The following is a 121,963-nucleotide window of genomic DNA, read 5'->3' on the forward strand; positions in this document are numbered from 1 at the left end:
AAAAACAAAATGTAAACTTGCTAGGATTCAATGGAAGCATCCAGAGAAGGGCCACGAGGATGATCAGAGGGCTGGAGCACCTCTCCTATGAGGACAGACTGAAGGAGTTGGGGCTGTTCAGTTTGGAGAAGAGAAGGCTCCGAGGAAACCTAATTGTGGCCTTCCAGTATCTGAAGGGGGCTACAAGAAAGCTGGGGAGGGACTTTTTAGGATGTCAGGGAGGGACAGGAATGGGGGGAATGGATCCAAGCTAGAGGAGGGAAGATTTAGTTTAGATGTTAGGAAGAAGTTCTTCCCCATGAGGGTGGTGAGACACTGGCACAGGCTGCTCAGAGAGCTGGTGGAAGCCTCATCCCTGGAGGGTTTTAAGGCCAGGCTGGATGTGGCTCTGGACAACCTGATCTAGTGTGAGGTGTCCCTGCCCATGGCTGGGGGGTTGGAGCTGGATGATTCTTGGGTCCCTTCCAACCCTGACAATTCTGTGATTCTGTGAAATTTGCAAAGAGGAGGTAGAACTTAACAGTAAAAGATTTCATCCAAATACAGAAACTTGAAGGATCCTGTTGTCTTTATCACTCATTTTTATACAAAGCAAGCACTTCCCAGTGAGTTGCTGAGGAAACACACTTCATGAGAAGTGTGGTGAGCCCATGTACTTCAGGGACAGAGTAAGACAGGACTTGTGCCATCTTAGTTACAAGAAACAGATGAGGATGGCCAAGAGCTGGGCATCAGACTCACTCATAGCCTGAGGGCCTGTGCCAGGGTCTGATGTGCAAGCTGTAGAGTGGCATGAGAGAGTCTGCCCCAACTATACAACTATCTGCAAGATCTGTCTTTAAATGCCTTGTTTCATACGATGGGTTGAAGGCCAGGATGGCTCTACTTTTCAGTGGCATGGAGGAAGTCTGCCATTTGTCAGAGGCCTTTAGAGTCTGGTGTGTGCACCTGCTCTGCAGTACCTCTCCCACTTGGAACCTGAAGCACCAGGCATTGACACTTGGAAATAGGCTGCAGTGAGTGTGAGATGGAGCCAAGGCTTGTCATGGGAACTTGTGGAAGCGTCTCAGGAAGCTTCAGAAAGCAGAGGGAAGCCCAAAATCTTGCCTGTGTCTGGCACAGACTAAAGAACCCTAAAGGCTTGGAAGTGTGAACAAGGCAATTACATCCAGACACCATGTGACTGGGAAGAAGAGGGCACTGAATACAGGGTTGGGGCAGGACATCTAGGAAGAGTCACCTTTTGGCCAGAATAATGGGAGCTAATGCTGCATGGTGCCTGCCAGAGGAATGAAGAACACCTGAAGCATGCAGAGCATCAGCCTGGACGTGCTGCACAGGCACCAGGAGGAACAAGCATTGCCTGTGCCAACGATGCATGAGGAACTGTCTACAGAAGGGGAGTCAGAGAACACACGACCTGCATGCAGCAACCTGGTGATAAGATTTTCTCAGCAGGCACTGGGTGGGCGGTTGCAGGGAGAGCTTTCCAAAGGGTTGGGACTCAATGCTTGTTTTTTCCTAAATGACATCACAGCTAAAATAAAACCCACAAAAAACCAAAACAATGGAACAGCAAAGTATGAGTGCCTCTGTCTGCAGCATCTGTCTGTTGAAAGATGATTTTGCTTTAGGAATTCTACTGCAACTTTAACCACCTTGAAGAGAAAGCTTGTGACAAACTCTTCCTGTATAAAAGCACCACCAGTTATTTTTTTCTCAGCCTGTGTCAGCAAGAATTAATTTATTTCCATTTATTTAATGCTTTAAGCAACTATTTTTGTTTGAGATGCTGTCAGGTACCATATATGCTTCAACATTAACATTCAAATCCTGCTTTTGTAAAGTTTTATAGCCTAGATTCAGCTTTACTGATCTGTACTGGACAAGGTTTACTAACCAAATCCTCTGTTCAATCTAAGCCTTGCAGCGGAAAGCAAGTTTAAATGAATCCAACAGTGCTGCAATTAAGAAGGTCTCTCCACAGAATCACAGCATCAGGCTAGGAAAGACCTTCTTCTTAGCAATACCTCCGTGATTTAGTGCTTGAAAACTTAGTTCTTCAGTCCCCAGTTGGGAAAACATTCTTTACAAGAAACAAATATTTAAATCTCTCTCTCCATCTGTTCTCTATCAGCACTTCATAAAATAAGTCATATTAAAGAAAAGGAGACTTACTTCTGTGAGTCTGAGACTTGCCTAGGGCTTTGAAGCAGTGTCAGCTGGATGAAGCCAGTTCCAGAAGGGAGATGGAAAAAACCGCCCGCGCGAATTGTCCGACTTGTTGCACTACCACATAGGTACCTCTCGGTTCCTTGTCACTCTCCCACTAAGTCAACAAAGATGTAGGAAGTCAGTTAATCATTAACATATCAGAAAAATATGAAAGCTTTACCATATGCCATTTTTTTCCTAATTGTTCTAAAACACTTACCAAGCACAGAGATAACTCCCATGGAAAATCTGCTCGTCAGTAAGAAACCTGTTCCAAAAAGCTGCCTCTATAATTATGTGATTTTTAGCCTGAGACTACCACAATGTCCCAGTCTGAAGGACACAGAACTCTCATCTGAAAAAGGATGATGGGATTTCAGAAGCCTTTCTCTTTGTTAGAGTCTTCCTTCTGAATTTATGCAACCCAAATTAGCACAGCTCTGCAGGAAGAAGAAACACAGGGAGATGAGAAGGCATTCCAAGGAGCCAGCTCAAGCTGAACTGGCCTCTTGTTGGGCTGTGGCTGGCAGCAGCCATACAAATGGTACCGTGCTTGCTATCTCAGTTGTGTTTTGGTTGAGTTTGTTAAACACAACACTTCTTTTTTAAAAATGCTGTGATGTTTGACTTGCTTTGTGATGTTCCTGTAAATGTATGGCATTCATTCTATCCTTCCCTTTTCAGCATCACCTTCAATCCAGTTCACCTCCACTCTTGCTGTGTTTTCCAGCTGACATGGATTCACAATTTTCCTGTGCACATAACACAACCTGGCTATGGCAACGTGGCCTTACCTTCTGCAGCTCAGCAGACTGCGACCTCCCCTCTGCTCGGCCACAGCTAGATGCTGTTAGCTTGTTGCACAGGCAAATTCAGCTATTCAGGCTTTGCCATTGCGTGCCGATCGCCCTCTGGCTTATATAGAGCCCAACAGGCTTGTTGTTTTGTGTTAGACCTGAGTGTGGCCTTTTGATATGGTGATGAGTTTGCTTATTCAGAAGGACAGCATCCTGGGGCAGCAGGCAGATCAGGGTGGGGTTTGGCTTGGATTTAATAGCCACGTGAGACAGAATTTGCAGGCAAACCTACTGTTCATTTTACATATGAAGCTGCTGCGCCCTGCACGTATGACTCTGCAACACGAGTGGAATACCCTACACTACCCAGAAAAACACTTCTTTACCCCCCCGAGTCTGTATCTCTGACCTATTTCTTCTCAGTCACAAAAACCCAAACCAACAAACAAACAAAAAAACCCAACAAAACAAAAACCAAGTAAGCAAACAAAACATCCAAACCAACAAAGCACACCCCCCAAAAAACCCCAACCCAACCAACAAACAACAGCAAAAAACCCGACCCATTGCCATGTTTTAAAGGTTGAATTTGACACAAAAAGTATAATTTGGATATATTTGTCAACTGCCATCAGTTCAGTGAAGCTTAATTCAAATGGAAATCTACAGTGCTGAGCCTGTGATAACACAACAAGCATCATTAAGCACCATTGCATTAGTGAGAAATACAATACACAAAATGGAACAGAGGCAAGGCAGGAAGCAAATGACAGCCTTAAGTGTTTTTTCTTCTCAGTACATGATCATGACTTCTATAAACATTCCTTTTTGGTGCATTAGAGACAAATTATTATGAACAAGATGGAGATTAAACAGGTTTCTGCCTGCCTTGTTTAGAGGAACACTTTATACACACCAGATTTTATTGTTCCTTGACTTCTAAAGGTTAATACTTTTTCAGGCAGAAAACATTTGCTTTCTTCCTTCTGTGGCCTTGACCCAAAGCTCGCTGAAATCAGTGGGAATAGCTCTGCTGACTTCAAAGACCTTTAGATCTAGCTTGGTCCCTTCTGTGGTTTACAATTTCATTGTTAAATACCACAGAACAGGAAATATTTGTTTCAAGTAAATTTTCCTTTCATTTGCCACACTGAAAAAAACCCCAACAACAACAACAACAAAAAAGCCAGCCTGAAATCAAGATGCTGTGCAAGGTACATTGGCCAATGAGTGGTACCAAACAGGCAGCAGACAGAGCCCCTAAACAGGCTTGGGTACAAGCACTTTCTCACTTTCTGTTCCAAGACAAAGCTTACTTCTCCCAGAAAACCCAGCAGCCTCCCTGCATGCAGCTTGCCTGCCGGTCATCAATGAACAGGGGATTACAGTTTTTTCCACACTCACTCTTTATGAGTGCTTGTCATCAGACCAGCTTTCCAAATCTCCTAAGTGTCAGCCTCTAAAATCACAGCTGGAGCCTGAGACAAATACTTGCATAAACATCTTTCCTAGCTGTAGACCTTTATGGTCAAATTAAGTTGTCCTTTGAAATCTGTGAGATTCAGGTGAGACAAACTCTACCAAACCCAACACAACTCACATCACAAAGTGCCTCATAGCCTAGCAGCAGTAGACTCCATTTTGCCTGTGCCTCTTCAAGCATATATCATGAATACATCAGCAGTACATGAAAGGACATTGAAAAGCAGGACACAAACAATGAGGATGCATTTTCAGAGAACACACAATAACCTCATTGTGACTGTTGTCCCACTGTGGGGGTGGATCCCATAAACAGCCCACGGGACACCTGCATGGAGAGACTCTACAGCTGCTGCAACAATAGACACTCGAAAGCAAGACAGACTTTTGAAAGGATTAAAAGCCCTTGCACTTCATTGTGAATGCCTGAAGAAGAAGGAAATAAAAGCTCTCAGGTGAAGGGATTAGGATCCCTCCAAGTTGGTCAGCTCTGTGTTACTCTGCAGATGGAGGTGGCCAGTGGTATCGGGACGGATGTGCCACAGCAAGATCTTCTTTGTGTTCCTAAACATGACCCTGAGGCATGGGCACTCTTGTCCTAGCATGGCAAAGGGCTCTGGTTCTTAAATAGTTTGACTTTTTTCTCATAGGGTGGTTATCACTCTGTCTTGTGAGGCCTGGCCAAGGGTGGGAGCATGCAGAAGACAGTCTAAGGTTTGCCTTAAAAGATAGGCACCCACTGCCAAGCTCAAGGGACTCCATGGGGTAACACTACACTGTACCAGATACTCAGCACAATCCCAAACTATGTTGAATCCATTCACAGCTGCCCACAGATGCTGCTTGCTTTTATGGTTAATCCCAATCAGCAGGGAGGTTCTCTGGCTACAAAGAACTTGGCTAATAGTCTTGTTGGGCTACTACCATTAAGTCATTAGTGTTTTGCTTTGATTTCTCTTCTATTTTGTGACATCCCAAATGCTCAGTCCCTACCATCCTCCCTATTAGTTCCGTTTATATTTGTCTGTTCAGTGTTGCTGAGATTTAATGCATGCTTTAGGTTAACACTCCGGTACACTCCAACATTATATGATGAGGGGACATTGTAAGTTATCTTTCCCAGCAAGTCAGTCAGTCTGGTTTAGGTACTGGAAGCTGGGGAGCCTGTACTTCACTCATGTCTGGACTTGCTTCCTTCCAAACAATCTAGCCCAGCACTAATATCCTTATCAATGCTCAAATACTTGTTTACTGCTCCTTCTGTCCAAACTATGTCAGAGATCTTTCATCCATCATCAACAGAGTCAGTAGAGTCCTCAAACTCCCTGCTTACACACTAACAACTCTTAACTTGCCCTAGATTGCCCTAGATTGCTGGAACATGTGCAGAAACTTCCTCTGAAGAAGCTGACCCTCTGACTATCCATTAGTTAAAATAAGCAGGCAAATAGAAACACACAGAATACAGCTGCCCAGATTCTCTCTGACATGGGTTGTTTGACATTTCCTTCAGACATCAGCAACTGAAATCCTTTGGAATGTGCTCAGTATTAGTTTTTGAAGCAAAATTGAGATGACAATTACAGACTCAATAATTTAATGAAGGATGATTTCACTGTGATCATGACTCAACAAGGGGCTGATTTGAAACCAACAGAATCTGCCTTTGGCTCAGCAAGAATTTGATTTTTCTTTCCTGGAGATGCAGAACACTTAAGCTTGCACGCACAAAATGAAGGGCTGCTAAAATTAGAAGCACTCTTGTGGCTTGCGTCGTCTTCTGGTTATTCCCAGGCACCCAAAAGTAGGCCATCAAAGCTTAACAAAGACATTTCCATCAGACTTGTTGACATTTTAGAGCTAGTGGAAAAGACCACCTGATGGGAGGATATTATCAACATGTCCCACTCAGTTTCGCTCTGCCTTGGCAGCATTTTCTGCACCGTGAGAGCTCAGTGTTACAGTTTTACACCACCAGGCTTTTTGCACTTCATTAGGGCTGCCATAGCAGCTTGTTCTCATCAGCTGTTAAAAGTCACCAGAAAATCAAACTCCTATAAATTTCCATTAAAGTGAACAAAAGTCAGATATCAATAGAAATGTTTAGCTTGTAACATATTGTCAAGTTTAAAAGCTTCACAAAGCAACTAACTCCCTGCACAAATCACTGGGTGCTCTTAAAGCACTGCTTTAGGAGAAACATGGAAATCACTGGTTGCTCATTAGCTGATCGCAGCTTTGACTTGGGCTACAAGAAGATCTTGACTGACAGCCAAAAGAGGGTTTCTGTGCATTGCTGGTTATCATCATAGCTGTACAGTGACTGTGATCTTTCAAATGACCAGTCCTTGGCTTTAATAAAAACCGATGCAGTGGAAAGTAGACAAACGTTCTGGTGAGACGGAACACAAATCAAGCAGGGTTCGGCAGAAAGCAAAACAGATTTCTTGAGAACTACCTTGTCACCACAAGCAGGGTGCCACTAAGAAGCAGAAGGAAGTAGTTCCATAAAGAGCTCCAGACAGGGCAAATTCCTTAAATGTGTGAAAGGCAAATGCTTTTCAAAAGCAATTTCTTGCAGCAGCTCTGCTTCAAAGGCAAGACAGCTCTGCGTTTTATCCTTCTGCCAGTCTGCCATTTACCTGGGCACTGGGACAAAGAGGAGTTCAACTACCCTTGCTTTCCCTGACAGCACTGCGTAGCCAGCTTGTGAATTAAAAGGCAAAGGAGCTGACAGGCCACCAAACCTCCAACAACACGTGCTCCAGCACATATGGAGGACAGTTGCAAGAAGCAGGAGCAACCACTCAGGAGGAGCTGATGGAGATACATCAGCTTTGTGCTGCCCAGAGAAATGTTTTTATGGACTGCTAAGCTTGTCAGTACAGGAGTACAGGAACACTGCTAGGAGCCTCACCCATGTACAACACACTGTCTCAGGAAACATGAGAAAAAAACAAAAGCAAACTTACTGAGTGAACTAGCATAAAGAGAAGAGTCTGTGGCAGCTCCTGTGGGTGCATGTGTGGAGAGGGTGTAGTGGAAAGGATCTTCTGAGACATGCTGCCTGAAGCACTCAAGCTAAGGGCTTGCAAACTCCCATCTGTTTTCCTGACCTGCCAATCTACAGAAGTCACTTGTTATAATTACTTCTGCTCTTTTAAGACCCCAATTATAAAACTGTTGGCAAGCTAAATATTTACCAAAGTAGTCACACCTTGGTATGCAGCCGTGTAATGCCAGAACTTCAAACAGGAGAAGTGGATTTATGGTGACCATAAAATTTTCATTCCAAGTTTCCTGATTGCCAGAGACTTAACACCTGAACTTCACGCTGCACACTTTCCCTGCCATTCACACCAGGCCTCTACTCCTGACACCCTTGAACATTTGCACCTAATTTTGATTTTCATTTGCCTGTCTTGTGCCCACTGGGCCTTGATCATTCAGCAGACTCTCTCTGCTAAACGAGTCTCATTCTGTTTGTGCTGCTGGCTGGCACACACACGGTGACCTTGAAATCTCAGCTTGGACAGTATCTCTACTTTCCAATAGTTCAGATTTTCTAGTTTTCAACACCTTTGCATTGGGTGTGGATGTGAGACTCAGACACAACATTTTGGGAGTTTAGGAAGTTTTCAGTACTTCTGCATAGCAAGATAGTACTTCCCCGCCATGATCCCAGACGGTTTTTGAGAGCCAGTGTTTTCTGCCCTGCATGCCACCTCCCTGCACTTATGAACTCCATCTCTTGCTCCTTGATTAATTGCTTTGCATGTCATCATATGAAATGGCAATATTTGAACACACCCACACTACCAATCTTGCTTCACACAGATTTCCTCTTCATTGTTTGCCATATATGTGGCAAGGGGCGACCGTTGCCACTCTGCCCCTTTTGTAATCATCTCCTGTTTGTATGGTGGAACTGCCCGTCACATAAACACCGGTCTAAATAACTCCACCTTCACAAAATCAGTATGACAACAGAGTTTAGTCATCTAGTTCTTCTCTTCCCCTCCCCATTGCAGTAGAAACAGGAGGAAAAGCTATTTGCTTTACTTCTGGAATTATAAACCTATATGAGCACACAGTGGATTTGGAGAAGAGGAACTGAAAAGTTTTGTAAGAATCTCTAAAGCTCAAATGCCAGAAACTGATCTTACATATTCAACTCAAAAGGCTTCAGTGTGTGCAGGCACTTGACAAGCTGTAGGTAATGCTGTGCACCACAACACCTGGGCTATTCAAATTTAATGCTGTCTTAAGGAATGGATTAATTCCACTTTCAAATCTTCAATGCCTGCATTAGCTTTGTCTTCTTAGAGAAAGAGAGGTAGGCAACTGAGAGGTCGCTAGGCTGAACCAAGTTCCTTCAGTAAACTTATCTTGGATTGCCTGTAGAGGGAATCAACATTGATCAGGCTCCAAATTCAGGGTACCAGCTATGTACCTAAATGGTAATCCAGATCTAGCACCCCATCATGCTGCAGAAGAAGAGCTGCACTTAAATCCTGATATTAAACCCAGTGTCTGCATCCAGGCATCTCAAAGTACAAAAACACAGGAGAAATGCACCTGTAGCTGCATCCTCAAGGCCTTTGCCACTTAAACTGCAATTAGCCATCATTTTAAGCATGAATTCAGAGCCTGATACCAGCTCCTGGAGGGTAGGTAGGGCACTGGGGCAGAATCTAGTCACTCTTCTTCCTAAGCTTTCCCCCACCCTGCCCTGCCACCTCCCCCACTTAATGCACTGATTGCCTGCCAGGAGCTATGTAAAATAGTCCTAGAAACAGAAACTCAGGATCCTCATCTCCCCATTGATCCCCAGATGCTGACTATTTAGGCACGCTTTGCTCTGGCTTTCTAAATTGTACCTTCCTGGCAGCAGATGATGATCCAGCTTGAGCAGGAATTGGAATTGGCTCAGCCCTCAATCAAAAGCCAGATGGTAAAGCAGGCTTTTAAGAGGTGGCAATTGTGGATGCAAAACCACGGAGAGTGAGGTGAGTCAGTCACTCCGTAAATATGCAGCATGCTGCTACAGTTGCAAAGCACCCTCATGTCCCAGCCCGGCTAGCTGGGCTGTTCAGAGGATTGAGACTGACTACAGAGAATGGATGACTTCTTCCTCAATGCTGAGGGCCAGAGAGCCAGTCCAGCGTCTCCTGAGCCGGGGAGGGGGCGTTACTGATCATATTGAACAGCACAATGCCCTCTTCCTCACACAGCAAGACCTGAGATTCTGAAGTTCCAAATGGCTGCCCATAAATTTCAAAGATGCTTTAGGATTTTGGGGGTTTTATTTTGTTTATTTGGTTTGTGTTCTTGTTTGTGTTGTTTGGGTTTGTTTTTGTTGTTGTTAGGGGGTTTTTGTTTGCTTGTTTGTTGGTTTGCTTTGGTTTTGTTCTACTTCACAGTGACTAAAAAAGCCTGCCCTAGCCTATGGGGACAGTATGGCTTTGCTGTATCATGTATGGAGAAAGCAGGAAATTCACAGCCCTGATGCACTTTGCTGCTGGTTTAGTTTTACTTCCTTCAGGGCACTGATTTATGTTTTCATTTCCTTGAGATCTGTATCACCCCATGATTAATACAAAGGACTTGATTGCTCTACCCCTGTCAGGTCTGTGCTGGCCTTGGGTCATCAGAGCTAGAGTTCCCTTTGTATCTCCTGAGGAACCATACCTGGGTGAGAAAGCTGCTGAAGCTGTAACTCTTGGGAGTGGCATGAATGGTACTCACAGGACTCATGCTCTTCTAATTAGACACCAAGATAAATAATCTTATCTTCTATTGCTTATTGTTTAGTCTGCAATTGCTCATTGTATTTATACTTCTCTGAGGCTGTTAGAAAAGACACAAGGCTAACTTATCAGCAATAGACACTTCACAAAGAGCAGACAGTAGGAAATTGAAACAGATGTTGAAACTTAATTCTCAGAAAAAATCTTCATCACAGGCTCACAGGATGTTAGGAGTTGGAAGGGACCTCCAGAGATCATCAAATCCAACCCCCCTGCCGGAGCAGGAGCATAGAACCCAGCACAGGTCACACAGGAACACATACAGATGAGTCTTGAAATCCTCCAGAGAGGGGGACTCCACAAGCTCTCTGGGGAGCCTGTTCCAGTGCCCTGTGACCCTTCCAGTAAAAACTTCTTCCTCATGTTGAGGGGGAACTTCTTGTACTGTCATCAGGAGGACTTTAATTCCTCTCAGGCTTTTGGACTTTACAGGTCTATCACAGAATGGTTTGGTAAACCTCTTGTAACTATACATCCATTACCTGTTTTACAGAACATGCTCTCCATCCATAGGTTAGCAAATGACACCACCACAAGCTAATAGCTCAGGTAATGCATGCCAGACTGTGTCTTTCTCAGAACTAATATTGGCTCCTCTTATGGAAGTCACTGGGAGTGAATAAAGCCTTGTCAACAACTGCAACTTAGTACAGGGTTTAGAAAAGCCCTTCTTTGACTACCTGCATTAAAGTACAGAAACACAGATCTAGAATTCTGGAGTGGTTTCACCCTGTGACTTGTAGCATGTCAGCTTCATTTAGATACCGTTTTGCTGGAGAACTACATTAGCAGTTCAGGTATCTCTCAGTATCACACCCATGGCAGCCCCAAAAAGGCAACTGTGTCCTGGGCTACATCAAAAGAAGCATGGCCAGCATGTTGAGGGAGGTGATTCTGCCCTTCTACTCCACTCTCACAAGACCCCACCTAGAGTATTGTGACCAGCTCTGGAGCCCCCAATGCAAGAAGGACAGGGAACTGCTAGAGTGGCCCCAGAAGAGGGCCACAACAATGAACAGAGGGCTGGAGCACCTCTGCTATTGAAGACAGGTTTGTTCAGCCTGGAGATGAGAAGGCCCCAGAGAGACCTAATAGCAGCCTTTCAGTATTTGAAGGGGGGCTACAGGATAGCCAGAGAGGGAGCTGCTGTCCTGTAATATACCAAGTGCCCAGGAAATCAGACACAAAGAGTTCGGATGGGCAGAGGGACAGCCTTTTCCCAGATAGTTTCTATGCTCAAGACAATTAATTTCCAGGATAATTTATCAAACTATGAAACATTACCTGTGGTCAGCTCTACCCCAAAGTCACGCACACTTCACAGTGCTTCCCAAGAAAGCAGCAGATTCTGCAGTTAATCTAAGAAACCCCCTTTAAACTGAAATGAAACAGCTTCTGAGGGAGTCTGTTAGAGATGGAGCTTTCACAGTGATCTCTATTTGCATGAAGTCTTGCAAAAACCTGACTGCAGGTATTCTGTACAAGCTGTCAGTCTGAACACAGGGCAAAGCCAGAACAGTGCAGTTGCTCAAGGAGAATGACTCTGTACATGGTGAAAGACTGATTTATTTCATCCTCATAACACATGTTTCTTCATGTCCTCTCATACTCACACTCTTCAAATACTGACTAGACATGCACACATCTCTGGTACTTACACTGGGAACTCGAGAATGATCAATTAGTCAACATGTTAAATAACCTGTGGGAAGCTGGCAAGCTACTTCAGACCACGAGCAAACCGTCCTGGGCTTTAAAAGCTGTGGGTGCTACTGATGGGCACCACAAGACGACTAACACTGCACAGCAGAACAGGAGGTTTTGACAGTCAGAGCTGCACACAAAAACTAACCCTACATTGAAATATACAGTTTATTTCTCAAAGCCAAGCAATACATTTGTCAGTAGGTAAGTGTTACGTGGGAGGCAGGAAAACTGTACATTCTCACTCTGGGCCGAAGGATCCAAACAGTTGGAGAAACAGTGGAAGTCTTCCACTACAGAATTGTGAACAACATAGGGTGAGGAAACAGCCATCCCCAGGATGCCAAAGGCAAAACATTAGCACCAGATTTTTTCAGAAAGCAACAGTACAGCTATTTACAGATTTACATATAACATTGGGAGGCAACCATCTTCAGGCTCCTGGGGCAAGAGATTTTCAACAGCTTTAAAACAAGGAAAGGAGGGAATGGTGTCTACACAACTGCTCTGTGAAAGGGGTAATATATATATATATATGTATCTTGCATTCACAATATTGCTACCGTTCATCAGAAGGATCTAAGTCAAAGTACTGTATACAAACACGTTGCAATTATATTATTATTATTCACATTTCACATACACATTTCAGAGTAACCACAATATGTAAAGTTCTTAAAATGCCACAGATAAAACAATGCACACTTTTCTCCAAGCAAGAAGACAAGTATAATTTATTTGGGAGTTGTTTAGTTTGGGCCTTTTTATGGTTAAGGGGTAAGTTTAAGGACAAAGGGATCACTTGTCCTAGGAACATAGCAGCACTTAACTGTGAGATGCCTGACGACTACGTTTCTGAGCTAGGAGGAAGAAAATAAGGTCGTGGACAATGGCAGCTCCATTTGACCTCAACTGACACACAGTGACATAATTTCATTAACCATTTGGTCCAGGTATACAAAGTAGTGCACTATATGAGTTGGTCAACAGTCCAGTTAACATTTCCACCTGTCTGTAAGGCTGTTCCAGAACAGCTTTACTCCCCGTTTCTCCAACTTGCAAGGAATTTGTACCCCTCCAGTTCTCTTCCTGCAGAATTGAGGATTTCAGTAGGAAGGAGAGAAAATCTTTTGTGAATGCTGCCACTGCAGGGGTAATGGCAAGAATTAGTTTCTCTCTCTCTTCTCAACACTTAACTACTTGTATTTTCAAGTTGCTTAGCTACAGATATCAGCCTTGAAAATGGCTTCTTGCTGGGCAACCTCTTTGCCGAGAGAGAGAGAGATGTTTTCCCTACTATGATATAAATGGCATATGCACAAAGTCATTCAAGACTTCCCTTTGCCTGCAAAACTTTAACACAGAACTTGACATTTAGAGACTACAGAATCTCTCTGTAGGTATCTGATCAAGTCAACTTATTGCTGCACTAAGACAGCTCTGTTTAGAGCTACTGGAAATCATGTTATAAAGTCCATGGCAGTATTATGAGAACACAACCAGCAGTCCGATACTGTGAACTAGCATCCTCTCATCTAGCATTGTGCAGGGGAAACACACAAGCAAAACCCACTTATGTTCACAGTTACAAAGCAGAGCTATACTATTTACATGGCAGAAGTGTTTACATTGCATTTGGTAGTCTGAGAAAGCAGAAAGAACAAACAGCGTCACGTAGGTCAGCTTCAGCATAACTTGTCTGTCTGTATAAAGCCATCACAACCTTCAGCAATCAGAAGGAAAACAGAAGCAGTGTCCTTAGCCTAAATTTATTTTCATAAAGTGTAGCAAGTTTGGGGGAAGGAGAATAAAAACATGCACAAAAAGCATAAGAAAAAGCAAAAGAGCCTTCTAAATAATTTAGCTGATAAAGATTTTGAACAAAGTCAGCCTAGTACTTCTAGCCTTGGTAAAGAAAATCACTTTCATTGCAGCAAGAGGGTGTACAAATATGTCCTGCAAAAACAATGTTAAAAAAACTCTTCTGCAAGGCAGCCATTAGGTGATTTGCAAGGTGGTTTAATAAGTGTTCAACTGAGACTGATCTTAAAGTTGTGTTCTGCAAGGGGAAAGTGCCATCCTATATACAATACTACAACAAATGTCTGATGCCACAGGATCAGAGTGACACTACATTTCAGCAATCTGAATGTATTAGCTGTAAGATGCACGTTTCCCCTATTGAATGTGTCTTGAAAAAAGAAAAGATAAAAAAGCAAGCCACTAAATTTAGAGCTTCTAAATTTGTGTGCATTCATGAATTGCTGCTGGGTTTCCCAGCAGTCTGTACAACAGCCGAACATAAAGTACACAGCCTAACCTAAAAACATGGTTTGCATGCACAACTGCAACAGACTTCCAACATACAGAGCAGAAAGGTGAAGAGTTTATCCTTTTCTGTGGAGTTTTCTCTGAGGTAAGCAATGAGAAACAGCTGCAGAGTCCAGCAATAGCAATGTGGTCTAAAAAATTAAATAGGTCCTCCCGAAACGAGAGAGAGCATTATTGCTGCTGTGAGAGCTGGCTTTCCCTTGTGCACTTGTTTCTCTAGCAGACCCTCAGATAAGCTAAGATTTTCATTTGTATACTTGGAAGCTCCCTCGATCCGTTCCTCCTTTCCCACTTTCCACATCCTTGGTCAAACTCCTTCCTCTTATTTGAGCCGCTCGGGTTGGAGGCTATCAGTCAGACACTTCAGTTGCTCTTCCCCCAGCTTGATTTTGTCCTCAAGCTCTCGTTGCTCAATGATGAGGGCTGACTTCATTTTCACAAAGTGCTCATAATCTGCTAAGTTCTCCTCACTCAGGTAGTTTGCCAAAATGTCAAAGACGATGCGCTCTCGACGGTCCAGGTTTTCCTTCAGCTCCTTTGCATCTTCGTGTTGCTGGGTCAGCAGCTTCTGCTTGTCTACCAACGTCCGCTTGGAAGAAAAGAGAAACAGTGAAAAATTCAGTGGCTTCACCAGGTTGGGACAACAGATTCACTGTTTAAAGCTCAAGTCTATTTTATCTGCAGTGACAGAAGCTTTCCTGAATACTTGAGATGTGGAATAAGTTAGCTTCTTAATGTTTATTCTCAGGCATAAGTCTAGTGACTCTATGAAAGGTGCACCATTATTTTCCATTGGCCTCGAGAGCAAAGGCTACTTCAAAGGCTACTTTACTATTTAACAGCTCAAAATAGTTACATCAAATACAGTTGCCTTTGAGAAACATCCAAGTTGTCCAAAGTAAGACTTCAACCAGCAACATCTTACATCTTTAGTGCACAGCACCAAACTTTCACACTGAAACAGCTGTGGTTAGAGAACTCAGAAACAGACTAATTAAGGGAGCAATTTGTTCCCACATAGCTCCTGACACTGCAGCACTTCACATTGCTGCTGCAATCTGCACAGCTTCTCCATCAGATGTCAAGTCTGTGGTTTTAAGACATGAGCAAGAGCTGAGGTAAGACAACAGGAGGTAAGAAAAGGTGAAAATGTGCATCACTTCACAAACCGTCTGTGAGCTTTCCACTTCCCTCACAAGAGACAAAACAGGGAAAAGGGAGGTTGAATGGACAAACACAAAGAAAGAGGATAGGAGCTCTATCCCATCCACATATATGAATGAGCATGAAGGGAGAGGGACATCTCATCCAGCTTCACCTGTCTCCACAGCACAGGCACACCTGAATCACTCAGCTACACTCTTTTAGCAATATATGGAAAGAAAGAGGAATATTCTTAACCTATTTCATGTCTGCTTGGCAGTGATTGTCGTCTTCTTCCATGACAGAGCATGGCTGGCCTGCTCAGATGTCAAGAATGCCTGTACAGACTTCTGAACTTCATCAAAAAGTGCCCCTAAGAGGTACCACTCCAGATTTTTCACCTTTTCTCCAGAGAGGAGCTCTCTTTGAGAACCTGTGGTTTCAAATGAAACAGTCTCTTCAAATAAATGGCTCCTCTTTTCTCTCTTTTTTTTCCATTTGAACTTCATGTTAAATCACACATGCTGTAATAAATCTTAGGGATTTACAGAGGAGTGGTTTTGTGGACTGCTTCAAGAGGGAAGTATGAGACAAAGGGGGATACAAACGAGCAAGCTTTAACAGACCTGTCAGAGCTGCACACATATGCTGTGCTGCTGCTTTTTCTATAGACTGCACAAAGCTCAGAGGGTGAAACACTTTCAGACTTGTGCTTCAAATACACGGCCCTAGATTAACTCAGGATTCAAGACAGCTATGCAAGACAAGCCACAGAAATCACACAAGAGTAGAAAACTCACAGTTTAATCTCCCTTTGGGCTTATGCCCCTGCAAGTTGTGAGCAGAACTGTCTGCTGCAAAAGATGGAAGTACTGTTCTCCTATATTCACCAGGGGAACTAGCAGACAAGCCCAAACTCAGGAGCATGGCTAGACCACTCCCCAGGACAGCCTTACAGCTTGTGTGTACACTGAGCAGCAACAGCAGCAGGATCTGATGAACACAAGAGGGCATATTACCAGCTAGCTGGTCAGCCAGTTGGTTAGCTGCCTAATCTTGGGATGAAATGGCTCTGTTTGCCAAGCTATTTACTATTGTGGAAGGAAGGATGATGGTAGCTATTTCAGATGAAGCCCCATTCAGCAGCTGAAGTTGAAATACCTGATACTGCTCCTTTTGCTGCCCAGGGAGGTGGTGGAGTCACTGTCCCTGGAGGTGTTTGAAAAGGCATTGGATGTGGCACTTGAAGCCATGGTTTAGTTAGCCATGAGGTGTTGGGTGCCAGGTTGGACTTGATGATCTCTGAGGTATTTTCCAACCTTGTTGATTCTATGATTGTGGCAAAAGAGCATCTAATAGAATATTCAGCAGTATTGATATGCCTGCTGACAGACTATTTAGAAAGTCTGCTGTGCTGCTGCTAGAAAGTGGAAAACTATCAGACTAAGGTTTGTTAGACAACATCAGCTTAAAAAAAAATTGGAAGAATAAGTGCTCATCAAGGATATGATCCCCAGGGATGGAAGCAGTCTTCCCAGTTGTATTTATATGGTACACTAATAGTACAGCAAATATCATCATGTGACCTACAAAATATCAAAGGACAACCCGAAAAGCCACACAGGGTAGTCCCAGCTCAAAGAAATGCACTTGTAACCCCCTCTGCATTGTGCTTATAGCAAAGTGCCTGCAGACTTGCTTCATCTGAGAAGCATCACTGACCCAAGACTCTGGTGTCAGTGCATGAGAAGATGAATGGGGATTACAGTACGCCAGGGCTTTCTAAATTTGACAGCAGAGCACACAGTCTCTGACTGCCCTCACTACACAACTTACTGACCTTCCTTTTCCACACCTAGCCAACAGGCTATGTTTATCACAGCTCTCAGACTGTGTTTCCTATATGCTCACATCACCTGGAGCTCCTTCCCCATCTTTGGGCCCATTAGGCAACTGCAACCACAGTTAGAAAAAGCAATTCTAAAGAAGGATTAAATATCTTTGTTTCAGCAGCTTTGATCTGTCCCCAGATAAGCTGTCAAACACCTTCCCATCACCTCAGAGATGGGTCTGGATAGCCATTAAGCAGTATGTTTGGCAGCAGCTGGGGCCAACAGCAAAAACACAGCTTCAGACCAGCCCCAGCACTTGCTCGTTCCTCTTAGTGAGGCGATGGAGCACGCTGAAGAAACACAGCATGGATCCACAGCCCGTGGAACAAAAGAAATCCTGTTATGATACTTAGGTGGACTGCTGGCATTGCAGCCCAGAGCTGCAAGCTGAAAATCCCACTTGACATTCACTGAACTGCAGGCACTAAGCTCACCTGACACTCGTGCCCCGCTCTCCCTCCCCATGTGTTCTATCCATTGTTTTGCACATTTACATCTCTCTTTTGGCACTGATCTGCATCACTCAGTATCATTCCCAGCTAAGGCCCAGTGCAGTTTGAAGCTAAACAAAGTGCTGCCAGCAGACGTGGGATCCAACAGGTAAGAGCACCCTGAATGCTCCTGAAATTCTCCCATCTGCTGAGATTCCTCCACAGCACTGCTGGGCTATTCTGCTTGGGTAAATATAAAGTATGTTTTCTAGTGAAAAACTGGCTTTTGCAAAGCCTCCCTCCTGCCCACCCCCTCCTTGTTTGTAAGGCTTGTCCTGTCATTTCTGGCTCTTGCTCCTCATTAGGCATTGTGGAGGAAGCTGCAGATGAGAAAATATTTTCCTTGTAACAAACCTATAGATTTTTATCAGGATCCTTGTAGAGTGTAAGACTTCTGTGAGACTTCTGCATTAGGAAGTGACACTCCTTTTCCCATACTGAACTGCTGGAATATTTTTGTCTGCCTCCTTTATATGCTATCAGTGCTTCCCCCTTTTCTTTCAGCTTTTGCTAAGGAGTCTGTTTTCTGGCATGTTTCACCCCAGAACACCACAATTCCCTCCCCAAGCTCCTTGCAGTTCAAGTATTCCAAGCAAAAGCAAAACAAAGAGAAATGTTTTAAGAAACCTGCAGAGAAAGGCTTTATGAGATTTATCCATTCAGTATCCCTGGTCTTTACCTCCACAATTCAGATAAACAAAACCAAGCAAAAGCCTCCACAGCAGTTCCACGACATGGAGGGATACTATTATTGGCCTTTCTCACCCGTTCTTCTGGAGAGGTGTTTTCATCCAGGTTGTTAAGAGCATTTTCCACCCGGGCCAGACGGCCTGACAGTGACAGCAGGAGGTTGACCACTTTGTCGAGGTCACCAATAAACATCTTGAATTTGTCAAACTCATTTGGTTTGCAGACTTCTTTCACAATGGCCTCTACCTCCTCCCCCAATATATTGTTGGCTTGGATGTCTTCCAGAAGTGTCTCCCGTGCTTCCCTCAGCACCTGCAGCTTCCTACTAATGCTGTCAATTAGTTCTTGCTGTAGAAGATAAAAGGGATGAGAATTTATTAGTACTACTGCATTTTCCCCCACTTCTCAAAGTCATGTCAGAAACAGAGCACTTCAAGACACTGGCACTCCCATGTGGTTTTGACAATGAGTGCATTACAAATAAATATATGGGGAAGTATATGTCTAAGATCTATACCACTAGATTCAAAGGATTGGAATGTAGGTCCTCAGTGTCCAGCTTGAGACCTGTGTTACAGTAATTTACCTTCGTGGCAAAAGATTAATAACTGTCACCATGCCCCACACCCCTCCCAACAAACACTCCTGCTTCCTCTTTGAACAGCTTCAAAGCCTGCTATGGAAGAGCATAAAGAACAGCACATCCTTCTCTCTAAATACCAGGCCCATAATGCCCTTCTGAAAAGCTATGCTTAGGAAGATAAACAGTAGCAGGAGAACAATCCCGTCCTTTCCACATGACGCAGTTAAAACTAGGGCACGAGTCGAGCTTTTTCTTCCTTTCTGCATAATATTAGCATCCCTCCAATAGCAATCCTTCCACTCTCAGAAAATCTTAGCATTAACAGTGCCTTACAACATTTCCATGGGGAATCGTAATCCCTGTGGCACAGAACAGGGAAGAAAATTACTTCTGTACTGTATAAAGCAGCCCTGTGTGAAGCTGTGCAAAGTGGCTCTGTCGAAGGAGCAAACAAGCGCCTTGGCTGTCACTGTGCTATGCCAAGTGAATATCCCATCCCACCTGCACTTTTGCGGGGTTTCTTTAGTGAAAACACCCAGGTGCACATGCCCTGGTGCATCAGGTGCATCAGCAGCAGAGCCAGACCAAGGGCCCAGGTCTCCCCCCTCAATGACCTGTGTTCCATACGTGCTGCCCGGCTGCCCCTGTGCCTTTGGTATTTCTGAGGTATCCATTAGCTTTTACTTGTGCTCAAGGGCTGGGAGTCAGTTCAGGTAGTCATCTACTCTAATATGAGATCAATCACACCCTGAAAATGGCTTATTCATTTACATACAGGTGCCTGATTTGTACTCAGCTAATTTCAGGTATGAACATTTTCCAGAGCGCTCTCTAAACACACACTGAGTGTGATTTCCAAATGACAACTACAAGATGTCACACTACCTCTTCCACTTTTTTTTCTCAATTACTCACAACATTCTTCAGGAACCCTTCCTAAATGCAAGTCTGATTACAAGCCTTCATGATTAGTGACAACCATGCCGACAGCAGCTACTGTTCTCAGACACCACTGAAGAGTCACTGCCGACTTATTCTGGGAACAGAATAAACCCAAGCCCAAACACAAGCCTGCCATCTTAAAAAAGCAGCTACACCCTGACAAAGTACCAGCCTTTTGGAAAGTAGAAATTTAACACAGGGATTATCTGAGCTGGTTTTCTCCTTTTTTGTTTTAATATACTCAGGCCAGGTTAATCTGGATTTGGGTTATCTGTCGGTCTGGATGCCCCAAAGATTAAGGTAGTAAGCAGTTCTACAGATGCCTGCTTTACTGACTGATTAATCTGCAGGATTTGATTTTTCCCCCTTCTCTAAATGCAAATGCAGTTTGATTTGGATTATGTAGGTCACAGTGCTACACTCTCAATTCCCTCAGATGACATGCACAAACAAAATGCTGCTGTTTCACCACCCAATACCCAACAGGATACTGTTGTGCTTAATGTTACTACCTCAAGTATTTCACTTCTGCAGCTGTGCTGCGCCTTTCACTAATGAAAATCCCAACAAACACACGTGTGTGCTCGACCCTTACCTGTCTGGTCTGACAACCCAGATCAGCCTGCTCAAAATTTCTTTAAAACATTTCTTTAGAAAGCCACTTTCCCAGAGGCATCCTATTTAGCTGTCCCCAAGCAGCCAGAGCTAGTCTTTTCTAAAGGACTGCTGTTTACAGGTGAAAAGGCTTTATGTATTGGCCTCTCTAGGACTTTCATATATATTAAGAATTAGGTTATGAACACTGATTGCTTCCTCTCCAGATGAAGCAGCCTTTGGATGCAGCAACTGTGAGCTCACTACAGGCTTTTGCTAAGCAGCAGACAATCTGTGTCAGTATCTACTAGCCAGAGAGCTCCCATCTACATCTTGAAATGATGAATAATTTATAGCTGTGAGTGCTGCACTAGCAAACAATAAAGCCTTGACTTTTTCCCAGTAATCTGACTAGCAACACAGAAAGAGCTCAGCAGGGTACTGCTCAGGTGGGTTCACTGCTTGGCATGCTTTACATCAACTGTGCTGCTCTCAGCTCAGCAGCCCATTTCACGTGAAGCTCAGGCCTAAAAGCAGAAGAAAATTGGTATTCTTTGGTTATTTTTATACTCTCCAGGAGCTGGTGAAACCTTCCTAAAGGAAAAGGGGGAAATTCCTACTCAGGCACACATGGATTTTGCTTACTACAAAATCATTCTTGTAGCATCTTCAACATCTGTTCCATATTCTATAATTGTTTCAAACCTACATTAAACTCAGCACATGAGACACATTCAACTCCTGCTGGCTGGGAATATAAAGAGATTCCAAATTAAAAAATGAACCAAAATTAACATCTCTATGAAATTCCTACACTTATTCAAATGGGGGGAAAAAGCACCATGCATTCCCAGTTTGCAGAGCAGAGAACGACAGTGAGTACCATTACTCCACAGTGGCCTGCAATTACATCTCATAAGAGAATTGGCAGGTTTCTAGGGATCAAGGAACAGGTTCTGGGCACATGCCTCCCTCCCCTGAGGTAACTGAAGTCACAAAATGTGCTATTATCTGTTCTAGCTGTTTTATAAAGATGCCTTGACCCACTTACCACAAGCTTTGTATGTTTTTGACAAGATCCAAGATGAAAGCCCACTGAACTGAGTACTCTCATCCTACCACACATGGAGGAGCAGAGAGAGAAGTAAGCAGCAGTATGTGTGTATATTCAAATGTATATATTCATATGTATATTCAAAGGAGAAGACAGGGGACCTCTGCTAGAAGCTCTTCCTATCTTGCATGGCTAGTGGCATTATACTGGAGCTGGGGGGATGTAGGGAGGTGTATGTAAAGGGTGAACATGATTTTGCTGTTAACAGCAACACAAATAAATGGCACTTCTGCTTATAAAAGTCTGATGGGCAAACAACTAAGGTTTCATTTTAACATGCCTCCATACATACTTTCCATAATCAATGGAAAGGAAACCAGTTCTAGCAAGAATAATGGACGTGAGCATCATGTGTGGCACCATTGTTCAAAATGCAGTGAAATCCTTAATTTGTCTGTGTAGTGCAGCTGTTGGATTCAGTGGCTGGCTGGTGCAAGGGTAAGAGCAGCTCTCCTGCTGCAACCACACTACGCCCCCAGCACTGCACACTGTATTGACTGAGCAATGCAGTGGGGGCACAGGGGAGGAGGGGAGGCTGAGGGAGATGAAAAAACAAAACAGAGCTGTAACAGAAAACACTACAGCCCCCTTAAATGCACTGGCATCCATGCCTGCACTGACCCAGAGGTGGGAAGCTCTCCTCAGTGACTAAATATATTGCTAATATTTAATAAGAAGACATTTCTCTGGGACTGGATTACCAAATTCACCCTGGGAGTAAATCGTTAAGCAGAGGGTCGGCTTCAACGGTAAAGATTTGCACACCACTGCATTACTAAGCTTAGATAAACAGTTCAACTACATCTGTTTAACTGATCAAACAGACCATTTCCTCCAACTTATCTGTACTGGGAACTATGATTTTATTGTGCCAAATCACTGATGAGATGAGTGCAGTGATTTTAACACGGGACAACACTTTCTTAAACCACAGAAACATCACCCAATCTTCATTTTAACACCAAGATGATTGTGTTGTCCATAGACCAAAAATAAACAACAAAGGATGGGGCTGAAGAAGAGTAGACTGCCTCCCTTGCCATGCATACTTTCCACTGACTCCACCAAGCTGATTAGCTGTCTCCCACCACTGTTATTAATCTGAGAGATAGGAGAAGTAGGGGGCAAAGTAGTTTGTTGCCCAAGAAAGTAACAAGTGGGGAAAAAACAGTGGAGAGGAAAAAACACAGAGAGAGGAAGAAACCCAGCTGTGAACAAGGGTGTGTCTGTGTGTTCCTTCTCTCTCAGGACAAACCTAAACTTCAAAACCATAGAGCAACTAAAACTTCCACCAGTTACAGCGAGATATAGAAGCACTACTGCTTCTTTGTAATAGCAACTGAGAGAAATACATTGAAAGTTCAGAAAGGAAAACAGCATTTGAAAATGACCTCCCCAAAACATCCCCTCTTGAGACCTTCCAAAAGATGCACTAAGCTGAAAAAGCACCTGATATGAAGGCCCTAAATGCACAGGTGGAGGCTCAACACACACCACCCTCTCACTTCCCCCAGAATATCACCCCAAATCCATGCTGTTTTCCCAAGTGATCTTATACACCTAGCAGGCCTTGTGTTTAGAGGTGTTTAACGAACAAATTCATGGTTAACGAAGTGCATGCAACTGAGAGAGTCCCAGCACACTCTAGGAAATGTCTTTTACCTTCTTTTCTGATAAGTCATGATCCAGCTCATCTTCAGAATCATCCTCACTCTGCTGTTGTTGCTGCTGCTCCTGCATGTCCTTCATTTTAATAAGCAGCTCTGCCTTTGGTGCAGATGTGCTGTAGTAAGTGGAGTTGGTTGTCAAGGAGATGGCAGATGGCACACTCTGCTCCTCTTTCCTGGTAGGAAGTCAAAACTTTTATTAGCTGCCCTGACACTCTAATCACTGACAAGAAAGGACAATCTTTTAGATTCTTCCACCAAGCAAGCAAGCAGTTCAACAGAAAGCCATCAGCTTTGTAATCAGGATAAATAAATACCGATTATGAGGGAATTTTGTATGAACTCAGCACACAGCCACCAAAAGCTGAAGCTGAAGCAGTGCAGGAGACCCTCATAACTGCAATGGACCTAAGATACTTCACGCCAAAACAAAATGTGAAGTTGCATTTTATTAATGTGCAAGACCTTGGTGCCACAGAGACTATCCTTTCCAACTGCCTTATTTAGAATACTGCCATGTATTTACCTTTTTCATCCTGGAATTGCACATGACATTCTCAAGAAGGCAGCAGCTTAATTGGAAAGCTCATACCAAGGAAACAGACGACCAAAGACCATCAACACATCTGAAATGTAATAGCCTTTAAATCTTTTCTTTCTTTCTTCAGGTCCAGGAATTTTTTCATGCTCACTTCAAGTTATCCTCACAAATGTTCATCACTTCAAAAGGTTAAAATTCTGTTCCTTCTCTACCCACTTACCAGACTGGATGATCTTGGTAACATATCCAATCACTATGAAATGGGAGGAGTTAATTTTTCCTTAGTTCTACACTGTTCTTTTTCTGTCAGTAATGGTACCATCACAGTGCTATGCTTGACAGCTATTCTAATGGAAAAGTCTTAGAAGAGCCCCAAGCCTCAACAGCAGGAAGACCCTTACCTTCAGCCCTCTGGGAGTACTGACACAGTTTGCATAGCAGCTTACAAGGAATTACTGGCCTACAGAAAGGAATACTTACTTCTCCTCCGAAATTTTTGGAGAAGGAACTTTTGGCAGGAGCTTCCTGCGCTGCTGAGCTTCTTCTAAGAGGTGCTCATCTTTAGGGAATATACCAACCATTAGATCCATTGTTGTCTTTATTTTCACATTAGGATCTAGTATGTCTGCTAGAGATTTATCTCTTCCCACAATCTCTCTTGCTAGTTCCTCTGATTTCCAGTCTTCTAGGGTCTTCTCTTTGGCCTTTACATAGCTGACTGCTGGTGTGGCAGCGCTGCTGTCCTTCAGGTTGCTCCCAGGTTCTTCAGCTGGTTGAGGGTCAGCTGGTTTGGTTCTGGCTTCTGGCTCTGGCTCTACACCTTGCCTGGTGTAAGCACAGAATCGTGAATAGGATTGCTCAGAAGTGCTGAGTGTTTTAATTTGGTCCTTTTCCAGACCACTGGGTAAAGCGGGAGGCTCCATGGTACTGGCCAGACTTTGCCGGCTCTCCTTCTCTGCGCTGCTCTCAGAATGGACTATCTTGATGGGAACCATCTTCACCGTGGTATTGTTGTCAATAATCCTCTCAATTCTGGAAAATAAGGAAAAATCATCTTTAGGAATGGAGGAACCTTGCACCTCAATTCTTATCTGCAGATTAGAAGGAAAGGCCAAATGTAGGTAAGATACCTAGGTCATGGCATACCCCTGCACCGTATCTCAGACTCTACACCCACGAGTTTTCTTTTCTGGTCACACATGTTAAACGGTGTGAGCTCATTTTCCAGTAATGCTAACATCAGGCTTGCACACGCTCACAGCACAGGGTCTCTGTTGGTCTCCATGAACGTGAAGGTTCAATCTCAGCAGCCAGGCCCCAGATTTGAAACAGTGACGCTGACCTGCATTTTAACCCCTTTGTTGACACACACATGAAAGCAAGCGTGCCTTGAGCTCAACCATACAGATCCAATGGTGGTCTCAGCTTGTGCTCTGACAGGCAGCTTGGCTGCCTGGGGAGTTTGTGATGCCCTCAAATCAATCCCCAGCTCTTCCAAGGGAAGAAACAACAGACCCGATGGAAGCATCCTGCAGGCTGGGCCTTTGCTGAGCTACAAACCCAACAACAATCAGACATGGAAACTCTGGAAATCCTTCAACATTTATGTCTGGTTGGTTTGTTGGTTTTTTAAGTATCTATCTGTAAAATGTCACAAAAAACAAACATTTCATAAACAAATTTCACCATACTGTCCTAGTTTTGTACTTTAAGAAGAAAAAAAACAGCTACTGAAGACGACAACACATAATTCTGGATACTGCTTTTCAGGGTCACTAAGGGATGCTTACAGCAGAAATTATGTACTGCAAGAGCACAAAGGGCCACCTTGGACATGCAGCAAAGCAAACTATTTAAAGAGGAGGCTAACTTAGATCTTTAAATTGGACAATAACATGTTAAATAACATCACTGAAACATCTGTACTGTATGCAAACCATACGAGAAACTGAAGTCTGGTTCAGTGGTTTAGAGTTTGCAGAAAGTTAAAAATTATTGCCATAATGTGGGTTTGGAAGCTCTACAGCAACTAAAGGAACATTGCCTACTAGCTAAAATATTTGGTTTCATCTGGCTGGGTCGCTTGCTGCCTTTCAGAAGTGAGCAAGACACAATATGGCTCTTTTCCTCCAAGTGTGGGTGTGCCACTTTCCTTAAAAATAAACCTACACATTATTGTACTGCACTTCACCTTCAACAGGAATAACAAAAGCTCTTTGGCTTCACATGTTCGTAAGTTGTATCTTACATTTTAATGGCATATTTGCTTCTGAATGAATGTTCAACCTCCCAATAGGTACTGGCTTGCCTCAAGTGCTCTGCAGACATACTTAACATCTTTACTGATGATCTTGATGAAGACAGAGTGTGTAATCAGTAAGTTGATGACACCAAGTTAGGTGGGAGTGCTGATCTGCACCAGGGAGACTTGGATACATTGGATCCATGGGCCAACATTAACGGGTTGAGCTCCATCAGGCCCAAATGCCAGGTGCTGCGCTTGGGTCACAGCCACATGGGGAATTGTAGCTGGAAAGCTGTCTGGCAGAAAGGGACCTGGGGACTCTAGCCAACAAGCAACTGAATATGAGCAATCAGTGTGCCCAGGTGGCAAAGAAAGCCAAAGGCATCCTGGCTGGGATCAGAAATGCTGTGTCCAGCAGGAGCAGGGAGGGGATTGTCCCCTGGGACTCAGCTCTGGGGAGGCCACACCTCGAGCACTGTGCTCAGTTTTGGGCACCTGCCAGCTGTAACACCTGAACAGCTTCAGCAAACTAAGAGAAACCACAGATCAGCTGAAGGACTCCAATGGTATCAATTACAAGTCTTAGGTCTCTTTAGGACATGCTTGGACAGCTCATGACTAATGAACCTGAAGGATGTGCTTTCACTAAAGAAAATGAATAAATCATTAATAAGCTGTAACCGGGCAAAAAGTGTTAATAAAATAGTCAAGGAGTTACATCTAGTACCTGGCTGGGTTCTCATCCTGTACAGACACAGGAGGCTTATCAGTGAGCTTCTGTGGTGCAAACTGAGGAGAAGGGGACCTCGATGTCTCCATGCCAGCTTTGTGAAGATGCCGGTATTTGGTATTCACAGAATCAGACCTAAGGTGCAATTTCTCTTCTAAGTGCTGACAAACATTCTCTGTGGAGGATGCTTGCTGGAGCTGCTGTGGATGAGCACTCTTCACTTTGCCATTGAAAGCTGCAGGACTCTGACACAGAGAGGAGTGACTGGCTAACACTTCAGCAGAGCTGGGGGATGAGGACAGAAAGGGCTGGCTGGGCACCGCTAGCAGAGATTCAGAGGAGGTGCCAAGCAATGGTGCAGAGTTATCTGGTCGCCTGTATTTGTCTCTTTTAGGTGGGGGTGGCCTCTGAGGAGCAGGTCCACGCTTCTTGTTAAGCAGTACTGCCTCGATCCTGTGGTTTTCCTCTCCTTTGCCACGAGACGGACAGGAGTGGTTCTCATTCAGGTTCTGTGGCTCTGAGCAAGGGAGATGAGGCAGGCTGCAGTCCCTGCTCTTCTCGTTCACGTTTTCCTGCGAGTATCGGTAATCACTAGGCAATGTCCCAGACCTCCCCCGCGTCTCCTGAGGCAGAACTGCAGGCTCTTGTGTATGCAAAGGTCTGACAGATGCCTTCCACTTGTGGTCTAAATTCAAGTCCAGCTGATCCCTCTTCTCCCGTGGGTTTTCCCTTAGGGCCCCTGTGTCAGCTTTCCTGGAGAGAAGAACACTTCGTTAGCATGCTGCTGATTTATTTCCTTCAGTGTGAGGCCACAGCACTGATCTGGGAAGCATAAACACCGAGATCACATCCAGTATTTTACACCAACTCCTCCAATCTATGGTAACAGTCCATCACAAAAACATCCTCTCACATATGGGCACACATGGTGCACCTAATCTAATGTGACTAGTTAAAGCATAATGTCAAGCTAAATTAGGGTATGGAGCACCACAAAATGCGACACAGGCTCCCTGTATCCCAAGGCAGTGCGGTGTGCACAGCCTAGTTAAGTGCACTGATGTACACAGCAAAGTCAAAGGTGTAAATGTAGTTAGAAAACTGTTTCAAGAAGAGGAACCTTAATACTTTAGCTTTCCTCTTGCCTCAGAGTCAGTAACAACATGCAGAAAACAAGTTTCTTCTCCACGTGCAAAGTCAATACTTCAGGACCATTGTAAATGTGGACTGAACACCATGAATGCTTAATTAGGAGTCTGTAGTTTGAACTTTTCAATAACTAGTGAAAAATTAAATGAGTGCAAATAAAAATGTTTGCCAAAGATAACAAAACTGGTAAAGGGAAAATTAGTATCTCCTGGGAAAAAAAGGCAGAAAAGGAAACTTAGATGGGATAGTATTTTCCAGCCAGGCTTATTTTAAACTTGAGCCTCTTTTGCCCTGTCAGCACAAATGACAAAGAATGGCCAACAAGGCCTTATCTTAGAAATATTTTGGGGGTTATTCCAATTTTATGCTTTCCATTTCTCTAGCCAAGAAACAGGGTTTTGCAGCTCTGGGCTTGTGTGTTGCCACAAGACTTGGACTTCATTTGTGCTAACCAGATAAAGACAAATTGGGAAAGAAACAGAAGGCAGGGAAAAAACCAAAAGTACCTCTGGAGCCCTGAGAAGAGACAGGTTTGCTCTCCGCTTAAAGGAGGCTGAAGAGACACTGTGTGCTTAGAAAAGCTGAAACAGAGAGGTTAAAGGCTTCAGAAAGCTGCTAATATAATTTATACTACCTAGAGCAGTGGTCTCTGTATTTAGCAATAGAACCCTGCAGGCATGCACTGGCCAAGCTTTCTTCCACGAGGACTGTGAAAGAGGCACCTCTCCCTGCCAATTTGTAAGGTAATGCTAACCTCAATTTTCAGTGTAAACAGGTTATCAACATCACTGTACCTGTTTTGAGAGTGAGTCTATAGGTGTGTAAGAGAACGAAATCCCAGATAGGAGTACATCAAATAGGAAAGTGAAATAAGTGTAATTACACACTGCATTGCTGCTTTAGTTAAGACAGATCTTTAAAATGAAGTATCCTGGGAAGACAACTGATGAGAGGTGGGCTTTACTTTCACACCTGTAGGGTCTGGTTATTGTCCAAGTTACTGCTTTTGAGTTCTTTGATCTGTCATGTTTCAGCAGTTGTGGGAGAATCCCTAAAGCAAGCAATCTGGGCATTTGCACTGAGCTGCCTGATGTATCTGATTTTTAACCATTGTACTTCACACTAATTCTTACACATCAGCAATAAAAGAGTATTGTACTCCCAGGAGAGATCTTTTCCACAATCTAAATCCTGATCAGTCACCTCACAAGCCAGAGACATTATGTACTGAAATTCAAGGATAAATTTCAACAGACAAATTTTCAATTTAGCATGAAATGAGCTGAGAATTGTTTAAACTCAGGTCACTTCATATTGCTCTTAACTAAGAGCAGTTGGTTCAGAGAAATTAATCTGACAAATGCAGAGCCAGTGCTGTTGCACAGAGCAGCATGTGTCGACTCCTAGTTTAACACCAGACAAAGGGCAGTTTTGTTAAGCAAAATGCCACAAAGCCAGAATGACCAGCACTGTGCAGGGTTTGGTTTCGTGGCATCTCTGGCCTTAGCTGGGATTCTCAAGTGAGATCAGTAGAAGCAGAACAGGGCCTGCAAATAGTTCCACTAATTTTAATGGAAATATTTGCTAAATGAAGTACTGTGCTTACATCAGCATTTGTCATTATCCAGATAACCCATGTAGAACACAATCCTCTCCTAGTTAACCTGTGCCAAAATATTCTTCAGACCTCTTTATTCATCATGATGTACATAAACCATAACACAAGACAGTGTAACAGCTGCACTTAGGTGCACAGAAGAATCAAGGGCATGGCACAAAATGTTGTGAAGACAAATGACATGCACTATCTCAGCCAGTCTGCAACGTACACACTGAATTTCACATGCACATCAGGAGTAGAAGTGCTGGTGGAAGCCAACAGGACAGAGTATAACACACATTTACATATCCAAAGCGTGGAACCGCATCTGTTTAATACTAGCCTGGCTCAGAAGCAATGAAAGCTTTAGTAGTCCTGTCACCTTCCAAAATGGAATGAAAGAAAATGAAGAATCAAGCACAGAGAACTTTAGAGAGACTGCAATTCCAAACAGAGATAAAATTCAGAGATTATGTATGTGCCTTCATACAGCATCCACACAATCAAACATTTTGCAGTGCCACAGAAAATGGGTCTGAGGAAAGGTGGCTTATTCAACACTGAGGCTAGTTTGCATTCAAAGTGGCTCCTCATGCAAAACATGCTTATCACATTATTTTGGAGAGATTTGAGCTTACTGTTCAGAAAGGAGGGAAAGAAAGCAAGCTTCAAGCCCCAGGAGAACACAGTGGCAAGAACCTGCAAAGGTGTCACACTGTTATCAATACCAAGACATTGACTAAGCTGTTTCACATCTGTCGGTACTTTGTGTAAAGCTATGCCCAAGTACAGAGGTTTCAGAAAGCAGGCCCACTGGGTCACACAAGGGTGAGAGCACTGGAAGGAACACCTACCTTATTTAAAAACATAAAGTTCAAAATATCACAAAGTGAGAGAGACAGAACACTCACCTAAAAACACGACAGTTGACTGAATTACCACACCAGTCATCATGACCACATTAAACTGGAAGTTACCTCCAAACCCAAAGCTCCTGCATTCCCTTGATACAATTGCCACAGTTATCCAAATGCAACAACAGAATCAGGAAAGCTCACACCACGTTCCCCATCCCTGACACACGGTGACATTACAGCTTTGACTGCCAGACAACTTACAACACTCACTTAACCTGAACTGCAAAGGAAGTGCCATCAACAGACTTATGCTGTTGATATAAAGCGGTATTCAGTGAGGGTGAGTTCAAGCAGAGGAGGCCAACATGAGCCTTTTCTACTGTACCAGTTTTTGGCACTTGGGTGTAAGACCCTTCATATCTAAATAGTGGGGGGCAGAAAGCCCAAATCTGCTTCTAACTGCAAAGAAAGGAATTGCTCCATTGTGAAAAAACAGGCACCACCTTTTCAAGCAGCTCTCCTTCCTAAGAGGGCTCAACTCCCCCAGGGGATGTCTGAGTGGAGAAACAAGAGGCTGAGCTTGAGCCTCATCAACCAGGTGAACTTGTGAGGAGCTCTGCTCTGCTGTTTGCACATTCTACATAATGGTCATAGCTGCCAAACACACCACCCCCATTTACCATTGTGGGAATGGAAATGTGTATCTATTTCTATAATAGCACTAAGTGTTTCTAGACTAAATAGACAAGTACATCTCTCAGTCTCCTTCCGGCTCCCTTAGCTTGGGGTATACACATCCACAAACGAAATGTAAGGGCCAAGAGAACACTAAGCTGAGGAAATCAACTAAGTCTCCTCCCCAGTCCAGTCACCTGCAGCAGTAACACAAGAGGCTATTCTAACAAAGCAGGTACAAGCTAACAGCAGTACAAGCTATTACAGGCAAGTCAAACCATGCAGAGCTATATATACACATACATGTCAACAGGACTCTGCCAGGGGAGTCAGCACACAATTACCAAAATGAATCATTGTGCAGATGCCTATCAGAAGGATAACGTTTTTGGTTGCTATAAAAACCAACCCCAAACCACTTCCTCCATTTACCCCATACTCAGGATTTGACTAAATCTGGGCAGAGAGGTAGAAGGATCTGACTGAGCATCTCAGTAAATGAAAGTCACTTCCATCAACTCAGTGTTTCTGACTCTTGTCTGATTTACCATTGCTGCAAAAAGCCAAGACAAAGTGTGCCACAAGACACTCCAACTTTAAAATCCCAGACTAGATAAGCCGTGCAAAGCTGCAGCAGCCAGCATTTGAAAAATGCAGCGTTGTTAAAGAGCCAGCATCTCTACAGAAGTCTCACCATGAAACATCAGCACAGTTATGTTAGCAATGAATTGTCCTGCACCAACTTACTGGCACGGACAGCAAACGGAATGGCTGTTTCTGATTAGCTTACATTCCTTCTCAAACTACAAGCCACGCTGGAAAAAGGCTTTCATATCTGAGTATGACTCCTCCATAACATTTCTCACCTTACTATAACAACAACCTCTTCAGCATCAAGGCCACAGTTTTGCAGTACCTTTAAACTGATGCAGACATTTTGCCTGAAGAGGCAAATATCTTCTCAGCCCACTCTGATTTTGTCTTCCTGCTCTCTCCATTCTATTAGCAATAGGAATTGTATAGCCCCACAGAAAAGTGGATCAAAGAACTGACCTGGCTTGAAGCAGATAATTATGTGGCTTAAAGCAATTGTCATACACTGTCTTTGCTTATGCCAAAACCCTGTTTGTAGAGGCAGAGCCCTTGATGATATGCTTTTTCAACTGTGAATTTTATGTGCTGAAATGATGTTTTCATTGTCTATTTGCCTGGCATTTTGCACAGTGGGATCCAAAAGCACTTCTGCAACAGTCTACAAATAGAGCAGTTTATTCTACCAAATCTAGTCCTGGTAAAGACAACAGGGTACTGCCAAGTTGGAACAGGAGACACAAGGCAAGACTGCTTGAAGTTTAGGAAAAGGTTTGAGACCTAATCCATATTAATATGGTCAGTGCAATCAAACAGATTCAGCCCATCCTCGTCTCTACAAGCAGATCATGCATTGGTTTCACTGTCTAGGGGATGAGTTTAATTACCCAAACACAGGTGTCTTCTACCATTTCAAGAACTTTAAAGATTCAAAGGCATCAGCTGCCCTAAGAAGTGGCATCTGGAAGCCAAGCAGGATACACTGGGCTGTTTGAGGTCTCACAAGATGCCTGTGTTTAGCCAACTGAATCAAGCCCAAGATCTCTACAGATCCTAACACGAGTCAGCACTTCACTTGCAGGTATCTTCCAAGGATCTGACTCATTACCTGAATCCTATATTCTTTTTCTTTCACAGGCTCCTGGACCCCACAGGTTTTGAAACTCTTTAAATTGGTTTTACTACTGCAATGCCTAGGAGACACTAACAGTGGAACACCACAATAAAGACATCCGATACAATGGCTAGTGGATCATTCTTCTGATGAGCATTGCACCTGCTATCACTCTGAGTCAGTATAACACTATCCACCACACAGTGACACAGGAAGCATACTCAAAAGATGCCAAATGAGAACAAAACTAGTTAGAAATCTTTAAAGACAAATATGTAGAATAAAAGACCCTTCAGAAAATGGATCATTTAACCACAATGAATGTACCATAACAGTCACTCCAGGACAAGGCACAGCACATGTAGAGCTGTTCAATGTCTTGGTCTGAAGAGGCAGATGATGGCAACTAGCATCCCAGCAGCACTACTGAAGTAAACAGTCTTCAATCCAAAGCACACATTAAAATGAAAAGAATAATGAATGCTGAGAAAACACTCCTAAAAAAAAGAGAGAGAGAAAAAAAGAAAGATGCCCTGATATACTTCAAAAGGCAGCTGAAGGTACACAACCACCCCTGTCTCACAAAGTATGCCCCATGGCACGTTACTGTTACACTACCATCCACTTATCATCATGCGAGTCTTGGTTTTCCAATTCTGTATCTGAATGTCCCTTAACATTATCTGTGCCTTGATGGCAGCTATCTGTTTATTCAGTCACACTAAATACAGCTTAGTTGTTGCACCAAATGTGATAAAGCAAAATGTCACTCTAGCTTAACAGCCCTTGTATTATCACCTGGCTTTATCACAGAATGAAATACGATAACAAGCGCTGCTCACCACTCATCCATCCCACCAGAATTCCTCTCCTCTCCTCTCCTGTCCTCTCCTCTCCTCTCCTGCCTGCATGGCAACATACACAGCAAGGAGTTTTCATATTCCTTCCTTTTCTAAAAATGCTCTCTCTCTCCCCATGACACTCAGAAATAAATCCACACTCACTCAGTTCTGCAGCAGATAACCAAAGATATTTTGATGGATGAAATGTAGGCCAGTCAGTCATGGGTAACAGCACAATGCATAGGCCCACAGGAAAAATCAAAATCCAATTAAAATTAGCTTTCTCATCACAGAATAAAGGCCTTTATACAGATGTGAAGAATCTGGGGGGAAGGGGCAGAGGGAGGGATGATTTTCCTTCCTTAGTTCAGAAAATAAAAGCCCCTCCTCTGTTCTCCTGCACACCAAGAATCAATGATAAAAGCTAAATTTATGGCTGTATTCTTACTTGCTTTATCTGCTGCAAGCCTGTCCTAGCACACAGGGGATCATCTGCATGAAATTAAAATGACTTCTGCTCACTTAAGTCAACCAGTTAATGTGTTCTATACTTACACACTGAATTCAATCATCAGAATATCCCAGTAGTATAACAAGAGCCATCATACTGCACAAATGGCAACCATTGCAGAGACAAAAGACAGTACTTTTGAACACTGCTAACAAGGAAATCACAGTCCTGTTAGAATAAATACATCAGAAGAAAATGATTATTTTGTCAATTAGAACCAAAAAACAACAAAACCCACCTCCATTTCAGTTGTCACTCCTTTGAGTGCTATTTTTTAACATCTAGAGGGTGCTTCCTCTGATATGCTGCTGCTATTACTACTGAAAACAGCTGCCTGCAGCTGAACAAAAACTCAGTAACAGAACAGAAGCTATAAAATGAAAACACTGTGAATAACAGCCAGGTCACCTGAGTTTCTCAGGCAGGCAGCAAAATGAACTCACAGCTCATCTCTAAAGGAAAAAAAACTCCTAAATCAGTTATTTAAATGAATTAGCATGCACATGCAGACATTTCAACAGACATCTTTCCACTCAAAGCTGCACTCACCGCTGGCTTCCAATAGTCGCATCCAATTCTCTCACACTCCCAGCTAATATCTCCTGCTGCTGTGGAGAAGGTCTTCGTGTGAGCCTGCACACACAGTAAGAGGCTTGCCAGGAAAACGACAAGATGAAAAGCTCTCGCACCACCCCTAGCTGAGAGGAACCCCGAGCCTGGCACCCTGAGCCACAACAACAGCACTGCAGCCCTCAGTCCAGAAAACAAGTATTTTTGAAAGGCACTGCCTTCTAATTCCAGCGTGCATGATGCCAACTGTGAAAACAAAAGCTGCTAAAAACAGCGTGCCTGTGCGAGCACATGCACACAAAGCATCTTAGCTGGAATTAACTCACGGTCCCCCTATTCTCCCAACCCATCAGGAGAGAGCAGCCCATCCTGCTGAGCAAAATAGAATTCTGTCTCATGCATTGCATTGTTCCTAATGTACTACTGCAGCTTCTGCTAACAGGGACAGAAGATGCAGCCTGTACTCTAGGACCTGCAGAACAAAAGGAATACTGCATGAATTAATACTGAAAATTTCTGCTCAGAACTGACAGAAGAAGGTAATTAAAGCCCACAGCCCTGGCTGCTTCTCTCATCCTTTAACAGTAAAGACAAGACAGCCTTACCCGGATTTACAGCTGTTCACCCATATTCATTGGCTATGCGAGCTTTGCATCCTCATGAATGTGCCAGTGAGTTTTAGAGCCTTGCAGAATTGAATCTATCTCAAGCACTGCGTCTCATTTACTGTAACACAGAGGATTTTCAAAGCCATGCCTCACAACAGCTGGCTTGTTTTTCCCTGCTTCCTATGATTGACAAGTTCATACAAGCTCTGTCAACTTTAACCTTGATAAGTGAAGGCTTGGTCTGTATTGTACGTTACATCATCAGAAACTTCTGACCTCAGGGAAAAGATCTCAGAGACTTCAAAGCTCTTTCCCTCCCCCACCACCCTGGCTTCGGTTATTAAAGGGAAAAAAAAAGAAGATTTTACAAGTCCTTTAATTTTGGAAGGGTTTTCCCTTCCATTTGTGAATATCATAATGCCCTTTTCAGCAACAACACTTCTGCAGGTTTTAAATCTCTAAAATGATTTTCAAGTGTCGGTGTATTATTGAGCTCCCTCCTGCAAAATGCTCAAATAACCAAGCCTTTCATTTTAGAGAGGAGCCTCCAAGAACAGCCCTCCAGCTTGAATTTTTTGCATGTGTTGTGTGTACAGGCATTTTCTCTTGCTGGAGATTCTGCAGGGGAAGAGCTAAATGCTTTCATGCTGCAAGAGCAAATTGCCACCCCCACACTCCATCTTTAGAAACCAAAGGCATTGGGGCCTTCATCAGAGGGAAGCTCAAACTCCCTTTAATTTTTCTACAAGAGCACGTTAAAGACTCAACAGAGAAACCGTGGAGATGCTTTGATATGCATTAAAAGATCAGTTAAAAGATAATCACTTTGAGAGGAAAATGCTATTCCTACTGCATGCAAAAATCACATACAGTGGTTAGATACTAAAGTACAGCACTGGTACTCAGTTAATATCCTCCCCTAAAATATTCCTATCCCCCCTAAAATTTGTGTAGTTTCCAAAGCTGTTTATTTGATTTCAAGAGAGAGAGAGAATGCCTTCAAGACAACTCCTCTGTTTGCATAATACAACGCAACAGACTGCAGTCCATGCAGGAGAAAGGGAGCTATAGCTGTCACGTTTCCTTTCAGCACAAAACTTTGCTCAAATTTACTGGCACAAACAGCTTCCTGCACGACAACAAATCATAATCCATGTGGCCTCCGGGCTTACAGCAGAAGGTGAACATTTCACAGGCTAGCTTTTAACACAGGAACACCACAAAAGCCACTCCATATGTTAGAAAAAGATGGACTGCTGCACTGAGGAGACTAATCAGTCACCTCTTTGCAAAGATGCTTTTTGTCAAGTAATTTAGGGGGAAGTAAAGTCTACAGTACATTGGTATATGATGCTTTTATAACCACTGGAGACTTATCTCTAACCTCCCTACTCAACACATCTAGGACTTCTCCCAGCTTGGCAACATTTACTTCTGTGGACAAGGGAAGAAAATTTCCTTTAAGAAGAAGCTACCCTCTGATGCATGCATTCTATCAGACCATAGCGGCTTCGCATATCCCTAGCTGTCACTACATGCACAGTAGAGAACAGAGGTGGCAGCAGCAATTGAGTGAAAGGAACTTTGCTCAGTGATAAGAAGATGGAAATATTAAAAGGGGATATGTGTGGTGTGGTAGCTACCCTCAAGTTTAGAAACAGAGAGTCAAAATTCACCTAACACAGCCAGAGGAAGAAACCACACTTTCAAATGTGTGGGGAGCGAGCAAATCTTATGCAGGAGAAACAGGGTGACACTAGTGTAACATACTGTGAAACAAGCCCAGGCTCTGGAGATAGTCCAGCATGCATTTAACAAGATCCAGCAACTGCTGGTGAGCCAGAGCAGAGCATCACCAACCTGGTGCACCTGACAGCTGACAGGCTGAGTACTGCTAGCAGAGCAAGGAACGTCAAAGCAACGCGAGGAGCCTGCAAGGTTCAGCACTCTTATTGAGCCACAAGCAATCCTAGATCCCAAAGTAATGCATTTGGGATAGTCTTGAAGAACCACACATCTGTCAGTTCAAGCAACCTGAAAGTTTTCAAATGGATAACAGGAGGAAGAAAAAGACAGCAAGTGGGACAATTTATCATGCCTTGATCCTGAGGTATGAGAAAACTCTGGTTGAAAACTGCTACTCAAAGAGCTACCCTGTGTCCATGGCCTGTGTATTTAGATTAGTCATTCTTGAAACATCAAGAATCCCCACTGTGGTATTTAATTTTGCAAAGGGCATTTACATACATGAGAGGAACACTTTCAAAGGAACAAGCCAGATGGTATAATGCTAAGAGGTAACATGTGACAAAAGATACAACACATGAAACTCAAAGAAAACACGTAATGTCTATCAAAAGTCCCAGATCAACACTGCTTTTCCTCTACCTTTCTCTGTCCTCTCCAAACAGTAGTTAAAACAACACCCACCTAACTAAAGGACTAACTAAAGTCCTACCCAAATGAGGAAAATCCAGAACTATTCAAGCAAAACAAATGTATAAACACAGTGTGGTTGAAGAGATCAGCTAAGCAGGGTGGTAGTGTTGCTCCCTGCTCTATCAGGCAGGATTTTCCCTTGGTCAAGCCGTGCTGATTGTGGCACATCACCTCTTCATTATTCTTCTGCCTCAGCAGTGCCTTTTTTGTTTTGCCGGGTAGCTGCCTGTTCCCACTGACCCTGCACATGTGAGTTACTAGAGGAAGCCTGGGGTGCTTGCTGATGAGAGGACAACAAATCCTCTGCTCCACTGAGAGTTAACTCCTGTTCTCTTTTTGTAAAGCTCAGTTTGGGAAAGTTCACAATTTCCCCTATCACTCTCCCTGATGCTTCTGAACCTACTCACTTCTCTGAGCTCCATCACTTCACCCTGGAGCTGTGCTGGTCAAAAACCTGCTCACACCGCACGCACCCACAGTCAGTGTTACCCCCTGTTGCTGCAGGACACCTCAGCAACATATACAAGGATGCATAACTAAAATTCCTGCTATGCACAAAGGAAAAGCTGGATTTCACAGACTGTTCTAGGAATAATTGTGGCCTTCCAGTATCTGAAGGGGGCCTACAGGAAGGCTGGGGAGGGACTTCTCAGGATCTCAGGTAGTGATAGGACTAGGGGGAATGGAATGAAGCTGGAGGTGGGGAGATTCAGGCTGGAGGTGAGGAGGAAGTTCTTCACCATGAGAGTGATGAAGCCCTGGAATGGGTTGTCCAGGGAGGTGGTTGAGGCCCCGTCCCTGGAGGTGTTTAAGAGCAGGCTGGATGAGGCTCTGGCCAGGCTGATCTAGTGTGGGGTGTCCCTGCCCATGGCAGGGGGGTTGGAGCTAGATGATCCTTGTGGTCCCTTCCAACCCTGACTGATACTATGATACTATGAATACATCTTTTCTGTACACCACAGCAGCAACAAACCAACCGACCAACACCAACAAAACCAAAACACAAACCAAGTTGTTCTGAATTCAGAGTGTATCATAATGTTGTTGCAGCTCCCCCACTGCTCCAAAAGGAACGTGAGAATGTGGAGAGGCAGACAGAAAACAAGGATGGGCAAGGCCATAAAACACCTTTCACTGAGAAGACACTCCACCCAGCCACCCCCAGAAGAGGTGCTTTTCCTCACAACACATCAAAACAAAAAAATAGGGATGTCAAAAGTAGAGATGATCCAAGAGCAGTCAGGCACCTCTAGAACACAAAAACGCATCAGGGGGTGTCATGTAAAACTATGCAGAGACCGACCTCTTAGTGCAGGGGCTGGGTGAGCATCCCGAGCACCATGGATCCATGTTTGCCTGGGTTTATTTTTTCTGAGGAGCTTTTACAGCTCAGACTGAGAAAGGCAACATGCTCTGGTGGACCTTTGGCCTGTGTCTTTAAGCATGAACTTCCTCCATGCATCAGTGACTCCAGGTTACACCATTTCAAAGCGTGATACTGATTTGTCAGTCACATGCACACGAGTGTGCTGGACAGACACAGCTCATGGCAGTGAAACATGCACTGTATTCACAGACATCTAAGGAAGATAAAGGATCTCAGGGAGCTCATAACAGCTGAAGAGATGCTGCTGGACTCCTTCTTGGTTGCCTTTACACACATGAGAAGAGCCACAGCAGTGTTTTCCCAGTTTCAGGTAAACAAAACCTTAGAAGTAGCCCAAGACTGTACTGCATTGTCCATTACTCCACACACTATATACAAGGACAGCACTGGCAGAAAGAGTGGTCTGACAGAGGCCTTAATAATCCATACCTCATGATAAAGAAATGCCAGTCTAAACAGCATGGGCTTCAGAAGCTCATGCAGTGGAAGTCTTTGTTAACAGCTTAGAGCCTGTGAGGGTGCATGATGGCTCTCCTGCACTTCCTCCAGATGACAACAAATAGCTGCAAGTAACTTCTGGAACGGGGAAACTGCCTTTTTTTATGATTATTTCTAATTTCGTGCAAGAAGGCATTCCCACATGTAAATTCATTACTGTTAGGAATCCAACTATCTGAAGCATTAGTTCAGCCAAACTGCTATGTCCTGGCTACAGGAACAGCATGTTTTTCTTCTCCCTTTTACTTAATAATTCATCTTCCTCAAAAAAGAACAATTAAACCTTTAATAGTCCTTATTAAATGTATTTTAAGAAACGAACGCTTCACTTTATGATCTCTTGAGTAAATTGAATGTAGAAACCATCAGTACACTGCACATTACACAAACTAACCACACATCATTTGTTTGCTACAAAATACTACTTATTAGGTCGTTCTATACTCAGTAAACTGATAGAGAATAATTCCCTTCAAAGAATTTATGTGAAAAGCTACAGCAGCTCTAGGTGAAGTGTAAAACAGACAACTTGCTTCTCTTTCACACAAAAAAAACTGAAGCTTGTTAATACATGAATGGAAGGTTTGCCAAAGTACTTTTTCACTCATTCATAAGGAAGCAGTTGCAGAAGATCACATGACTTCTTCCTCAAGAAGAAAAGGAAGAGGGTAAAAACATTTTACTTGTGCAACTCCGGTGATGTCTTGATAAGCCCTACAAGGACTGAGACACATTCATCCTGCAATATTCATTCAGAGAAAACTCCTCTGTTTGATGCTACAAATGTTTCCAGCGTAAATAATCTAAGTTTCAAAGCTGTATGTGATACCACACCTGCAAGCAAAGTTCTGCTAACTACTCAGGCAAATGGGCCGTTTGTTAAACATAAACCCCCCTACCCCTGAGGTTCTGCATTTCAATACCGAAGCTGCCAGTTAAGCAGCTACTACCACTGTATATTCTTACCATCATACTTCTTTTGACAACACAGTAAAAAAACTCCCAAAATACAGAGCTTAAAATTGAGTTATAAAAACCTGGGTAGTTCCCAAGAATATTTCCAGTATCTAATGCACAACATTTATCATTATAACCATGAGAAAAATGTATGTATCCAAATGTGTAATGCACATTGCTTTGATAACCCCTCTGTTAATCAGGCCTTATAGTCACAATGGCCAAAACCTGAACAACCATAGAGAAATAACTATCAAGCACGAATGCATGCTTTATATGTATGGGTACACATACACACACACAAACTCATCACTTGTCTGACATGTACAAACACATACAAATGGCATATCATCCATTTGCAAACTCTTGTCCACCTGAGTCAATTCAAAAGACATAAGGCTATCACATTCCTGTGTTGCTGAAGGTCCTCCCTTCTTTCTTGCACAGCAATTTGCTGTTGCACCACCTAGTGAGCATGGAGGCCAGAGCCACCAGTTCTTGAAAAACCAGTTTTGTTCCAAGTGCCTAATAACGAACTCAGGAACCTGCTCCTGTTTGGGGCTTCTCAAAGGTGGTTTAGAATATTACTCTTGGGCATTTAGGTCAACCCCACCAATGAATGATTTTTAATTTGGTTTTGTATTGTAAAGGCAGTTCCTGTGTCTTCCAGAGCCCGCTCAGGAGCAACTGCTAAAGCAGAGAAGTAGACAAAACATCCTCAAATGTCTCATTGAAGTGGAATCATGCTGTGGCTCTACACTGGGTCATGCTCTTGTACTTGACACTTACTAGATGCTGAAAGAGTCTTCTGGACCTCTGATCTCATAAATCCTTTTTCATTTTTTGAAATTACATAATGCTCAGACATTGCAGAAACAAATTAATAGAGACACAGGTCAAATATTCTTAGAAAGTAACTAAACCCAATGGCTGCAACATCTCTAGAACACACAATCTTAACAATGAGATCATGAAGCACTGTTTTTTTTTGATGCAGACTGACATTCATCTGTGCTGGGTCATCTTGCAGGAAACCACAGGCTACAGCCCAGAGCACACATTTCCATCTTTAACCTTTAGAAGGGCTGTGACAGTTTAGAAATTATGGAGACTTCCATTGGGAAGTTAATTATATAACCAACATCTATAATTTAACAAATACAGGGAGAGATGTTTAAAGGACAGACTTTACATCCATCAAAAGCTAAGCTTTTGTAATTAATATGATATAGAAGGAGCAGTATCATTAAAAATAAAACCCCAACAATTTTAGGTTTGCAGACCAGCAACTCATGTAACACTTTTAACCAATCTTCAGGTTAAGAACATCCTTGGAATTGCATCAGTCCTTAGTATAACAATGCCTGTAAGTTCACAACAAGAGTGGTTTGGTTCTTGCATAGGAGATAATGGCTACTAGTGGCCACTACTTCCTCTCCCTATAAAGATACTGCCCCAAGCTAGGAAATACAGCAGTTCGGAAGAACACATTGCAGCTTTTCTAAAGAGGGAGATAAAGCAAGCTGAATTCATTATAAGCACTCAGTAATCTCAGAGGGGGAAATACAGTCCAGAGATGAAAGGAATTCACAAATTATCTTCATCAACTTAAACTCCCAAGTTTCAGAAGCAACGTTAATTTAGGATTTGCAAGCGTGTGCTAGACGGAGCACACACACGTACACAAAACACTGCAGCAAAAGGAACCAACAGCAACAGCCAAAAGAGCCCAGGAGAAAATAAATTACTTATCATCCACTTTTTAACATTCATTTTTTAAAAAACTACTTGCTGTTAAAATACTCCAACTCTCTCTCACTCTAAAGTCAGTGCATCAAAACCACTCACATTTCTCCTGAAAATGATCAGGGAAGCTGCATAGTAAACATTCAAAGTTTACTTAAAGCCTGTTGGTTTTTTGGTTGGTTTTTTCAAACAAACAAGCAAACAACTGTAATCAGGGGAGTCCAGAGGCACCCTGTAGCACTGGACAGTCTCTGAGCCCGAGAAGGCATCTGTGGACTCCACAGCTGGCTCCTAGCTTGGGTCCCTACACATCCAAACCACATAAATGCTGACGGGCTACCCCTGTGTACAGCATGGTCACACTGGCTTTAGTGGCACAAAGACAATTGCACCACGCAGGCCCTCAGCAGCACTAAATAAGTGCCATTAGCAAAACAGTCCAAAACCTAATCTCCAAAGAAAACCTTAGGTTTGGTTAATATTCATGTTCTAGAACATACCCTGCATTAGGTAAATGCTCTATCCACTTGCAGACTGCTAGCTTTTAAAAGCAGGATACTGAATACCTTTAGGGCAGCTCGAAAACCATAAAATCAATTCATGACATGATGAGCCCAGCTCTTTTTGAGCACCAGAATGCCCTACTTAAACAGGAGCACAGGAAAATACATATTCTTTCCCACAGGACAGCCAATCCGTCACCACAATGCAGTGGCACTTCACCACACAGGAATCAAATGCCCAAATAGGAGATTCATGGGGGGTTAAATATTGGTTTTGAAATCTCAAAGCAGTATCGGCCCTCTGCATAACAGCAGTGGTGAGGGGAAGGCTGCAAAAGACACCAGTAAAAACACACAAATCTCTTCCTTAATGCAGTGAACTGGCCAGATCCTGAAGTACTATGTCAAAACAGGCTTTGGCTTAAAAAAGGAAAACAGTTGCTGCAGCTGGTGGCTCGGCATGTGATTTTCATGGATTCTGGGATTATAAAGCAGGAATTGTGCTGCACAAACGCTGCGAAAGTGCTGGCGTAGGAGTATTATTCACATGCTTTTGTGACTAGAGTTCAGCACTGGTGGATGGAAGTAATTTTACTTGTCCAGAGATGCTGTCTGCCTACAGAAGCATGTCTGCTCCTGGCTGATTTGTGCGGCTGCCTCCCCCTACCCCGCCTCCCCTCCAGCCCAAGCTCCCCTGCACGCACATGCGCACACAGGCACAGACTCACGGGCTGTTGGGTTTGAAATCGCTACGGTAGGTACAAAGGGCTACAAAGAGACAGAAAAATAGCAGATGGGCCATAAGCAATGCAAAGTACTGCATAAACCCACAAATAAATGCTAATTTTTACAAACTGCAATATGTGTTTGCAACAGCTCGTGATTGTCTCTCCCTGTGAGAGATTAATATCACTTACAGAACCAAGGAAACCCCATGGATGTTAGTTTTCCCCTACACATTGTCTCTTCTGTTGCAAAGAAGGGAGCCACCAAGCCTGGTGACAGCAGCGTGTGCAAATCTCAGTTCAGCTGCCACACACCACTTAAGCAGCTGAAGTTATCAGTGATCACTGAAATCACTGCTTACTTTACAACGGCTCCAACAAAATGAGGGCCAGCAGGAGGGCACCCTCCTGCATATTAGACATTTATGGATTTTAACTGCATTGTCAATACAGTTGGACATTTGAAAAGGGTCTGAAAACATTTAATTAAAACATGAATTAACAGAGAAAAGCAAAGCTGTTCAAATGGGAAAACAGCTTTTGGTGGTTTCTGTTTGCATAGTCTGCAAAGAAACAAGTAGAGAAAAGCCCAATTTACAGCACTACTGTGTTCCAGCAGCGTGCTGTCTTTGCCAAAGCTAATACTGGAAAGCTCTTCTGGGAAACCACAAATATTCCCCCTTCCCATCCTCACTCTGCTCCCCACACCTCCTCCCCCACCCCCCCAAAAGAATAATAATCCAAACAACCCCCCAAAAACCAGACAAACACAGAACAAACAAATCAACCCCAGAACTGATAAATATGAAAAATATCTGAATCATCCCATGCAGACAAGTTAGAATCATCTGGCTTGGAACAAACTGTAATACACTCAACACTTGACAATTTCTTCAGGCTCACCCTAGAGTCCCCATACATTTCAGTCCCAATGTTAGTTCTATCATACAGGTTGAAGCATGTGAAGAGAAGCAGGCAAGTAAGAGAAAAGGCACTGTAACAATTCTGAAAGTATCACAGCAAAGCTTCCAGTTAGGGCCAGGAAAAACACAGACTTGTCATGAGAAATCTCTTAAAGACAGAAATTAAGACACACTTACCTTACAGCACAGTTCCTCTCATCTGGATTGTTAACTTTAGATAAAATAGGCTCCCCATCTTCCTTTACATCCTTTGCTTGCCTCCTCACATCAAGTGAGACTTCCTAAAAGTGGTTTACAGCACAAGTAAGACACCAAGTCATCATGTTTCAGACTCCCAAAAAATCCATGATTATGGAACCTCTTATTTGTGGCTTTGCTCTGTTTGAATATACATGAAGTCAACAGCACAGCACATCTTAAGCCTGTTTTTAAGCGGTACAGTATGCTATGTGACCTTGCACAGCACTACCGACCTGGCTGTGCTCAAGTTACGTCTCTACTTTGCCGATCTACAGAAGAGCTCACCCTTTACATCAACGTTCACAGCTCCCATTTGGTAAAGGCAAAATAAAAAAGGCAAGCAAAGAAGCAGCAGAAGGGCTGCTCACACTTTAGAAGAGGCAAGCAGGCATCAGCTTTGGAATCCCTGAGCACGTACTTTAGTTTCTCAGTAAAACACACAACATCGCTGCTCCAGAATTTTATTATCTCACTATCTTCAAACAGCCACACCCAAAGCACAGCTCTGCATTACAAACACTCAACCTGCAGGAAACTTAATTGTGCACCAGCACTGGAATAATCTGAATCACATATGTGAATCAACATCTTTATTTACTTCAGCCTGTTGTAAGCATCTTCAATGCACTTATCACCATAATTTCCAGGTGCCTAAACAGGTGTCTGCTTTTTGCCCCAGGAGGCCTATACTGAACTTAGAGGCACTGACTAATAGACCATAAACGCATACATGGAAGAGATTATATGATGATTTTTCTGCTGGGTAGGCAATTACTTAATGTAGTTAATTTAATTTTCAAAATAACTTCCAGGTGAATATTTCCTGTGCCTGGAATCTCTGCTCTACTTGGTGAAGTATCTACATAGATCTAAGTCTGCAGACACACTTCAAAAATTACTTAAAAGAGAAAAAAGGCCCAAATGAAGACTCCTCAGCTTCTAGAGATCAACACGTTCTGATTCTTGTTGAGCTATTCTAATTCTGCTCCTTGGATATACTCAAGTGCTTTGTGGATATGTGTGTGTATGCATGCAGTATTTTCACCAAGAGGAAAAGGAAGAGCTGCATTGCCTCACTTCTTTTCTTCCACAATGTGAAGTTCAACCCAGGTTGAACACACTATAACTTCTTATACCTATCAGGCAATCTTGTAGTACTTTGAACATCTTTTAAACAGAGAACTTAAAAGACTTGGCTTCTCTGTTTACCTCCCCTGTCACCTGTTAACCATTCCCTAGCTCTGCTCAGTTAAAAATTAACTTGGTATTTACTTGCAAGTTGAGTAGGCATTTGCCATCTAAGGAATAAACTTATACATTTTCAACCAAGAAAACTCACATAAAGTAACACCCTAAGCAATCTCATTTGTTGCTGTAGTGTAGTCTTAACATGAACAGTCATATTTTTAATCTCTAAACTTTATTATACAGAAGTTTTGCCCTATATAGCTTCCGTGTCAAGCAAGTTTAGAAGAGGAAATCCATGGAAAAAGATTAGACCATTGACAAAATTGGACAGAAGATGATTATAATTTCCACTTGGAACATAATTTCAGAGAATTGAGAGCCTTAAAATGGGGAAGGCACTCACACCAATGAAGAAAAAACTCTGGATAGAGATTACATTGATCCTCCTGTATCTCCACTGTGAAAAGAGAGGCTATTATCAAATCAGTCAGGTTTTCTTACACCTGGCTGCAATACACATGTAATTACTTGATCCAACCGCTCTTTGCTACACTCAGTTTCTGTGCAATACCAACTTTGATCCCCTAAATTTTAATTATGAGAGCTACCTATTTAACAACTGTTCCCTGGCAAAAGGCAGACACCATACTACACTGTGTTCCTAGGCTGCTAATGTTCATAAAAATCATCTCTTTCGCCCTCCACCTTAGGCAATTGAAAGGATAATGCAAAACCAACACCTGTACCTGTTTGTAGAAATCAGTAGAAGGGGATGATCGAGACCTCTCATGGATGTACTGGGGTTTCTCATGTTGTTCGTGGCCTGCATCAAGGATATTATCAGCCGAGTGGTACTTTCCTGAGCTCCTTGTCTCTGCTGGCTTTCGCTGCTCCTTCCACGATGCCTGGTACTCTGCAAAGGTTCCCAAGCGCTGTGGCTTTTCGGATTTCCCAGCCTTATTGGTGCTAGTGTGGTGGACATTATCTTTTAAAGCATGTGCAGTTTCAAGTCCAGCAGAGGCTGCCCAACCTCTTCTCTCATACCATGACTCCTCTCCCTCCTGTCCACTGTGAGCTTTCCTATCTGGCCCCTCAGACTGCCCCTCAGCTAGACTGTGGGGAGCTGGTTTCTGTGCCAATTTCCTATAAGCAGGCTTACTTGTTTCTTCAAAAAATTTCCACCTGTCTGCAAATGAGCCCAGGGCTTCTTCAGATGTATTTGGATGGCAATGAGCATGGTACTCGTCCTCTGACATCCCCACCTCATTCATCTTCTCTGGTTCAGAGTAAGATTTCAGTTTTTGATCTGTTGTAAACCTTTTCCTGGCTCCGATGCGAGAAACGTGATGAGCACCACTCCCTGTGGGGTTTGGTTTAGCTTGTGTAGCCTCCAGGCATTCAGATACATCTTCAGAAACCAAAGCCAATAATGAAGAGTTGTAACTTCCAGTTTTCCGCTCGGGTGACCTGGGGAGATAATCAGCAGGGCTGGGCTCCAGGTCCCGCCGCTTGAAGGACGTTGCTCTCAGAACCCTGGCCTGCGCTTCCTTGAGGTGATCTTTGTAGGTGCTGGTAAAGTTAGTGTCTGGGGAGGTGGTGACATCTTCTGCTGAATCCGGCTTCCAGGTATCATTGCACTCCTCTGTTTCAGATGACACTACTAATGTAGCAGTGCTTCTACTTTTCTGCAGCTTTGCTCTCCTCATTTGGATTTCATTTCTCAGGGTGGTTGCAAAACGATCGCTCCTTCGTGCCTGTTTAGACAAGTGAGTGTCAAAGGGGGCCTGTCGCTCTGTTACCACTTCTGGGCTGTTGCCAGATTGGCTTTTCCCTTCCTGAGCTAAGGAGTGCAACATTGGGGTCTTTTGAGGAGAAATCTTATTACTCTCATCTTTCCCCCACCTACAATCTTTCTGAGCGGATCTGTTTTCAGGGGCAAGGGCACAGGCCTTTACACAGTCCTGTTGACTGTACTTAGTTTCACTTTCCTCAGAGCTGCTCTCAAACTTTTTCTTTTGTCCAGACTTTTCAGTATAATTGGGCTTTTTAACTTCTTCTACTACAGCACACCTAGCATCACACTCCCTGTCCACTGGATAATGAGTATTGTTCTCACAGCCTTTCAGCGAAGATTCAACAGACTGTTGAGGTAGATAATATTTTGGTTTCTGGACCATCATGACGACTGCAGGACTTTCGTGAGGTCCAAATGACGCATCAGACCCCACTGCAGGTTTCCAGATGTCATCCTTGAGTTGCAGAGGCTTTGAGCTTCCCTGAGCAGGCTGTTTTGCTGTCACACAGTAATAGCGACTCTGTCCAGTGTTGTCCATCTTCTGTTCAGCAGCACTGTTTGAAGTAGAGGAAGCGTTGTAGCCATGAAAATGATCTGTAGGTATTTCCTGATTGCCACTGTAAGACACATAATGTTGCTGATCTTTAGATGCAGCTAAGATTCTGGCATTGTGACAAAAAGTGCTTTCATCACTGTACTGGTGCTGGTGGTGGTAACTGTAAGTAGGATGTGCAAACCGAACATCGGTGCTGGACAAGGATGACTGCAGTTTGTTCACAGCTCCTGTATTATTATTGTACCTTTCACCAGATGGAAAAAAAGTATGTTCTGAACTGAGATCAGATTTATAATTTGAGGTGCTGGCCCTCCCCTCACAGGCCCTGGAGGGCCGACGCTGCTGCTCCACAGTTTCCACGTTCCAGTCACTCCTGGGCTGAGACCGGCTCAGGGCTGTAAAGTGCTGCATGCTGGCACCCTCTGAGTACACAGGGCCATGGGCTTTCTCATGGCCCTTGGTAGCAGCAAAGCTGTCACTGCGAAGAGGTGGAGGTGGTGGGGGAGGAGATGAAGACTTTTTCTTATCAGGAACATACCACACAGGCCCAAAACTGGATCTTCCAGTGCTAGCGAGCTTGCTATCTGCATGTTCCTCTGTTCTAGGATTTCTGTTGCTCTCGTATTGGATGGAAGCCGGCAAATACCCAAGCTTGTCCTCCATTCCACTGTTGTCATTCAAGAACTGGCCAGACTTGTTTCCGTGCTTAGCAGTCTCCCAGTAGCCTACTTTGCATAGCATGTTCTCTGTTGATGAAGCATCTGCACTGGATAGAGTGTGGTCAGGGGTGCTAGAACTTGTGGAGAAAGAACCATAGGCTGAATCCCGTTTACTTTGGTTCCCTAGATGATCAATGCTACTATTAGACCTTGCAGAAGAAAGTCTTCCATACTGGGCTACTTGTGGAGTGTGGTCCCAGCTGTCCATGCTCCCCAAAGAGCTGAACTGATCAGAAGTGCGATGTAGACTTGACTGTTCCCACGAGTTGGACAGGTCATGAGAAGAACTACTACGGTAGAAAACAAACAAAAAGCTTCAGCATAAATAGGTCAGTTAAAAAATGACACAACTGTAAGCATACAGACACCAATTTTACTCACATTGGTTAAGATCCATCTGTGTAACAGCTACTGAAGAAAAGCAACTTCTGATTTTTTTCATACAAAGTCTTTGTACTCTGACATGGATTCAAAGCTCCAAACTTTAGTATCCAGCCCCTTTAGAAGTTTACCAAGGACTGATACCTATTTATCTCCTAGAAGGCTCCCTTCTTCCTCTGCAAACTGTTGATTTTGCTAAGTTTACTTTTAAACAAATCTGGTTTGAGCTCCACTAGCTCACTCTTTCCCAGGACAAATATCAAATTAATTTATTTTACAGGCACCCTGATTCTTCCAGCTGTTACACTCACATCCTTCCCTCTTCACCTCACTCTGAACTTCTCCAGCCCACAAAGTTACTCCCTTATCTGGATTATCCAAATCTGCCCATCCATTTAATACTTTAAATGGAGGTACACTACGAGCATTTTCCCCAAATGCCACCATTTTAGTTCTGAGCCTCCACAGGCACTTTAATGTGGCTTCAAATCACTCTCAGGTTGGCACTCTGCTGTGGTTTTGGCTGGGATACAGGTGATTTTCTTCCTAGTAGCTGGTGCAGTGCTGTGTTTTGGATTTAGTGTGAGAATACAACAACGTCATTCAATTCCACTCAGTTCCACAACACTGAGAGGAAAATACCAGGAGGAGATGCCAGAGCAACATAAGCTTTGCTTGACCAAAACTAAACTTCTGACCTTCCTTCAAAAATCCTCACCACCACCAGTTCCTCTCTGCCACTCTTTCCTCTACAGAAATGCCATTGTTGCATTTCCTCTGCATCATCTGCCCAGGATGCACTTCAAAATCTTGCTGCTTCTGTTGTTTTCCTACCAAATAATTTCTGTTCTTTTCTTTCTTGTCTATCTTTCACAGAGTGCCCACCTCCTGTCAATCCAGCACACTGATACTGAGACGATAGCCTTTCACATCTCCCTGTTTGAACTTCATTGGCAGCCCTTCCTGCTTTTATATACTAAATTCAGATTCTTGCCCTTGCATGCAAAGCCTCTTGGTAGAAATCCCAGAACTATTTCACTTCCCTGTAGCTATAATTATATGAAGCATCTATCAAATCTTGTACAGTAAAGAAGCCTGTGAAAGCTAGCAATGAAATTAGATTAGTCCACAGGAAAAACACCAAGAGTGACAGAGATGTTCACTTGTCCTGCCAAAAATACTGCAGACATCAACTCAACATGTTTTTGGACTTCAGTATCAAGATGAGAACTGTTTCTATCACCCCTAGACATAGTTTACAGCAATTGATGTTAAATAAGAGAAGGTATGCTTTGTGCTTACTTTTACAAAGCCTTTTATTAACAAGACTCTAGCACTGGACTCACCCTGTGGGCTTTTTTGCTCACTTTTTATTTCCAGCATTTTAAGCCATCTTGCTGAATACTTAAGGAGGTCTCAGTTGCCATCTTAGGCAGCTGCTGTGCTTCACATAAAGTGTCTTAGTCATCATTTGTATCTCCTTCATTAATGAAGAATATAAGCCAGATATTGCTAAGAATTGCTGATATTTTTCCTCCTCTTCAGCACTATAGAGATACTTGGCATTGATTAAAATAAAGATGACACCCATGCAGGAAAGCCTCCATTTACAAGTCTCATGTAGGTTTGCTCATATCAGATGTGATCATCAGCACAAGAGGTCAAAGCTCTGTTAGGAAATGCCTAACAAAAACCCAGCAGATGCAGCAAAAGCTTCAAAGAAAGGACAGGAATGTTTCTGATCCTGTGCTACTGCAAAGCATGGCCTCCTGTGGTCTTTTAACTGTGGGGTAATCCAGCTGCAGGGTACCCTATTCCCTCTCCCCAAACCACACATACATCCTGCTTGGAAGGGAGGCAAAAGAATCTCTCCCTCTGAACTCTCCATGTTTTACAAATGATTTACTTTTCACACTCAGAAGGAATGCAGTCAAGTACATTCAGAAGAGATTTCAGGCTATGAATACAAATCTTAGATGCTTAGCTCAAGGAAGGCAAATAACTTCCAGAAATAGCCCAAGGATGGGATCCTCGGGCTAGAAATAGCCTGGGGCATGGATATTTCTATTATCTCTTTGCATACTGCTGCTTTCAGCTGATTGCTGAGCCTCCAGTTCAGCTTGGGTGCTTCTCAGTTTGTGAACTGTACTTCCAAAGTGGGGAAGCTCTGAAGTGGCTCACCTCTATGAGCAGAGCCAAAGAAAACCCCTCTGCAACTGGGATCCTCAGAAATACCCAGATCCTTGGTCTGGCACTCTGTGAACGCTGGGCCTCCAGCAGCAGCAGTTTGAAGACACAGGATGTTAGGGGCTGGAAGGCACCTCTGGAGACCGAGTCCAACCCCCCCTGCCAGAGCAGGACCATGCATCCAGATGAGTCTTGAAAGCCTCCAAAGAAGGAGACTCCACAACCTCTCTGAGGAGCCTGTTCAAGTGCCCCATGACCCTTACTCTTAAGAAGCTCCTCCTCATGTTGAGGTGGAACTTCCTGTGCTGTAGTTTATATCCATTGCCCCTTGCCCTATCACAGGGTGCAACTGAGCAGAGCCTGTCCCCTCCCTCTTGACACACAGTCCTCAGAAAACTAGAAACATTCATTAAATCCTCTCTCACTCTTCTCTTCTCCAGATGAAACAGACCCAGGTCTTTCAACCTCTCCAGTCCTTTAATCATCCTTGTAGCCCTCTGTTGGACTCTTTAGAGTAGATCCCTGTCCCTCCTGAACTGGGGAGCCCAGAACTGGATGCAATATTCCAGGTGAAGTCTCACCAGGGCAGAGAAAAGGGGGAGGAAAACCCCCCTCGATCTGCTGGACATGTTCTTCTTAATGCATCCCAGGATATCACTGGCCATCTTGGCCACAAGGGCACATTGCTGTCCCTTGGACAACTTGTTATCTGCCAGGTCACCAAGTCAGCTCTGGCATCAAAGCTGTCTTGCACAACAGACACCAGGACTGATACATCTCCCAGATACATCACCTTTCTAGTGGGTAGCACAAGCATAGTGGCAGTGCCCTGGTATTAAACTGTGCTAAAGCCACCAAATGTTTCAGCAGCATCTGGGGAAGCAGAATTTGTTTGGGTTATTAGCATTTGCATCTACCAGCAGTCACTTCTACTTCTAACATGGAGAGGGTGATGATTGCTTTGTTTACCTCCCCCTTTTCCTTTACACCCACAATTTCCTGCCCAAAGTTCATTGCAAACTGGCTTTGAACCAACCCTTTTTTCTGTTTAATTATGATTTGCGCAGCTCCTACCAAATCACACTTTGAGACGTGAAAGTAAAAGATTACAAGACACAGGGTACAAGGACATGCATCAGGAGGAGTAGGAAGCATTTATTGATTTACAGCTTGGTCAGAAGACTCAGTAGACTGAAAGCAGAAGCACTTGAGTTAGCAGTGCAGCCAGCAACACTGTGCAGATTTCAGAAACTCCTGAATTTTCTTTTACTGTCTTCAAGCCTATAAATCCAATTCAGCCTGCCTACATCAGCCTATCTACATCCCTACATCAGTGTAAACCAGTGATAATTGTAACCAAGGATTTGAGAGACATGTCCTAAACACTTCTGCTAATGAAATATTATACAATGCATTAAACCCCCTGTCTGTCTACCCATTACCATTCATGCTCTCTTCAAGGGCAGAGAGCAAGTTATTTTAAAGACAGGAGAAAGAAAAACAATGTAAAAATGACAGGAAAAGTAAATTACAACATGTGAACATTCTTCTGTTTTAACTAACAATAAATTAACATCAACCTCATCTGATTACTCCAGTACACAAGCAAGAGTACAGCTGCAGGAGAGATCAGATTACAGACAGTTTGAACAAACGCAGTAATACCTTAAAGGCCACAAGGAAAACATCCTCTACTCTCCCTTTAGGAAAGGGCTTTTTTAGTAGTCTGAAACAATGTGTTTCCATTTCTCCTCCCTTTACTATTTCACTTAAACTATAGTAATTTGGATGGGCTTGGTTAGTTTTTGGCTTTTTTTCCTTACAAAGGCTTGCAATTGTACCAGTGGACACTGAAGGAAAAACAGAGCAAGAAACATAACCTTCTGCTTGTCTTTAAAGTCAGTTTCTTACCTTTCAATCACACGCACATAGCACACACCGTTTGTGAAATCCACTCATCTGTATGCCAGACTTCCCACGCTCCCCTTTTAGAATACAACCATTCTGCAGTCATGGCTTTAGAAACACCCCACAACATGACCTACATCACCACTGCCTCACCGTTGGAGCTCAGTGCCTGTACCCGGGGCAGAGACTCACCTTGCATGGTAGCGCGAGTGCCAGGAAGTACAGGCACTGGAGGAGGAAAGGTGTGACGTGGCCATCTCAGGTTGACTTTCTGTAAATTTGGTTGCATGCCAGGAGTGAGGCCTGCAGGCTAGGTCATTTCTTCTGAAAATAAGAACAGCAGAGGGTTCTAATTTAATGCAAGCAAACAGTTCAGTAAGGTAACATGCAGCAGGGCAGCAGTCAAATGCTACACAGATAGGACAGAAGCACAACGACTTTAAATGACAGAAAATGAGACAACTTCCTAATGCATGCCAGGTTTGAAAAGACACCAGTATTCCTTCAAGTGCTCAAGGTGCAGTGAAACATCAGTCCTCTTCCAAGGGCTGTGCTGGGGTGTTTTAGGGGTCATTTTTTTATTACTATTTATTTTGGGGCTGGGGTACTTTTTATGAGGGGTGGAGACAGGCAAACAAGTTTTAAAGACCTGACACACGCAGAGCATTAGCAGTCAAAGCTAAGCAGTAGCTTACCAATCTTTTACAAGATGACAACAGCACAGTAGGGCCTTAGCAAGGTCTTACTACAGGTATGTGCTTGTGGGTGGAGGTGCAAAGAAAAGAGTGAATAACAGGAAAGAATAAAGCCATGGACACTGTTTCATATAAGTTAGTAAGTGATAGAGCTTCAGCCAGGTTCTGCTTCAGCTCTCACAATATTTGGTCCCCCAGGTATGCATGGAGTTTTGTTTGTTTATTTGCTTTTATGTGTTTGGGGAGTTTGTTGTGGTTTGGTGGTGGTGGTTGTTTGCTAGGCTCTGTTTGGTTTGGAGGTTTTTAAATACACCTCAAAGATAGCTCAGCAATTCACGTCAGTCCCCAAATATCTACCTGGATATCACCCCAAAATGCACATGCTCATGGACTTAAAGAAATCCCTTCTAAGAAGTACAACAGTAAGTTTTTAGAGCTCAGTACCTTGCAAACCTTCAAAAGTGCTCTTCTGCCCCTTTCTTGTGTTCAGGAATTAGTAACAGCAGCTTGCAGTTCTTTCCAAGGACTTGCTGTTCATAATGCCTCTCGGCACTCAAGAAATAAGTGCATTCTTTTTTCCGCAGTGTTAAATAAACTTTCTGTGTGGAATTTGGCTACTTCTGTTTCAGTGAGCAGATGCTGAGCATAGGCCATTTGTTTAGACCCTCTCAGTTGCTTAGAAACAAAGCAGGAACTTACTGAAGGTAATTCATCCTGCCCTTCTCTTTGGCTTACCTGGAGGAAGTGTAATTTAAAATTTGGGCTAGGTATAGGTGAGACAAACACCTTCCAAGTCACAGTCTGAAGCAAATGACATACTGCAGGACCTTAGCTCTTGAGGGATATTTATGCTCTTATGTATTTATGAAGTTTGTTACTGCAAGGTTAAAAGATTTCTTTAAGTTACTGAAGTAATTTGCTAAACAGAGGAACTGTTCCCTATTTTCAAACCGAACTCTCAAGGCAGTTCTACCTTTTTTTGCTCATTTCCCCACTTTATAAGTTTGGGTTACTGGAGAGCCACTGGCGTTACAGAATAAAATTAAAGGTTATCATAAACCCAGTATCTTCAAAACTGGTTCAATAGAGGTTCAATAGGATGCATGGCTTTTTGCAGTACACTCAGGAAGATCTGGTGAATTCAGTGATGAATTGCCTTTCCAAACTCTGCATGCAAGATTACAAATGGAGAATAATTCTACAGGGAAGCTGTAATTGCTCTAAGAATTGCAGCATCGTTGCTGTCACCAAGAACAATAAAAAAGGAGTAGTAATTGTTTCCATAAAGTAAAGCTTATTCTTCCCAGCATGACAAAACAGCAACCAGTTCAGCTGAACATCGCTGTGTTCTTCATTCTGGGTAGGGTATGGAATTCAGAGAGAAAGTGGAGAAGCCCCAGTACCCTCCGTTTGAAACAAGTACAAAAGATTCAGCTCAGTCCTGTGATGATGGACTCCAGACAGTCCTTGCAGATTCCAAAGGCTCCAAGACTGTGTTCCAGTACTTAAAAAGAAATTGTTCCACTGTTCAGCTGCACAAAGCAAAGGGTTTTTCCCTTACAGCTCCTCCCTAGTAGTACTGATATCAACTCAGCAAATGACAAGGTACCTATTTAGACAAATTCAACAGACCTCCTAGGCATCGGTGCAGCAAAAAGCTTTTTCTACTATGAAACAATTACTTTTCTATGAAGCACCACTAAGGAAACACAAGACTAAAAAATCTACCACAACACAAACAAAATTTGGAGCCTATGGCAATGCAGGTTGGGAAGGGAACTTCTGCAATGGTTTTTCTACAGGCTTGGCAGCTGGTAGGAGGAATCCAATCAGTGGGAAGGTACAGAAGGGTTGCACTTGTGACATCAGTCCTGTACCTCATGGAACTTCTCAAGATCTTCATAAGATAGTTTCTTGCTATATGAACATCACTTTCAGATGGCATTTTCTGTGCTACAACATCCACCAGCACTTTCATCTTCCTGAGCAGCCGAGCAAGGGGAGGAACAGACTGAACTGAGTTGTGACATGAGACAAGTCAAATGGGCAAGAACTTAGCAGCTCTGTTTTATTTTTGCAGTTTGTGGGCACATGTATATTTTGGAGTGGGTTTTGTTGGGTTTTGTTTGTTTGGTTTTTAAACCATAGTCCTAAAAATCTCCAAATACTGGTGGGACATCTAGATAGTGGAAACCCATAGAAACCTGCTTTCAACGAAGTTCATGCCAGGACTAGAAATGAATTTACTGTCCATCACAACAATGCTTTCTGGTGGATTCTCACTATTTAATTACATTTATTATGTCCCACACTTCAGGAAACACTTTTTTTTCTAGTATGTGGAGCACAGCATGAATATTGGTTCTAAAACCCTGCACAAATGGATAGAAAGAAAAGATTAAATGACTCAAAACAGAAATATTTTGGAGGCAGCTAAGGATGCTGGAAGCTAAACATTCTAATGTAATAGTCTAATTCTAATATTCTAATACATATTCTAATGTAATATTGCTATATTAATTCTGAGTGACAGAATGAGATCATCTGAAGCTACAGCCCAGAAACCCCTTAGCACTAACAGAAGCACTAATGGCAGTGTTTCTCTGAGCGTGTCATTCTACCAGTGCTTTGAAAAAACCTCTCAAAGCCAAATACTGATAAGCTTTGAAGATACAATGCAAAGGGGAACCCCCCCAGTTTTAAACTACTATATGCAGTCTCTTAGAGAGTGGTCTCAATGGCCTGCATGCAAATACTTCAGTAATAAAACAGTCTTCCCAGTCCAGTTTTTTTGAGTAAATCTGTGTTTTTAGTTACTGCTTGGAAGCCATTAAGAAAGACATTCTGAATTTCAAAGGCTACAGCATTTAGACATAAATGTTTAGATTGATGCAGCAATATTGAGGAGGTTGACTGGATATGAGGGAGAGGGGGAGACAGTGAAGGTGAGAAGGGAGAGGGAGACAAAGAACACCGGACAAGCAAATCTGTGTAAATAATACCAAAAGTCAGAAAAACCCTGTCATTTAAAAGTAAACAGGAATAAAGTAACTGAACTACTTCAGCATACAACAGTATTAACAAATAGGAGCCATTTTCTGGTTTCAAACACATTCTGAATTCTTCCAGGTACTGTTCAGATGACCACCTGGCAGACTCAGAGCTGTGTATTATCCCCTCCTGCCTCTCTACAGAATTTATTTTCATCTACAAAAGAGCACTTTGTGGTGACCTTGTCACAGAGGCTTTTGCACTTGGGAGTCCCAGAGGCAAAGGATGGACAGTTCCAGGGACCTGTGCCCAGCTGGAAAGCAACTGCCAGACATTATTTGTCTATTAACCCTTCGTTCCAGCCCCCTGATGACTCGAAGACGGAATGCCTAGCTGCTGGCTCACACGTAGGCGCAAGGCTGCAAACCCATCGCCACAAATAGTGCCAGCAGCAGAGGACAGCGGCTGTACCATACTCGTGAAATAGAAACTTAGCTCTTCATCCCTCTCATCTATCTTGTTAATGCCCCCTTCCCTTTAGCTCAGTGGTGACATACCCACCCAGAGGCACTGACCCCTCTCAAGAAGCAGCTAATGAACAGTTCCTAGGACGATTCCTCAGGTAAAACTTGGGGAATGTGAAAATGAATAGTCATCCTACCGGGGCATTTTAACCTGGGCTGCCCAGCCGCTTCCCCTTTTAAAGGCTGTCTCCTGTTACATCGTGTCCTTATATTGCCTGAAATTTACTGATTCGTATGACGGCTGCTCACGTTACATTTAAATAATTCATCTAAACGACCGAGGTCCTGGGGGGGGAAGGAAATTCCCCTCCGGCTCACGAAACGCCCCCAGCGCCGGCTGTCAGCCACACCGATACAGGCAGCACGCAGCCGCCACGAGGAGGTCTCCACACCCCTGCCTGCACAGGGCGCACCGCACCGCCCCCTGCCGGCGGCAGGCAGGACTCTAACCCTCGCCTGCCCCCTGCTGGCCCGGCGAGAAAGCACCGCCCCTCACAGCGAGGGCAGGTCCGCCGCTCGCTTTCTTCTTACTACTGCAATTTCTCATGCTAATTAACCCGTCCTCGGGCCACGAAAGCGGCTGACGTCAAAGTGCTGTGACCCCAAAACACCGCATGGTTACTGCAGCTCTCCGACTGCAGAGCTCACAGCACCACTTGCCATGTGAGGCGCTGGGAAAGGCTGGCCGGGGACCTTGCAGACGCCCTTCCCTCCAAGCCAGGCTGGATGGGGCTTGGAGCAACTTGACTCAGTGAAAGATGCCCCTGCCCATGGCAGGGGGGTTGGAACTAGATGATCTTTAAGATCCCTTCCAGTCCAAACCATGCTGTGATTCTAACTAAATACTAATCATTTACAGTCAGGGTTCCTATGGCACATCTAACCAAAACCGGACATTTGATGCCAGTCCTTGCAGATACAATGCTTCCTTCTGTGCATCTGCATCAGCTAGACTAGGAAATAAAATCTGAGTTTAAACAAGAATTCCCATGTTTTGCTGATGTAAAAGGAAGGCTGAATTAGGGCCTCTGTCAGAACTGAGCTGCATCTACAAAAAACCTGTTGCATAATTCTCAGAGTTAAAAACAGCATAGTGATTATTTGCATTACAGATGCTGTAAATACATATATATAATATTCAGATCTCAGTTATTTTAGTTTCTACACAACACAACCTGCAGATCACTGTTTCACAGTATAGTCTACATGTTTCAAGGTACAGTGTCCCTGCAAGCCCCAGACTTTCAGAACCAGGCAAATGTACTTAAACTGAACAGTTGCTATCACAAGAGTCTCCTCCCTCCATTCACAGAATCATTTCGTTTGCACAAGGCCTTTAAGAGCAATCGAGTCAAACTATTCACCAAGATGCAACTCAAGACTTTTCATCAGTGAAGCAATGCCTCTCTCTGGTATTCTGTTTTTAACATAGCCCAAGCTCACATTTCCATAGTTGCAGCAGGAGAGCCCACACTACTTAGTTATTTTAAACCATGCCTATAACCAGGAATTTGTCCTGATTCCAGCATAAGGTAAATCTCTACAAGACTGCCCTGCCTGCATGCCTAGGATGCACATAGATAAAGGTCAAAGGCACAATTCACAGGGATTCTTTCACAAGAAGCACACTTGGATGCTGCTCATACTGAACAGCACACCTCACAAGGTGCCCTCTGATTGTTTCAAAGCTAAATAAACCAAGTCACACCACAACTGTTTGTCCTACAGAAAAAATTCCTCTCACACCTTGTAAAGATGTCTAGTTACAAAGGGTATTGCCCTGCTCCAGCCTCACAAATCGACTATGAGGTCAATCTTTGGGATCATCTCAGCAAGCCACTCATCCATTGTTTTTAAGTCTGTGTAGAGAAAATGTCAAGAATGTGCTGTGACAACACAGGTGCTATTGCTTGTCCCCCTATAAATCTCAAATGGCTGATTTCCCAGCTTTCTCACCCCCTTTAAAACAACACTAGGCCAGACATACCAACACCTCATAATTTTGTTTCTAAATCTCTACTGTTTTTTGCAGTTCACCAATCTTGTGTTCACTAGATTAAGGCACAGTGCAATTAAGTGGGCATACAAAAATACCCATTGTAAATAAACTACTAAATCAATTTGAATTCAATTTAGGAGAAACATTATTGGATTGTTTTAGTCTTCTGAATCCTTGGTAGAAAAAAAAAAAAAAAGAAGGAGGTGTTTACCAGCAGGGGCCTAAAATAGTAACACATTAATAATGCCACTGGTTTTATCCCCAAAAAATAGTTTCCTATCTTTTTTCTTGTCCTCTTGAGAAGGCCTCATTCAGCTGCCTAACCTGGGCACAAGTCAAGTTGCTTCACATTACATTAGTTATGTCTGGTTGTTCAGTCTGGAGTGGAAAAGACTCCAGGGAGCCCTTCTTGTGACCTTCCAGTATCTGAAGTGGGCTACAAGAAAGCTGGGGAGGGACTTTTTAGGATGTCAGGGAGGGACAGGAATGGGGTGGATGGATCCAAGCTAGAGGAGGGGAGATTTAGATTGGATGTTAGGACGAAGTTGTTACCCATGAGGGTGGTGAGACACCGGCACAGGTTGCCCAGGGAGGTGGTGGAAGCCCCATCCCTGGAAGTTTTTAAGGCCAGGCTGGATGTGGCTCCAGACAACCTATCCAGTAGAAAATGTTCCTGCCCATGGCAGGGGAGTTGTAACTGGATGATCCTTGAGGTCCCTTCCAACTCTCACAATTTTATGATTCTATGAAGTAAACCACAGAAAGGCCTCTAAAAACATTCATATGAAAGGATTCCCTTCGTATTACAACTCCCACAGTGTATTCTGAAGTGAACCTTCACTGTCTGTCATTCCTAAGCAATACAGATGATACAAAACAATTACACACACACACATGCATCTATACATACCAGCATGTCTGTGCAGTATGTACACACATACTGCGTTATAGGCAAAGTCACTTCTCAGGCTTTTCAAAATTCAAAGCACACCCACAGCTTCTGTGTCCAGGCTGATGGGTTTGCACTTCAAACACTGGATTTCAGCCTTCCCAATATACTGAAGGACTGCTAAAAGCTGTCCTACAGGCCACATCAGAATTTGTCTCCATGTTTCTTTCCGGAGCATCACAGCCTGAACCACTTTGTTCCCTTTCTGTAAGGTAGTTCTACTGCCTTGCACACAGACTCAGCCTTGTTTGCCTCAGCTTCCCTCTTGGTGAGGATAAATAGCAGCAATTCAAATGTTTTTTCTGAAGTACACCACCATTCACACTGTCTATCCTGGAGAGTCTTAAACATCCTTTCAAACAGAGCCAGGAAATCTGCGCTTTGTTTGGGTGAGCCACACAGTGATGGCCAAGAGCCAAACCCAGGGGTCCTTCCCACTTTGAGGCAGAAACATCAGGACTTGAAATTTCAAACTAACTGTGTGGACATACCTTTACAGGGATTAAACCTAAAACGTGTAAAATGCCTGTTCATGGTCAGAAATAAACCTGGAAAAGTACTGGTAAACACCCCTGTGGTGAATATTTTAAGGCAATGACTTTCACATCTGGAGATCTAAAATGAGCTTCACAAAACACCACACCCCATCTCCTCTCTTTCACACTTACTCCCCAAATACCAAGAAATGCCTGAATGGAACTTTATTTGGGAGGAAAGCTTGCTGAGGGTAGCTGTATTAGGTATCTGCTAAAGATTAAATGGAAATGCTGTCACAGTATGAGAGAATAAATTTGGATGGAAAAGACGACTGAGCCCAACCATTTCACTTCATTATTGATTAAATGCTGCTTACACGAGATGAAAGCACACCCCAGTATGCCAGCACAATGGCCTAAGAAATGAATTTAAAGGTGAAGCTCCTAATATCAGCAACCATCAACAGCACATTACTGTTTGCTTGCCAGCTGTGCTGCTTTCCACAATAAACACAGGAAGTCTGACATATACAAATTCAGATGACTACTGTCAACACTTGAGCCATACCAGAGTCTTTGTTACAAGATGCTGCTTCTCTCCAGCAGCAGTGTGAGCCCCATCTGTTTGTCAGAACCAGCTCTCCTTGCAGATTAGCATCTAGTCTTTTGGGAAAATCCCCTGTGACAAACTTCACTGCAACGGGATGAACCAATGATGAAAACTAATCAGCTCAGTATTCGGAAAGAATTCTTCTGTGACCTCAGACAGCTGAGCCCTACTGCCTACATCTCTTTGTCCAGTGACAGCTGGATTAGCCACAGGAAAAAAACCCAAACACCCAGACATCCAAGACTGGGTACCTAACAGACACACAGCTGAAGGTGATGAACGACAGAGAGAAAGCAGCTGGAAGTCCCAAGCAACACTGAAACCCAGGTGTAGAAATTGAAAGAAAAAACCCCAAACTTGCCATCAAAAAGTCATGAGCAGCCTTGTCAGCCTAAAACACACGTGTGTCTGTCTTGGTGTACTCAGCTCTTTTCAAAGGTCACATGATTTTCAGCAGCAGCATTTATTGAAAACACATTCCAGGTGAAAATTGTGCCTGTTGTGGCTATTCCTACGTTCCCATCCTCAGATCAGAGCAAGCTCACACTCCTTTGCCAAGCTGGTGGCTACGCAATCTGTTCCTACCTCTGCCTTCACGCTGGCAGCCAGGTAGTGGGTCTACTGTAGTGTCAGAAGGAAAGTTGCAATGATAGAAGATGGTGTGGTAGTCAAACCCAAACCCAACGAACTCCTGACATACCCTGCAGTGGTAATAGAGCTTTCTCCAGCTGCAGATCTTAAAAGCATTACCTTGAGCTCTGTAAACTCTTGCACTCAACACTTCTGAATTCACAATACCGTAACTACAACCTTTTGTGCATAAAAACTAACCCCAGTACTTGCTCTTTCTTCAGGTGGGAATTAGTTATCCCATTTCCAAAACACGGGAGTCCCATTTGCACATAGAGGATGCAGCTCTCACGCTGAGATCACCACCACACTAAAAAGGAGGTATGGATGCCCTGACACTACAAGAGAAAGCATATGGAAAATACCACCAGCCAGCAGGACCAGTAAGGGAACTCATCACAAGCTTCTGGCCCAGATTAGCCTTCCCTAGCTGAAAGCCATTTCTAAACCTCTGTTGAACCCACGTTAGTAGTGGTGGCATAGAAACGCAGAGGAAAGTACGACCTTGATGATACGTTATGTGGTGAAGCTGTTCACAAAAAGGAATAGCTGAAGCAGATGCACTGCAGGAATGGTATTTAACAGCATAAATATTTAGAACAATGCTGCAGGTCTCCATTACCAACAATGGAGTCCTTTTTAGTCAGAAAAACATCGGAATAAGAAATAGAATCAACTCATCAGGCCTACAAAAAGTCTTTTTCCTCATCAATTTAAGAGATTACACTTGTTAAATATTCAGTATTGCTTCTCAAGCGATCATCACACCACTTAGGATTCTCAAGTCATCTTCCAAATAAATGCTGGCCATTCACACAGCATCCAGGACTCATTTGTTCCAGCTTAGCCATAACCGAGACAAAGGATGAGTGCAATACTTCAGAAAAAATTACAGTATTTTCCACACTTAGGAAGAAATGAACAAGCTTTTTATGCAGAAACCATTCCTGAAGGCATCTTGGTCTCAGAAGGACAGGAGGGATTAGAAAGAAAAAAGATTAAAGGGAGTAAAACAGGGGTAAAAAAGGCCCACAACCACAAACCCCCCTTCTGGACTACACACACAAGTGTATGTCAAAATGCATAGTACTTTCACCAAGTGTGACATTTGGTGATAGCTATGCAACTGTAAATCACTGTGATATATGGCATTAGTTTTATTGCTGTAATAACTATTTTCAGATTAAAAGAGACATTAGAGTTTGGCACATTACAGAGCTCATAATATGGGCATGAGACCTCAGCTGCCTTAACGTGTTGGAAGCCCAAGGCATAAGGCAGTTATAGTTGCACAATTATCATCTGAGGTTACCTCTCCCTCCTTACCTCAGCTCAAGTTTCAGCTGTTCTATTCCAAGCTGTATCCCCTTCTTAATCTCCAACGGATGACTGCAGCAGTACAATTTCAAACATACCTTCATCTAAGGTTCTTCCACTGGCAAAGGAAGGGTATTTTCCTGCAATTTCCTGGAGCATGACCTCCCTCTCCACCTACACCTGTTAACCAAGACCCAATTTTTCCAATATGCTGTGTGGAAACTCTTCCTTGAAATAGAGGGGATCTGCACAGGCAGGTACAACAATGTCAGTGCAGTCACTGCTGTCAACAAGACCTCCTACAAGCCTGTAGGGCTGCTGATCTCTGTCCTACCCTGAGAAAGGCCAGCCCATCGCCCTTAACTCCTAGAACAAAGACAGGGACTGCAGCAAGCCAAGTGAAAGAAAGAAGCCGGCTCTATGTCCTTGCTTCATCTCCTGATATTTTATTCTCTCAGACACAGAGCTGGACCACAACTGCAATCCTCTTTGCTACAAGACAGTGCTGATAAGGACAGAGTGGTGAAGCAAGACCACAGAACCAGGAATGGGTAAGAACAACCTTTCTTCCCCTGTACTGTCTCTCTTATGGGGGGTATCTGGGTCATTCACAGACAGTGCTGCTCTTGCACAAGGACCAGCATCTGTGCTTTGCCTCTGCACACAGTACCATACCTACAAGATACAGCCTTGTTCCTCTCTCTGGTCCTGCCCAAACCTTCCTCTCTCCATCACACATACAGAAACAGGGAAGTATGTCTGAATCCTGAAACCAGAGGGTGTAATTTCTTCACTCCTCTCAGTAGCATGAGACCCAGAAATGCAGACAAACTCTGACATTGACAAAAAGGCAATGCAGTAAATGGAAGTATATTGAAGTGGCAATACCTCTGCCAAAGATTTACCTGTAACACCCACCTTACCTCCTGCCCCAGACAAACAGCAGTGGCCAAGCCCCACACTACACCTCCAGCTCGGGCCTTAGGCAGGAGCTCCCAGAGCTGCCTGCCCAAGCCACTGGTGCAGGTGAGGAACCCCATCCAGTCCAGCCACTGCATCAACAAACTCAAGTCTTCAGTAAATGTATGCTGATCAAAGAAAATAAAACCTTGCTTAACGTATGAACTGCAACAATGCTGTTTTCCTTCATGTGGGTACCCTGCAAACATGTACCACAGTATCAATGTGCCTCCTTTTGAGCAGATGTATGGCAGCCTTAAAACACTGAAAAGCACTGCAGACTGGGAAGTTCAAAAGTGACCAGACAACTCTGATTCCTGCAATTCCCAGAGCAGAGCTGATTTTGTTTAGTGGATAGTATTCTTGCAGGCTTTTATTTTGCAGAAACTGAATGTGCCAAGACAAGCACCCAATTTAACATCATTAAAGTTGAAAGCTGGATTCAGTCACTTCATAGCAAAATAAAAGCTGCTTTCCAAAGACTGAAACTAGAATCACTTCACATCAGTAACAACACAAATCTTCAATAGACCATTCCTCTTCCAGCCTGCCTCACACCACCCTTTCAGATCTCAATCTTTAGACACTCTAATTATCACCACAGATAGTTTTACAGGAGTCAATCTGGCAAAAATAAAGAAGAAAACCTGCAAGCTGAAACGTGTGCTTGGATACAAAGAAGTCAATTCAGAAACCACCTCAATGTTTTCTAAGGTCAGATCAGTTACAAGGGATGACAAAAATAAGGGGGGGAGGCGGGGCTCTAGCTCATATTCATAGCCACTTTTGCTGCTAAAGCTTGTGCACTAAAAAGCTGCAGGGGCTATCAGCAGCCCTCTGAAGTGACTGAACAGTTTAGTGACTTAATTGGTCTGTACACCCTTCCCACATAAAGCAAGGTGTGGATCCAGATGCAAGGTATCTCTGGACAGTCCCATGACCAGTAACAATAATATATTCATGAGCACATTGTACCCCTATGACTATTTTTAAACCCAAACCAGCAAATATGTCTCTGCCTCACACTGAATACTCCTCTATCTGCATTATATGAACTAGATTTCTCCTTTTTCAGCTGGAAAACAAAACTGGTTTGTAACACTGATGGTAGGGTGGCACAGCTCTCTTCAGGGAAGTTTAAACAGCCTGGAAGAACAGAGGGTATCTTTCATCCATTGGAAAAGGCCACTGAGAGAGACACACTGAATACTACCTATGGGCTCCAAGTGATTAATGAAAGTCTAATATTTTATAGCTTTACTCAAAGTTCAGTGAGGTCAGCAGAAACATGTGATGCATTTTCTGTGCCAGCACTCTGCTGTGTATTATTATGCTTTGTTATAAACCAACAGTAATCTTCAAACATCACAGCTCTCCTGTGATCCAGGCCCACAAATATAACGGGCAGCTTCTGTCTGAGCAGCTCACCGTGGAGGGGAGATCCATTAGCCTCACTAGATTAAGGATTTCTCTAATGGAGCTAGCTGCTCTGTCTGGTCTCCACTAAGTAGATAGAGGCAGAAACATCCAGCACCCCACCTTCCCAGCATATGTGCTTGATGTGCAGGAAGCAGCAACTGCCTGACAGTGAGAAAGAAAGAAATCCTGCTCTGCCAAATGTATCACTTAGTACCCTCCCTGCCTTCCCAAAACTACATGGGACAAATGTTTTTTGTTTCCTCTTTGCTCACTACTTCATATTCCTCTCCTCCCTACAGAGAAATCCCATAATCTCTTCTTTATATTTACATGGAGGAACAAACACACACCGCTGGTCTCACACACGTATCAGTATGCTCATTTCCTCTTGCACTGTTCTGTGAAAACTCCTTTGCATCCTTGTGTAACCACTGTGTGTATCAACAAACAGCTCACTGCCTGAAACCCTTTCCCATTAAATTGTATTTTCACACCAATAAAAGCTCAAGACTGAAAAACTCTCAGGACTTTGTATTTTTAAGATTCACTAACAGACTGACTTGCAACAGTTATTTGTCCCATGCATATACATATACTGGGATGAAGAGTCTGGCCCAAGAAAACCATTTGAAGACCTCTTAGAAAGTAAGAACTGAAAATTACTCCAGTGCACAGCCTTCCTGGGAGGTGAGTGGTTTTGCTCAGCCACATAAATGATGCTGAAGTTGGGTCTGCAGGAGAAACAGGAGACAAATTGGCAAGCAAATCACAAAAGAGTCTTCAAGCAATTTCCTCCCCTCTGTCACACCTGCACACTCCACTTGCACAAGACTGTAGCAAAATTTTGACCAGACACATTGGAGACAGTCCTGTGCTGCTTCCCCTCACCCAACCACAGACAAGTTAATGAAGATACAAAAAGCCAAGAGAAAGGCACCCTGACCACTTGCTTATCCCTACGATGGGATGTAGGGAGCTGAGCAGGTGCTGGTGTCATGTGTCCTAGCCAGCTCAGCAGGAGCCTCCCCAGACCAGCACGGCCCTAGGTACCTACCCAGGCACCATGCTGGGCAGCACCTTCTCCCTAAGACCCCTTCCTCAAGACCCAAGCACGGATCCTGGCTGGTGGACAAGCAATGGGGCCCCAGCTGCAGGTTGGGACACCACACACAGGGTGCCAGTGGCACCCCTTGTTCACAGCAAAGCAGGCGACACTGGTGGAGCAGACCATGGGACACTGAAGCCCTCTGCAAGCCTGTCCCCCTCCTGCACTAATCCTCGCCACTGTGCCAGCTTAGGGGGATATAATTAGACTCACAAAGGAGCCTTGTTACTGCTCCCTGCTAAGAAGCCATAGCAGTTTTGATTAGTCATACCAGCAGCTCCACCCACCCACTCTGCTGAGCACTACCTGTGGAGCTCAGTGGGGAAAGGCTGAGCAGAGCTCAGAAAAGGAAACCAGAGAACTGTTCCTGGAGAAGGAAGAGGGAAGAAGGATTTTAACTTTTAATTTGAAGTGTTGTTTAACATGGCAAGTGGCAAATACACTGAGATTATTATGCTGCTGAAGTGGCTTTGTTTTGGGTTGGGGTTTTTTTGTGGTTTCTGTTGGTGATGGGTCGTGGTGGCGGGCTTTGTTTGGGGTTCTTTGGTGGTTGGTTGTGTTTTGGTTGGTTGGGGGTTGGTGGGGTGGTTTGTTGTTGTTTTGTTTCTCTCCAGTAATTCTTTTCTTTCCTTTTGAAATCTTCTAAGAAAATATATGGGTGGATCAACCAGTCTGGGGCACTGCATTTTAATGAAGTTAATGTCACCTGCCAGTGACAAGGAGCAAAAGCTAAAAGAAGATCTCCAGAACAACTTGAGAGTTACAGAGATTAAAGCCCCAGCAGTATTCTCAGGGAGCAGCATGTTCCTCAGGAGAGAAAGCCTGCACTATCCCTAGAAATAAACCACCTCAGTTCTCAGAAAGGCACTGGAAATTATCACCTGTGTAGCAAAGGGGCAGCTACATCCTCTCATCCCCCAGGGAGACTGATGCTGCAGGTTCTGGGGAATTCTTTCACAGGACAATTTATTTTTCAAAAAATAAGCTTTCTCCCATAGTCACACCACTGGTCTGCTGCTGCTGACCCTCATTATACCCAAGAGTAGAAAGGACACACCAAGAGGCTGCACAGTTTAGTTGGAAAGAAAATGAGAAAGATTAGTTCTGCTGTATCAAGGATCAACCTTAAGGATCTGCTGTATCCTTAAGGATCAACCCAGACCCCATCCCTGGAGGTGTTTAAGGCCAGGCTGGATGAGGCTCTGGGCAGCCTGATCTAGTGTGGGGTGTCCCTGCCCATGGCAGGAGGGTTGGAACTAGATGATCCTTGTGGTCCCTTCCAACCCTGACTGATACTATGAATAAGAATCAGCTTTCTTCTTGTATACTGGCCCAGGTGCTGACATCAGTCTTTCACTAGGTTCACTAACCCATCACATTAAACACACAGTGACTATACATTTTTATTGGTTCTGTGCTGTACCACAGCACCCTGACTGCTTCAAGAAGTTCAGTGCACCGCAGCATCCTTATCAACAGACTGACTCACAACAGACTGACTCACATCCTGGGTATGAAAAATGAATGTATTTCCACAGGCCAAAGGAAGATGCACTTATATTTGCAAAGGAAATGCTGGAAGTACTGTGGATTATACAGAAATCCTTGGACTGCAGCAGGCAGGAGGAGGCTGGCAAAAGGGCAAGAACTGATCTTATTTTATGCAGGCATACTTTGATTTTAAGCAGAAATGTACTTAAGACAGCATGTGGCAGAATTGTACAGCTGCAGAGTCTGGTAGCTCTGCTGTGTGAACTTGCTGGAAGCTAGAGGGCATATGGCTAAAACTTTCCCACCCAGACTGCAATGTCCAAGCACTTAATAGTGAGAGCACTGATTTCTCACAGATGCTGAAGTAATGAGCTAGTCTGAGATGTTCAAGCTAATATAATGAACCAGTCCTAATAAAGGTAAACCAGACTCATCCCTTGCTCTCCAACACTACCATGCATGTGTGTGTGTGCACATGCACCTTCAGTTCAGAGGCTGACTCTTGTCTGATGGCTTGCTTTCGCTAACATGGCTTCTGAAGGTCTGAAAAGCACAGAGTTACTGTTACATGAGCCAGGATGCAAAGTCCAGCTGACGTATTATTCTGTACTTGTGAATTATTTGGCAAAACAGGGAAATAAAGTCAAGTGGGCAAAAGAACGTTGTTCCTGACTTCCCAGCAGCAAGTCCATCTTCACTCTACATAGCGGAATAAATTGCACAGAATCAGTACCACTGAACCCACTGTCGGAAGAAAGCATTAGAATTACACTGGGGCAGGGGTAAAACAAACAAAAACAAGAGGGGGGATGAGGAAAGAAAAGTTTAAATAAAAATCACAGCATTGTTAGAGTTGGAAGGGCTCCAGGATTATCCAGTTCCATCCCCCCTGCCATGCTCAGGGACACCCTCCACTGCATCAGGTTGCCCAGAGCCACATCCAGCCTGGCCTTAAAAACTTCCAGGCATGAGGCTTCCACCACCTCCCTGGGCAACCTGTGCCAGTGTCTCACCACCCTCATGGGAAAGAATTTCTTCCTAGCATCCAATCTGAATCTACCCATTTTTAGTTTTGTTCCATCCACCCCAGTCCTATCACGCCTTGACACCCTCAAAAGTCCCTCCCCAGCTTTCTTGTAGCCCACTTTAGATACTGGAAGGCCACAGTAAAGTCTCCTCAGAGCCTCCTCTTCTCCAGACTGAATAGCCTCAACCCTCTCAGTCATCCTCATTGCCCTTCTCTGGACATGTCCAAGCACATCCATATCTTTCTTGTACTAGGGGTTCCTTAACTTCAGAGAAAAGGAAAACTTGCACTTCAAATACAGTTGACTGATGTAATTGTTAATTTGGCCTTAAAGAGCTTTGTTTGCAGTCATAATCTGCAATTAGATACTGATGAGCTGTCCTCCTAGACTGCAGCTGACACAGCAGAATGAAAGGTAAACTATGACATTGGATTTGTTATCACAATGGCATCAAGTCCATGTAGTACTGAAGAGCTTTTCATTAGTAACTGCTCTTTTAAGAAAAAGAGGAAACTCTGTGTTCCTAACTCAACAGAACCCTCTTCATGCCACGATTTAAGTTTCCAGAAGGCATTACTGAAAAATAAACCACCAGCTAAGAGCTCTGTATTACAAAACAGAAAGGCCTATGAGCTTTCCCCTCCTATCTTCTCCTTTCCCATCCTTGGAATCAGAAAGCAGTGATTCAGGGTGAAAAAGCTTTCACCAGGAACACACATCTCAGTTCAACTGGGAGAGGTTTTCCAGACTAATTTTGCATTCTTTCAATAACCAAAGTTGTGGTTGAGTAACCTGCTCATAACCAGGAGCAGTGCACTTGGGATCAAGCCTGTTGCCAAAGGGGCAGTCCCACTCTCTCCTCCACCTGACTGGCTGCCCCTGAGGATTTCACTCCCTGCTGATCTCTCACCTGTCTTTCCTCAGGAATGGTCTTTCACCACAAACACACAGATGACAAATGTTGTGAAATCTGAATGCTCAGTACATCACTTCTTGATGCTCTGGGGAGCGCATTTAGGGCGATTCTCTCTAGACTAACCTCCCTGTCTCATCACAATATGTATCACCACAGCTCATTTAGGCATTACTATCCAAAAGGGACTACTGTGCACTCCAGGGCAGAAACTTCTACATTTTATACCTATTTTTGAAATTAATTTTCAGTCATTTACTAAAACCAGCCACAAGAGAGCACTACCAGCACAGGATTCCAGCACGGGGAAACTGCAGGCTCAAAGCTACTCAGATTTTTCAACAATTAAGTAAAAACCTAAAACAAACAATCAAAACCCAAATAAAATCCGTGGTGGTCAGGCAGTCTTATTTGCACATTTGAAAGAAGACTTCAAAGATGTAATTGGTATAGCTGTGATCTTCAGAGGTCAGAAGAGAGCCTGAGTGTCTCGGTGTTAGAACACAGACTTTGAGACACGTTCATTGTTGTCTTTGTTTTCAGAGGGAGATTGTTCAGCAGTTTGGGGATTTCAGGCACCTTTGAAATGACTCACTCTGGGTGAGACATGAAATGTATAGGTTGCTTTCAGATTTATTTTTCTCTCCTTCCTCTTTTGAATGACTGTATCTCACTGAAACTCAATGCAATGGGCTAAAACATCAAAACTGTGTTTCCAGCCTCACTAATTTGTTTTGATCTCTATGCACTGAATATCTGAACATTGCGTACTCCCTTCTTTCTTACCTTCCCAAGAAAAGTGCTGACAGTTCTAACAATGGCACCAGCAGCAGCCAGCCTGTCTTTCTGGAAGCAGCAAACTGAACTGCAGCATTTTTCCCATGCAAAACAAGGAGTTCCTGTTTTTGCATTTTCAGCTTTCCATGCTTTGCATTTCAGTATCTTATCATAAAAGGAAGAGAATCCCAAAAGACATCCCTAAAAAAAACCTGACCTAGACTTTGGAAAAAAAAAATACTACCAACAACAAAACCCAAACACAACCAAACCCCCTCCAAAACAACAAACAAAGCCAAACCAAACCTCATGTGCTTAACTTACACACTTCTGGGGGGAGGAAGGGACTCTATAAGATAGAAAAGTAACCTATTAACATCCAGAACTCTTAGAATCACAAATCAAACTCCCAAACCCCTAAAGCTTTAGCAAAGCAGCATATCCTATCTTAAATGCCTATTGCCACCTGCCAAAATCCACACAAAGATGTACACCACCACTTTTTGCCTTGCTCTCAACCACAGCAAGACCTGCACAGTCTGTACCATTGCTCTTTGCTTTCTCCTCCCACGTCTCAGGAAAACCAGTTGGTCTGAGCTCCCATCTGCCTGTGTCTGAGAATGGAGCAAACAGCAATGCCACACTAAAGGGTGCCTCTTTTGAAAGAGGCCATGCTGGAAGGAGCATTTGTTGGAGAACAGCAGGCCAGCTGTAGGCCTTCCCAGCCCACAAAGTAGTAACTTACATTTTATATTAAAATAAAGAGACCTGCAAAACTCTCTGCTTTGGGCTGTGAAAACAAACACAAACCGATTACCAAGTACTGGAGCCCGTAAAGAGTTCAGTCATTAACTTGAGCAAATCAGAATTTCACCATCACAGTTTGCTCCAGTTTTCCTTGTACCTCTGCCCATCTGTACAGGCTTGAGCAGGACAGAACAGCAATTTCATTTACAAATAAGATATGCACTGTCGACAATGAGGTATGAAGTTGTATGAGGTATGACATCAATCTTCCTGCCTGCTACATTCACAACAAACTCCCATGATAAAGCATTCACATTCTGGAACTGTTTTTCCTTGCTCTGCCTTGGGGAAACAGACAGGCACATCTGGAGGTTTAAGATAAAAGTGTTGATCTTGGGATGTATGGTGTACTATGTAAAGAGCAAATATTTCTTCCTCATCCTTATTTTGTACATATTCTGTTACCTTTTGATGGTTAGATAAGCATTAAACTCTTGAGATCATTCTCTTACCTCAAGTTTTGTGACAATTTATCAGAAATCCTCTAAAGGATAATTAAACTCTTTTTTTGAGTATTTATCATCTGAAAGCATCTAAAATGCTTCAAATATTGTAAACCCAGTGATAAATGGTGGCTCCAGCAGGTTTTACTTTCAAGTATTTTGGAAATTATCATGCTATGCAGGTACAGCACTAAAAAAATTCACCTCTAATATAAATACAAAACAGGCTTTATTCACCAGCAGCGTTGGAAAATGCAGCCTCTGACAGGGCAAATGCCAACAGCAGCAGCAAGTGTCAATAGACACAGGAAAGTTTGAACTGTCTCACTGTGGCTGAAGCAAAGGATCAGGAACAGGAAGGAAAGCAGCCTTTGGACACACTTCCCCATCACCTCCTTTGCCCAGGACAGTTAGCAAGCACAGCAGCGGGCAGCTCCCTACAGCAGACCAGCATGCTGCCTTCAGCAAGAAGGAACTTGCCGTGTCCTTGGAGCACACAGCTGTTCTTGCATTGCTTGCAGCCAGAAACAACCTGGCCTCCTAGCCACTTACCACAGTGAGCTTACTGGTTCAATCACTGCCCCAACCGAATTGAGTTTCCTCAGAAACCACGTCCCGAATACTGGTGTTTCTGCACAGGTGTGGCGCACCCCCACATCAATTTTAGCTGTGACTGACTTAACCATGTCCAAAGTCACCCAAAAATGGGACTGGGGAAAGAAGAGCTCCTCCAGACCCAGGGCATTTCAGGAGATGGCCCAGCCTTAGTTCACCTCATTACTGGTTAAAACACTACAGCCACATGATGCAAATTACTCATCCTCCACAAAGAACAAAGTCAGAAGCCAAGATGCTGGAAATGTTATTAGGCAGAAATATTTTGCTTTCACACGTCTTAGGCCAGAGCAGATTTCTACACATGACCATCCCCTAGAGTGCTTTCTTCCCCCATGCCTGGTTTGGTGGCCCACTGGCCAGCAAGGCTGCTCCATGAGCCTCTGATTTTAATTGCAACTCAGCAGAAATTTCCTCAAACCCCATCTTTTGTCACTGTCCTTCCTTTGCACTCAGCATGAAGCTGGACTGAAAGCTGGCCGTATAGCTTTGCAGTGTGGTAGGTAGCTCTGTCTCTGTGCCAGACTTTGTTTTGCCAGGTGATCCAGTATTATGCAGATTCAGCAGCAATGGCCATCAAATAATGGGTTTCTTGTGCAAGAGATAAGATGCAAATTTGTTCAGTTACTCAGTAACTAAAACTGCAACCCTCTTGCATTCCTGCCCTTCTTTTAAGTGGTTATGTTTCTGGAGTTAAGGATTGGATTCAGGAACTGCTTTAAAATCCTGACACTGAAACATTTAGTAAGTGTCTCAAGTTTTCAATCTCTGCAATCATCCAACCTTCAGGAGATGAAATATGTAACCTAAAAGCACCCCAAGAAGGACTGGAACACAGTGCCACACAAGCGGTGTCGCTGCTCTCCTGAAGCTGCATGTGTGGAAGTTCCTGACTGGCACTTAAGAAACCCAATGCTCAAGCACTTAGAAGTGCTCAAACAATTCAGTATTTCACCATGCACACAACAGAAACAGAAGCATGCCCTGTGAAAAAGATTCCCGACAGCAAACATTATTTATTTGGCCTTAAATAGACGAGGTGACAATTCTTTTTCAGACTCCTGAGAGATCCACAGGATCACTGAACACATACACACAGAATCTGTGCATCAAGTGAAAGTACTATGTGAAATGAGTAAGTCTTTAGATCCCCACATTTTAGAAGGCTCACCTATTTCTCCCTCTCACCCAAGGGGCTACATATTACAGTTTCCACCACTGACACTGAAACGCAACCAGAGAAAGCAGCTGAAAGGAGAACCCCAAGGTAGCGCGTGGTAAAACGCTATGGTTAAATCCTGTAAGCACTTGCACGCTTTTGCATCACCGGTCATGTGAGTGCTCTCACTAAATTGGGTGAGACTACTCATGCTCAAAATTAACCATTTTGACAAGTGCTTGCAGGACTGGAAAAGAAAAAAACACCACCATAGAAACTGCTCATGACTCACAGGTGGTTACTCTTCGCTGCATGTTCCATTCCACAGAAAAGCAACACTTCCCATTTTTGGTACTTTCCCCACAAACTGAATAGCATTGCCACAAGCAACCTTCTGAGTAAGTGTATTCAAATTATAGAGGATTCCTTTCACCTACAAGGAAATGTATTGTGCCCTTCCTGGAACTCCAAACCTTGCCCTAACAGAGCTAACTCAGTAAAAACATGGAGACTACTATATTTTTTACTTCATTTATTATTCAAGCTTCATGGGATGGATGTTTTACACAAAGAAATAAAGATAGATTTATTTATACATAAAGAAATAGATTATGAAAGCCACCACAAGATGAAAGCATGTCACTCTCAACACAGGTATCAAGAGAGTCCTGACAGTTCAAGATGAACATCCAAAACTACAGGACAATTTGCTCTTTGAAACCAACCATCAACTGGAGGAACTGAACTTTCACCTCAAGTGTCCATTAGTACATCAGCATGACTCAACTCATATTAACATGACCAAGAAATAAAGAAAAGTGGTTTGTAGGTGTGCACTGCTCCAAAGAGACACCTGGCATGGGAAACTCCAAACACCTGGGTGGTACTTGCAGGGTCATCACAGCGAAGGGCACAGCATTCACACTGTTAACATGTTGGTTAAGTGATTGCACCCACACTTAGGCAACCGGGGGAAAGGGCCCTCATTAAGACTCTTCCAAGACACAATTTACTGGAAATAAAAAGGTGCAAAGGTGCTTCTCCTTTTGTCACATCCATTCCTTTGAGCACCAGATCACACAACTGAAGGAGGAGAAGGAGCTCCATGCCAGCTGGCCTCCTCTGTGGAACCCCATGGAGGAGCACACATGGAGTGGCTTATTTTGCAGATGCTCCATTAAACACTCACTTCACAGAAAGATCCTGCTGGGATAAGAAACCCTGATTCCAGAAGCAATCAAATAAAATTTAATGGCAAAATAGATTTTACTTCTATTCAGGAAGTGCATTTGGCTTATTGAGCAGTATTTAAAGATAACTGTGGACTCAGGAAGAGTACTTGCCTAAAATCTGCAAAATTATCTACAGTTTCCTACTTGTTTCCTAGACTATTTTGGCATCTATAAAACTGGAACTATCAAGTGACCAAACACAGACAAGAGGCAGAACTCAGGGCTCCATCCATGTAATTGTACAAAGAACACAAATCTTCCCAAGTCACCTCTCCAACTGATACTGCCTGGTTTTAAAGAGTACTCCTGCAGAGACAAGGAACTACAAACTGAACAGCTAGCTGCTCCACAAGTCCTAAATGGGCAGGACTAGATCCCTTTGGTGAGTTAGGGAAAACCCACTACAGAAAGGTCCCTGCTGCTGTTGAGCACATTTGTGCTCAGAACAGGACAAAGTTTCAGTGATCTCCCATCTGAACACTACGCATGACTGTCACATTTTTATTCCTCTTTCTGCTCAGGTCTTTTGAGGCCATACTGTACAATCTCAGAGCCTTCAGGATATGCATTAAAAACTACTTCTGCTGTGCTTCAATTAAATGGCTCTCTGTTTTCACAAAGTGCCATGGAAATTAAGATTACCCTAACCTTCCATGTTTACAGTTCACACACCATGATATTATCTTCCCATATTAGGAGCTGGAGCAGTAAATTCCAACATTCAGACTAGCTTCTGGTGGCAAGTGCTCTCTCTTTTCCTCTCCTGTAGCAAGGGACTCATCAGCACTGCAAAAAACCATACATTTTGGCCACACGAAGGGACCAGCGAAATATAGAAAGGAAAAGAAAACCCAGGATTATATTTAATACCTCTTCAATAACTAGAAGGCAATCTAAGTTAGAAGTGTATGCAGAGCAGTTAAATTACACATAACACAGTAATTACTTCAGTATCAACACTCAGAGCAATTTTAGGTGTGTATATATAAACACACACCCTTTCCAAAGCAAAAGAAATTCACATATAATTCCTGTAAGAAATGTCCTAAGCACAGTGTCCTAAGGAAGGAGACTACTCAGGAAGCAAACTAGTACTACAGTGATGAACTAGCACATCGTTAAGATATGACGTTTTGACTAATCCACTGAGAAAAACAACACTAAGCCTCCTGAGTCCTCTTTAAATCTAAGACCGAAAGTACACCACACCTGTTCAGCCATCAATATATGTAAGCTAAACATCATGTTTGTTGCTGAGCCAGTTGAAGTCCTGATTTGGCTTAGACCACAATAACCCAAAGTTTCCACAAAATACAGCAAAACTCATCTTCATGGCCAACAAATCTATTTTCTTTGGTACTACAGGCACTGTCACTTAGAGACCAATATTACTTTACCCATGCAAGCCAAGCATCAGATACTTCATATACAGCATGCAAAAGCAATATTGTGGAAGCCAGCCACGGCCACTGACCACTACTAGGCCCCCAAGAAACCCTCATCTGTCACAAGTTAATTACTGTGAACAAAGCATGTAACTCTCTATGCCAAAACTTCTCCTCTTGGTTGTAGGTACATTAGAGTTCAAAATGGAAAACAGTGTGCTCCCCAGACCACAGAAATACATCAATGTAAGATCAGGATGTGGCATTACTGCATGGAGGAGTGACCCACATAGAAGAGTTCCATATGGACACACGTAGTGGCAAATAGAACCTGGGGTTTATTGATTGGTGGGGTTTTTGTTTGTTGTTTTGGTTTATTTTTTTCTGTTGTGTTGGAGGTGTGCTTGGTTTTGTTTTGCTTTTGTGGTGTTGGGGGGTTTTTGGGGGGGCATTCATTCTACTGACATGAATAATAGTTTCACTGAAAACTAAATTTAACACACGACAGCTTTAAAGAAGTTTGCTTTTCAGCCCTGAATCAGTGTAGAAATTGATATCACAAAGACCCCTGAGGGAAAGAAAGACTTCTTAACACAAAATGCAGATCATAGCTTCCCAGGCTCACTGCCACAGATAGCAAGGACAAACATGATTACAGCAACTATTTACTTATTTTTTTAACCTTCAGAACTGAACTTCAAATTCAGTATTGAACTTCAAACCATTTGTCTATTTCATGTCTCACTCCCAGGGAATAAAATGCTAAATGAATACTTTAGAGAGGCACCACAGTGCTAGACAGAGGACACAGGGCAAGCAGACAGAAATATGCTGAGTTACAGATCAATACTCATCTTGTAGGTAATTCATGGAAAGGGAATTGTGAGACTATGCCAAATGTCCCCAGAGAGCAGTAAGTGTGAACCTAAAGAAGACTGAAAATAGTCTAAAGATGCTAAGGCAGCCATTTTAAGATTGCTGTAATTAAAGTGCAGACTGCCTCTGAAAAGTGTTGGTCTTGTTCAGCTGAAAGCCTACTTCCCCAAGTAATTTTGCAGTCAGATCAGTTCCCTGATCCACTTCAGCCCAGACCTGCAGGAGGGCTCATACAAAGACTAAACAACTGGTTTGCTTAAAGACAAGGCTGTTTCAAGCGCTTACTACAAAAAATTTAAAATCAGGCTAAGATTTAGGGCAAACAAAACCAAACCAAACTGTTGTTCACGCCATAGCTTCTGAAAGAAAGCACACACCATGGCTATTATAAAAACCTGCATCATTTGAACTTGTAGCAGGAAAAGAAAAGCTACTTCACTACATAAACAGCAGTCCATGAGAACAAGCTGGCCAAGAATAAAGTGAGACTGGATGCTAAAAGGTTTCTGACTGTCAAAGAACCCATGTCCTAAGGCAACTTTCCAAGAGAAAGAGCAAAGTTGAAAAACCACAGGCAAAAACCTTAGCTTGTTTTATTCAGCAAGTGTTATGAAATGGTGTCTAATCTTATGTAGGCTTTCAAATGACCCAAAAGGCTACTGCCCCTTTCTGGGAGCTCTGGAACTCTTAGTGAATTTAAAAGTGTTTTGTCTAACAACAGCCACCATTTCAGCCTCTTTTGCCCCTCACACACATGCTAGGGATGAGAAAAAAGACTGATGAGAAAGGACTGACAAAAATCCATCAGCTTTGCACCAAACTGCACACACACATGCATAGCAATGGGGTTCTGTTGCCTGCAGAGAATGGTCTCAAACTCACAGCAGCAAATCCATGCTTTATTAGCTGCATGAAAGTACTTGTGAATGACAAGAACAGCATAGCTGCGTTTCTTACGAGAGTATTTCAGCATCAATCTTTCTGCCATCTCCAAAGATAGATAGAATTCACAGATTGAGTAAGTTATTGTCATAAAACTGAAAAGCACTAAGAAAGAGTGATCTTCCCACTTGGTCTGAAGCTTTTCCTAGTAATTAAGACTTGCTGTCTTGGCAGAATCTTCAATGTCTATAAAACTTCTCAACCCTGAAGTTCTCCCTTTCTGTAACAGAAACAGCTGATGTAACAGCTACTAACAAAAGTGCTTTTACTGGAATAGCCAGTTCCAGTTGGAACTGCTGAAGATCAACATGACTTGTAATGGTTGTGAATGCATTTCATTTTGCATTTATTAGCTTTAGTGCTACAAAAATTCTGTGACAGCTTCCAGAAGTACGTATTGGTGAGGACAAACTATCACCTGTGAAAGAGACTCAAGTTCCCATAGTTCCTCCTTTAAAAAAAGGCAACTCACCTTCTTATACTACAAAAGGTGAGACATGTTTGACATGTTGACTGAGTCAGTCCTCATTTAACACAGCCTCAAACAGTGGTTATGTTTATGGACTGCACTGTAGTACCTGTCAAATCTCAGTCCTCAGCCTTGTCTGTGTTGCAACAGTACTTTTTTTACTGTAACAGAGACACTCAAGTTTTGCACATGAAAGACTTGTTGGTATAATTCAATAGATGTAATTAACAATCAGAAAGTTCTGACTCAGAGTAGGAAACTAATGAGAAAGATATTTGTCATTCCAAGTTCCTGGGTGAATTTTTTTCAGCAGTTACAAGATTTAACAACTGATCACTTTTGTCAACACTATTTTGTGGAACTTGCTTCCAATTCAGACTAGTAAGAGAACTGTGAACTTAAAAGCTGTAAGGCAAAATGACAAAAGTTTTCCACACCAAAAATTTGTTCCATTTTGATAAACTGTTTCAGTTTTTCCCCTTCACCAATAATTAACTGTAAATACTCTTTAGCCAAACCACATGAGAAATGTTTGAGACCTCAAATATTCCCACAAAGTGAGAAAACTATTTTCCAAAACCTTCCCATGTAACTCACTCCTCACTGCCCAACTGGCCTGAACACCAACCACATCACAAAGCACTGCCCGTGCTGCCACACGCAGGCAGGGACATAGGGCTGTCTGCAAAGGCTAGCTGCAGGCCCTGCACTCGAGTAGGATAGAAATGAGCAGTCACCACATCACAACGGTGCTCACAGAATATATTACCTCAGTTTTTGCTCTGCTAACTCTCCCATGTCTTCATCCATAAAGGGTCTGTGTTCAAGGGGGAGGTAGCACTGCATAATGTGCACATTAATAACACTAAACGAGAGCAGTCATCTTGCCAAATCTTGGCAATTTTAGCTGCCCAGTAGTTATAGCCTGGAATGTGTTTGGTTTTCCAGCTGAACACCACAAGCTTACCTTTTTACTACAAGCTTCAGTGTCTTGTGTGAACCTTTCACCAGGCAGATTGCTTCTTGTCGGAAGCCAGAGAGGCCCACATCATTGATACCAACAATTTCATCCCCAGCCAGTAGCTTGTCCACAGCTGCAGCTTTGCTCCCATCTTCAATCTGCAACAAAAGCATATCAAATGGTAGAATTATTGAGGTTAGATAGTGCCACTTTGAAAATAATGAGCTTTTAATAGTTTCAAAACTGTTCATACAACAACGAATACAATAATTAAGTGCTTAAACTAAGTTTAAAAGACACATTCAAAACCTCCAGAAAGACAGAATAATGATACAAAGATAATTAGAATAGGAATTAAATGGAGGGGAAGAAGCCCCCTGGGAAAACTGTAAAGCTTGATGGAAATTTGTGAGTCAAAAGCATCTGTGATCTTGAGCTCCATTCAATACTGTACAGGTAATCACACTTGCAAATAGGGCTTTGGGCAGACATCCTAAAATCTGGTTCTGTAAGGCGGCAACTAACGATATTAAACATACAGTTAGCAACATGAACCACACAGCCAGCCTGAACAGCTGGCATGCAATGAAACCCCAAAATACTGCTCAACAAGCTGATCTACAAAATGAAGTGATTTACACAGAACTTTTAGGAAAGCACCTGAGAATTTACAATCCACACAGCTAACAAACAGCTCTGACTAGAAGAGGAGAGGATGGTCTGTGGAGCAAAGATGGTCTGAGACGCAAGGAAGAAAACCGATGCACCACACTGCTGAAAGACACTGCAGTACTGAGGGAAATTCACTGGAGGATTAATTTGTTGCCAAAGGCATCTCTCACATGCATTAAATTTTTACACAACTATTCATAACATGGCAAAACACACACAAGATAAACTGAGGAGCCAGGTTTTGGCAATTCCCACCCCGACGAAGGGAAAAAGCTCCAAACAGCACACTACAAATTACCCATTCTGAACATTAAAGTACATCTCAAAAGCTTGCTCATCCAGACTAGAAAGTACCAACAATTTAAACTGATTTCAAATCAGGATGATAGGGATGTCATGAGGTTATACAGGGAGAAAATTAGAAAGGCCAAAGCCCAACTAGACCTTAATCTGGCTACTTTAAAATCTTCAAACCTGTAGATCCAAGACAAAAAGAATATAACAACAAATGCTTAGTGTTGTATCTCATTCTAAAATGCTCATTATTAATACTAATCAAGGAACTCTATTTCTAGAACTTATCTTAATAAAACCACAGAATTAAAGACAGAGCAAGTTTCTGTGTCCTGATGTATCTAGTTCTCAAGCAATGACTTGCCCTCTGGCCTGCTCATGTGTCTTCTGAACATGAATTTACTAGAGTACCAAGTTATCACTGCAAATCCTCAGTAAAGTAAAAAACATGGGAGCAAAAGTGGACATTGCTTATAGGCAAGGAAAGACTTCAGTTCAAGGTTGTCATGTACAGAGTGGCTGCTATACAAGACACCCTGAAATACGGTAGAGCCGAACAAGCGAGCAGGCAACCTGAAACTCAGGTATATCAAGCCTCCTAAGGCAACGAACTGCAAGTCTATCAAGTGTTCAGATGCATTTCCATGTTGCTACTAAAATTGCATTTGGAGATGTGAAAGAGTAGGTTAGAAAAAACAGTGCAAAAGCATTAAGGAAAGTCAAAGTTGAATCACTAGAACAGCAGGGAGAAGGGGAGGCAGAGGTAAACAAAAAAGAGGGTGTGTGGGGAGCCGTGTGACACAGCAGCATCTGTTCAGGTTTCACATTTTCAACTCCAAAATGTAGATGCCCATCAGTTACAGCCCTCATGCCCTGAGCAAGGTATCTGTTGAATGACAGGGTGAGAAGCCCCTTAGCCCTGCCACCTGGGACTGCAAACCTCAACAGGGTCTCATAAAAATATTTTTTTAAAAAGGGGAAAAATCTGTCTCCTAGGGTTTCAAGGAATGCTCATTGTTCTCAGTACATGTTTGTTTTTCCTTCAGGCTGGCAATGCACTGAGGCAGGGAGTATTCAGTTACCCCCTCTGAGCTTTCATTTCAGCAGGGACGCTACACATTCCACACAGTGCAAGCTTCCCAAAGAGACTCTGGCTGTCCAAAACAACATTAATAACAACAGAACTAAAACAAAAACCTAAAAGTAAAGCTGAAGCCATTCTCAAGAAAACCAGAAGTGACTTACTTTCTCCTGGATCAACTGTAGGCAGGCAGTAAAAACCCCAACCTACACAATGCACAGTTAAAGTTTGCTTGATCTGAGCAAGCTTCAACATTTCACTCAGATCCCTGAATGGCTGTAGAAATGCATTTCCACTTGACCATTTGCCTTTGAGTGGAAACCTGAAAATTAGCTGGACAGGAAGAATACAAATTCTTCAGTTACACTGAAAGTCCTTTACTCATTACAACTAAATAAAATAAGTTAGGCTTTGCACATATCTAAAGAAACACAGCCAGAAAGTCCACAAGGAAGAGACCTCTTCAAAAAATATTACCCTAATAACCTACCTCCTCTGCTCAAACTTGGATGATGCCATTTCAGCTTCCCCTTCAGGTTTTCCCTTTTACCGTTCAGTAGCTCTACTAGTTATTGTTTCATAGAGGTGGTTTTTGTGGGTGGTGGTGGTTGTTGTTTTTAATTCATCTATTTAGAAACATTCCATCTCAAACCACACACACTAGAAGTACTAATCCCAGCCAACTTACACAAACATTGTAGAACCAGCAGATACACTTGAGAATGTCACCTTTCTTTCATACCTTAAACACAAATGAGTTTCACTCATCTACAGAGTCAGCTGTGCTATTCTGTATTCAGGACTTGCCTAACCAGCGTTGATTTCATGCTGATTCTCAGAAAATCTAGGTCAAGAGGTGGAAATAAAGCCCTGAATATGGAGAGGGAGATTTTAGATGAAGTCTTTCAACAACAGTCAAGAAGAGATCTGACTCAGTCACTGTCAGCAGGGAGATGTGACTGGATGCAAGCCTGAGTGTGTAACACCTCTGCTCAGTGTGAAGTACTTGCAGAAACTGAACACCTATGAAGTATGCATCTCAACATTTTTATAGCAATACCAGGAAACAAAAGATACAAGAAAAACCATCTACACCTTATGTTCTTACAAATAACTGACATAAGCCTTCAAACCACCCCCCATCAGCCCCCCAAACAGGTATAGTTATACTGCCTATCTTGGATGAGTAGAGTTCTAGAAATGCCCTGAAACCATGCTTTCAATAGATATGAAAAAAGTACCCTTCTTACTATGATAAATTAACAAGAGTAAACACCATGACTTCCTATCCTTAGCAAGGATGTTATTACTGCCCCAAAAAAAGTGTTTTCAAAAGGAGATGAAAAGGATGTTTGTGACGAAAAGCATCTGTTTAGACAGGCTCGAACTCTGTCCCTGATGACCTCTGCGTAGCCAAAAGCAAAGGCAAACTTTGGGATTCTCCCAAATTTACTTTTCCTTACAAAATCTCATGCCAACAAAACAGAAAATTATATAAGATGCTGACGTAGATAACAGGATTAAAAGTGTGGCTCAAACCCCAGCACACGGGTAACACTGATATGTGAGATTCCTCCCGTAAAGAGCAGGAAATGGGGGAAGAGCTGAGCTGCAAAGTCTAACAGCTAGGTGCACAAGCACATCCAAAGGGCGTTTACAAGTCTGTTTCCACTGCTGGCAATACATGCAAGAGGGAAAACAGCCGCCTGTATTTGCATCTTTTAAAGGATACAATGCTGATCCAGAGCACCACTTCTAGAATATGACCTCTTAACTTCTGTGTTTATCAGCTCTGACACTTTACTTACAATCCCCACATTCCTCTATAGGCACCTGTATAAACAAGCAGGAGACAGGTTGGGGAAATGCAGTGTGACAGTGTCACACAAGATCCAGTTGTGTTTACAATGATGAGAGTTTCTTGTCCATGCTCTCTTTGGACAGGGTGGGAGATGGGATGGGAACCCAAACCCAGACACAAGCACAGGAAAACACAGCATCATTTATCAGCATTGTGCTATCGGCTGTGATAAGCAGTTTTATCATAATTCTCTTCTCATACAGCCAAGAAATGATTCTGGGGACGTTTGCCTTAGGAGCATCTAATACAGATTTCTTTCAGAAAACTAACAATCTTAGTAAGAGGTCTTTAAAACAAGGAAAATGTAGAAAGTGTTATTTTTTATCTGCACAGAATTAAAGCAGAAATGCCTTTACAGCTCAAGCCTGGCACACGCACAACTCTGAGGTATCAACTAAGATTAACAGAACTGACCCACCTCCAGCTCTATATTCTGCAAATGCCACTCCAAGCAGCAAGGGCTACAATTACCAGCAAGACACACAGGTCAGACTAAGGCAGGATAAAACTGCAACAGGACCAAACCAGTGCAAAGGATGTTCATACACAGAGCATCTTGCACAGGCATCCATGCACCAGAAGCTGGGCCAGGCTAACACGTTTGATTTCTCATTCTTTTACATCCTATCTCTCCCACTTCTGATTTAGGACTTGGACATTAAAGAGACTGTTGGAAAGCCATATGGCTGGGAAATAACTCTCTCCTCCTTTTAGAGATGGGCCCAACACAATGGAGGACATCTGCAGTAAAGCAAGGAATTCAACACAAACCTTCAAGTCACTGAAAGTTACCCCTAATGCCAAACCACCTCTACACACAGTGTGCCAAACCAACCAGCAATAACCACCCAACGTGACCTTTAGGGAACACCATACAAAGAGCCATAGACTCATTAGGGTGGGAAGGGACCTCAAGGATCATCCAGTTCCAACCCCCCTGCCAGGGGCAGGGACACCTCACACTAGATCAGGCTGATCACAGCCACATCCAGCCTGGCCTTAAAAACCTCCTGGCATGAAGCTTCTACCACCTCCCTGGACCACCTGTGCCAGTGTCTCACCACCCTCATGGGGAAGAATTTCTTCTTAACATCCAATCTGAATCTTTCTAGTTTTGTTCCATTCCCCCTAGTCCTATCATTACCTGACCCCCTAAAACATTCCTCCCCAGCTTTCTTGTGGCCCCCTTAAGACATTGGAAGGCCACAATAAGGTTTCTTTGGAGTCTTCTCTTCTCCAGACTGAACAGCCTCAACTCTCTCAGTCTGTTTCCATAGTGGTGACACTACCATAACACAGAACTTACCTTCTGCCTGGTATCACTTCACACCCCCAGTCATTGCCTGTACTTGCTCTTCCCTAGATTTTGTTTAAACATCACAGCAAACAGCACTAAAGTTTAGTCTATGGCAACGCACTTCCCTAAGAGCAGTTTGTTTCTTCCCTAAACAGGGCAGGCTTATGCTAACTGCCCCAGAATCTCTGAACAGACAGAAAACCCCACTTTGGTCAGCTGCTCTTTCCAGGTGTCCTATATTGCAACATGCAGAAAGCAAGCTGGCAGGAGTGCTGCCTTCTGTCAACAGGTGGCTCTTAAAAATCAATTGGGAAGGATTTCTTTTTTAAAGGGCAGAGTTCAGTATAGGACACAGTCTACCACAGCCCTTTCTAACTGCTCCTTCTTTGGTGTATTTAAACACTTAGGTTATTTGCCCAGCAATCTTTTTTCTTTCTTTCTCTTTTGTCTCCCCCCTTTTAAAGAAACCATCCTGTTTTGAAAAGCTGGCACTTGGTACAGTTCTTAAAGTATTTTTTGTGTCCACTCTGATGCTTTGATTAAGGGCTCGGTGTCACTTCCCCTAGAACAGGTCAATTTTTGTAGGGGATTTATTACAGTTGCAAAAACTGACTCCAGGCTAAAATCAGAGATACTGAAATCAGGAGTATTTTAAAAATATGGAAGAGCATCCATCGTTTTCCTTTTCAAAAGCAACACATACACAGAGGCTGATTAATACTTCATTACGATTACATTCAAAACAATCCTTGCTATTCGCCTGCGAGAAGACATTTCAGGCTATAAATCATCAGTTACTACATCTAAAAGGATACTTTTGGGTTAGGGTATTTACATCACAGGGTCGTTCAGGCTCTGCAAGTTGAAGACCAATTAAAGTTGAAAACTTTAAAAGTTAAAAATTGAACAAATCTTTGCCCCAAGAAAGTAATAACAATTTCTAGATGAGAAGTGTCAGGAGGAGAGACTTCCACACGGATTTGTCGGTTTTAAAACCTGAACAACGTGTTTAAAGATTTTTGTTGCTGCTGTTTTAAATGATCCTGGTGTTTCAGCAACAGAAGTTGGAAACATTTCATCACTGCTGAACACTTCTACTGGAATGAAAAACAACAAAACAAAAACTACCCCTCTGCTTTGAAAACAGAGATAATACATCAGGAAAGGAAAGGGGGCTGCTTAGTGTCAGGGATGGATTTTTTGCTATTAGTACCTAGGCTTGGCTAGACACATTTTAAAGCTTCTAAAGAAGTAAATAATTACTTATGTCCCAACTCAGAATTTTCTATGTTAAGAGTCTCTCCAGGGCAGCACAAGTCTGGCAAGGAAACTTCCTAGCCTTTAAGCCAGCAACCATGCAAAAGCAAAGCAAAAGTGGGACTGTATTACCTGGAGTAACAAAAAAGTCCCGGACAAGAATGAAGAAGATAGATCTAGAAGCAGAGGCAGTAGAAGCAGCCTGTTGGTGGTGCTGATCTTAAACCTGAAGAACCATAGTTCCATTCCTTCCTCATACCTACATAACATATGCAAAGCAGAGGTCGAGTTTTGATTTTTTTTTCCCCCCTAGCACCTCATCAGCATCTGGACACCCTCCCAGCCAAGAGTTCAGGTTTGCATTTTACAGAAGCTAAAGGCACCCAACCCAGGAGAACCCATCTGAATTCACAGATATCTTATGCTGTTCCTAAACATATCTTACTTTTTCTCTTTTTGTTCCAATGCAAGGTAATCTGTATAAGAAAGGCGCACATACCTGTGCTACATACAAAACCAAACCAAAGCACCAGGAGGCCAAAGAAGAGAACTTCTTTCTCTATATGCAATTTACTTACTCTAGCAAACCTCCTACCACAAGTCAAAAAGGGTTAGCTTATCTGTATTTACTTGTGCAAGTTTACTTATGGATGATTATATATGTAAAGGCTGTTTAGAAATGTAATCTGTGCAGCTAAAGTCTCTTTTATAGATCTGCATTTTTGTCCTTCCAGCCACTGTGAACAAGGATAAGAATGGTTAAAGAGGTTACACATAGAACAGCTTGCATTTTATCTTTTCAAACTGATAACAGGAACAGACTTCCAAGATGAAAAAATACAACCTGACAAAATAATCTTTACAATCATAAGGTTCAAGGTTTTTTACTTGGAAACTACCATTCACTTCCAACAAGGTTAGCTTATCTTTCTGCCTTCCTGTCCATCCCAGGAAAATAATGTCACAGGCTGCCAAAATGCCCCTGCCACGAACATAATGAACACAACCCAACAGCCTGTAAAACCACAGCATAGCTAAGGAAAAGTAGGATTTACTGACAAGTCAAACTAAAAATTAGAGAAAATCAAATGGACTGTGTCTGCATGAACATATAGGTACAGCTGTGCATTAATCACACCAGGAAAGGCCTCATTTCATCAACTTAGTTTGTGAAGAACTTTGATGTGACAAAGTAAGACACTGGAAGATCCAGTAGACAGCAACAGAATGCTTACTGAAAATAAATGTCAGCTATTTCATTCAGTCACTTCAAATATCATCTTTTACATAAAATTCAGAGTTGCATCTAGGCATGCATCTACAGACTGTTGTGGGTTTCCAGGAAAAGAAACACACCAAACTTCCAGATACAGCCAGCACTGGTTAAGACCCAGCAACCAAAACAACCCTACTTCCTAGATGGTTAGCTTCTAAAAGCACTGTCATGGGTCTGTGAAAAACAACAGGAATTTCACAAACAGTGTGGGGTTTCCATTTTAAATAAATTCTTCCAAAGAGCCCTTTTTCACCAGAACCCTTATCTTGATAAGCTCAGATCATCACTGGGTTATAGTCACACCTGCTATTTGCGACCTTCCATTTAATAGCAGCACAGATACTCGTTTTCCAGACAATGAGAAAGTGCAACAGTCCTCAATAACCTCAGAAAGAATATTCTGATCAGCTTCTGAAAACCTGATTTTATCACAGAAGTAGTTTTAATAGTTACCACTGAAGTATTAATTTAGGATCCCAGTGCTACAGAGTGGAGTGAGGAGAGAATGACCTGCTCTCACAATAATTGACAGGGTTTCTTCAATAAGAGGAGTTCACCCTTGCAGAATTACTCAGCTTTAAAGAAAGGTCTCACTAGGGTGGCTGAATTTTAAAACATGCTCATTTGTTGATTACCTTACCTCTTCCTTAACTTCTTTGGCAAAGGAAATAACAAAACCAAAAACTTCAAAAGTCAAGATCCTCTAAATGTCTGAGGGTTGAAAAAACTGACAACAGACTTTGCTCTATATATTAATTCTCATTCCCTGCTCAGAATTGATATTTGTGCTCACAAAGCACCCAAATTACAGACTGAAGCTTTCCTTTGCTGCCATCTTCCTCGACAACTTCAATTAAAACCAAGTTCAAACAACACACATTTGTTCCTAACTCCCTCCCTCACTCAAGACAACCAACCCTAAAGCTACCTTAATTCATTATTATGTAATTTATACAACCCCATTCACTGTAAGTACGTAGTGCTTCACAATGAATAGATGTGGGTATCTGCCGCCACGCTACCAAGGCTGTTTCTGCCGTGCACTCTGTGTGCATTTTCAATTACCCTCTCTTAAAGCAATGAAAGCTGGGAAGCTAGTGGGATGACCCTCAAGACCAAAATACCCACTGTTACAGAAACAAAAAAGGTCTGGGTAACCTTGCCCTTAGTTTCTCCTCTGTACTTGTTTATTAGTGTCTCTGTAAAGGAAGAGAGTTTCCTCTGCTGCACTTTTACCCACAATTCAAACATGAAAAGATGAAGAAAGCAAGCACTAAAGATAGCATTAAACATTTTTCTAGGGCAGGAACTGCAAAGCAATGGCTTCTAAAATTACCAATCAAGGGAACTGCAGAAGTAATCCTGCAAATTGCACAAAGGACTGCATGGTACTTTCTGCCCAAGCTCTTCCACCTTGACAGCTAGCAGTATCTGAACTGACTAGTATTGTCAGGCATCAGAGGGTCCCTCTTGCTGAGACAGACTGCTAATACCACCAGTGTAAATGTCTCATGTTACCATAGTAATACCAGCACGGCAATGAAAAAAGCCTACAACGTTCTTATGCATTTATTGACAGTATGAAAGAGTATCCATCTACCTTTCTAGGGCACATACTCATTCGAGCAGGGCATGAAACATTTCTGTAGCTAGAATGAAGCACAAACATCTTAAATCTGAGTAAGGAACACACACAAAAAAATAATCAAAATCCAGTTCTGTGGAGAGGGACAAATCAACAACATTTTCTAGCTCTAGGCATCATTTGCATTATGATATACTGCCATTTTTCCTCTCACCTAAGAGTCTACTCTTTGAGTGAATGGGGGAGAATTCCAAGTGTGTCTCTGTTCTGATGGTCATGTTGGGATACTTCTTTACATAGCAACCTGCTTACCAGGGAGGTTTCCAGATTACCTATTTCAAGCACTTAATGACTATACACTGTGCATGGACTCTAGGAACTACATGCCAGGCAATAATGACCAATTTGTAAGCATCTACAGTTTTGTTTGGCTTAGTTATGCATCTGAAGACTGGTTAATGTGTTTTTGAAATGTCTGGCATTTCAGTCCTTGAAGGTGAACCTTGCCATTCTGTTCTATCCCAATCTAGAAGTACATTTGGAGCTTTTTCCCTTTTTTCACTTTTAATATAAAAAGAGTGTACTATTACTACATCTCAAAGTTTAAGGCTGTTGAAAATAGGAACATATTTGCAAGCCTCTTCCTGAATCTGTCAGTATAAATCCTCTAGTTGTTTTGCTAGACAGCTGTCCCTTCATGTGTTGATGACAGTTTATCTCAAGAATAGCTAAGGACTATGAGAAGTGTGAGTTCAGACAACTTAGTTTTTCCTGTTTAGATACATCCAGCATTTCAAAACCTCAGGTCTGTACCTTCAAAGGCATTTTGGTGAGAGAAAAGCAGTGCACAGACATGCCAGAATGACAGGCAGCCATGTGAATTTGGCAGAAGGCTGCACCAGTGTTCTTGGGTTTTACTCTTCTCCAGAGGTGCATATGTACCTTTTGGAAGCACATGTCCAAACTCTCAGCTTTCTCCCAACCATACTGAAAGCACAGTTGTACCTTCCAAGATACAGGAAGGCAGAGAAGGGATAGCAGTAGTTCGTTTAAGTTGGTCTGGGTCCGTACCACACAGAAGAAATTAGCAGCCACAGTATTGTGCCCATGTGGGCTGCAGTTGATACCTCTTGAGCTGCTCAGAGGGAAAACTGACTTTCTACATTAGGGGGTTTTCCAGAGCATGAGTAAGACTGAACTGCAGGAAGTTAGATAACTGTGTAATAAAAGATCTAAAATTCCCATTCTGCTGTTTGAGGAAAGCTGCACAGACTCCTGCTGTGTTCCCATTTTCTGAGCTGCATGAAATAGCCATGAAACAAAACATCTCCTGAAGTTCAAGCACACAGACATTCCCAGTTAAAGCAAGCACTGGGTGTCAACTAGACAGTACCTCTTCCTTTTCTAATCTTTTAACCCACTGGTTTAAGTTCCTGTACAGAAAAAGCAGGAATCTTCTTATGCTGAACTATTAGCCAGTTACATGAAGCTGGAGAGACTGGTTGGATGCATAAAGAATTTGAGAGCCACAACAGATCCATAACAATTACAGGTCTGGCCATTACCTAGTTTAAGTTTACAAATAAAATCTCACTGCGTTTTCCATGGGGTTATCCAAACCACAAGTTCAGTTTCATCCTCTGTTCAGGTTTTCTCATCACAAACAGCAACCCTTGCCTCCTCCCCTCTTCCCAAGACAGCTACTATAGTTGTTATTTGTATTTCCAGACTTCTCATCAGTTGAATTAACTTTCTGAAAGGACCTTTTTAGGACATACCCTTGGAATTCACTGTTCATCTTTTAGAACTACTTCTGTACAGAGGTTCTTCCATGATGTTTGAAGGCTATAATCCAGAGAAATATCCATATAGTATTTCTGGAATACTGTTGTACCTCCTTTTGTATCGGGAATATCCTATTTCCTGTTTATCAGTGAGTTAAAAAATTCAAAAACCCGTAAGTGGGATGGTTTTGTTATCAAAAAAAGCAACCGAAGCACTTCTGGGGTTCAATATGTAGCTGAGTTGTATAGCAACTTGCAAGGAACGAAAAAGGAAGTCCACAAAGAGTATTTGTTCTGCTTCAGAAGTTCACCCTCTCAGTCTAACCGGCATAGCCACCAGTGTGGATTATTGCATTAAAGGTTACTAGATTTCCCCATTTGTTACTTCACTGTAAACAAATCTCCCGAGGAATAGAGGTAGCATAAACTCTTATTAACCATGCAAACTTCCCTACGGTGATCTCCTAGAAGATACTGCACCAGACAGTCTGCTGCCATAGAGCTAGCAATATCATCTGACAATAGAACTACAGCTGGCTATCTCAGTATCAATTTTCCAAGGGCTTAGCACACAAAGGCAAATGAGCTGCTGAAGCAGTCTATTCAAGAATGCTACGATTTACTTACTGTAATAACTCAAAGCTGTAAAAATGTAATTACAAAAAAATGATCCCACCAACAAGAAACTGAGAGCTCAAGACCCAAGAATGTTGCTCACTTGACACTAAACCAGCCGTGCATTTTCAGGATTCTTACAGAGCCTGTCAAACAAACAGGGGGCAACAGGCAGAGCTGCAAAAATTGTGCCACTTAAGTAGTGGTCTTATGATAAGGAATGGAAGCCTCTTTCTCCTGATTGTGTTATTAATTGGTAATGCTACACCTCCCTGTTGGTATCGCGTTACACCTCTGCCTCTCATGCTTCTCTTAGTGAAAGAAAACATTGGTTTATTTCTCCAGGATGATAATCTAGATTAGGAGGTAACACAAGCATCTTGTTAATTATATATATGCAAAAGGAGGGCAACAGTTGTTCTGCTTGTCAAGAGAATTGAAAATGTTAATGGCAAAAGTCCAGAAAAAAATAACACTCATTTAGAAAATGAGTCTTTCACTAGAAGATTACAAGCTGCAAAGAGCAGCTCCTCAGCTGATTAAAAACTTGCATAAGATTTACCAACAAATACTTAAATCCAGTGCAAAAGAAAAATAATATGAAAAGTCATATTTTCATCCATTTCAACACTGCAGATATCTTCTGCACATCGAATGGCACATTTGAAAAGCACCTTCGAGGCAACTTCACAACATGCCATCATTTTCTGAGAACACAGTGGAACAACTTTGACTCCACAACCCCAGCAGCCAGCCTTTCACTGAGGAGCATCAACCTTAGCCTACAAGGTTATGCCGGGGGGAAACTCACAAAGCCAAATAAAAATATTCCCCTACATAAATTAATTTGTGACATGGCTGTTTTTATGCTGCCCTGTTACCAAAGGGGGAAAACCAAAGGGTAATTCCATCAGCTAGTGTACAACAGCTCAAAGCAGCCTCCTGGCACTGGACCAGAAAGCAAAGCCAAACTGGCCCTTGAGAGAGGTCACAGTGATGTTTCCTGGCGGCACAGCATAAGCATCTTCTCTCCCAGATCTCCGGCCCCTGGAATTGGTGGGAGAGATGGTTCTAGGTGGCCTGGAGGTTCAGTGGGCATGTGGGTACATAAATATCCAAACGAGGCCTTCCTGTATGTGCAAACACAGTGAGGTACAGAAGACCCCAAACACAACCTCACGCATCCTTTCAGGCTCTCTTGCTACTGTCCCACCCTAGCCACGTTGTGAAACACACAGGCTCTACTATTGGCAAATAGCAGCATGGGAAAACTAAAGAACATTTAAGGGTTTGCCCTTTCACCCTAAAATAAAGGCCCTGCCTTTTGCTTTCAAAAACATTTTTGTTACGCTGGAGCATTATTCTGCAGAGTACTTATCGCTCTACAACCACCTGAAAGGAGGTTAGACATGGAGGTTATTCTGTTCAACCAAGTAACAGTTTAGAGAACAAGAAGAAATGGCCTCAAGATGGGCCATGGGTAGTCTAGATTGGACATTAGGAAGACCTTCTTTACTGAAAGGGTTATCAGGCATTGCTCAGGACAGTGGTGGAGCTCCCATCCCTGGGGGTATTTAGGAGTCATGTAGATGCAGTGCTCAGGGATATGCTTTAGTCAAGGACTTGTCAGTGTTAGGCTAATAATTGGACTCAATCTGAAAGGTCTTTTCCAGTCTAGGCAAGTTGTGAATATTATCTTTATATAACTATCTCAGGCATATATTGCACTGAAATATTTACAGTACTGCAATGTTAAATAGGGTTGAAACATTTACAGATTTGCCTAAGCCTATCAAATATGAAGTTTATCTTGGTGGGGGGGAAGTCACAATGTATAAAATTTGAGTTAGGGATTGTCCCTGTTGTTTCATGGTTGACAAATTTATAGTAGTTTGTATTAGACTATACATTGTTTGCAAATGATCACATTCCAGAAGCTAAATGAACTGATGGATGTACGAGAAGAACTAGAGAACCACCTTCAGCCTTCAAACTCTGCCTGTTCTGTCCATGGCACAGACGTGCAAAGGAGTGTTTTAAAAGGAGCTTTGTAGCGTAAGGGGGAGGAGCGGGGTGGGGAGGGCAGCTAACATTTTTTTGTAGCTTGAGAAGACATTAACAAAGTATGAATCTCACTACACAGCAATTTAAGCACAGCAAACAGAAGAGAAGGAAAGCAAGCAAAATAATCCAATCAAGTGAGGCATATTCTTGAGCAGTTCTGTGGCTGAAGAGACCAGACACTGCTCATTTAAATGGATATTTAGAGCACTAAGGAATTACTTAAGGGTAATGTCTAAACATGTTGACCTTCAACAACTTTTCTTTTACTCATGGAAACCGCCACCAGTAAAGAAATGACTTTTTGGGTGGCTGGGTTTGTGGGTTTTTTTGGTTCTGTTTTGTTTGATTTTAGTTTGGGTTTATATTGTGTTTGTTTTTAAAGGAAGTTCTAAGATTGCACACGACAGATGAACAAAACAATGCTGCTACAGAAGATAATATGAAGCTCTCTCCCACAGTATGAAATAACCACAAATACCAAACATTTTAATTGGACAGTATTTCTATACATTGGCTATTTCTTTGTTGCACTGAGCAACAGCAAAATAGGATCACTACCAAAGTATTTAATGGTAGAGCAGATTCCTACTAAAGTCAGTTTGTCAAGATGCTAGGCAGGGAAGCTTGAGACACTGCAAGACTTGATCAGTTATTTTCTCTGGACTCAAGGAGGGCCTTCAAGGGAATGCTTGCAGAATGACTAGGCTAGATAAGAAATGCCTCAGCTAATTTTGGCCAGCTTCCAAACTGGAATGGTTTAACATAGCAGCCTGAATCTGAAAGTGGTTTAAAAAAAAAAACAAAAAGTTATCTGGATTGTGACATTCAACATCTGACTTGTGGAAAAACAACAACTAAAGTCATTCTGTTAAATATTTTCACTTTTAAGACAGACTATATTAACTGAGGAAAGAAGAGGACAAATAGAAGTGCTTGGGATCTCTAGCAGCATGCCTAAAGCTCAAGGTTAAAGTACAACTGACCCCACACAGAGCCATTTGAACATGTGCCAAATGCATGAAGTTAGGAAGTTTCATGCTCTGCTAAGGCAACTTTCACATCACTCATTGGCTTCATCTGAGATCAAAAGCACCAAAAGAAAAACTGTGCAGAGAATCTGATTACAGATGGCTTTTACTGATGCTTTCCACTTAATCTCCTCTGGAATGTGAGGTCGTAGCCCTCCCATATTTTAAAAGGGCTCTATATACTACACATGTATTCAGCTATTGTCACTGTACAGATAGTATTTTGCTTTCTCATCTGAGCAATGTAACTTCAGAAGTTTATTGCAGCCCAGATCCACAACCACAAACCATGCATATGGTTGCACAGCATCAGATGTGACTGTACTTTCCACAGTGCTCACTGCCTATAAAGAAAGATACCTCACAGGTTGCAGTTACCTACACTACAGCCTGTAAAAGCACATGGACTAGGGTGGTACTCTCAGTGCTGCAACCCTTAACCCTTCTGGGACATGCCTGCCCAGGAGGAACATACCCGTGTTATGGTGAGGGGGTACACGGTTCACTGAGTTTTGTTTTGCTCATGGAACAAGTATGCCTTCACACACCCTGGCTGTACGGCACAGAGCGAGTTTCAATCAAAAAACCTCAGAAAATCCAAATCCCATCTACTCTGGACAGTTGATCCATCCTCCTCTTAGGTCTAAACCTCCAAACCTTTCAGAAGAAGCAGGACTGGCTTGTTTTAACCTCACACTTCCCTCAGAAACAATCTCGTTGTTAAGAGCTCCCTTTGTCATATTTCCATACAACAAGAGAAAAACCCAAAAACTCTGAACTTCCCACTCAAGACTTGTTATGATGCTTCCTGACGGGTATGCCCTTCTGATGTCAGAAAAAAGACTATTATCAAAACCAAGGTACAAAACTGACTGAAAACTGCACTGTCCATAAAAACACCAATGACTCTGGAAGGATAAAACTGACGTCAGTGAAAATATTCCACTTGGAAACATACATTAAAGCAAACATTCTCTGAAAGTGAAAAGCCTTCTTTTAAAGACATGAATGTTCATTAAAACATTCACTCTCTCTTTTCCAGGAGTCAAATGAAAAGGTGGTGGAGCAGTGAAGGTGGTTTTTGGTTTGGGTTTTTTTCCTTTTTTTATTTGGTTGGGTTTATTGTGGGTTTGGGTTTTTGTGGTGCTTGGTTGGTTGTTTCTTTGGGGTTTTTGATTGGTTGGGTTTTTTCCTTTTCCTGTTGTCAACTCCAAGTATTTTAATCTTCAGTTTTCAGTAAGTGTCCTTTGCCTTCCAACCACTGCTTTCAAAAACCACAAGTAACAAATTACATTATAACAACAAATTAAATTGTGCCATCTACAAGATGCTGGGTTCAGCTTCCCCCAATCTGTAGTGCAACATACAGATGTTTTAATACCAGATGTAGTACTGGTTCTCTGAATAAAATGCAAACTCTAGCCAGTGCAAAGCCTTTTGAACACTCATACAACAAACAGTAATCATAGAGAAGTCAGCTACACAGTTCTTTTCTTCCTTAGTTTTTGAAGGGATCAGGCTTTTGGACTTTGAGACCTTGTGTTTTTAATTCTTTGCTTATTTGGCTAGAACTCCCTCCTTTAATTGTTTGCTTCATGTGGTGGGTTGAAATATGAAGGATTGATGAAGACACATAGAGCTAATCTTCACTTTAGGGGCCCTGCTCCCCTCTTTCACACTGCATGTATGTACATGCATGCAATTGTGTACACCACAAGTATAGCAAATAAATAGTTGAGCTATCTTCAGGTTCAAAAGTTTGCTCCCCCAAAGACCACAAAACGTAACTGCACAATGAAAATCCTGCACCATCACACCCTCTTTCAAAGCCTCAGCCAAGCACTATGACCTGTCTGCTATGTGCTACAGTTTAAGGAGATTGTTTCATCATCCAGAGAACTTAAAAGTGAAGCACACAAGAAAACGCACTGTGATTCATCAGAACACTGAGCACTGATTGAGTCCTCTGTAGGACACATTTGCTACAATGTAAATACAAAAAAACCACAAATATTTTTGCTAAACCTTAGAAGTTGAAATGAAAACTGTGGGTCAAGAAGATGCAGAAGCCAACTCACCAGCAGCTTACAGAAAGGCTCACTACCCTCAGTGCAAGACCAATGCACAACAAGAAATGCAGAGGCAGTCCCACTCAAAGCAATGGTGGTTTCTGCTGTTTAAACACCGTTTTTGATTTTACAACTGAGCCATTCCTCCACCAGGAGGTTTGACACACAAACACAAGCAAAATAACCTAAATTCACATCAAGGAAAAAGAAAGTTTGGGGGGCTTAGCAATCCAAGCATTTAACTTTTCATCAAAGCAAAATAATAATGCACATGCAGTGCACACTAGCAAAGTGATTTGGAGTAACTAATTCCAGACAAATCAAGCTGCTCAAAAAAATACCCAGTCTCTCCTCAGCCTGATGATTAAATGTACAGGTGGACAACAAGAAATTAAAGCTCCTTGATTCTGAACTGCTCTGAGACAATTAGTGCTACAGCAATCAGATTAACATTAGAAGGAAGATGTGCTTATCACTTGTAAGTCCTCCTTTGCAAGGAATATTATTTGCAACCTTTTTCAGCAGCCTGAACATAGAGGCCAAAAAATTCAATACGTGTGAAAGCAAACTCTAGCAATCCCTCCAGCGTCCTTGGGAACAGAGCTCTCATGGCTAGGCTTAAGACACATTTAGCAAAGTTGCACAAGGAAGATTGATAGCTCTCTCTTAAGGCTGCTTTTCTTCTACAGAGAGTGGATTAATCGCCAAGATTGTCAAAACAGCATTTTTTTGGTAAATCTTGATTTCAAAAATGAGAAAGGGAAATGGTGATGTGAAAATAACACTAAGTAGCTCTGAAAGCTTCCTTCTTCAATGAGAACATCACAGCATCCATTATAAGTTAAGGGTTTTGTTTGGTTTTCAGGAGAGAAGTAAAAAGAGGGACGTAAATGAAATGTTACGTCTAACCCAAGCCTACAGAGCATCTGTTAAGATATAGCAGGAGGGATCTGGACATTGTACTTAGAATGAGCTGAAGAGGTTTAAGTAAACTGACATTCACAGCAAGAGCTGTAGAATTCCATTCATACAATGGGTGGCAAGGGGCCAAGGATAACTTGCTAAAAATAAGAAGTCTAGAAAGATTAAAAAGCAAACCCACTTGTGACAGGGAACTAGCAAAGGGCACAATACTCCTGTACATGTCACTGTAAAACTACTCCCTCTTCAGTAAGCACCCTCTGAGAACACATTCTCTCAAATGACAGAAATGGGAACAATCGGGGAACATCCTCAGGAGAAGGATGAAAAAGAGAAAAATTGATCATTTGGGAACTTCACAAACATGGTGGAAGCCTTATTTTATATTAATACTTCATGGTTATCACTAGTCCACCTGATAAAATTCAATTTTAGAGTAAAAAAGGCAACTAAATTAATCCTTATTCATCTTGCCTAGATCTTATGTCAAAGTATGGCAGTTTGGGGGAATTTGTTTTCCCTTGAATTTTCTTGACATTTTTAGAAATCAGAGTGATAAAGCCTCAAGAAATAAACATATCTAGAACCTACAACAGACAAACAACTCCTCCAAACAGTACTTTTCAATACTAATGGCATGTGTAGGAGTTTGCAGAGGTATTTTTCAACATCCTTCATGCACCTAGGTAAGCTGCTGTTAGAGTAGAGGTGCAAGATGAAATAACAGAAAACCAAAACACTCTCATGAGTACAAGATGCTTTGCTTGGCCATGAAACGTAGTTCCTTTCTGTTCTCTGGATTAAGATAGATGCTGGCTAATAGCAAAGAAAGCATTCTCCTCCTTCCCCCCATCCTTCCCCTTCCTGCCTCCCCACACAATGCTAAAATCCCATTGATACGGAGTCTTTGGGTGGAGTAACCAAACTTCTTCAACAAAGCAGCTTGCTTTTTCCCAGACAAATGGCTTGGCTGAACTTAACAGTCTCCTTTTGCTGCTAAAAAGAAAAAACAATTCCACACTCACCACAGTTCTAAGAAAAACTCCAGAACCTGGCGTGGAAATCCCCTACTGAATCAGGCTTCCAAGGGTCAGCACGTAGTAAGTATTTAAACAGAATTGTCACTCAAATATCTGCAAACTGCATAGACCACACTGAAAGGGAACCAAACAACATAAATCAGGTGACTATTGTAGCTTCCCCAACAAACTCCAAGCTGTAGCTCTTTACGAAACGTCAAGAGAGTTGAATCTTAGCCGAGTTGTTTAAAACGGCTGCATGCATTTAATTAAGTCAAAATCAAAGCCAGATGGCACATGCTGCTTTTCCAATAGACTGGATGCTGTCACAAGAGGCACTACTTAAGCATTCCTTGACGATTCCTGGCACCAGTGGCTACAAAAATCTTTTTCTACAATCTACCATACACCCCTCCTCTTTTTTTTTCCCAGTCACCAAGCCTTTAAAGAGGGTGGAGAGGAGGAAAAAGAGAGCCCCTGAGATAAATTGACTCAGTGTGTGGAATGCAAGGCAAACATTCCTGTACAAATTCAGATTTGATTTATTTTCTTTAGAAAACTCTGGCTGCAGGAGAAAACTCTAATTGTTGGTCTCTGCCTTACACCCCCTAGGTTCATCACCTGTCTTACAGGCAGGACATAAAAATAGATAATTATAGTTCTAAACTACTGCAGAGCTCTAGATGATGTTCACACTTCAGACAGTACTAAATGCAAGTGAACTGGCTAAAAAGGCCTCAAGAATTTGGAAGTGAATGGCTGAAAGGAAACATTAACATTTCATCTCTGGACTGCATAATCTCTCGGTGAAAAATGACAGTGCAGGCTTTTGTGGTCAGCACACATGCAGTGAACTCCTCCTCCTCCTCAGAAACACTAACAAATTATTGCCTGGTTGGAGCCGGCCAAAGCTACACTGGACAGAACCAGAACTCGGTCCTGATACCATATTTTACTCCCAGCATTGCAACCCTCCAGTACACAGAACTAAACAGAGAAGCTTGAGCCATCCTGCTAGTCATGCCACTCAATACTTGCAGAAGCCAGACAGAAAGCCTAGCAAAGTGTGTCTGGAAGGTAATGGGGAAGGAAATGCATCAGCAAATGAACGAAAAATGTATATGCACTGTATATGAAAAATATACTACTGACAACAGACCTCTGCTTGGTTTTTATGTTGAGATTTAGTTGTTTGAAGATTCCTTAAGCAGCTGCCACACTGCTCCCAAAACGACTCATGAAGATGTTTATAAAATAAGGTGGGAACCGTTATGTCTTCTGAATAGCCAAGGATGGCTCGGAGGCCCTTCCTGGGTATTCTCTCCGTGTCTGTCAAACCCCTCAGACAAAGTGAACCAGAGCCAGTGTGTACTGTTGCAATCTAAGGTAAAGTACACAGATGGACAAATTTCAGGTGATTTCTAACTGAATGATCCCCTACTGAGCGATGCTGTGGACTAGGGTTTAAGTTCTTCATTACAGTTGCCACTTTTCTACCTATCAAATCTCACCTTACATTAAAAAAGGAGTTTGCACTGCTTGTGCAAGCTGTAAAAAACTCATTTCCAGCACTACTGAGAACAAAAACCCATCAACTGAAACGGGGGGGATGTGTTTAACAACTTCAGCAGAACAATTCTTCTCTCCTGGGTAGTTTAAAGCTCCATTAATCTTAATGCAAAACAAAGTTTCCTTTAACAGCCAGCTTCTTGACCTTGAGCTGTTCCACTGTTGGAGCTGGGGGCTGGGGTAGAAAGGACCACAACTGAGAGCTGGAGAGTAAAGAAACCAGACAGAATAGACAGCAGTAACAAAACAAGAATCATCTCTGTGAATGACTACCATCTCCACTCCTGCCATGGAAACCAGGACACATTCTTGTTACCAATTTTCAGATAAATTTTAAAAGATTAGCAGCAACGAAGATTATCAGAAGATGATCAGGAATGCAGAGGCTAATGGGCTTTAAGTCATGCATCCTCGCACTCATCCACATCATTAGCAATTAGAGTAGCTCACAAAACAAAGCTGGAAATGAAATCCAGTCCAGCAGCCAGCATGATTTGCAGCATGAAAAAGATCTGCAAATTCTTGCTTCGTAGACATGGAAGGTGTCCTTGTTACCAGGATATTACTACATAATTGACAGATCCAGGTGGTAGAAGACTTTTTAGTTGCTTCTAAACTGGCATTAAACTGAATGTGATTTATCTTAATACTTTAAGTTGTATTAAAGCATGATTTCCTCATTACATCTTGCAAGACACAAATTTAATCACTCGACAGTATTTCCCCAGCATTAACTGTGGCTAAGAAAAATGCAGACAGCAATTTCTGTAGCACCATTTCTAAATCTCCTACACCAGCACCACATTATCCAGGAAAACAGTTCCTCGAGGCAGCTTTTAATTGAAATGCTTCTTGAGCTGAGCTTCCTAAATGGCTCAAAGACTGGAGAGTCATTCATTCTGCATAAGTGCTTATAAACAATTTAAGAGGCCTTCTCGTACAGAGAAGAATTGAACTAAGAACTGCACAGACCAGACTAAGGAGACCTAATTTTGCTTATGAATTCTGGAAGTTCTCTGTTCTTTGGTCTAGTTGACAGACACGTCCTAAGGTACACAGACAATGCCATCATGTGGATTATGCTCACAAACGTGATTTTCTTCCACAGGTACAGAAGGTTGTTTGCAAAGCTAGAGATATGCTGACCATTGCTGTACTCTCCACACAATGAAGTCCCTTATATTTTGCACAAGATGAAAGACTGTTTCAGATCGTTTCCTACACGGACTCCGATCATTTTTGGCCAAAATCATTATTGTTTACCATACAGTTCTGCATGGTTTCTCTATGAACACCTACATGAAGACAACTTTAAAGCCTGAAAAAGTCATTACACTACAAAATTTGTTCATTAACCAGCAGTAGTTCTATGACTAGAGGGACAGAATTAGCTTTATACACAGCCTCAACAGCTATTTCAGTGTTACAACTCGAGACTAATTGCTGACATGCACAGGAAAATATCACGCCTCAATCTCCTTATCACCTCAAGGGACACGCATGCAGTTCAGCCTTGCTTTGGCTTTCTGTGGATGTGACCCAGCTTAGCTGGATCCACATAACGGCAGATCTCTTGTTCTGTGGATCCAGAAGCCTTAGGAGTAACTTGCATAAAACTTTCTGATCTCAAACCAGGAATGTGGCAACCAGCATAAACACTTAACCTCAAGGAACACTTTGATGGAGTGGCCTCCTCCATCTTCCCAGCCTTGCAACATATGAAATTGTATAACAGAGCAACTGAAACAGCAAACAGCAGGTGGTCCCAACTTAGAAGACTTCCACTGTTACACTTAGTCTGGAATACACCCGAATACATTAGAGAGCCTAAAATGTTAAAGGTCAGAGACAAACCAAACATTTACCAAACAGAGTCTATTATTTTGGAGGTACCTTGCTGCAATCACAGAGGAATGTTTCCTTTGGCTGCTATTATGCTCGCTTGCATTTATTTATACAGAGCAAAAAGCAAACAATATTTTCTTATCTTGCTTTTTAAATTGTCTACAGATGGTACAAAATGGTACAGCGTGATAAGCATGGAAGATAGACTTCTGTCTTCTACTGATTGACATGCAAATGTTGCTGTATTAGAACTTTACTGCTTATCTCAGTTACCAGCTGGAGGCACTCCAGTAGCTACAAGATTCTCAAAAAGTATTTGTCAACCAAATGGGGGGAAGATAACTTAATCACCTCATAACAACAACACATTACTGCTCTATTCTTTCTTTGAATCCTCTCAGAAAGTCCCTCTGTATGAAAGGGTTAAAAAGCACAGATCCTTCATCACTTAGTTCGATTAAGACTCTCCAGAACAACTGTGAGCACAAATCCCTAGGCACAAACTGAGCAATTCACAAAATCATCTGCCTGGCCTACTTCTTCCCATTTCATTTCCAGTCTCATTACACCAGTATTATCTCTTTGTATATAGCTACAATAAATCAATAGACAGAAATACAAAACTGTAAGCAACTCAGGCTAAATGCTACATAGCTTCCTTGCACACAAACACAAGCAGTGTGGCATCTTACAGTTAATTAGCTCATTTACAGTAATCAAACCCACAGTTCAGCCAAGAAGCCAGCCTGCTGGATTTTCCAATCACCCAGACCACACAGTAGGTTGGGAGCAATAGCATTTTCTCTCAAGTAAAACACAGTTGAGTTCACACAGATGTGAGCAAGGGTGTGACAAAATAATAAAAAGGAGATCACAAAGGAAGCCTGAATCTTACACTGAAGTTTCTTTTCTCACAGAATCTCATTCTGTCAAGTGTTTTCTTTGAACAAATCCTGAAGCAGGAACCTAGTTCAGTGTACAACCCAGCTGACAATGTAACCTTACATGCCCTTATTTTCCAATAATCTCAGTTTTTGCACAAGAATTTTGGAGGGAAGAAAAAAACACCCAAAAAACCCCAACAACCACCAAACCACAATGATGCAAATACTTTTAGCTTCCAAGAGCTCACAACTCCTCTTGAAATAGGGGAAACAACCTTATAACTGTGGCTTTAATGCAGAACAACAGCTGCAAACCTTCCTAGAACCTGAGAAGAGCAGATGATGTCTGTACGTGGGCAATGTCAGATAAGTGAATTACATTCTCCAAACACTTCAGAGAAAGGGAAGAAAACAAACGCAGCCAGGTAATGCGACAGCACAGAGAGAAAAAAGAACATACTGGGGGGGGATAAAGCTCTGCAAGTTGTTTTAGGCCCAGCCACCCTCAAATGGCAAGCCCCAGTAGAGGAAAACTTGAAAAAAAGCTTTTAAGATCAGTGAGTCAGGACTGTCACATCCAGGACAGGCTGGGCACGAGTCCCACTTAACAGAGCTGTCTTACTGAGAAACAGCTGCCTCCTAGAAACACGACAGGGCCAATTATCTAATCAAGCAGTAATTTAAAGAATGCTTAATAATGCCTAAATGTGCTACAGCCTCATTATGGAAGACTACATTAAAAAATAGAAATCAAACCCCACACAAGTCAAGTCTGTTCACATTTTGCTGGTCACTATTCCATACCAGAAAACAGGATCAGGTTCTTATCTTGCAAACAAGGTATAGGAGCAGCTGCTTGTTCAGACTTCTTTCGGTCAGGTGTCTGTGAGATCAAGTGCTTCACTCACACTGCACATCAAGTTATTTCAAGTCATTCTCTGAAGAGCATCAGAGCCATACAGCTTTATGTCACACACAGCCTTTCCTGCTCACTTAATATCATAATGCTGCTGCTCTAATGACTATCAAGAACCAAACCACAAACTTTGAGAGATCAAGAAAGAAGCCTCACTGTTCCATCTGGGAAGCCAAAATCATTAGTTTGGAGCTGTAGTCACTAACTGCAGATTCTGAACAACAATCTGTGTAATCCACATGGTCAGCAAGATGTTGCATTGTCACTTACAGTCAAGCAACACATTCTATTCAATTCTCAAGGAATAAAGTTTCAGAGATAGACTATGTTCTAAAGCAATTCATACTGCAGTTGTCTAATACATGAAAGTCTAATATTGTCTATAAATTGTCTATAATATTGTCTAATATATGAAAGTTAGGCTCTACAGTAGCCCTGAGAAATGTAAGTACACGGGTACTATAGTCTCTGCCAATTCACACTCAGCAGAGGCAGGCAGCATTAGTAACATGCAGCAGAGGGGCACTTTCTTCAGGATTCTGTCTCACAGGAGAGTTAACATTTTTTTGAAGGCCTCAAGACAAAGAATCATCCAAGCCATACACCTATTGCTTCCCCCTTGGAAAAAACAGTAAATGTTTCTTCAACTTTCTGACAGCATTTATGACCAAAGCTTGTTGAAGAAACTATGCTGACATAGGAGTAATCTTTTTCTCTAAAAGCTCAGTTAGGAGGGGAAAAGAATTTTCCAGTTTTGCCAGAGAGAAGATTCCAAGAGTCCACTGCCATCTATAGTATTGTTGTGCTGTTCAGGTGGGTTTTTCTTTAGGGTTTTGTTTGTTTTCTGGGGGCTTGGGTTGTGTGTGTGTGGCTTTTTTTGTGGGTTTCTTGGATGTTTTGGTTTGGGGTTTTTCTTTTTTTGTTTCTTTGGGTTTTGTTGGGTGGTTGTTGGGGTTTTTTAAGTCAGAGGGTAAACAAAGTTTACTCATAATGCAAGACTAGGATTAGTCAAAGCTGCACCGGCTGCAAAGAGCTTTACAACAAGGACTGTGTTGCTTAAAGTGACTGAGATAAGGCAACACACACAAAATGGCACACACCCCACTACGCACAAGAAACAGACCCATAGCCAAGGACTGGGGAGCTTGCCAGACATCTTTACTTGCATCACATTAGTCTATACTTTGAAAACAGCAGTTCGGTGGCAAACAGCAGACAAGTAAATAAAACATCTGGAATTATTAGAAAGGGTATGGCTTTGCTTTCTCACTCACAGATGATGGTACTGTGTCAGTCACAGTAGCCCCCATGTTATCCTAACCTGAAAGTCTCATGTAAGTCTTATCACCCAAATGAGAATTCAGCAGAATTCAGAAATTGTATTCCTAGAATGGTTTGGGATGAAAGTGACCAGAAAGATCATCCAGCACAACTCTCCTGCAGTGAGCAGGGACATCTTTATCTAGATCAGGTTGCTCCGAGCTCCATCCAACATAACATGGAATGTTTCCAGGGATGAGACTTCCACCAACTCTCTGGGCAGCTGTTGATGTTTCACCACCCTCACTGTAAAGAACATCTTTGATATATATGACTCAGTAGACTTCGTCCCTAAATGCTATGGCTGCAGTGTTCCTAGACACAGCAGACAACTGTGCAGAGGAGGAGGAGGAAGGCAGAGAGAAGGAAAAAAGGAAATCAATCCATAACATGAAGAGCACATTAAAGTAGCTAGAAAACAGCAGCAATAAAATTCATCATGTTGGCAAGTCAAGACTTTTTTTTTTTAAATCTCCTTTTTCATTTGAAAGTGAAGGACACTGTCAACAATTACAATGTTCACAGGCTGGCTGTGACAAATGAAGGACCTGCAAAAGTCACAACCTTGGAGGCAAGAAAAAACCACATATTCAATGGTAAAGGAAAAGAAATTAAGGCAATAGAGTTATCGTGTAAAAATACTTAAGTCTGTACAGTATCGTTTAGCCCCTCAGAGGTGTTCAAGCGGGGATCGGACATGGCACGCGGTGCCATGGTTTAGTCATGGGTCTGTGGTGACAGGTTGGACTTGACGACCTTTGAGGTCTCTTCCAAGCTTGGTGAGTCTGTGAGATGGAACAGCAAGACTCTTGAGTGTACTAAATGACAGATTCAAAAACCACTTTTGAGAAACGCAGTGATACAACATGAAAGAGAGTGATTTAATTACAACTTGTACCTAAGCAAGCTAAGTAATTTTTCCAGAACCACTGAAGAAATTACCCTTTTGAAAAAGAAAACAGGGATACAATCTGAGGAATGACTGAAGAAATTCCAGTGCTATCAACTCTAATCTCAAAAGTCATCTGCAGTGTAACTGATGAATGAAAATACTGTACCATTTCAGAGTAAGACCTGATCTCATATCTTACATAAACAATCCTGTGATCAGGGAAAACAGGCCTTCAAAGCTGTGTTGAACTGCCAACAAAGCCACATACTTTCATTTGAGTGTCCTGCAAACACAATGCAATACAGAACAAAAACCATTTCTTCCTGTACTTAACCTGAATGGTATCTGTCAGAAGTTTCACTGTACAGTTCCCCTGTGATGAATTCAGAGCTTTATAGATTTGCTGTGATTTGCTGGCATTTACTCTGCCATCACACAATGCAAAGATTTTGAGTTTGGAATCTCAGTGTGTTTCTGCCTCTTCAGGATTTAAATACCTGTGGATGGACAAAATTCTCAAAGGGCCAGTTCATAGTCCCATTTTATTTCTGGTCTCTTTTCTTCTAGGTATGTTGATACCAATACCAGTAACATGTAGTACATTAAAGGAAGTGTATTTCAAATAAAACCACCAAGAAACAGAAAACATTAAGCAATATGCCTTGGAAAATTGCTCTTAAGGCTAGAAACTATCACTATTAGTTCAAACATAGCAAGTCCTCACGCTTGTTAGATTAAAAATCCATCCAATTCTGGTCAGTGTTTCAGTTTCCTGGAGTCAAGTGGATTGTGTCAGTTTCTAAGTAACTGTCATGATGCTCTCCAGTGCCTTCCTCAATTTTCAATATTCTCTTAATAAATTTGAAGGCAGTGTTGACTGTCATGCACTAGGTTAAAAGAAACACCCACACATTTGTGGGGACTGCACCTTTGTTTGCAACACCCAAGGTAGCTCCTCTTTTCCATGATGGCACTGCCTCATAAAAGCTTCCCTTGGTTACCTATTAAAAATGTTAGGCTCTTGCCTTCTAAGAGAGTCCTCATCCCACATGCTCATCCTGGAACTGCTTTACAAGAAGCAGCACTGTAAGAGATATAGCCTACAGATTTCCTTTTTTCCTGGAGCTTTGATATTGAGGCCCAGCATTCAGTAATTAAAGTTTATGAACTTCGAGATGTAACTATACAACCTTGAGACCCTTTAAGAAACTAGCATCCATCAACAGAATTTTGGTCAGTTCAGGAAAGAGATCTGGGAATGTGAATCAAATAAGAACAAAATGCATTTGCAACTGTATTTATTTCTCTTTCTCCTGCTCAAAATCCAAACCCTGGAACGTGCTGGGGGTCACACGGTGTTCCTGCTTCCCCTCCAAAACTGCAAGCTTTAAATGACACGTGCTCAGGGACGGAAAATTCCTTCTCTGTCACTAGACATTAAAGAGAGTCCTGCTTTTTAAAACGTCTAACTACTAAATCATCCTCCTCCTGCCTCAATTCAGAGTGATCAGAAAGGGAAATCACTCTCAGGAAGGAGAGAGAGTCTCCTGGTGTTTTGCTACAATTTAGTCCTCACCTGGACAACTATCATCAAACACCACAAAGCATCTACTAACCTTGCTAGACATTCTTTTCAAAGCCAAAGGTGGATGAGACATCTTAGCTGCATGAGTCACAAAGGCAGAGAAAAATCCCATGTGTTCTTTGTGTACCAATATTCACAGGATACTTTTTCAGGTCACAGTCTTATGTGTACTCTGGCTCTGAATTAAAAAAGCACACTGATTAACTTCAAATACAACTAGAAAAACAAAAACCACTGTTCTTCCTGCAAGCTCTCAACTTCCTCTTCACTGTACCACAGATTATAAACAATATAAACAAGAGCAGACTCTTTTTCAACCCCCTTATTTCCATATTACAGCTTTCTAATAAAGTAGCATCTCAGCCATGGTTTGACAAAAATAATTGTACGTGCTCAACTTAACTCTGAGATCCAGTTTGGTAATTAACCATAGGTAGTATCAACCACTTCACTAATCAGAGCAGTTCAATGCTTCCCATCATGACAAAAGTGGATGATGAATTTGGTGCATCTCAATTAGATAGGCAGGAGCTTTCTACTGCACATGCCAGTTCCACATCTTCTTCAGTCAGAACTAAATGAACCACTTCAGTTTAAGGAAACAAATGAAGAAATAAATGTTTACATTAAAATGCAACTTAAATTGAAACATTCTAGTCATTACCTGACAGCACCCAGGATACACATATGCTTGTCTGCATGCATACAAGCCTTGTGCTACTTCAGTTTAAGACCTCTGAGAGCATCCAGCTATTGGAATTCTCAATCCACCACAAGTCCCTGCAAGGAGTTCCTCCAGATACTCCATGTTAAATGGTTTGCTGGTTTGAGGTTTAAGGGATGGAAGCCATGTAAATCAAACCACATGGGTCTGAGTAAGGCAAACCAAGATCTGGAGCTAGAGATAGAAATAGCAGAGAGAGAGAGAAACTGGTCATGAATGAAGATTTTGACTGTTGAGCTGAATCCAGAACCACTTAGATGAGGTAAGAAAGAAGTAGAACTGGAACTGGTTAAAGGAAATTTAGTTAAGGCTGGGAGCAAGCACTGGCAAGACAACACAACCACAACACACTCCCTCCAGAACCTGGACACTAAGTTCTTGAATCCAAACATAAATTTGGCAGTGGAAAAACCCCAAACTGATGGACAAGTAGCCCTCACAGGAAACAACTACCTTTTGTTGCTCCTCATAGCTAGGAAAACTGCAGTTCAGTTGATACAATTGCATGAGCACCATTAGGATAACAGACTTTTTATCACCTAAGACAAGGGGGGAAAAAAGCAGCAAACAAAACCTATTACAAGTATATATGATTTACTTTGTAAATCATTCTCTAGAATGAGTTAAGATTTCTTTAAGACTTCTCTAAGTTACACACATGTACATATAATGTTATATACACAACCCGAGCCCACACTTACAACCATGCATAGTAACATGTTAAATTTCATGGCTAAATGGCATGCTGCATCCTTCCTCTCATCAATTTACTGTAAGCAAGAATTACAATGTAATACCTGACTGGTTTTCTGGGGCAGAGGGGAGCTGCTTCTCAGGACATGGATTGCAACTGTGGTTTAGAAGGTGGATGCCAAACTGATTATTAACAGAACCAAATGCATCCATGAAGAATTTTCTTTGAAATGTTCTGCAATAGTCTGGATCTAAATGCAGCCTTCCAGTGACCAAGAAGTAGTTAAATTAGCAGTGGCACTGCTACAGAAAAAGTTAAATCAGAAATCTAAAAGAAAAAAAACCCTCTTCAGTCCCAAGTTCAGAACCATTTAATAACATATTTCTAAGGATTATTACCTTGGTTAAACATATACAACCATTTCGCTGTTTCGTATCAAAAGAAGCTGCACAAAGAAATCTTCACAGAAACTTCTCAGAGGAAAACCTGATCATAGCAAACTGCAGCCAGCATCAAATACCCCAGAAAATTCCAAGCTTTAGAGGAAGGGGTACCCACAACCAAAGCACACCTAGTTACTAAGTGTCATGATTTAATTTAGTGCTGGTTTAGTGAACATGCTCTCAAGTGTGAAATATTTCACTATTTCTTTCTTCTCTGACCTTACTAAGTTATGCTCATTTGTTCCTCAGAACAGGGCTGGTTGTATTTTCTTGAAATCATGAGATAAGGAAAGAGTACAGGTCTGGATTCAGACTGCTCATTAATGAAAATTCAAACGTTGTAAATACTTATCTCCTGTTTTCTACAATTATTTCCATACTTCGAATCCATCTTCACTGGAAGTCAACTGGACTACAGCCTCCAAATCACTGCGGGGCATGCGACTGTATACCACCATGTTTTGCCACTCCCTGCTGCTCATCTCCACTCCCTCTAATCAGCTAATTAAATGCTCATGCAACGTTTCCCCAGTCAGCTTTCAGCAAAATGAAAGCGATTGCTTGCTCCTTGCAGCACTGGATTTAGGATGGGAAGCCTGTGCTAGCCCAAACCTTTAGGCTGAAGCACAGGACATCATTGATACAGTATGCTGGAGCAAACAGTAGCCCACACTTGGTGGTGCTGATGAAGAACCCAAGATTTTAAGTTTGTCTGGAGTTACAAGAAAATATACACAGGCTCCTTTGATTCTGCTGAGGCACTTAGTACCATGGTTTAGTTGATTGAATGGTGTTGGGTGATAGGTTGGACTTGATCTTGAAGGGCTTTTCCAACCTGGTTAATTCTGTATTCTGTAACTTGTAGCCTACATTATCACATTAGATGATGATGGACCATAAGTTCACCATCAGTCTTAAAGCCACTGACAGTGTATTTCTATTAAGGAGCTGTAAGTAGATCCAAACTTGATGGAAATTCAAGAGGTCAGCAAGGACATATACTTTGGCTACAAGAATGTGTCTCCTTATGAAGCTTTATTGCTAACAAATGTCTCAAAATTCACAGATTCAAATGTCCAGTTGACCTTTCATGTAAAAAGCTCCTATTATGGTGGGGTTTTTTCCTCCCACCCAGGTGCCAACAGCTTGTCTCATTTCATTAATCTCCTGTTTTCTGAGGCACCGAGAGCTACTGTGCATTTTGGGAAGCCAGTGGGTTTAGTTTTGTGAAACAAGATCTAATCGTACACTTCAGTACACTATTAATGATGAATCCTGGGGATACACGAACACGAAGCACTGCTTTCTGTTGTGAGGGGAAATTACACAACTATTGCTTTTTAAGATAACTATGTACAAGGATTTCCATGTACTTGAGTTCTGGGGTTTACTAGAGTGACTATAATGTCCTTGTCACCATATTTCAGTGTTTCTTTGCCAGGCCTGTTTCGTGAGAAACAGACTTCTGTGAAGTAAGCAAATATTGTTAGCTGCATTCAACACCAAACAAAGGCAAAGATGCCATACGACTCCACACAGGCACACAAACAACCCGTGACAAAAGATGTAAGTATTTACTAGATTTTCCAATTTTCAGTTCACTAACTCCTAGTTCCTTGCTTCTCACAGGGTTCCGTGTGAAAGCTTTGCAAACTCAGACTCATCACTGGCTTCATGGAACCAAATCACCACTGAAGTGCCACATGCATCTCCACCCTCACGTTTTAATCACCTACACTTTTGACATAATAGGTCACAGCTACGACATTTTTTCAGATGATTATTTCCTTAATCAGCGTGAAGAAATTCAGTTGAGTAACAAAAGACTTGCCTTACACTCCTCCCTAACATCAGATTGAGCAATCACAGAAACTCCTCAGGTCTCCGAGGTGTCAGGAAAGGCGCAACCTTCCTCCCTGCTCTCAATACCAATCAAGAAAAACCTCAAGTTCCAACAAGGTAAAGACCGTAGGGGAAACTTATAAAAAAGGCATTTTGCACTATAGTTTAAGGTTTATAAGCAGGGGAGCAAGTTGTTGGGCTGTACATTCCATGGGACTGGAAAACGAAAATTAGTAAGAAATACAAAAGCTCTTGCACACACACTAAGTATACATATTTCACAAGGGGGAAAAAATTACCTTAGAGCTTTGAAGTTTTGACTTACCAACTTTTTGGGAAATAGGAATAACATTATGACATTAGAGAGGCATTTAAAAGCAGCCAGTGTTTATGTAACAGCCCCCAGCCTCAGAATAAGCCATTGCTTTTTCATTTTAGAGATCCCTTTAAATTTGGGAATGAAGACACTTTACCAAAATATTCATGTAAGAAACAGATCACAAACCGTTCATAAAAGCTGATTTGGAAAGTGTACATTCCTCTTCAACGTTCATTTTTCTACTCATCAATTACATTTAGCAGATTCATAAGGCTTCAAGCAGCTAATTTCGAAAGGCACAGCCTCGAACTGCCACACCCTACCTTAAAACTCTTTCCATATATAAACACCCAACAAAACACTACTTTGTGTCAACACAGAATACTTGTATCTTTTTCTTACTTCAATGACTGAAATGGATGCTTTGCTATTCCATTAAAACAAACACACAAAACAAACAAACCAGGGCAAAAAACCTCAGCAACTGCAAATGTCTCTAAAAAAATAAATCAATCTAACATCCTACTCTCTTCTGGAATGACAAAACATGTACTAGTAGAGGACAGAAAGCTATTTACAGTACTGTAATGATTTCATTATCCTGAATCCAAATACTCATCAGGAGCTGGAGAATTTGCTAGATCAGATATCAGCCAGCTAGACACCCACAAACTCATCTCTGCATCTAATTTGTTTAAGAAAATTAACACAGTGATGACTAACTGATACTGTGTAGGAAGTGTTTCGCTTCCTTCACCATGAAATCATGTTTCTGTGATACTATCCTAAAAGATTATAGTATTTCACTGAAAAATACACAGCTTCCAGCTTCCACATAAAGAATTGTTAGCCTTCAACAGTAACTTTTTCTAATGTTTAGTGAAACAAATCGAAGGTTTCTTCCCTAAAGAATGCTAAGCAGTTTGTGTATTGGGGAAAGTGGGAGATAGAGTTTTGTTTCATCGGTTACGTTGGAAGCTTTCAAAGCAAGCGTATAACAAAGCATGTTTATCTCAGGAGATAGAAAAAAATCCAAAATAATCTGTTTTTCTAGATTCATGAAGGGATTTTTAGAACAATCTTCCCTTTTGCCAAAGAGGGAAAGTACTGAGGCTGCCACTTCTGGTACAGCAGCAGATACCTGTGCCTCACTTCTCCATATATTTACTGTAGTCTCATGCTCCTCATTGACAGATTCCTCCCTGCTTAGGCTTCAGATTTGACTGCAAGTCCATTACACAGATAATATAATAGGAGGACTGAGGATGAAGAACTTGTTCCTCTAACATTCAAGAGTTAGCCATTTTAAAAGGCTCTGGCTTTTGTTTCAAGTCAGTTTCACTACCACCTGTGTCTTTCTCCATTAACAAAACCCAAGCGAACTCACACACACACAACTTTGAATGAAGTTCATGAGTTTCCCATTTTGAAAAGGTACTGAATTGTTTTCATACAAACTAAACTGAATTCAGCTTCACACATCAGCAAGAGCATTCTATAATCTCTGCCAACCCAATCAGGTAACTCTCTACCTCTGCTACTTCCAGAATGAGTACTCTGTTGTAGATGAGACAAACACACAGCAAAGAACCAAAACACTGCAAGTACAGGAGTGATCTAAATCTCAGAAACATGATTGTTGGAAGAGCTAAGAAGCAGGAGGAAAGAAAGCTTCCACCTACAATACAGTAACAAAAGGAACCTCCATCATGAGCCATTTTCCTTCTACAAGGTAATTCAGTTAGAAAAATGATTGTAAGAACATTGTTAGTATCTATCCAAAGGGATACAGCCTCCCAAGCAGTGCAGTAAAGGTCCCCATATATTCCTTATTTATGAATTGCAGTCACTGAGGCTATCTTCCTCTTTGCACCACCCCTGAGCAACAGGCTACCACACTCTGCAAAAACTTCTAAGTGCAATCTTTTAGAGATTCTGTATCTAAGAAACATGGCAACATGTTCCTTAATCCATCTTCCTCCACATCCATCAAGTCTGATACATGTAGAAGAATTTTAATATTTCAAAGAATGTAGTAATTTCTGAATGGAGAGAGATATTTAAAGGGAGAGAGCACAGCTGGTGGCAAAGAGGATGACTACTTTTCTCCATGGGATGAGGCAGGAGAAGTATAGAGACACTGACACAAAGCCTTGGAGCTACTGTGCCCTTGCCTCGACAGTTCAAAGATTTGGGTTGATTTTGCCATTTCATTGGGGTTCAGAAGAACTCTGAAATAACCACCTCTTTTCTGTCATCAAACAGTCTGCTCCATCTGTTTCTACTTTAAGAGCCAACCCAAGCATTTTGTACCTGACAACAGCTACTCAGTTTCTCAAAGCAGCCATTTGCTGCATTTCCAGCATTTACCAAACAGCCGTCTCTTTCTGCCGTCGAGAGTTCAGCACACCACAGTGACCCTCAGGTACATGCAGAGGCCACTAAAAAAGATCTGAATAACTTGTTACGTTGCAGAAGGCATTCATCTTTGTGACCTGACCCGTGCTGACCAAGAATGCCCTGAATTAATCAGAGACTCAATACTGATGCTGCATTAGCTTAAAGGGAGAGGAAGGGAGTTCTCTCCTAACTGCACAAGTGTCTGATATTTTTGGTACTTCATAGGGCTCTATTAATTAGCTCAATAGATCAAACTGAAAAGCTATGTTCATGTGATGTTCAGAAACAAAGCACAATCATGGAAATAAAGATTTTTTTTCCACAGGCTTTGGTATAGGTGCACACATATTGCAAACAGGCAGGCAATAACCCTTCTCAAGTACAGTTCACCTTACTACAGGTACTTGTGCAGGAATCTAAGTTAAATGCTGAGGAACCGTGGGCTTCCCCAGCTTCTCACACAATTGACAGCAAACGGTAAGCAACTTCAGAAGGCAATTTAGCGCACTAAAGTCACATCTAACTTAAACACTACAAATCACTTCCAAAAAATACCTACTTCTGTTAAATACCTAACTTAAGTCTGGGTGAACACCGCTAAAAGTCAGCTGCTTGGTAAAGCAAATATGAAGGATACAAGAGACATTCTACATCAAGTTAAATTTAAAACCTGTTTACAGTTCCAAACTTTGTAGACATTCCCTAACACTGAATGAATAATAAATAAACAAGAAATAAACCAATAATAATCCAGTTAACTGTTCCACAAACCTTCCATTCCATCTTACTTGAACCAGATCTGTGAGGTTACAAAGACCAAAATTAGATCTACAAATTCACCACCAGAGCAGAGCAGCAAATAGTATTCTTAGGAAGGGGGTTGGGGTGGGATAGCACGGCACACCTGCTCCATCCCCTTTGCAACACTGAAAATACCACACTATGTGGAATTAGAAGCATTTAAAACTTGCTTCTTATCTTAAAGATAAGAAACAAGGCAGGGGGGGTCTGGGGTGTGGTTTGGTTTTGTTTTAAAACAAACACATCAATTTTTATTTTACCTCTTTGGGAAACCCTTCATGCACTGTCTTACATGTACAGAAAGTCCAAAATGGGCCTAATGGTTGGGACTCGTCTCAAAATTCTGTGACAGACTCACAGAACTAGATCCATAGGCATAGTCAGCATCCTCAGTACAGAGCACAAACACATAGGACAATTAAACACAAATGACTTTCCTCAAGAAGAGAAAAGCTTACACATCTGATGAAATATTGGCTTGGTTACTACTAAGCACTTGTTCTAATCTAATTCATGACCAGGTTTCATTTCCCATTTACCTTGTTCTTTCCACACTCCCATACTTTAAATATTCATTAGGCAGAACACCACACAATGAATCTAGTTCTACAGGAAAAAAAGAGATATATACAGTCTACTGAGTAAAGCACATGTAGCATATGCATAAACACCACCAAAGCCCACACTGGGTTTCCCTCTTAACACACAAAAACCCCCAGAACAAAACAAACAAAATCTAAACCCCCACCAAACCACAGCACAAGCCTGATGGATAACTGGGTAATGGTATTACTGACAATCCTTTCACAACATCAAGCAGTAACTAAAGGTCTTTTGCTGGTCTTTTACTTTTATGCTATTGTCTACAGTAGCATCCAAAATTCATACTGAAAAGCATCAGCAGTCACTAAAATAAGAGGTTTAAGTTGTCCTTCAAGTAGACTACACATTCAAACAGGCAATACCACCAAGTCCTATTGCGGTAAATAATGATTTCGTTGAAGCAGCGCCAGTTCACACCTCACCATAGACAGGAGCACATTAGGGCAGCAAGGGAATAGAGAGAAATAAACAAAGGTCCAGGGTGACTGATACTGTTTCTTCTTGAAAGAGAGCACCTCCAGCTGTGGCATGAATTCAGCGCTGATTCAGGAGACAAGAACTCCTATCTACTAAACCAACAACAAAACTTCTTGCAACAGTCCAGGTTTCACTTGGAAATCTTGCCGAAATACCAGCCAAGCCCAGCCTTGATTAGCCTGAAATGAGATCATAGCTCGAGGAGGTATGGCTGTAGGCCCTTGTAAAGCTGATATAAAAGAGGAATTTAAATTATACATCAATCTTTCTTGTAATGCATGAACTAGAATGTGTTCATATTTATTAATGTGCTAAGTATAACGTCGACTCAAGAACAACTTTAGGGTTCCAAAGGACATCGTTAGTACAGCAAGTGAAATGACTTTCTATCTATCACCCACAATCAATGCTGTGACTGACACTACTATTTGGTCATCCCAGATAAGAGTAATTTGAAAGTAGTCAAGATAATGCAGCTATGGGAGATTTTCACAAGATTCACACTGGAGCACCTTGACTTTTCATTATTTCTAGGAAAACCTCCCTCTGCAGGGTTTGTTTCTTTAAAAAGAGAGAAAAAACCCAAGGCTTGCTAGCCTTGTCATTTAAGTCCTCAAAAATCATCATTTCACCTTCTGTTGAAATACACATTGCTATAAAAAGCAAGTCTGTCCTTTCAAGATGTCAAATTAGGCAAGAACAAGCTGCCTTTAGGCAATTCTTTTGGAATGTTATCACCCACACAGGCAGAGATGAGAAAAAATGTAAAGTGTTTTTTTAAAGGGAAATTATAAAAATAGTAAGCACCAACGACAATGCTATTGGACTTTTTTGCTTAAATAGCAGCAACACCATTTGCACACGGGTGGGGCAAGGTTTAGAAGACCAGCTACGTTAAAAGATTGAGCAAGCTGTGTCATGCACCACAAAAAGGGGGGGGGGAGGGGGAGGAGAAAGGGCAAGGACAAAGAAAAAGGAGAAACTAAACAAACAAACAAAAACTTACACCTGGCAGGTGAGCTTGACATTTTACCTACCTGGTTCAGGACTGCGTTTCCAAGTCTTGTTTCGGTGACAGAAAGAAAGGCTATTATGAAATACCGAAGCCTGCCCACCCTCGCACTGTCAGGGCCCACTACTAGGCAGCAGCAGCATGACTAGGGCCTGACCTCTCCCAGGGTGAAGTGTTTTCCCTCCCAGCATTCCAGAGGCTGAACACTTGCTTATCCCTCTGATGAGGCTGGACTAATTTTCTCATCTTTAGCATGCCTTCCCCCTCCCCGATTATTGGCAATTGTTAGATCAATGGATACTCCTGTTTTAATTGACTACACTTCTACCTAATAAATTCTGAAATAGTGTTTGCAGCTCTCCTTGCCCCCAAATCTCCCTATAGTGTGATAAAAATTTCCTGTCAGCAAGTGAAATAGCCACCGATAAATTAACACCCAGGAGGTGTGCTAGACAATATGCTACAACATGAACATGCACTTGCTCACTAATTTTTCGATTACTGTACTTTCTGGTGCTACTTTTCTAGCACCTGATATAGTTGTTCCACATATGCTCAGGAAAGAGTAACTACACCACAGATTTCCCAGCATTTACATAAAGGTGCAACTTTTTTCAGAGGCTGGTCTTGCTTTTGGGAAAACGGTGAGAAAGGAGGCAGGCAGAATTTTAGAAATGCCCCCTTAAGTAGCTGCTATCTGAGAGTCCATTCACACCTTGTCACATTCCTCTCCTTAAAAAGCAGCAGTTGGCGTCATCCATCCTCACTTTCCCAGAGCCACCCTGGGCTAAAGAGACAGAGCTCCAAAGACAGCTCACGCCTAAGCAGAGTTTGAATCTACAAAACCAGAAGGCTTTCCACAGTTATCCCGAAGGATTCGATCCAGGGGGTTTTCTTAAGCCCCGCCACTGACCAGCCACTACCCTACCTGAGAAGGGACAGCACTCACTAAAGGGAGAGAAGCAGAGGTGAAGCAGCATCTCCTCTTCTATGGCAGCCTAGCAATCCCCAGGTGTGCCGGGGGAAGAGGTAACGAGTTCAGGGCTCTCTTCCAATAAGAGGAGACAAACTTTACCTTTCCTCATGCAAGGAGGGATTGTTTTAACCAAACTGGTATTGAATTACTCTTCCCAATAGCTTTCTACCACTAGAAGCTGTAGAGAGAAAAAAAAAAAAAAAAACAAAACCAAAAAACCAAGCCACCAAACCACCCAACACCAAGATGCGTGGACCAAATCAAGAGGAATGTTTTGCAGTTGAAGAATTGTAGTCCTGGGCACATGGGGGACGTGAGCTCCAGTCCCTGGTTTCAAAACTAGTTCTATACACTTGCATCCAACAACAGCAAATGAAAATACACTCCAAAATTTAGACCCAAGGATCCAGGTTATTTCTTCTTCCTAGGTCAGCATTGATGGACTCAGATCTTCTTACACGGAGCAGCATGATTTCAGGAGGGATAAAGACTGTGGTTCTGCTTAATTATTCCTTTGCAACAGACCCCGTTTACAAGCTTCCCCTCTCCAGATACTTCTCTCCACATACCACAGCCACATCCTCATGCCACAAACACTTGAGCTTGTTACTTAATACCGAGGTAACATTATGAATAAGTATCACTGAGCAGTCCTTAGATGGAGCACTTACTAGCCACTACCAGAAAGGTAGAATTATTTGATTTGGTATTTACATAGCAAGTAGCTCTTTTCTCCTTTCCTCAAGGCTCCAGGTTTGATGTTCTGTAATTCAGGGTACAGAGGACAACAGGCACCCAATAATTATTCAGCCTATACATCTTCTGGCACTGACTGTTGTTTCTTGAAAAACAGCAGTAAAGGTCGAGAAAAAGATGGTTTCGAAAGTGTAAAGTCCATAATGCAGTTGTTTCAAAGGTGAAAGGAACGAACTAGGTAACTGACAACGAAACTATCCGAAAAATAAGGTTAGGAGAATTTCTGCTGCGGATAAAACAGGACTTGTTGACCTCTGACACTTTCTGGGCACTTCTAAAATGGCAACAGGCAGAATCCACAGGACTTGCAGGCAACGCATACACATCTTTCCTACAGATCCTGTGCAAAATGTACTTTGCTAATGTGGATATTTTTTTCCTGCCAACTACAAATGGATCTATTTTAAGGTATTTTCACTGTGCAGTAAGAAAGCTGTCTTAACAGCAAAGCCTAGCAATTACTGAGTGGGGTCAAAACACACCCACATGAGAAACATTTTCTAGAAAACATTATGTATTTCTGTAACTCATACACATGGCAGTAGGATTAAAGCTGCGAGTACAGAGGGACAATGAATATCCAAGCAATGAGAAGGAAAAGAAAAGTAAACAGAAAGGGAAGATATACCCAGGCGCCTCCCCCTCCTCCTCAGAGCATGGATTTGGTCACTATCCACAGGACCTTTTGTTTAAAGAAGGAGGGAGACACAAAAGGTTGCCGTAATTATTTTGAATTTACAAGTGTAACGATAGCGAAGAAAACTCAGCCTCAGAACCGAGTTTCACTCTCCGCACCCTTCTGCGCCAGGTGCCCGGAGGGAAGGAAGGGCCCACAGCATGGTTTCGGGCTGCGCTTGGCTGGCAGTGGGGTCACCCCAGCGAGTAATCAGCGACTGCCTTGTGATTTTCATGGGGACTAAGCCCGACTGAGCCAGACTAGACGCTGCGAGTGGGAGCCGCCAGTTTGGCTGCGCCCAACAACCTGTTGCTCCCAGCACTGCTGGGACGCGCCTGGCACCGAGTGCCCCAGCACTCACAGGCACCCTTTCACCCGAGAGCTAACGGCCGCCTTGGGGCCTCAAGAGCACCGCCGTCAGGGAGCCGGGTCGGCAGCACCTGCGCCAAGGCTGGCCGCACCGCTGCAGCCGCCCTGCCCCGCAATGCGTCCCGGGCTGCGGCCAGGCGGCGCGGCCGGACCCGGCCCGCTTCCACCGCCGGGCTGTCACCACCGCCGCCGCGGCCACGCCAAAATGGAGCCGGTCGGACCCACCACCCCTACCCCTCCGGCGCCTCTCACCTTGGTGATGATGAGAGGCTCCCCGTGCTCTCGTCCGCCTTTCAGAGTGAAGCCCCAAGGAGCCCCGCCGGTCAACAGCACCTCCACCAGCTTGTAGCTCTCCGCTGCCCGCTGCTCTACCATCACCACCACCGGCCCCGGTTCCACCAGCACGGCACCGAGCCGCGGGTCACTGCTGGCCAGCCGCTCCCGCCTGCTCCGTAGCCCCACGTCCTCCATGAAGCCCCCGCGCCGCCAGCGGCGCCCGTCGTGGCCGGGGCTCGCCTGCGTCTGCCGGCCGCTCCCCGGTGCGCGCCAGCCGGCGGCAGCCCGCAGAGCCACCTACCCGCCCCGCAGCGCCGTCCAGCCCGACCCCATCGGCGGCGAGAGAACGCTGCTCCCGCCCACCCCCTCCTCCTCCGCAGCCCGCTGTATTGTCTCACGCCGAGACCAGAACCCACTGGCGGTGGGGCGGCTCCAACTTGTGGCAACTTAGCAGCGGGGAAACGCCGCCGAGCAACGCGGGACGCCTGGAAGAGCACGGTGGGGAGAAGTGCTCCCTCCTCCCTTCCTCTGCCCTGAAAGGAGGACGAAATCCACTTTTCACGGCAAGCTTCCTCAGCTGGACAGCCGCTCGCCCCTCCCCAAAAGGCGACAGCGTCGCAGCACGATCCTTCCAAGAGAGAAAGAGGGGGAGCGGAGCGCAGCCTCGGAGCGGCTGCCAAACAAAGGCAGCAAGAGGGTCGGCGAGCCCCGCGCCACGCTACAGCCGTGCCCGTGCCGCCGCCGACCCGCCACACGCAGGGGCGGCTTCGTGTCTCCTTCACCCCTGTCCCCAAACAACAGCAGCGAGCAGGTGGAGGGCGGCCGCCACGCTCCGACTTCCCCAGCACCGCCGCGGATGGGGGGGTGGACGTAGGTGGGGGGAAAGGGGCAGCCGGCGGCTGCGGCCTGCCCCCGGCCAGGGATGCCCCGCCCCCGCGGTGCCAGACCGTGGGGTCTGCGCGAGGCCGACCGTGGACTCTGGAGGAGAGAGGAGGGACGGCTCCTCCTACCTTGCCGCCGTGCTTGTGGAGGGCAGCCGGGAGAGGAAGCGTTAAGCGGTAGGGGCAACGGGGCGGGAGAAAGCCGGCAACATGGAAGGCAGGTCAGGGGGCAGCAGCAGAGGGAGCTGAGGGAGGTGCTTTCTCCCAGCCCCTCCCGATCGTTCCCCCCGCCCCGTACTGTCTCCACCACCTGTGGAGCAGGAGGGGCCCGATGTGTGCCGAGCCTGGCCCGTCCGCCTCGCTGTCCCGCCGGGACCCTCTAGCGGCAGCCGGCGGAGCGGCGTGGCCGGGGCGGCTGAGGTGAGACGAGGCTCCGGGAGCGCTGCTGTCGTCCTCTCCGGCATCGGA

General features: G+C 42.8%; 2 protein-coding genes across 6 annotated transcripts in view; both read right to left on the reverse strand.

Annotated features, from left to right (window-relative positions):
- Positions 1 to 2,451, reverse strand: part of CLDN34 (claudin 34) — a 7,602-nt gene extending 5,151 nt beyond the window's left edge. Inside the window, exons 1-2 of the mRNA XM_068163037.1 lie at positions 2,435 to 2,451; positions 2,179 to 2,329 (exon numbers count right to left, since the gene is read on the reverse strand). The gene's annotated coding sequence lies outside the window, so the exon portion shown is untranslated. The remainder of the gene's footprint in view (positions 1 to 2,178; positions 2,330 to 2,434) is intronic.
- Positions 2,452 to 12,157: 9,706 nt separating this feature from the next.
- On the reverse strand, positions 12,158 to 121,594 carry SHROOM2 (shroom family member 2). Of its 5 annotated transcripts, XM_068163165.1 has the most exons (10): positions 120,591 to 121,594; positions 80,419 to 80,570; positions 53,832 to 53,963; positions 46,840 to 49,453; positions 44,843 to 44,946; positions 26,968 to 27,723; positions 24,476 to 25,027; positions 23,450 to 23,630; positions 18,630 to 18,902; positions 12,158 to 14,927 (listed from the first exon to the last, which is right to left on the reverse strand). In XM_068163165.1, the coding sequence occupies exons 1-10, from the start codon at positions 120,807 to 120,809 to the stop codon at positions 14,661 to 14,663; spliced, it is 5,250 nt and encodes a 1,749-aa protein (XP_068019266.1). In that variant the 5' UTR covers positions 120,810 to 121,594; the 3' UTR covers positions 12,158 to 14,660. The 5 variants fall into 5 exon arrangements, with proteins under 5 accessions (XP_068019266.1, XP_068019270.1, XP_068019268.1 ...); XM_068163169.1 differs by lacking the exons at positions 44,843 to 44,946; positions 46,840 to 49,453; positions 53,832 to 53,963; positions 80,419 to 80,570; positions 120,591 to 121,594 and adding exons at positions 28,626 to 28,700; positions 30,358 to 30,418; positions 34,859 to 34,942; positions 35,485 to 35,651; XM_068163167.1 differs by lacking the exons at positions 44,843 to 44,946; positions 46,840 to 49,453; positions 53,832 to 53,963; positions 80,419 to 80,570; positions 120,591 to 121,594 and adding exons at positions 28,626 to 28,700; positions 30,358 to 30,418; positions 34,859 to 34,961; positions 35,485 to 35,651.
- Positions 121,595 to 121,963: the final 369 nt, after the last annotated feature.

Source organism: Melanerpes formicivorus, unplaced genomic scaffold, assembly GCF_026170545.1.
Source record: "Melanerpes formicivorus ecotype bairdi unplaced genomic scaffold, bMelFor1.0.p_v2 SCAF_70, whole genome shotgun sequence".
In the NCBI taxonomy this organism is placed as follows: Eukaryota; Metazoa; Chordata; class Aves; order Piciformes; family Picidae; genus Melanerpes; species Melanerpes formicivorus.

Excerpts from the sequence above, each read along its gene's own strand:
- SHROOM2 (XM_068163165.1), bottom strand. The coding sequence starts at position 120,809 with ATGGAGGACGTGGGGCTACGGAGCAGGCGGGAGCGGCTGGCCAGCAGT. Across the intron at positions 53,964-80,418 it reads CTGAAGCTTGTAGTAAAAAG|AAGAAATGACCTAGCCTGCA; the intron begins GTAAGCTTGTGG and ends TCTTATTTTCAG. Across the intron at positions 18,903-23,449 it reads ATGACTTATCAGAAAAGAAG|CAAGAACTAATTGACAGCAT; the intron begins GTAAAAGACATT and ends TATCTTCTACAG.